We start from the raw sequence: 144,179 nt of genomic DNA, 5'->3' as shown, positions 1-144,179 counted from the left end.
TGCATTTTGGATTGGTCGGAGGCAAGTAGAGTCAGGAAGGCTCAGTCCTTCTTCAGCAGCAGTCTGAAGATGAGTCATGCCACAGATCTGCAGGACGGCAATGTTGGTACACACTAGCGGAACTTCCCTTATTACTTGAGTGCTTAGGCTGCAGTACGGTGAGGAACATTGTTTTTTCAAGTATACACTTGGAAGATTCCTCGTGGCTCTCTCAATCACTGTCGAGATTTGGCATTGTGCATCTATTTGGAGAGAACCAGAGGTTAGGTGGACAGGCTTGAATATTTCTTTCAGGAGTTCTGCCCTCTTGGAATACACGTGTTGTGTCACACCTCGTGTTGCGATGGTTTTTACCAAGTGGAGGAATGGATTGTCACAGGTCTTGCTGCTTACAGCCTTTTCAAATGAAAAGCTGTCACAATAAGAGCAAGAAAGACACTCAAACACGGCATCAAATGCACAAATGTTGAGCACAGCGACTTTCAATTTGGAAAGTTTAACAGGCTGTTGTTGGTTTCCATTTTTCAACAATTGCACCTTGACTTTTTTACGTTCCACGGATGAATCCACATGCAGCCACTCAGGACAAGGAGAGAGATATGAACTCATCTTCCTTTTTTGGGTGGAACTTCTAAGCCTCTCCAGTTCTCAACTTCGGTAATTTGAAGATTGTTTGCAGCAGCATCAGATTCATCACCAAGGTCAGCATCATTTTTTACATTTTTTTTCCCCACTCTGGGAAGTAGAGACATCGTCAGGTCTTAAGACAGTCGTAGCATCACCTACATCAGCCTTTTCTCTTTTTTGTTTTGCAGCAGAAATCCGCATATTTCCCTCAATGAAGGCAAGATGACGGGCAACAAACCGGTCGACACGAATGGGAAGGCTTTCATGCTTGAAAAGCCCATTTTTTATGTTTTTAAACTCTGCTTCAACAGCTGCCGAACTTGCAGTGATGGTGGTGCTTCGGAAGAGAGGGACCATTCATTACTCCTGTCCAGAGTGGTAAGTAACTTCCCAGTCTGATGATGTGGGGAATAATCTCAGGGAGGAAGTGGATGTTATCTCTGTCTCCCTCAGCCATGGCAAGTGACCTGCTCTCCTCGCATAATTCAGTCACCCACTGTCGAGCATTAGTGTGGATCTGTTGATGCGCCTCGACGGGTTCCTGTGCCTGAACCTCTGTGTCTGGCATGCTGATACAGTCTTCTTGTGCAATTTGAGCTTTTAGGTATTTCTTCCACTTTTCTGATGGGAGAGGGGTTGCAGTACTGTCATTACCTTCGGACTCACTCAGTGCCACAATAGTGATGGCACGTAGAAGTTCTGTTGAATGTTCCACACATTGTGACTTGAGTAGTTGTGCTAATGATCTCACATAAAACTCTTTAACACGATGTCTTTTATTTTTCAGGCAGTCCCATTGGCAGATCATTTTGATGCAATGTGCAACATCTACCCTGACATGGCATGGCGGCAGGTTTGCATGCTGCTTCCCTAGCAAGACATTAAAGCACATTAATGTAGCTCTTCAAATCGGGATGTGGGGTAAAAGCTTTGACCAGAGAGAGAGAAATCACTTACAGCTTCTTTTGGGACCGGTGCACTTGCATGTATCCATTCTTTTAGCCACCCTGTGATAGCGCTAACATCATGCTTCTCTGATAACATCTGCACCACTGGGACACTACAGCTGTTATTTCCCATCAGAACACCCTGATCAAGGAAGATGTGGCCGGACGAGCCATTCGGTCTCACCAGTTTCTTAACTACTGAGCCAGTAGCATCAAAGCATACAGTTGGATGAGTTTTTTTTTGACAATGTCTTGTACACATACATTTGTGTTTGACTCCAGTAATGACAGAATAATTTGTCAAGTCCAATGTCTTTGATGCTCCCACTGTGAGGTGTACTGTACTTTAACAGCTGCAATGACAAAATTGGATTTTTATCTCCTAATGCCGAATCATTTCTCTCTTGTTTTGCCTTGCGCAGGGTGGCCAAATTTGGGAGGTGGCTTGGCTCAGGATCTCCGAAGTCCATTCGTGTTGTTGCCTGCGATGTGTGACGGTTCGGGTTTGGGAGGAGGGCCTGGCGGTTCTGATTACTTGCAGGTTCGCGACCTTTCCCAGCCAGGCACTCCTCCGGAGAAAGTGGGCGTCGGCTCCTGCGCACCTGCGGCTCGTCAGCAGCAATCATGACCAGCATAAGATCCAGCCGCGCCAGGAGCCAGACGCCGGATTATCCCGTCACCTCACGTGGTACTGGCCATGTCTCGACACGCTGTCTGTTCGCCGGATCCGGTAGCCTCCCGTGCTTGTCTGACCTCCGTGCCTTCTTGTTCCCCCTCCAGCCGACCCGAGCCCGTCCGGTCCCGAGCTTCCCGCACCCGTTCCCGAGTTCCTGCCAGCGCTTCCCCCGACACGCCGCTCACCTGCCTCTTCCGTGCCGCACCCGCCGCTCCTCCGCCAGCCGGCCAGCGACTCCCGGTGCTCCCCGCTCCGACGCCTGTCCGCCGATCCTCGCTCCCGCAGCCATGCTCTCGGTTCGCCCCGCCGCGCCGCTTCCTCCTCCAATAAACCCTGTTCCTACCATTTCTGTCGCTCTTGGGTCCTCCTTTCCCCACACGCGGTTCACCGAACCGCGACAGAATAATCCGGCCAACCCAATGGACCCAGCGACCCCGGATTCCCTCGGGGAGGCGCTCGCCCTCCAAGGAAGCCAGCTCGAGCGCCACGAGAGGATGCTTCAGGAGTGCCCGGGCTCCTTCCAGGCAATCCACCGCTAACTCACGCACCTCTCCAACCAGGTGGGCTCGCTCGCTTCCCTCTCCGTCCTCCCTAGCGGCGCTTCCCCGGCCCCTCCTGCTCCCGCGACGTCCTTCGCGGGCAGCCGGGAGCCCCACGTTCCCACGCCCGAGCCCTACTCCGGGGACTTAGGCTCTTGCAGCCAATTCCTCCTCAGCACGTCACTAGTTTTCGACCTGCAACCCCACAGCTACTCCTCCGACCGGGCCAAGATAGCGTACATGACGAACCGGCTCCGCGGCCGCGCCGCCAAATGGGCTACGGCATTGTGGGAGGCTTCGTCACCAGCGATGTCCTCCTACCCGGAGTTTTGCCAGGAGCTGCGGCGCGTGTTTGATCATCCCGTCCAAGGACGCGAAGCGTCCCGAAGACTGCTCACCCTCCGACAAGGCTCCCGCTCGGCAGCGGACTTCTCGGTCGAATTCCGCATCCTGGCTCACGAGAGCCACTGGAACGAGCCGGCTCTCCGCGAGGTCTTCCTGAACGGGCTGACCGACGCTCTTAAGGACGAGCTGGCCGTGCGCGACGAAACCTCGACCCTCGAAGAGCTGATCGTCTTGGCCATCAAGGTCGACCACCGGTTACGGGACCGGCAGGCCGACCGGTCCCGGCGGCTGCCCAGGCCAGCCGCTCGCTCTGCGGCCTCCCTCGCCGAAAGCAGCCCTCCGGTTCCGGCCCCGCCCTCCGCCGGCCCGGATGAACCCAAGCAAGTGGGAAGGACCACCCTGGACGCCCAGGAGCGGCAGCGACGCCTTTCTCGGCAACCAGGCCTTCTGGTGTCCGCCACTGGCTCTTCCCCACGGATGTCGATCCCCGCGCGTTTGCTGGGGCAACACGCCCCTCTCCCGGTCACCGCGCTGATCGACTCGGGGGTCGACGGAAGCTTCCTGGACCTAACCCTAGCACGCCAACTCGGGGTCTCCATGGAACCCATCGCCTCCCCCGGGCGGGTGGTGGCGCTGGACGGGCACCTCATTGCCCAGGTCTCCCAGCAGACCACCCCCCTGACCCTCATCGTTTCGGGCAACCACCGGGAATCCATCCGACTGTTCCTCATCCACTCCCCCCAGGTCTCCCTGGTCCTGGGATTGCCGTGGCTCCAGACCCACAACCCCGCCATTGACTGGAGGAAGTGTTCCCTCACCGGATGGAGCGAGTTCTGTCACTCCCACTGCCTGCGTTCCGCGGATCCGGCTCCTTCCTCTCCTCCCCTCGCTCCTCCTCGGCCAGACGTCCCCACCGTGCCTCCGGAGTACCACGACCTCGCCCAGGTCTTCAGTAAGGACCTCGCCCGCACCCTCCCTCCCCATCGGCCCTACGACTGCGCCATCAACCTTCTCCCGGGGGCTCCCCTACCCAACTGCCGCCTGTACAACATCTCCAGGCCAGAGAAGGAGGCGATGGAGAGCTACATCCGCGAGTCCCTGGCAGCCGGGCTCATTCGCCCCTCCTCTTCTCCCTTGGGAGCTGGATTCTTTTTTGTCAAGAAGAAGGATTCCTCGATCCGTCCCTGCATCGATTTCAAGCCCCTGAACCAAATCACGGTTAAAAACAAGTCTTCGCTCCCCCTCATAGATCCCTCCTTCGAACCCCTATGCGAGGCCCAGGTTTTCTCCAAGTTGGACCTCCGAAACGCGTACCACCTGGTCCGCATCCGAGAGGGGGACGAGTGGAAGACGGCGTTCAACACCCCCCTGGGGCACTTCGAGTACCTGCTGATGCCCTTCGGCCTCACCAACGCCCCGCCGTCTTCCAGGCCCTGATGACGGACATATTTCGTGACATGCTGAACCGGTTCGTATTTATCTACCTCGATGACATTCTCATCTTCTCCCGCTCTCTCCCAGATCACCGCCAACATGTCCGGCTGGTTCTCCAGCACCTCCTGGAGAACCGCCTCTACGTCAAGCCCGAAAAATGCGAGTTCCACGTCTCTTCAGTGCCCTTCCTGGGCTACATCATCGCCCGGGGGCAACTTCAGCCGGACCCCGCCAAGATCCAGGCCGTGGTGGAGTGGCCCACGCCCGCGACTCGTAAGGAGCTTCAGCGCTTCTTAGGGTTCGCCAACTTCTACCGCCGCTTCATCCGGGACTACAGTAAGGTAGCCAGTCCTCTCACTGCGCTCACCTCCACAGCCACCCCGTTCCAGTGGACCCCGGCGGCATCCCAAGCCTTTGCCCACCTCAAAGAGGCCTTCACCAGCGCCCCGGTGCTCAAGCACCCCGACCCCTCGCAACAATTCATCGTCGAGGTGGACGCCTCCGACACTGGGGCGGGAGCCGTCCTCTCCCAGCGGGACCCCGTAACCCAGAGAATCCACCCCTGTGCCTTTTTTTCCAGGCGCCTGTCGCCGGCGGAAAAAAACTATGATGCCGGGAACCGGGAACTGCTGGCGGTGGTGTGGGCCCTCCAAGAATGGCGACATTGGCTCGAGGGCACCCCGACCCCCTTCCTGGTGTGGACCGACCACAAGAACCTGGCCTACCTGCAGTCCACCAAGAGGCTGAACCCTCTCCAGGCTCGCTGGAACCTGTTCCTGAGTCGATTCAACTTCACCCTCTCCTTCCGACCCGGCTCCAACAACGGTAAGGCTGATGCCCTCTCCCGCCTGTTCTCATCTCCCGCCAGCCAGGATACGCCCGAAACCATCCTAGCCTCCGCCTGCCTCCTGGGGGCGGCCACCTGGGAGGTCGAGCGGATCGTCCGAGAGGCCCAGCAGGAACAACCGGACCCCCGGCCAGGCCCCTCCGACCGCCTGTTCGTGCCCGAGGCCACGCGGTCCCAGGTTCTCCAATGGGGGCACTCATCCTCTCTTACTTGCCATCCGGGCGTGGCACGCACCCTCCGCTTCCTCCAACAGCGCTTCTGGTGGCCCCGCATGGCAAAGGACACCCGCGAGTTCGTGTTGGCCTGCTGCGTTTGTGCCCGCGGTAAGGCCTCCCACTCGGTCCCGGCCGGCCTCCTCCATCCCCTGCCCATCCCGAGCCGCCCCTGGTCCCACATCGCACTGGATTTTGTCAAGCGCCTGGCCGACCGCCACCGTTCCCCAGCTCCGGACTACAAGCCCGGACAGATGGTGTGGCTCTCGTCACGCGACCTCCCCCTACAGACTGATTCACGCAAGCTGGCTCCCCGGTTCATCGGTCCCTTCCCGATCGTGAAAGTAATTAACCCGTGCTCCGTCCGGCTCAAGCTCCCCGACTCCCTCAAAATCCATCCTACCTTTCACGTCTCCCTTCTCAAGCCTGTTTCCTCCAGCCCTCTGAGCCCTCCGACCGTCGCCCCTCCACCCCCCCTGATCATCGACGACCACCCGGCATTCACCGTATCCAAGGTGTTGGATGTGCGGCGCCGAGGTAGGGGTTTCCAATACCTGGTGGATTGGGAAGGTTACGGTCCGGAGGAGCGCTCGTGGATCCCTCGCAAGCTCTTCCTGAACGACTCCCCCATCAGGGAGTTCTACGCCCTGCACCCGGACAAACCGGGTAGGACGCCAGGAGGCGTCCGTTAGGGGGGGGGTACTGTGAGGGTTCAGGTTTGGGAGGAGGGCCTGGCGGTTCTGATTACTTGCAGGTTCGCGACCTTTCCCAGCCAGGCACTCCTCCGGAGAAAGTGGGCGTCGGCTCCTGCGCACCTGCGGCTTGTCAGCAGCAATCATGACCAGCATAAGATCCAGCCGCGCCAGGAGCCAGACGCCGGATTATCCCTTCACCTCACGTGGTACTGGCCATGTCTCGACACGCTGTCTGTTCGCCGGATCCGGTAGCCTCCCGTGCTTGTCTGACCTCCGTGCCTTCTTGTTCCCCCTCCAGCCGACCCGAGCCCGTCCGGTCCCGAGCTTCCCGCACCCGTTCCCGAGTTCCTGCCCGGCGTTCGTCTCGCCAGCGCTTCCCCCGACACGCCGCTCACCTGCCTCTTCCGTGCCGCACCCGCTGCTCCTCCGCCAGCCGGCCAGCAACTCCCGGTGCTCGCCGCTTCGACGCCTGTCCGCCGATCCTCGCTCCCGCAGCCACGCTCTCGGCTCGCCCCGCCGCGCCGCCTCCTCCTCCAATAAACCCTGTTCCTACCATTTCTGTCGCTCTTGGGTCCTCCTTTCCCCACACGCGGTTCACCGAACCGCGACAATTATTGCGAACCAACACTTCTGGATAGTGGTGATTATCGGCACAACGAAATGTATACGTTGTAAAATACCTGTGAGGATGCCACTGTCTAGATTATATTCAAAGAAAGCTTTTACAACAGTCTGGGAATTGAAATAGATATAGATATAAAATTTGGTGGGTCTACGTTAATTACAATATCTTATTCAAGTGACTGATACAAGCTTTACAAACAAGTTTAAAAAGGAGTGCAATTAATGGTTACCAGACGAACAAGTGTGTCTGCACATAGACGAGAATGCAAGTCAGTAAATAAAGACATACAAGCTTGCAGCATCACGTTACCTGCGTGACTTCTTAAGATAGAAGACAGAATATTACATGGTACCAGGTCGCGGGTCAAGAAAAGGACTGACGCGAGATGGACTCCGTAAGGCCACCAGAAGCGCTGAAAATGACGGGAAATGTGGACGCGAGTTGGCGCGCTTTCAAGCAACAATTCCTGCTCTACCTTGCCGCCGTGGGAGTCGGAAACAGAGCGGACGAAAGAAAAATAGCCCTTTTGCGAACCAATGCCGGAGGCCATCGAGGTATTCAACACCTTTGTTTATGATGAACCCGAAGATAAAGACAAGTTTGAAAAGGTCCAGTGGATTTAATTGCAGATACACTTGCAAAGACATTTTCAAGTCGGACCTTTCAAGAGAAGCTATATCGTCCAACACTCACTCAGTAGTGCGTAAGTGTGTTTCTGGATATTATTTGTCCAGCCGTGGTGTCATAAATGATGGTATTTTGATGGGGATTCATTCACGTAGGACAAAGTAGGACTTCACTGAAGGCACAGGTATGAAATGCACTGAAGTAACTTCAAAAGTAAAAGTAAAAAAAAATAAAAAATACGATTAAGAATGTGCAAGAAAGAAAAATGTTGACAAATGTTGAAAATAATTATATTTTCCAGGAGGTATTTATTTCTTTTTTGTTTATTCATTCAATTCTATACTTATTTCAATATTTGAGTATTATTTTTCTTTCAATATGTCGTATATTTTGTCTTTGAAGTGTGGGTTCTTGCTGCCTTCCGGAGAGGCAGCCGAGCAAGGCTGGATTGGTGATGGAAAAGAACTGGTTTCGAAAAAGATTTTATTCTCGTTACATGCTGATGTCAAAAGAAGTCTCCCCAAAAACGTGCGAGCCCCCTCTCAGACATTCCCTTCTTATAAAGAATATCCAAATAGGACATGAATATCTAATTTTCCCTTGTTGCATATGCATTCCCATCCCGCAAGTCTTCGGGATTTCCCTCCAAAAGTCCCCCAGAGGGAGAGCAGATGCGTCTCCCCGTTTGATACGACCAGTCTACTCGTGACCACCTTAAATTACTCTCATACCCTGGAAGGTCACTGACCTGGCGAGAGAATTGCCCCCACCATAAACAATGCTCAGGCCTATTTTCTCTCAGGGCAGTATCTGGTTACATCGGAACTTCAGAACCAAGACTGGTCACTTCTGTGAGCTCCAGTCCCTTCATAGTTTCATAAAGAGAATTACTTACCATATCTAAATTAGGCCATTTAAAAATACACGACTTTTTTTTTCCATTTATTTCAATTTATATTTAAGCTTGCTGATGTAATACTACAATATTTATTCAATTATTTTAATATGTGAAATTATATCAATATTAATTTTAACCATTTTATTTCACACTTGAATATTTCTTAACATATTTGTTCATTTGAATATGTATGTAATTTAAATTATTCCATCCATCCAGCCATTTTCTGCCGCTCATCCGGGGTCGGGTTATTGAAATAATTTAAAACATTTGTCATTTTTATAATTCAATATTTATTTCAAGATTAGGACTCTTCTCAATGAGTTCAATATTTATAAAATGTTTCTATATTTATTATTAATTGAATTAAAGCTGTATGTGGTTGCCAATTTTAAAATTCCCCTATTTCATTATATAAGTAATCCAACGTATAAAAAATATAATATAGCATGAAAAAAAACATTTGGTATATTTGACAAAATGAAAGTTTTTCCGAAGTGAGATTCTGCTTAGCAACAAACCCCAAATGCTTGATAGACCTCAACCTAGAAAGTGTATTTAGCCAGTCAGGAATTTATTCAGAAAGCGTAATTATTAAATCTATGTGAGGGGATATTTGAAGAGTTTGAGTTTTGTTCAATGGACCATACATATACGAGCCAGCCAAACACAGCGAGAAAACCAGCGCTGACTCCAGTCGCCATCAGATTGCCAACTCCTGACATTCCAAAACCTTTGAGAGAAACTGAGCCGATTTGCGTTTCTCTTTCTGGTTCTTTTTAGAGTTCAACTTCTAGTTCAGTTTTTCACCTTTTCACACAGCACAAGTGGAACAAGTGATTTTATTGATGATTGTGGAAGGCACCGATTTCATAAGCACAGTTTCTTCTCACACCTTTTCCATTAGGTATGATTAAAAAGACAACTGAAAAGCATAACGTTAACAAATGTTATTCCAGGCAAAGGCAATTAATTTTATTTACATGTTTGATGTAAACACCAAAACAAATCATCATCACTCAGACACAATGCACAATCACATTTATTGAAAATCACATTTACATCTTACCACAAAGAGTCGGTTTTTTCATTTTTTTTTCTTTTTTTAATCTTCAAGGATCGCTGCAATTCTCGCCAGCACAATCGTGTCTCTCAGCTCCCTGTTTAGTGACAAATTTTTTAGAACAAACGCTGCAACTGAATGGCTTGTCTCCATTGTGTGTTCTTGTGTGGTTTCGTAAATAGGACTTTTGAGAGAAACTCTTGGCACAAACTGAGCAGGAAAAATGTTTTTCTCCAGTGTGTGTTCTTGTGTGCGTTGTTAAATGTGACTTTTTAGAGAAACTTTTGCCACAAACCGAGCAAGAAAAAGGTTTTTCACCACTGTGCATTCTTGTGTGCCTTACTAAATGAGACTTTCGAGAGAAGCTTTTGCCACAAACTGAGCATGAAAAAGGTTTTTCTCCAGTGTGTAATCGTGTATGTGTTTTTAAATTTGACTTAAAAGAAAAGCTTTTGCCACAAACTGAGCAGGAAAAAGGGTTTTCTCCACTGTGTGTTCTTGTGTGGATTGTGAACGTTGACTGATGCAGGAAGCTTTTGCCACAAATCAAGCAAGAAAATGGTTTTTCTCCACTGTGTGTTTTTTTGTGCCCTTTTAAAGACAACTTTGAAGTTAATGAGTCTGTGTGACATGCCCTTTCACCTTTGGCTTGCCCATTATCATCATCATCATCATCATCATCATCATCATGAGCGTCTGATAATGTGTCCTCACTATGTGCTTGTGATGGCCCCCAGTGGTCTTCATCACCTTCTGTTGTCATGTGATGACTTGAGCTGCTGCTTGCAGGCTCCGCCCCTCTGTTGTCCTGACTCTCATCCTTGTTTTCATCTTCAGTCTTTATAGGGACAACGTTCAGTGGTGACTTGTTGATCTCCTCCTCCTCCTCCTCCTTTTTGATGTGAGTCAAGTCTGGCTCCTCTTTCACAGAACGGAGATCATTTTGTCTGACGTCTGCAGGACACAAAAAGACAAATTTGGTTTGGTCAAGTCAAAGCTCATGCGGCGACTGTCTTATTTTCTACCGTACTACCTTGACTTGTGCCTGCCGCACACGGAGCAATGCGTGCAACCCCAACTCGGACCGGACCATGGGGGCATTTCACAAAATTACGTCCTACAATGTAAAACTCCCTATAGCAGCACAACAGTGATAAACGAGCATTTAAAAAGGAAGCACGTTGCGGCTAATGCCGATTACATTCCTGACATAGTCACAGATGTTTCTGGAAGCTAAGTGAAGTTAGCACACACAGGCTATTGTGTGCGTCTGATGGAACACCTGTTGTGGGACCTAAACATTATTGATGGGGGGCCACTGGGGGCCATCGCAACATAATGACATCGATAAAATAGGAATCCTTCAAGTGAAATATGTTTTCAAGTATTTCATTTTGCATTTTGAGATAGTTTCATCGTGGGTACTTTTTGCTTCCATTATAATCTGGATCCCTAAAAGAATTAAAGGGGCCCTGGAATCAGAGTCGCTATTTATTGTATTATTTACGTTTGGGTTTTTTTTTTACCCAAAATGACATTTATCCTGCGAGTAAGTTCCGACGTTACCCTTTTTATTTTTATAAAATTTCTGTTTTGAAATAAATTTTAAAACAAAATTACGTTTGAAGAGTAAAAGTTCTTACACATAAGCATTAATTAACAACACTTTCACTCTGACTTTCATGTTGACATATTTGAATAATGACTGTATATTTTAAAGTTATCCAATATGTATTCAAATTTGACGAAGATACACCAAAATATTATGAGTTCACTGAATTATTTTGGAACTGCAACGATGCTTAACAGCCAGAGGGTGTCAGTAATGAGTAACAAAGTAACACAACATTGTCATTTGCAAAAATTACCAGGAACTATGAGATGCAAACCACCTGGGCCACAGGAACTTTATTACCAGGAACTAAATATTCCTGTACTTGTAGGTAGAAAAGGGGGTTGTGACGTTCTCCCTTTTTAAGCCCATAGTAAGCCAAAGATGCAGCTGCATTCCTTGCAGCATGCGCTTGTTCACTGATGAGATCCGTGCAACCCTGGATGGATGCATTAAATGTATTTTAATTGCTTGGATGGGGTGAAACTATGCACATGTGCACAAAACAGTGCAGAGCCACTGGAGGTTCATTGACCGAGCCAGTAAAAGTTTCAAAAATAAGACCAATACGTACTTGATTTATTTAAAAAAACTTAATCCGTTGTGCTTTATCCACTAAAATACATCAACCGCCATTGATCTTTTTGCCGCAGTGTGCACAGTTTTTAGAGTCAGGTTGACTCATTCCATAAGGAATTGCTTGAACAAGATATGTCAGAGTTATTGTCAAAAACGAGACAAGCCAAGATTGTCTTTGTCACTTGCGAGGAGCAGTCCGCCAGGTTGTACCGGCATTAACTCTGTCAAATGGGGGAGGCTCAGATATAGCAAAAAGAAATTGGAGACGCTGTGGAGTAGAGCACAACATCAGTCAGACCCCGGGTCCACAACCCCTCTGGCAGAGACGCAAACAGAGATTTCGCTTCAGAGTGACCCATTCACTGTCTACCATACTGTCAAGAAATTCGGAAAATGTTCCATAACAGAGGAATTCGTCATGGGTGCTGAAACACCACACCCTTCTTGTGACGGAGTATTCGACATAAAAAATTAACTCTGCCAACCATCTTCACCAATGGGCCTAAATCTTGAGTATGATGATGCGCACCGATTGTTAATGTGATTTGTGGCTCAGCGAACAGAGACAATTCATACCGTTTCCTCTGCTCTGGGGCAAGGCACACATGCAAGGCAGCACCGGTAGACATCACAAATACATAATCCTAATGCAAGACGCACTTTTGACCCTCGAAATTGGGTGAATGTATCCTGACAAACCAAATCATCATAACTCAGTGTTCAATGCAAAGGACCAATTGGTGGTTTGAATGGGTGGAGGCGGCTACACTACGCAGACCAGAGCAGGAACAGGACGTACCGCCTGCAGGAGGATGGAGACCCTGGTCTCAGAGCTGCCCAGTCGACTGGAACGGAGGACAACATATGCTTCCCCCGGCGGATGTGCACAGTCAAATTCAGTCCCTTCTGGAAATTCAGTCCCACTCGAATTCCAGTGTTTCACAGGTGCGGGTTCGGTCCACGGCAGTGACTCGGCCAATCTCAAGAGTCCCACAAATGTGACAGTGTTGTTGCTCATTGGGATATGCAGAAGAAGCTTGCAAAGCGTGGAATATCTTGTTCCACCATCAAAAACTGTTGTCCATCAATCGTCACCGGAATGCCAAGACCTGCCGGTCCTTGAATGCTGAGGCTCCGCGGGCACCCCTATCGTGGAATGGGGTCCCAATCGGGTTGAGGCGTCAACTGTGCGTTTTGAAGCCATAGAAGCGTTGTCGGAGGGGGTAGCGGTGGCGCCCCCGTGCTAGAGGAGCTCTTTGTGACAGGCATGGCGCTGGACCACAGGATGGTACATTTCAGGAAGTGGCTCGGTTTGGACCGCTCATCACCCAGTGACCCCACTGCAAGAGCACGTCCCACTCACAACCCATGTCTATAACTACCCCTACTTCTTTTACGTGACCTTGTTGACCGGCAGGTGCGGACAACAAGCCTGCTGTGGCACTGTCACCAGAACCTGGCCCAGGAGCAGCGTAAACGGAAAGAGCAGACGCAATGGGAGCTGCATGCGTCGGCTGCTGGATTAACTGCTTCCCCCGGTTGTCGTGACCCGTGCCGGTCACGCCTGTTTTGTTGTCGTTTTCGTCACCTCCCTGCCATGTGCACTTTTGTTTATGTTTCTCAGCTGAGCAGGGGCGTCTCCTCCTCCGACCGACTCCGCCCGCGTCATCACGAGCGGGAGACCAGCCCACCGGCGCCGCACCTGACATCCATCCACTGACTAATTACACACACTATTTAAGCCACCTACACTGACTGCCCGGCGTCGGATAATTTTCCTGCACTGCTCACGTTCATGACCCTGGTATCGATTGTTCTCTTGTTCATGCATTTTTGCTCTTGCGATCTCTGTGTTCCACGTTTTGCCAGCTATTGCTCGGTCTCTTTTTGTTCCTCGTTTTCTCCAATTGGTTTTCCCTCTTGCCCTTTTGGCAAGCTATTTATGTTGATCGTTTTTCCTTTTCCTTGCCGGTGCAAGCGCTTTTCGTTCCGTCGTTTATCTCCTTCCTGGTGTGAGCTTTTCTCCGCCAGCGCTTTGTGTTTTCTCCTGATTTATTGACGGATGTAATGCTAAGATAGATATATTTGCCTTAATTGATGATTGGACTTCCACTATTGTGAATCAATAAACACTCTTTGTTAAACTGATTTTCCTGTGTCCGCGTTTGGAGAGTCCTGCCACCTTCTTCCCAGCGTTTCGCTGGCAAGACCCTGACAGAATTATCCGACCAGAACACGAGTAATCATAGGGTACGTATCTGAACAGCGTATCTCTTGCTACGTACCAGCGAAACTGTCGGCTCAGCCCCAGGCCCTCCACACAACGGTACGCCTCGATCCTTACTGTGTTCCATGCCACAAAGTGCCCAATACGATACGTGGAAGCGCGCTTCTCTTCATTATTTCTATTTCCAGCTCATAATTTTCCCGCTAAAATTTACACCCTGGCCAGGGTCTGTGCTCAAACTGAGCTTATTCACAACTATGTTGTTTATAGCTATAATTTTACACTTCTTATTTCTCATTTCTTTAACCACTAGACCCTTCTTTTCTTTATCCTCTGCACATTTCTCCCGCGCTAGTCCCCATTTACATAGTTCCTTTCATTATTTTTTTTCATTTATTTATTTATTTTTTTTATACATTTTTGTATGTTCTTTCACAGTGCGGTTACTTTGACATCTTTTAATGTATTAATCAGTCATGATAGAGGCCTCTTGTTAAAACAATAATTGAAACTAACACAGGGACATTTTCCACGACCAATCAGCCAGCAGACCCACGCACAAGCTCTCTTTAACGACCCCAAAAGCCCCGACCGCTTGGACACAGGCGCACAACACCCATTGTGAGTAAAAGCATCTCACCTGAAGTTCAGCCGGCCGGCTGTTGAACGCCTGCGCCCCAGCACCCTGAGGCCCTCAATGGAGCAAGAATCCTGTTTGTGACGCCAAAAATGTGGTATATTTTGTTGTTGATGTGTGGGTCTGGCTCAGCTTCCCTCCGGACAGGTCGCCGAGCATGACAGAATTGGTGATGGAAAAAAATTCTCTGACACAGCCATTTTGGTTAGAAAGAGATTTTATCCTCGTCACATGCTGATGTCAAAAGAAGTCTCCCCAAAAAGAAAAAAGGGAAAGGTGTCCCCTCTCTCCGGCCTTCCCTTCTTATAGGGAATGGCCACACCGGACATGAATAATGAAGGATTGTATTACGATTGCTGGCATTATTGTAAACACTTACGGGACAGAAGGTCAATTATTTAATTTAGCAGGTTCATATTTACTGAATATGTTAAACATTGATTAAACAAAAAGCATTTATCAAATGAAAGTAGAAGTACAGTGCATAGATAAGATTGACTGGGATTGTAGTCATGGTGTTCACTGATGCATTCATATGCTTAATTTATATGACTTAGTTTAAATGCAAGACCTCAAACTTGCACACATAGTATTTTCATGACCCACACTCTCATTCAGAACAAACAGATTCAGTCTGCTCGGGTCAAACTGATGACAAACCAGATAGCACTTCATGGACAAATACAATGAAACACATTCTCCACATAGGCCATAGAAGATACAAACATATCAAGTTTGGGGAGGACGTCACAGGGATGCGATCAGGAACACCAAAAACACAGAATTAGATCTGTGAAAACATACACCACACAATCTGTACACTGACGAGATTACAGGGGAATGTGAGCAGGAGAGACGGAGAGATTGCCGCCTGCCTGAGAAGGTCAGCCTTGGACGTGGAATGTGGGAAGGATCAAGGACGACCGATTCAACCTACATGACCCTTGACAAAGAAAACCTTGTGGCAGTTGAAATGAGCACACACGACTGACTGTGAACACGTCTTTATTCCAAGACTGCCAACAACAGAATAACGCACAATCACAAATTCGCGCCAACAAACATTAACATGAATACGCCCCCAAACGGGATGCCTGCTGGGTGAGAGGCATGGTCCTAATGTCCGCCACACAGCCCCCCCCCGAACACCCAGAAGGTCGCTCAGAACGAAAACCTCACCGGGGGCTTCACCGGCCTGCCACAACGACTACGCAGGCCATCCTTTAGTGGTGCAGTTGAAACCCGGTGGGCAGGGGGGTCAGGCGAGACAGGAGCGGGAGCACGACACACAACGTCGTCGCGCGGAAGTGAGGGCGTGGACTTTGGAGGGCGACCGCGGCGAGGGACGTGGGCCGGCAACAGCACATCGCCTGCAACCAAATGAGCTGGTTTTAGCCTATATACCGAGACGCACTCCCTTCGCCCACCCATATCAAGCACAAAACTCTTATCGCCGCGCTCCAGCACCCTAAACGGGCCGTCATACGGTGGCTGCAAGGGCGAGCGGTGGGCATCGTGGCGTACAAAAACAAAACGGGCTGACATAAGCGCGGACGGCACGAATACCTTGGGAACACAGTGGTGAACCGGTGCAGGGCTCAGGGGCCCCCCCGACAAAAAGGAAAAGGGCGGAGCGTCCAAACCGTCTGGCAGAAATTCACCAGGTACGCGAAGCGGCTGACCGAGCACCAACTCAGCAGGAGCGGCGTTAAGATCCTCCTTCGGCGCTGAACGTAAGCCGAGCAAAATCCATGGCAGACGGTCGACCCAGTTACCGTCCGATAACGCAGCTCGCAGCGCAGCTTTAAGTGACCGGTGAAAACGTTCGCACAAACCGTTAGCCTGCGGATGGTAGGCAGTAGTGCGGTGCACGCGCACACCCAACGATACTGCCAAGGCTGACCAGAGCTCAGATACAAACTGGGGGCCCCTGTCCGAGGTGATATCGGACGGCGTGCCGAAACGCGCGACCCAGGACGACAGAAACGCACGGGCTATATCCACCGAGGTCGTGGAGGACAGAGGAACCGCCTCTGGCCACCTAGTCGTCCGGTCCACCATAGTGAGTAGGTGAGTAAAACCTTGCGAAGGGGGAAGGGGACCTACCAAGTCCACATGCACATGGTCGAACCTCCTGGCCGGAATCGGAAAAGGTTCAAGGCTCGACCTGGTGTGTCGGTGGACTTTGGCACGCTGACATGCTACACAGGCCGCTGCCCACATCCTGACGTCCTTACGAAGCCCGGGCCAGACAAACTTTGCCCCAACCAGCTTGACCGATGCACGGACGCCAGGGTGTGACAGGGAGTGGATCGAATCAAAAATCCGGCGACGCCATTCCAACGGAACTACAGGACGAGGGCGGCCCGTGGACACATCGCAGAGGAGAGCAGTGCGACCGCCCCGCAACACCACCTCCTCAAGCTTAAGAGCCGTACTAACTGCCTTGAGGTTGCGGATGTCAGGATCAACGGACTGGTCGGCAGCCATTTCCGAAAAATCAACCCCGAGCTGGACTGGACACACGATCGCGCGCGACAAACAATCAGCCACAGGGTTACACTTACCGGCCACGTGCCGAACGTCCGTCGTAAACTCTGAAACGGCCACCAAGTGCCGCTGCTGACGGGCCGACCATGGTTCAGTAACCTTTGACATCGCAAACGTAAGTGGCTTATGATCCACGTAAGCCGTGAAACGGCGTCCTTCAAGAAGGAAGCGAAAGTGGCGCGTCGCAAGGTACAAAGCCAACAACTCTCGGTCGAAAACACTATACTTGCGTTCGTTATCCCGCAGCTTACGACTGAAAAACGCAAGAGGCTGCCACACATTTGCCACGAGCTGCTCAACCACTGCCCCAACAGCTATATCAGAAGCATCTGTAGTTAAGGCAACTTGCGCAGTCGCAATCGGGTGGACCAGGAGAGTCGCACTCGCCAGGGCGTCCTTAGTTTGTTGAAAAGCCTGTTCCCGCCGTGCAGACCACTCGACAGTATCATTAGCTTTCTTATTTTTCAAGGCATTGTAAAGAGGATGCAGGAGGTGGGCCGCACGCGGGAGAAACCGGTTATAAAAATTAACCATGCCCAAAAACTCCTGCAGCGCCTTAATTGAGGCCGGGCGAGGGAAATCCACCACTGCCTTCACCTTGGCGGGCAAGGGGACCGCGCCCTGTGCTGAAATCCGGTGGCCTAAGAAATCAATCTCAGCCAGACCAAATTGACATTTCGCTGGGTTAACGATCAGACCATGCGAATCAAGACGCTTGAAAACCTCTGTTAAGTGCGACAGATGTTCCTCTGGTGAAGGACTGGCCACCAGAATATCGTCAAGATAAACAAACACAAAGTCGAGGTTGCGCAACACAGAGTCCATCAATCTTTGAAAAGTCTGTGCTGCCCCCTTCAGTCCAAAAGGCATGCGCAAGAATTCAAAAAGACCGAACGGGGTTATCACCGCGGTTTTGGGCACATCTTCCGCCTGCACAGGCACCTGGTGGTAACCACGGACCAAGTCCACTTTTGAAAAAATGGTGGTGCCCGCCAAACGGGTGGAAAAGTCTTGAATGTGTGGAATGGGGTAACGGTCATGCGTAGTCACATTGTTAAGGCGACGAAAATCACCACAAGGCCGCCAGGAACCATCCCTTTTAGGCACCATGTGTAAAGGCGAGGCCCACGGACTGTTAGAACGCCTCACAATCCCCAAACGCTCCATTGTAGCAAACTCCCCTTTTGCTATCGCTAATTTGGCCGCGTCAAGGCGACGCGCGCGAGCAAAAACAGGCGGGCCGACCGTGGGTATGAAATGCTCCACCCCGTGTTTAGTGCATGCGGTGGAAAAGGCTGGAGTCGTTAGGGAGGGAAAGTCTGTCAGCAGGCGCTGATAAATGTCACCCGATGCCAAATAATTCGCATGCGTTAATGGCCCGAGTCCCCCAGCCTCACACGGAAAAGTAGCAAAAGAAACAGCGTCAATCAAACGGCGGTTTGCGACATCAACGAGCAGTCCATGTGCACACAGAAAATCCGCGCCGATAATGGGAACCGTGATTGCGGCAACAAGAAAGTTCCACTGGAAATCACGTCCATGGAAGCACAGAGTCACCGACCTGGAACCAAAGCTGATGATGGGCGAGCCGTTAGCCGCACACAGGGGTGGTCCGCAAACGCCGCCCGCCTTGTCCACGGCGGAGGGTGTAAGCAGGCTGACTTGCGACCCGCAGTCCACCAGGAAACGTCGTCCAGAGGACGAGTCTGTAAGGAAAAGCAGCTCGCTCTCTTTGCCGGCGCCCACAGCCACTACTGAACGCCGGCGTTGGAGTTTCCCGGAGCCTCGTAGGTGCAGGGGGGAACACAACGCCGAGCCCTGGCGCCAAACCGCTGATGGAAGAAGCAGAGAACCTTCCCACGACGCTTTCGAACGACCACCGCGGCCACCGTTGACGGATCCACGTCTGGTGTCGTCCCAAGGGTGGAATCGGCCGCCACACTTTGCACGGCGAACCGTCTCGTAGCCAGCAGAACTCGATCCGCTTCCTCAGCCAAACCTCGATGATCGCCGGTCGCCAGACAAGCGGAGTTAGCCAACACTGCGCGCACCGGAGATGGTAGCTGTCGCAGGAAAATGTGCGGGAAAATAAAACCGCCCTCATCCGAACCCAAGAGCGACAGCATATTGTCCATGAGATCCACCGCCGTGCCATCGCCCAAACCGGGCAGGGAAAGGAGCCTATCTGCCCTCTCTGAGTCCGACAAACAGAACCTCCTCAGCAGAAGCTGTTTGAGCGCGTCGTATTTCCCGCCATGTGGAGGTGCTCGCAATAGCTGCATAACACGACGTGTAGTCAGTTGGTCGAGGGACGCCACGACCATGTAGTACTTCGGGTCATCGGAGGTGATTCCACGAAGGTGGAAAAGCGCTTCCACATGCTGGAACCACGAAGCCGGATCGCTCTGCCAGAATTCCGGTAGCCTCACGGTAGCGGTGACGGCTGCAAGATGAGGGAGTTGGGGCGGCATGGCCGAGGAAGACACCTCTTCATCTACGACTTGAAACATACTCAACGTCGGGGTCACCAATGTGGCAGTTGAAATGAGCACACACGACTGACTGTGAACACGTCTTTATTCCAAGACTGCCAACAACAGAATAACGCACAATCACAAATTCGCGCCAACAAACATTAACATGAATACGCCCCCAAACGGGATGCCTGCTGGGTGAGAGGCATGGTCCTAATGTCCGCCACAACCTCCTATAAAATGTGAGGCTGGGCTGAGATCGGCGCGCCATTTTTCGATTGTACTCGTCTGATTATAGTTTCTCGTCAGAATAAGAAAAAGCCGCCCAGATACTATTTCTTGAACTCCAGAAATCGAAGAAACTAAAATATCGCAACCCTAATCAGCTGTTGTTGAGTCTTTATTTGACCCTTTTCTTCTTGAGTACAAAAAACGAACACGCATTGGAGTAAGTTTAGCTATTAAGATTCATTTACTAAATGTTTCTCATTTTCTCGGTGGCTCAACTCCAACAGTGGATATAAACATAAACTACATCTGTCAGCATAGTTTTGAAACATGATGACATGACAAACTTAATTTCTTTAACAACATATAAAAACCGGAATATGTAAAATGTTAAATAATCAGTTCAAATTTTAAACTGGGGGAAAAAACACGGAGTTTACCCCCCACTAATAGTTATTCTTCGGCATCCATGTTCTGCACTGATTTCATTTGGAATAAACAAATGTTCAGAAAACCGACAAGTAAAAGGCAATATTTAAAAATAAAACGGCAATAACCTTGAACGCATTTCCCCAAACAACTTACTGTTGTGATGCATATTTTTGACGATAGAAAGTCGTTCTTTACAGAGCAAATGAGAGTAAGACGTGTACAAACCTGCTTTGTGTAGTACAACACGAAGCTGCTTCCAACCTTCGCCCAGCAGTGGAAGTTGTTGCTCGTTCTCTTCTTTTATTCCACAAAGTTCCTCTTTGTACTTGGGTGTCATTCCTGCAGACATTTTCAAATGATAATCCCCAAAAATCCGCACTTAATCTCTGTTTGGCGATAACTCCTGTGCTTCTCTTTGTTCGACGAGACGAATGAAAGATGGCGTCGTTTTTTTCCTTCGAGAAAACCGCAGTCTGTTCGCACGAAAGCGGAAGAACAGGACACACCCCGCTGTGATATGATTGGCTGCTGGCTTTGTGGAGCACTGCCACCAGCTCACCGACAGATGTCACCATTTGCGATGCAAATCATTGTTATCTTCTTCTAAACATTGGAAAAACGTCCGATTTGAACTGTCTGCACGTGAACAAATATTTTAGTTCCCAAATATGAACTTGAGAGATGTATTGAATTTTACTTTTGTTGCTGGTTTTGTTTTCACATCTGACACCATGTTGTTGGTTGGATAGTATTCCAAATCTATTTCCCTATTATTAACAGTTGACATGATAAAGTGATACTTTATGTCAACATATTTGCCTTTTTACAGGGTTTTTAACCAGGTTGTGATGTGGTTGCGAATTTTAAATTAAAATATGTCACTGTTTTATTACTTTACTGTTATTGTGTTCGAAAATGATTTCGATATTTATTTAAGTACTTTAATATTTCATTATTTGTATTAGTATTCATTAAACTACAATAATTCACTATTAATTTCAAGATTCATTGAACTGTTTTAGGAATAATTTAGTATTCAATGTTTAATTGTTACAGAATTTACTTTTTAAATTTTTGTTTCACCATTTTGTTCAATCTTAATCTTATGGAAAATTATTTATTAAGCACCAACACAAGGTTTTTAAAGATAAAGATAAGGATGTCCTTTCATATTCCCACAATGGGGAAATTGGCAGTGTTACAGCAGCAAACATATAGATCACACCGAGGCGGTGGTGCAATGTAGCCGTTAATGTATGACATTAGCAGCAGACATTCAGAAAAAGCAAACCTATGCGACTATACACAGTTTATACGTAAATACACAAATCCCCATGTGTATGTACACACTTACATCCCACAACATATACAAGTGTAAGGTAAACTCTCTGAATGTCTGTCCATGTTCCAGAGGGGAAATTAATAAAATGCGACAATGATAAAAAAGTACTGCAATGATAAGACGACTGCAATGGTAAATGAAGGATTGTATTATGATTGCTGGCATTATTTTAAACACTGACAGGACAGAAGGTCAATTGTTTAATTTAGCAGGTTCATATTTACGGAATATGTTAAACATTGATGAAACAAAAAGCATTAATCAAATGGAACTAGAAGCACGGGTCACAAGAATAACTGGGATTGTAGTCCTGATGTTTTCTGATTTATTATATTTTTCTCAAATGCTAAATTTATAGTACTTAGTTTAAATGTGTGAACTTTATTGAAATTTTGGGTAGTGAGAACAAATTTGCACACATAGCATTTCCATGACCTGCACTCACACTGACAGCACTTCATGGACAAAGACGACGAAGCACATTCTCCACATTGGCTGTAGAAGATGCAAACATGCCAAATTGGGCACTGGAGGACTCACACAGAAGCTATAAAAAAACACATTCCGAAAAACGGAACAATTGGAGATCGGAGCACATGCACATACGCATGCACACACACAGACACACCCCTACACCTGCACCTACACGTGCTCATACACGCACATACACATGCACACGTGCACACCGACAAGATTCCAGAGGAATGCCAGCGGGGAGAGAGACGGAGAGACTGCCCGCCGGAGAAGGCCAGCCTTGGCATGCCAGTCTTGGGGACCAGACGGGAATCAACTATCCAGACGATGACTAACCTGGGGAGGACCTTCCCTTGGACGTGGACCCGTGCCGTGGGAGGGAGCGAGGACGACCGATTCAACCAATTCAACCTACATGACCCTTGACATAAAAACTGCTATAAAAACTGAAGCTGGGCTGAGATCAGCGCGACCTTTTTCGACTGTGCTCGCCCGAGTGCAGTTTTCTCGTGAGATTAAGAAAAAGCCGCCCAGATACCAGTCTTTGTACTATTTCCTGAACAGCAGAAATTGGAGAAACTAAATATCGGAACTCGAATCAGTTGTTGAGTCTTTATTTGACCCTTTTCTTCTTGAGTACAAAAACCGAACACGCATTGGCGTAAGTTTGGCTTTTAAAAGTTGATTTACTAAATACTTCTCATTTCCACGGTGACTCAACTCCAACAATACTAAAGCTGTTGCTTTATGTTATTCATATAGAATTTTTGTTTAAAATCCCCCTGGCTCTTCTTTTTGTCTTTTCTATATTATGTACGTATTAATAACTGTTTGTTAATGTTAATAAAGTTTTTGACAAAAAACGTATTCGTAAATATTTATCATGTCACGGATGGTGTAGTGGTACACTCGCCTGAGTTGTGTGCAGGCAACGCGGGTTCAATTCCCTCTCAGTGACGGTGTCTATGTCTACCCTGTGACTGGCTGGCGACCAGTTCAGGGTGTCGTGTGCCTTTCGCCCGAAGTCAGCTGGAATTGGCTTCAGCACTCTCCCGCGACCCTGTTCAGGATAAGCGGTGTGGATCATGACATGACATGACAAATATTTGTCATCTCATCAATATTTGCACAACAGAGTACTGAGCTTCGAGATCCTCTCTATGATAGTTCTCGAAATTATATTTCTTATCAATGTAGGTTAGTTAAGGGATATTTTATTGACAATCTAATATCAATCTACAAAGACAGAAAAAAAATGGCGGTGGGGGGCGCGAATCTTTTTCTTCTTGGTAGGGGCGGGCGTGAAATAATTGAGAGGCACTGCGAGTATATGCAGACATTATATTCATACAATCTTGCAGCCCGAGTTAACCACAGCATTGTTGCAAGTTCGGTAGGAGAAACGTAACCTTCCCACTGCTGTTCCAGCAGCGGCTTCTCCGGGCATAGGGGGAAGTGACGTCGGAGCTGACTCGCTTATGTGGCGTTATTTTAATTATTTTGTTACATTTTTTTTATCAACCGAATTAAAATATTACATAGAATATATATTAAAAGAGAACAGCCAGGTGTAAAAACAAACACAGAGGCAAAGAAAGATATTTGAAAAATACGTGCTTAAAGCATGACGTCATTAGCAAGCGAGCAGCTTCTGAAGGACCTCGACCACATCCACCGATCCGTCCACACCGGAACAAAAACACCCACCGCTAAATTCTTCTGATTTAGTGTGGAACTGACTGTAATTTTCTCAAAGGATGTCCAGTGCTACTCTAAAGGACTACGACATAATTCATTAAGTCTTTGTGTCCCGATAACCTCATCTTCGCGCGTTGATGCTTTTCGGCGTAGTTAGCTTAGCTTGTTAGCTAGCTAGCTGCTAACAAAAAGAGGCACATGACTCATCGCCAAGCAGAGATCAAGTGCGGATTTTTTGGAATTATCATTTGAAAATGTGTGAAAGAACGACACCCAAGTACAAAGAGGAACTTTGTGGAATAAAAGAAGAGAACGAGCAACATCTTCAACTGCTGGACGAAGTTTGCAACCAGCCTCGTGTTGTGCTACACAAAGCAGGTTTGTCCACGTGTTACTCTCATTTGCTTTGTAAAGAACGACTTTCTTTCATTAGAAATATGCATCACAACATTAAGTTGTTTGGGGAAATGCGTCCAAAGTTATTGCCGCTTTATTTTTAAATATTGCCTTTTACTTGCAGGTCTGCTGAACATTTGTTTTTGCCAAATGAAATCAGTGCAGAAAATATATGCCAAAGAACAACCAATAGGGGGGGTGAACTCCATGTATTTTTTTTTTATAAAATTTGAACTGATTTAACCTTTTACATTTTCTGGTATTTATATCTTGTTCAAGCAATTTCTCCCGGAAGGAATTCTGCCTGACTCTAAAAAATGTGCACACTGCGGCGAATACATCAATGGCGGTTGATCAATGTTAGTGGATAAAACACAAAATATTAAGTTTTTAAAAAAAATCAAGAACGTAATGGTCTTATTCATTTATTAAGTTTGTACTGGCTTCGTCGGGTGAGAGTCAATGAACCTCCGGTGGATCTGCACAGTTTTGTGCACATGTGCGTAGATTCACCCCATCCAAACATTTAAAATACATTTCATGCATCCATCCAGGGTTGCAAGGATCTCATCAGTGAACAAGCGCATGCTGCAAGGAATGCATCTGCATCTTTGGCTTACTATGGGCTTAAAAAGGGAGAACGTCACAACCCCCTTTTCTACCAACAAGGCCAGGAACATTTAGTTCCTGGTAATAAAGTTCCTGTGGCCCAGGTGGTTTGCATCTCGACTGCAACTCATAGTTCTTGATAATGTATGCAAAAGACAATGATGACGGAACAGTGGGAGGTCTTGTGTTACTTTGTTGCTCATTACTGACACCCTATGGCTGTTATACATCATTGCGGTTACAAAATAATTCAGTGAACTCTAATATTATTATGGTGTATCTTCGTCGAATTTGAATACATATTGGATAACTTTAAAATATACAGTCATTATTCAAATATGTCAACATGAAAGTCAGAGTGAAAGTGTTGTTGCTTAATGCTTATGTGTAAGAACTTTTACTCTTCAAACGTAATTTTGTTTTAAAATTTATTTCAAAACAGAAATTTTATACAAATAAAAAGGGTAATGTCGGAACTTACTCGCAGGATAAATGTCATTTTGGGTAAAAAAAAACCCCAAACGTAAATAATACAATAAATAGCGACTTTGATTCCAGGGCCCGTTTAATTTTTTTAGGTGTCCAGATTATCATGAAAGCAAAAAGTACCCACGATGAAACTATCCATAAATGCAAAATGAAATACTTGTAAACATATTTCGCTTGAAGGATTCCTATTTTATCAATGACATTATGTTGCGATGGCCCCCAGTGGCCCCCATTACTAAGTTAGGGTCCCACAACAGGTGTTCCATCAGACGCACACAATAGCCTGTGTGTGCTAACTTCAGCTCGCTTCCAGAAACGTCTGTGACTATGTCAGGAATGAAATCGGACATCAGCCGCAACGTGCTTCCTTTTTAAATGCTCTTTTATCACAGTTGTGCTACTAAAGCAGGGATGTCCAAACTTTTTGCAAAGGGGGCCGGATTTGATGTTGTAAAATGTGGGAGGGCCGACCTCGGCTGACATTAACTACATAAAGAACAATATATTCAAACACATTTTAGCAAGTGATTCTGTGTTTCACATTTGCTTTTTTATTTTCATTTAAACCATCAAACATGTATTTTGGTTCATTTGAAACATGAACATCACATGCAATTGAATATTTGCTTAACTTTTTTTCTTAAACAGAAGTAATTATAGTCTTGAGTGCAAATAATATTTGAACATGAATTATTCATCATGGGAGTTCAATGTTCACAGAATTTTTGAATTACAGAAATGATTATCCACAAGTGCAAGGGCTAATTTGATATATATGACATATCATCAAATATAAATGTTGAATGAACATTTTATTCTGGAATGAAAACCGACAACTTGTCTAAATTTGTGACTGAACAAAACAAAATTAAGTCAGTTATTTAAATGACTTGCCTGCATTAATGTGACGGGTGATACTGAGATCTGGACTGCAGCACAAAGGCCAGGTCTGGCTCAAAGGCAGTGGTATTGATGCGCGAGGTGAGAGTCTGTGAGCCGTGTCCTCACGCGACTCTGATTTAAGTTCATAACCGAGAATGTCTTTTCACACAAATACGTCGACCCAAACGAGCTCAGCATTTTCCTAGCAAACCCTCGAATCTCTCGAAACCTGCCTTTATCCATCTGTCGGTAAAAGTTGCAGAGAGAAAGTTGCCGGTGCCGACTGCGGCTCTCGGCGTCACACTGCAGCTCAATGAGCTCCAGCTGGGCTGGAACATTGTCTGTGTCCACGGAGAAAGGTGATGAAAAAAGAGAGATATCCTTCTCAATAGCTGCAAAATCCCGAAAGCGTCGTGTGAACTCTTCAGCCAAAGACTTCATATCTAATGCGTACTTTGTTTGCGCACTGATATTGCTCTCAGTCAACTTTCCTTTTTTTGTTTATTTTCGCCATTTTAGAAATTGGGGGTAAAGGTCACCCGGGGTGATGTCGCAGAGTGGTACTGCCTCTAGTGGGTAAATTAGGAACAGCAATTAAGAAGAGAGCGAACTAAGCACTGTATATGTGCGGGCCAGAATGTATTAATTTTATTACAGAGACTGCGGGCCAGATGAAGTTTGACCCCGGGCCGCATTTGGCCCCCGGGCCGGACTTTGGACATGCCTGTGCTAAAGGGAGGTTTACATCGTAGGACGTAATTTTCTGAAATGCCCCCATGGTCCGGTCCAAATCGGGGTCGCACGCATTGATTCATGTTCGGCAGGCACAAGTCAAGGTAGCAGGGTAGAAACAATATAAGACAAAGTCGCCGCCTGAGGTTTGACTTGGCCAAACCAAATTTGTCTTTTTGTGTCCTGCAGACGTCAGTGAAAACGATCTCCTTTCTGTGATAGAGGAGCCAGACTGGACTCACATCAAAAAGGAGGAGGAGGAGGAGATCAACAAGTCACCAGTGAACGTTGTCCATATAAAGACTGACGATGAAAACAAGGATCAGAGTGAGGACAAGAGAGGGGCGGAGCCTCCAAGCAGCAGCTCAAGTCATCACGTGACAACAGAAGGTGATGAAGACCACTGGGGGCCAGCACATAATGAGGACACATTATCAGACGCTCATGACGATGATGATGATTATGGGCAAGCTAAAGGTGAAAGGGCATGTCACACTGACTCATTAACTTCAAAGCTGTCTTTAAAACTGGGAACAAGAACACACAGTGGAGAAAAAACATTTTCTTGCTCGGTTTGTGGCAAACGCTTCTCTCGAAAGTTTCATTTAACAATCCACACAAGAACACACAGTGGAGAAAAACCTTTTTCATGCTCAGTTTGTGGCAAGAGTTACTCTGACAAGTCTAATTTAACAAGCCACACAAGAACACACAGTGGTGAAAAACCATTTTCTTGCTCTGTTTGTGGAAAATGCTTCTTTCAAAAGGCAGGTTTAACATATCACACAAGAAAGCACAGTGGAGAAAAACCTTTTTCATGCTCAGTTTGTGGCAAGAGTTTCTCTGACAAGTCTAATTTAACACGCCACACAAGAACACACAGTGGTGAAAAACCTTTTTCTTGCTCGTTTTGTGGCAAAAGCTTCCTGCGTAAGTCGCATTTAACAATCCACACAAGAACACACACTGGAGAAAAACCTTTTTCCTGCTCAGTTTGTGGCAAAAGCTTCTCGAAAAAGACATATTTAACAGAACACACAAGAACACACAGTGGTGAAAAACCTTTTTCCTGCTCAGTTTGTGGAAAATGCTTCTAGAAAAAGACATATTTAACAGAACACACAAGAACACACAGTGGTGAAAAACCCTTTTCCTGCTCAGTTTGTGGCAAAAGCTTTAATGTAAAGTCAATTTTAACAGATCACACAAGAACACACACTGGAGAAAAACCTTTTTCCTGCTCAGTTTGTGCCAAGAGTTTCTCTCAAAAGTCGCATTTACGAAACCACACAAGAACACACAGTGGAGACAAGCCATTCAGTTGCAGCGTTTGTTCTAAAAAATTTGTCACTAAACAGGGAGCTGAGAGACACAATTGTGCTGGCGAGAATTGCAGCGATCCTTGAAGATTAAAAAAAGAAAAAAAATGAAAGATCCGACTCTTTGTGGTAAGATGTAAATGTGATTTTCAATAAAATATGATGAAATTGAATTTTGCAAAGCTCTTTTATTGACACAAGGCCAATGTGATCAGTGAATTGTGTCTGAGTGATGATGATTTGTTTTGGTGTTTACATCAAACATGTAAATAAAATTTATTGCCTTTGCCTGGAATAACATTTTTTAACATTATGCTTTTCAGTTGTCTTTTTAATCGTAGTTAATGGAAAAGGTGTGAGAAGAAACGGTGCTTATGAAATCGGTGCCTTCGACAATCATCAATAAAATCCCTTGTTCAACTGGCCTTCATTACGCTGTGTGAAAAGGTGAAAAACAGATGTAGAAGTTGAACTATAAAAAGAACAAGAAAGAGAAACGCAAGCAGTCTCAGTTTCTCTTTCTTGGTTGAGCTCTATCAAGTGTTTGGGGTTTGTTGCGAAGCAGAATCTCACTTCGGAAAAACTATAATTTTGTCAAATATACTAAATACTTTTTTCATGCTATATTATATTTTTTATACTTTGGATTGCTTATATAATGAAATCGGGAAATATTAAAATTTAAAATTGGAAACCAAAATACAGACTTAATGCAATTAATAAGAAATCTAGAAACATTTTATAAATATTGAACACATTGAGAAGAGTTAATCTTGAAATAAATATTGAAATATAAAAAATACTTAGGTATTAAATTAATTCAATTACCCGACCCCGGATGAGCGGCAGAAAATGGCTGGATGGATGGAATGATTTAAATTGCATCCAAATTCAAAAGAACAAATATGTTAAGAAATATTCAAGTGTGAAATAAAAAGGTTTAAATTAATATTGATATAATTTTGCATATTAAAATAATTTAATAAATATTGTAGTATTACATAAGCAAGCTTAAATTTACATTGAAATAAAAAAAAAAGTCATGTATTTTTAAATGGCCTAATATAGATATGGGAGGGGCCTAAGGGGTCGGATGCAGTGTGAGTCGGGCGGCGGCAAGAGGCAGGGACCTTGGCGCTCTGATCCCCGACTACAGAAACTAGCTCTTGGGACATGGAATGTCACCTCTCTGGCGGGGAAGGAGCCTGAGCTGGTGTGCGAGGCAGAGAAATTCCGACTAGATATAGTCGGGCTCACCTCCACACACAGCTTAGGCTCTGGTACCAGTCCTCTTGAGAGGGGTTGGAAACTCTTCCACTCTGGAGTTGCCCAAGGTGAGAGACGGCGAGCAGGTGTGGGCATACTTATTGCCCCCCGGCTCGGCGCCTGTACACTGGGGTTCACCCCGGTGGACGAGAGGGTAGCCTCCCTCCGCCTTAAGGTGGGGGGACGGGTGCTGACTGTTGTTTGTGCTTATGCACCAAACGGCAGTTCAGAGTACCCACCCTTCTTGGAGTCTTTGGAGGGTGTGCTAGAGAGCGTTCCCCCTGGAGACTCCCTCGTTCTGCTGGGGGACTTCAATGCTCACGTGGGTAATGACAGTGAGACCTGGAAGGGCGTGATTGGGAGGAATGGCCCCCCCCAATCTGAACCCAAGCGGTGTTCTGTTACGAGACTTCTGTGCTCGTCATGGATTGTCGATAACGAACACCATGTTCAAGCATAAGGGTGTCCATATGTGCACTTGGCACCAGGACACCCTAGGCCGCAGTTAGATGATCGACTTTGTAGTCGTGTCATCGGATTTGCGGCCGCATGTTTTGGACACTCGGGTGAAGAGAGGGGCGGAGCTGTCAACTGATCACCACCTGGTGGTGAGTTGGCTCCGAGGTTGGGGTACGATGCCGGTCCGACCCGGCAGACCCAAGGGTATTGTGAGGGTCTGCTGGGAAGGCTTGGCAGAATCCCCTGTCAGAAAGAGTTTCAACTCCCACCAGAACTTTGACAACGTACCGGCGGAGGCGGGGGACATTGAGTATGAGTGGACCATGTTTCGTGCCTCCATTGTTGAGGCAGCCGATGGAAGCTGTGGACATCAGGTGGTCAGTGCCTGTCATGGCGGCAACCCCCGAACGCGCTGGTGGACACCGGCGGTAAGGGATGCTGTCAGGCTGAAGAAAGAGGCCTATCGGGCCTTTCTGGCCTGTGGGACTCCGGAGGCAGCTGACAGGTACCGACTGGCCAAGCGGAATACAGCTTCGGTGGTTGCCGAAGCAAAAACTCGGGCGTGGGAGGAGTTCGGTGAGGCCATGGAAAACGACTTCCAGACGGCTTCGAAGAAATTCTGGTCCACCATCCGTCGTCTCAGGAGAGGGAAGCAGTGCACCATCAACACTATAGTGGAGATGGGGTGCTGCTGACCTCGACTCGGGACGTTGTGAGTCGGTGGGGAGAATACTTCGAAGACCTCCTCAATTGTACCGACACGCCTTCCATTGAGGAAGCAGAGCCTGAGGACTCCGTGGTGGACTCATCTATCTCAGGGGCTGAAGTAACCGAGGTGGTTAACAAGCTCCTCGGTGGAAAGGCCCCGGGGGTGGATGAGATCCACCCGGAGTTCCTTAGGGCTCTGGATGTTGTGGGGCTGTCATGGTTGACACGCCTCTACAACATTGTGTGGACATCGGGGACAGTGCCTCTGGATTGGCAGACCGGGGTGGTGGTCCCCCTTTTTAAGAAGGGGGACCGGAGGGTGTGTTCCAATTATAGAAGAATCACACTCCTCAACCTCCCTGGTAAGGTCTCAGGGGTACTGGAGAGGAGGGTCCGTCGGGAGGTTGAAGCTCAGATCCAAGAGGAGCAGTGCGGTTTTCATCCTGGCCGTGAAACAGTGGACCAGCTCTACACTCTCTACGGGGTCCTTGAGGGTTCATGGGAGTTTGCCCAACCAGTCTACATGTGTTTCGTGGACTTGGAGAAGGCATTCAACCGTGTCCCACGGGGAGTTCTGTGGAGCGTGCTTCAGGAGTACGGGGTACCGAGCCCCTTGATAGGGGCAGTTGGGTCCCTGTACCACCGATGTCAAAGTTTGGTCCGCATTGCCGGCAGTAAGTCGGATTCGTTTCGATGAGGGGATCCGGTTTGGTGAACTCAGTATTTCATCTCTGCTTTTTGCAGATGATGTGGTACTGTTGGCTTCGTCAAGCAGTGATCACCAACTCTCATTGGAGCCGTTCGCAGCTGAGTGTGAAGCGGTTGGGATGAAGATCAGCGCCTCCAAATCTGAGACCATGGTTCTCAGTCAGAAAAGGGTGGAATGCCCTCCCCAGGTTGGGGAGGAGATCCTGCCCCAAGTGGAGGAGTTTAAGTATCTTGGGGTCTTGTTTACGAGTGAGGGGAGGATGGAGCGAGAGATCGACAGGCGGATGGGTGCAGCCGCCGCTGTGATGCGGACGCTGTATCGGTCTGTCATGGTGAAGAGGGAGCTGAGCCAAAAGGCGAAGCTCTTGATTTACCGGTCGATCTTCGTTCCTACCCTCACCTATGGTCACGAGCTGTGGGTCGCGACCGAAAGAACAAGATCTCGGATACAAGCGGCCGGAATGAGTTTCCTCCGCAGGGTGTCTGGGCTCTACCTTAGAGATAGGGTGAGAAGCTCGGCCATCCGGGAGGGTCTCAGTGTCGAGCCGCTCCCACTCCACGTAGAGAGGAGCCAGATGAGGTGGCTCGGGCATCTGTTTAGGATGCCTCCTGGATGCCTCCCTGGTGAGGTGTTCCGGGCATGTCCCACCGGCAGGAGGCCCAGAGGACGACCCAGGACACGCTGGAGAGACTACGTCTCCCGGCTGGCCTGGGAACGCCTGGGCATCCCTCCGGCAGAGCTGGAAGATGTGGCTGGGGAGCGGGAAGTCTGGGCTTCCCTGCTGCACCGCAACCCGACCCGGATAAGCGGCGGATAATGGATGGATGGATGGATAATGAAGGCAACTTGAGCAAGTGGAACAAGTGATTTTATTGATGATTGTGGAAGGCACCGATTTCATAAGCACAGTTTCTTCTCACACCTTTTCCATTAACTACGATTAAAAAGACAACTGAAAAGCATAATGTTAACAAATGTTGTTCTAGGCCAGGGGTCTCAAACTAAATTTACCTGGGGGCCACTAGAGGCAGACTCTGGGTGAGGCTGGGCCGCATCAGGTTTTCCGCAAGAAAAAAATTAAAAATATCTAATCTTCTCAAATGTCTTTATTTTTATTTTTTAACACAAAATAAGATTTAAAAATAAATAAGGAATTAATAAGAAAATAAATAAGGAATTAATCAGTAATCAATAATAATAATAATGAGTCAAATGTCTGTATTAAGAGTTCGTTAATAATATAATAATAATAATAATATTCCCTTTATTAGTCCCACAATGGGGAAATTCGAGATTCGAACCCAGGCCTCCTGGGGAGACTGGGTCCTGAACGCGGCGCCTTAGATCACTCGGCCATCCTGGCAGCCCAATCTTCTTCTGAACATGAATTTTTTATTATTTCGTGGCGAGACAGAGGGGGAGGGTGGGAGGAGGAGGTGAGGATTAGCCGGGAGGTAAGGATTAATTATGAAATACAACACAATTTCAAGGCTTTTGGCGGAAAGCGGGGAACATAGGACCCTTTTGGGGAAAAGCGGGGAACATCGGACTTATATTTAGAAAAAGGGTCCTATATTCCCCGGTCCCATACAAAGATACGCTCCCCATGAAGGCCATGGTGTTTCTATGGTAAGGACCGGGATGGCGAGCGCAAAAAGGCAACTGCTTACGGACCGTTGTTGTAATTTATTTTGACTACTTTTACAGAGAGAGATAACGATAACTACAACCTATTTCATAATAACAGATAACAGATAACTGCCCCTGGGACTCTCTGACACTAAACTGGTCGGGACCAAGTTTCATGAATGAAACCGAGTCTGTCTCCGCCAGCTTTCACAGGCACAGACGAGAAATCATTTCCTTATTCAATCAAACAGCCGGCCAATTTTGCCGTAGTTCCGTCGTCTTTAATGAAAAAAAAAATATTGTTCATCACTTTTCACTCCTATTACGAACATGGCATATCCTTTTGATGAGGATCCCATTGATGAAAGTGCAGCATTAACCCACAGAGAATTAACTACGTCGCGAGCGGATCATTCGACCCCGCATAGACGTCTAATCATATCCTGACAACTATCTGTTTGAGTGATACAGTTTCACTTTATAGTCCATTTCTACATCCATAACCTGCTATAATCCGTCCGCACATCTTCAACATCACCAGTCACAGTCTCATCCCAGCACACGAATGAACTCGCTGCTGTAACTCTCTGCTTACGTCAAGCCCACCCTCGAGAGCCATATACTCCACCGTGATTGGTAGGTTCGTTCAGCTCCGCACAAAACACTGTAACGTGCCAGTCATATCAAATTCGCGGGCCGCACGAACATTAAACTTTCATAATAAGGCGGGGGCAAACTATTATCCCGCGGGCCGCAAGTGGCCCGCGAGATTGAGACCCCTGTTCTAGGCAAAGGTAATTAATTTCATTGATAATGTTTGATATGAAAACAAAAAAAAACTAGTTATCACTCAGACACGTTGCTTCTTCTGGCGCTGATCACATTGGCTTAGTATCAATAAAAGAGCTTTGCAAAATTAAATTTATAATATTTTATTCAAAATCACATTTACATCTTACCACAAAGAGTCAGTTCCTTCAGTTTTTTGTTGTCTTTTTTTAAGCTTCAAGGATCGCTGCAATTCTCACCAGCACAATTGTGTCTGTCAGCACCCTTTTTAGAAAAGTATTTTTTAGCACAAACGCTGCAACTGAATGGCTTGTCTCCAGTGTGTGTTGTTGTGTGGCTCGTTAAATGTGAAACTCTTTCCACAAACTGAGCAGGAAAAGGGTTTTTTGCAGCGTGTATTCTTGTGTGTTCTGTTAATCATGACTTTTGAGAGAAACTTTTCCTCCAAACTGAGCAGAAAAAAGGGTTTTCTCCACTGTGTGTTCTTGCGTGCCTTGTTAAATGAGAATTTTGGGAGAAGCTTTTACCACAAACTGAGCACGAAAAGGGTTTTTCTCCAGTGTGCGTTCTTGTGTGTTTTGTTAACGTTGCATTTTGAGAGAAGCTTTTGCCGCAAACTGAGCAGGAAAAGGGTTTTTCACCACTGTGTGTTCTTGTGTGGCTTGTCAAATGCGACTTACGAGAGAAACTCTTTCCACAAACTGAGCAGAAAAAAGGTTTTTCTCCACTGTGTGTTCTTGTGTGACTTGTTAAATGTACCTTTTGAGAGAATTCTTTGCCACAAACTGAGCAGGAAAAGGGTTTTTCTCCACTATGTGTTGTTGTGTGTTTTATTAAATTAAACTTTCCAGAGAAGCTTTTGCCACAAACTGAGCAGAAAAAAGGTTTTTCTCCACTACGTGTTCTTGTGTGCGGTTTTAAAGACAACTTTGAAGTTAATGAGTGAGTGTGACATGCCCTTTCACCCTTGGCTTGCCCATCATCATCATCGTCATGAGCGTCCGATAATGTGTCCTCATTATGTGCTTGTGATGGCCCCCAGTGGTCTTCATCACCTTCTGTTGTCACATGATGACTTGAACTGCTGCTTGGAGGCTCCGCCCCTCTTTTGTCCTCACCCTCACCCATGTTTTTATCTTCAGTCTTTATAGGGACAACATTCACTGGTGACTTGTTGATCTCCTGCTCCTCCTTCTCCTTTTTGATGTGAGTCAAGTCTGGCTCCTCTTTCACAGAACGGAGATCGTTTTCACTGACTTCTGTAGGACACAAAGACAAACACACATTTTGTTTGGTCAAGTCAAAGCTCATGCGGCGACTTTGTCTTATATTGTTTCTACCATGCTACCTTGACTTGTGCCCGCCGCACACGGAGCAATGCGTGCGACCCCGATTTGGACCAGACCATGGGGGCATTTCACAAAATTACGTCCTACGATGTAAACCTCCCTTTCTTAGCAGCACAACAGTGATAAACGAGCAATTAAAAAGGAACCACTTGGCGGCTGATGCCCGATTTCATTCCTGACATCGTCACAGACGTTTCTGGAAGCGAGCTGAAGTTAGCACACACAGGCTATTGTGTGCGTCTGATGGAACACCTGTTGTGGGACCCTAACATATTGATGGGGGCCACTGGGGGCCATCGCAACATAATGTCATTGATAGAATAGAAATCCTTCAAGTGAAATATGTTGACAAGTATTTCTTTTTGCATTTAGAGAAAGAACTAAATGCTCCTGGGCTTGTTGGTAGAAAAGGGGGTTGTGACGTTCTCCCTTTTTAAGCCCATAGTAAGCCAAAGATGCAGATGCATTCCTTGCAGCATGCGCTTGTTCACTGATGAGATCCGTGCAACCCTGGATGGATGCATTAAATGAATTTTAAATGTTTGGATGAGGTGAAACTACGCACATGTGCACAAAACAGTGCAGGGCCACCTGAGGTTCATTGACTCTCACCCGACCAAGCCAGTACAAAGTTCATAAATAAAAAAAGACCGATACGTACTTGATTTTTTAAAAGAACTTAATATTTTGTGTTGTATCCACCAAAATTGATCAACCGCCATTGATGTTTTTGCCGCAGTGTGCACATTATGTAGAGTCAGGCAGAATTCCTTCCGTAAGGAATTGCTAGAACAGGGTTCGCGGTTAACCGCTTCCCGATTGCCCGGGGCAAGTGAAATTCGGCCACGGGCAAGGTAAAATTATGGGCAACTTGCCCGACCGGGCAAGCATTTTTTAAGCAGCCAAATATCTTTAATTTCGACGAAAACTGTGGTGTGATCCGTTTGTGTGCACTGTATGGTGATGGTTTAACCCAGACACCCCCTTATGTTGTGGTATGGTCCATTGGCCTTATCGGGGGCAATGGGCGGGCGCTACGGGGATCAGTTAGTTCAGTGAAAGTCGAGTTAAAGTGGACGTCAATAAATCCCGCAGTATTGGAACTCGCTGTAGTCGCATCCTCATTTGAAGTTTGAAAAACACAACAAAAACCGACGATATTTCGGCCGAAAATTGACAGCCGGAAGTTTTCTTACCTTTTGCGCATGTTTACAAGTGGCGACGAGTTCGTTCAAATACGAACATTTCGGATTCCTCTGACATGACTAAAATAGCTCGAATATTTTTAAGTCGACAATTCAGTTGCGAGTAAGGAAGGGAGTAATATTTGATTATTGGCTGTTAATTCATTAGCTCCATGATGTGACCTGACATGGTGTCAGTGACTGTGTTCTGTTTATGCTATGAAATTTATGGAGGCTGCGCCACAGGCACTGGTCTTAAAGGAATACACACATTTCCCACACTCATAATTTACTCATGTGATTCCTCAATTAATAGGCTGGACTTAAAATTGATCATCTGGATTGCTGTAATATCATTTTCCCAATTTAACATGCAGATTTGTTAATTATTAAAACTACAATTAACATTTTCATTAACTGCACTGGATGATACATTTGCTGTTGTGAGTAGGGTTTCATGGTTGATGATGAAAACAAGATTAATTTATGCTTCTCAGATTATATGTTTATTTACATTTGTGGCGCACATTTTACAACCATAAACATTTTATTCTTAGAGAAAAAAAATTGTCACTTGCCCAAGTCAGGCAAGTAATTTGGCCACTCGGGCAAGGCAAATTTTAGTGGCACTTGCCCTATGGGCAAGCAGTTTTTAAAGTTAACCGCGAACCCTGGTTACGTGACCTTGTTGACCAGCCGGTGCGGACAACAAGCCTGCTGTGGCGCTGCGTCACCAGAACCTGGCCCAGGAGCAGCGGAAACGGAAAGAGCAGACGCAATGGGAGCTGCATGCGTCGGCTGCTGCATTAGCTGCTTCTCCCCGCTTTTATTTAATTCTCCCCCCCCATATTCTTTTTTCCTTTCCCGGTGAATTAGCACTCTTGGCCCCCTGAACCCGCAAGTGTAACAATTCTTTTTCTCCATCCAATCCAATATTTTCTTTCATCGATGCAAAAACGGGGGTTCTACTCATACTGATTAGCAGTTTCTAATTGACGGACTGTTTCGCATGATGTCAGTAACTGGGAGGCGCACGCCCTCGAGGACGGCCACCCGGCACAGCTGTGTGGTGGTGACACTATTGGACGGGTCACTGGCGGAAGCTTCAATCCATTCGCGTCTCGCCCCGTCTCCCATAAGAGCTCACCAACTTAATCCCTCATCATATTTTACAAATGCCAATGCCAATTGGTTTTGTCTTCTGTTTATGATTCATATTCAATCCCCATGAACACGTCAACTATAATTAAGCTATTCTTTTTTTAACTAACTAATACAGTGATTCTCAAATAGTCGGGCGCGCCCCCCTGGGGAGGCGCGGTGCGATGCTGAGGGGGGCGCGTGGGACCCTGGGGAACATGCTTTTTTGCATGGTTTTGGGACCAAAAAAGGCGATCTCAGACAACGCGAGTTTGAGCTTGTCAAAGCTGTTTGTGCCCCGAGTTCACGCAGTACTGATTAACAAAAAAAAAGCGTCACCCCGTCGCTCGTTGACCCGGAAGTGATTTCTTTCGCCGCTCCTTAAATGCCCCGCGCCAAGCTATCTTGCGCCGCAGCAGAGCGAGCAAGAAGACGCTAAGCGCGCTAATCGCTAAAATGAATTGCTTCGATGGACGCTCGACTTTGAAAAGAAGTCTGACTCAAACCGCGTTCGGGCGGAGAGCCAGCAGCTATGAACAGAAATGTTGTATTGCAACCATTACGTATCCGAACAAAATAAGACGATGGCTACGTTAGCAATTTAGCAGACGCTCTCAGGCTGGAACACGGAAATGGCTGACGTCATCACAACGAAGCGGTTCAACGTCAATCAGATTGTAAACATAAAAAAAAAAAATGTCTAGTCAACATATTCAAACATGTGCTTTATGTTATTTATATAGAATTTTTGTTTGAAATCCCCCTGGCTCTTTTTGTCTTTTCTATATTATGTACGTATTAATAACTGTTTGGTTTGTTCATGTTAATAAAGTAAAAAAAACTAAACAAAAACGCATAGTAAATATTTATCATCCCATCAATATTCGCACCACAGAGTGCTGAGTTTCGAGAATCCTCACAATAGTCGTTCTCAAAATGATAGATTTTTTTTCGATTTATCTTTGTTAAGGGATATGTTATTGACAATCCAACATTAATATACAAAGAACATGTACATGAGTACGAAATGTAAAAAAAACTGTAGTGGGGGGGCGCAAATTTATTTTCTTCTTGGTAGGGGGGGCGTGACAGGAAATAATTGAGAACCACTGAACTAATATAACCCCGTTTTCCTCAACCCATGAGTCAGTATTCTTTGAAGTGGAATATGCGCAGACTAAAAATTTCTAATTTAATTTATATCAATTTACTGTATATCAAAAGTCCCCTCACAACATGATAATTCATCATATTCCTGTCATTTCCATCTGAAAATGTCGTTCCATTAATTGAATTACCCTTGTACATCCGTCGCCAAACTGAAGTATGGAACATTAGATGTTTTTTTTTTCTTTTCGTTTTGCATGACCTTTAACCTTGCATGTTCTGTTTCAACAAAATTGTATCTCTTATCAGTTTCCCTGTTTCATGAGTTTCTGCCAGGTGCAAAAAGAAGGAGTTCAGAGAGGAATTTCACCCTCAGGGGCAATCCCAAACTTTTGTTTGCAGGACATTGTAACACTCTGGGCTGGTTTATTGTTCTTCTTATTGCAATTTTACTGTATTCAGTCTTCCTCGAGACTGAATATGTTCTAGTGTTTGCCAAATAGTTAATCCTAGTTTCTCACTTTAGCTTTGCACAGTCAATATATGAACTTTTCAACTGCACAATCACTTCATTGAGGTCTAATTACCAATTGTTTACCATAGTCAGACTTTTGCCGTCAAAGAGACCTGTTCCTGAACCATATGTTCACGTTTTCATCACTCAGGGCTTTTCCGTGTTGACAAATCAGATTCCACGGAACATGCATTCATTCTTTTATGATCTTAGATTTCTCTATTTAAATGGTGACAAAATTATAATTATTTTTAACAGAATTTAATAAAAACGTCCACAAGCATAGAATGGATGTTTGGTTGGTGTTAGATGAACGGATATTAGGAGACTTAATTTTTTAGACAAACATCGATTATGAATGAACATGTCCTTTCAATGTATTTAACTTTGCCACGTCTTACCTTCACCCTCACTGTTCATAACAAAAAATATTTTCTTGTCAAATAAATATGCTTATATAAACTCAAGAAATTCCAAGTTTTGTTTTGAATTAAGTCACATAATTATACATGCATAGTTTGACACATGTTGTTCATATGTATAGTGTTGGGGCCGCAACTAATGATTGCCTGTTTGTCCTTTACAAAAATAGTTTATAATTTAATTGTTACCAATTATTTGATTAATCAGTTGTTGGAATTCATTCATAGTCATGTTGACCCTTGGCCTTGGAAACATATTTTGAGTGATCAGTGGATGGCCCAACAGGTGTCACATACTTAATATTTAAAGTAGACCCAGCATGACACAAAATGGTGTGCTTGATCTACTTACTAAATGTAAGGTAACTTTTTGCATCACATTTTTATGTAGATAGTGCAAGGATTGTTTTGTAAAGGCTACTTCATTTCTTGTGTGGAAGAAATTAGATTTACAAGTAAAATCCACTTAACTTTGCAAGTCAGGTTAGTTTTATTTTCGCAAGTAAAGTCTACTTAACTTTGCAAGCAAGTTAACTTGAATAGTTAGGTTGCATTTACTGAAGTAATGTAGTTAACAAACTTGCAGAATTAAGTTGACTTCACTTGCAAAATTTAAACTAACTTTACATGTAAAATTAAGTAGACTTTACAAAACCGCTTTCTTATGCACAAGAAATTAAGTAGATGAAACAAGCACTGTCCTTGCTTTATAAACATAAATGTGTGATGCAAAAGGTTACCTAACATTTTCTCAGTAGATCAGCCCCAAAATTTTTATCAGTGTGGATATAAAAATACACGACATCTGTCAGCATAGTTTTGAAACATGATGACATGACAAACTTAATTTCTTTAACAACATATAACAACTGGAATATGTAAAATGTTACATAATCAGCTCAAATTCTAAACTGGGGAAAAAAACACGGAGTTTACCCCCCCCCCACTATTGGTTATTCTTTGGCATCCATTTTCTGCACTGATTTCATTTGGCATAAACAAATGTTCAGCAAACCGGCAAGTAAAAGGCAATATTTAAAAATAAAACGGCAATAACCTTGAACGCATTTCCCCAAACAACTTAATGTTGTGATGCATATTTTTAACGTTGTTCTTTACAAAGCAAATGAGAGTAAAACGTATACAAACCTGCTTTGTGTAGCACAACACGAGGCTGGTTGCAAACTTCGCCCAGCAGTTGAAGATGTTGCTCGTTCTCTTCTTTTATTCCACAAAGTTCCTCTTTGTACTTGGGTGTCGATCTAGCACACATTTTCAAACGCCAATCTCAACAAATCCGCACTTGATCTCTGCTTGGCGATAACTCGCGTGCTTCTCTTTGTTCGACAAGACGAATGAAAGATGGCGTCGTTTTTTTTCCTTCGAGAAAACCGCAGTCTGTTCGGCACGAAAGCGGAGAGCAGGACACACCCCGCTGTGATATGATTGGCTGCTGGCTGTGTGGCGCACTGTCACCAACTCACCGACAGATGTCACCATTTACGATGCAAATCATTGTTATCTTCTTCTCAACATTGGAAAAACGTACGATTTGAACCGTGTGCACATGAACAAACATTTTTGTTCCCAAATATGAACTTGAGAGATGTATTGAATTTTACTTTTGTTGCTGGTTTTGTTTATACATCTGACACCATGTCGTCGGTTGGAGAGTATTTCAAATGTATTTCCCTATTATTAACAGTTGACATGATAAAGTGATACTTTATGTCAACATATTTGCACTTTTTCCTTTTTACAGGGTTTTCACCAGGTTGTGATGTGGTTGCGAATTTTAAATTAAAATATGTCACTCTTTTATTACCTAACTGTTATTGTGTTCGAAAATGATTTCGGTATTTATTTAAAGTACTTTAATATTTCATTATTCGTTTCAGTATTCATTAAACTACAATAATTCACTATTAATTTCAAGATTCAGTGAACTCTTTTAGGAATAATTTAGTATTCAATGTTTAATCGTTACAGTATTTAATTTTTAAATTTTTGTTTCACCATTTTGTTCAATCTTAATCTTATGGAAAATTATTTAGCAAGCACCAACACAAGGTTTTTAAAGATAAAGATGTCCTTTAATAGTCCCACAATGGGTAAATTTGCAGTGTTACGACGGCAAAGATATGGATCACACAGAGGCGGTGGTGCAATGTAGCCGTTAATGTATGACATTAGCAGCAGACATTCAGAAAAAGCATGCAAATATACACTGTATATACGTATATACACAATCCCCATGTATATACACACTTACATCCCACAACATATACAAGTGTAAGGAAACACTCCGAATGTCTGTCCATGTTCCAGAGGGGAAATTAATAAAATGCTGCAATGATAAGACGACTGCAATGGTAAACGAAGGATTGTATTATGATTGCTGGCATTATTTTAAACACTTACAGGACAGAAGGTCAATTATTTAATTTAGCAGGTTCATATTTACTGAATATGTTAAACATTGATGAAACGAAAAGCATTTATCAGATGAAAGTAGAAGTACTGTGCATAGATAGGATTGACTGGGATTGTAGTCATGATGTTTACTGATTTATTATATTATTCTTATATGCTAAATTTATAGTACTTAGTTTAAATGTGTGAACTTTATTGAAATTCTCAGTAGTGAGAACAAATTTGCCTACATAGCATTTCCATGAGCTGCCCTCACATTCACAGCACTTCATGGTCAAATACGACGAAGCACATTCTCCACATTGGCTGTAGAGATGCAAACATACCAAATTGGGCACTGGAGGTGCGTCACATAGACGCTATAGAAAAAAAACACATTCTGAAAGACATAACAATTGGAGATCGGACCACATGCACATACGCATGCATACACACAGACACGTACTTACACTTGCACATGCACGTGCACATACACACGCACACATGCACACCGACAAGATTACAGGGGAATGCCAGCGGGGAGAGAGACGGAGAGACTGCCCGCCGGAGAAGGCCAGCCTTGACGTGCCAGTCTTGGGGACCAGACGGGAATAAACTATCCAGACTAACCTGGGGAGGACCTTCCCTTGGACGTTGACCCGTGCCGTGGGAGGGAGCGAGGACGACCGATTCAACCGATTCAACCTACATTACCCTTGACATAAAAAATTCCTATAAAAACTGAAGCTGGGCTGAAAGATGGTGCACATTTTTTGACTGTGCTCGCCCGAGTGCAGTTTCTCGTGAGATTAAGAAAAAGCCGCCCAGATATCTGTCTTTGTACTATTTCCTGAACTCCAGAAATGGAAGAAACTAAATATCGGAACTCTAATCAGTTGTTGAGTCTTTATTTGACCCTTTTCTTCTTGAGTACAAAAAACGAACACGCATTGGAGTGAGTTTTGCTTTTAAAGGTTGATTTACTAACTACTTCTCATTTCCACGGTGACACAACAACAATACTAAAGCTGTTGCTTTGTTATTCATATAGAATTTTTGTTTAAAATCCCCCTGGCTCTTTTTATTGTCCTTTCTATATGTACGTATTAATAACTGTGTTTGGTTTGTTAATGTTAATAGAGTTTTTTTTTTTCTTTTTTTTTTTTTAAAACGTATTAGTAAATTTTTATCATGTCACTGATCGTGTAGTGGTACACTCGCCTGAGTTGTGTGTAGGCAACATGGATTCAGTTCCTACTCAGTGACGGTGTCTATGTCTGCCCTGTGACTGGCTGGCGACCAGTTCAGGGTGTAGTGCGCCTTTCGCCTGAAGTCAGCTGGGATCGGCTCCAGGAGCCTCCCGCGACCCTGTTCAGGATAAGCGGTGAGGATAATGAAATGACGTGACAAATATTTGTCATCTCATCAATATTTACACAACAGAGTACTGAGCTTCGAGATCCTCACGATAATAGTTCTCGAAATTATATTTCTTATCAATTTAGGTTAGTTAAGGGATATTTTATTGACAATCTAACATCAATCTACAAAGACAGAAAAATAATTGGTGGTGGGGGGCGCGAATCTTTTTCTTCTTGGTAGGGGCGGGCGTGAAATAATTGAGAAGCACTGCTAGTAAATGCAGACATTATATTCATACAATCTTGCAGCCCGAGAGAACCACAGCATTGTTGCAAGTTCGGTTGGAGAAACGTAAACGTCCCAGTGCTGTTCCAGCAGCGGCTTCTCCGGGCATAGGCGGAAGTGACGCGTGAGATGACTCGCCAATGTGGCGTTAATTTAGTTATTTTGTTAATTTTTTTATCAACCGAATTAAAATATTATATAAAATAAATATTAAAATAGTACAGCCAGGTGTAAAAAAACGCACTGAGGCAAAGAAATATATATGGAAAATACGCGCTTAAAGCATGACGTCATAAGCAAGCGCGCAGCTTCCGAAGGACCTCGACCACATCCACCGACCCGTCCACACCGGAACAAAAGCAGTCCACCGCTAAATTCTTCTGATTTAGTGTGGAACTGACTGTAATTTTCTCAAAGGATGTCCAGTGCTACTCTAAAGGACTACGACATAATTCATTAAGTCTTTGTGTCCCGATAACCTCATCTTCGCGCGTTGATGCTTTTCGGCGTAGTTAGCTTAGCTTGTTAGCTAGCTAGCCGCTAACAAAAAGAGGCACATGACTCATCGCCAAGCAGAGATCAAGTGCGGATTTTTGGGAATTATCATTTGAATATGTGTGAAAGAACGACACCCAAGTACAAAGAGGAACTTTGTGGAATAAAAGAAGAGAACGAGCAACATCTTCAACTGCTGGACGAAGTTTGCAACCTGCCTCGTGTTGTACTACACAAAGCAGGTTTGTACACGTTTTACTCTCATTTGCTTTGTAAAGAACGACTTTCTATTGTTAAAAATATGCATCACAACATTGAGTTGTTTGGGGAAATGCGTCCAAAGTTATTGCCGCTTTATTTTTAAATATTGCCTTTTACTTGCAGGTCTGCTGAACATTTGTTTTTGCCAAATGAAATCAGTGCAGAAAATATATGCCAAAGAATAACCAATAGGGGCGGGGGTGAACTCCATGTTTTGTTTTTTTTTTAATAAAATTTGAACTGATTATTTAACATTTTACATTTTCTGGTATTTATATCTTGTTCAAGCAATTCCTTCCGGAAGGAATTCTGCCTGACTCTAAAAAATCTGCACACTCGGGCGAAAACATCAATGGCGGTTGATCAATTTTAGTGGATAAAACACAAAATATTAAGTTTTTAAAAAAAATCAAGCACGTAATGGTCTTATTTATTTATGAACTTTGTACTGGCTTGGTCGGGTGAGAGTCAATGAACCTCGGGTGGCCCTGCATTGTTTTGTGCACATGTGCGTAGTTTCACCCCATCCAAACATTTAAAATACATTGAATGCATCCATCCAGGGTTGCACGGATCTCATCAGTGAACAAGCGCATGCTGCAAGGAATGCATCTGCATCTTTGGCTTACTATGGGCTTAAAAAGGGAGTACGCCACAACCCCCTTTTCTACCAACAAGGCCAGGAACATTTCGTTCCTGGTCATAAAGTTCCTGTGGCCCAGGTGGTTTGCATCTCCCCCGCAACTCATAGTTCCTGGTAATTTATGCAAATGACAATGTTGTGTTACTTTGTTACTCATTACTGACACCCTATGGCTGTTAAGCATCGTTGCAGTTCCAAAATAATTCAGTGAACTCTTAAAATATTTTGGTGTATCTTAGTCGAATTTGAATACATATTGGATAACTTTAAAATATACAGTCATTATTCAAATATGTCAACATGAAAGTCAGAGTGAAAGTGTTGTTGCTTAATGCTTATGTGTAGGGATTTTGACTCTTCAAACATAATGTTGTTTTAAAATTTATTTAAAAACAGAAATTTTATAAAAAATAAAAAGGGGAATGTTTGAATGTACGAGCAGGCTAAATGTAAATCATGCAATAAATAGCGACTCTGATGCCAGGGCCCCTTTAATTCTTTTAGAGATCCAGATTATAATGGAAGTAAAAATACCCACGATGAAACTTTCTCTAAATGCGAAAAGAAATACTTGAAAACATATTTCACTTGAAGGATTCCTATTTTATCAATGACATTATGTTGCGATGGCCCCCATCAATATGTTAGGGTCCCACAACAGGTGTTCCATCAGACGCACACAATAGCCTGTGTGTGCTTACTTCAGCTCGCTTCCAGAAACGTCTGTGACTATGACAGGAATAAAATCGGGCATCAGCCGCAACGTGCTTCCTTTTTAAATGCTCGTTTATCACGGTTGTGCTGCTAAAGGGAGGTTTACATCGGAGGACGTAATTTTGTGAAATGCCCCCATGGTCCGGTCCAAGTTGGGGTTGCACACATTGCTCCGTATGCGGCAGCACAAGTCAAGGTAGCACGGTAGGAACAATATAAGACAAAGTCGCCGCCTGAACTTTGACTTGACCAAACCAAATTCGTCTTTTTGTGTCCTGCAGACGTCTGTGAAAACGATCTCCGTTCTGTGAAAGAGGAGCCAGACTTGACTCACATCAAAAAGGAGGAGGAGGAGGAGATCAACAAGTCACCACTGAACTTTGTCCCTATAAAGACTGAAGATGCAAACAAGGATGACAGTGAGGACAACAGAGGGGCGGAGCCTACAAGCAGCAGCTCAAGTCATCACGTGACAAAAGAAGGTGATGAAGACCACTGGGGGCCATCACAAGCACAAAATGAGGACACATTATCAGACGCTCGTGACGATGATGATGATAATGAGCAAACTAAACGTGAAAGGGCATGTCACACTGACTCATCTTCAAAGTTGTCTTTAAAACTGCACAAAAAAACACACACTGGAGAAAAACCTTTTTCTTGCTCAGTTTGTGGCAAAAGGTTCTTTGATATGTCAAGTTTGACAAGCCACACAAGAATGCACTGTGGTGAAAAACCTTTTTCCTGCTCAGTTTGTGGTAAAAGCTTCTCTGGAAAGTCACATTTACGAATCCACACAAGAAAACACACTGGAGAAAACCCTTTTTCTTGCTCAGTTTGTGGTAAAAGCTTCTCTCAAAACTCAACGTTAACAAGCCACACAAGAACACACAATGGAGAAAAACCTTTTTCCTGCTCAGTTTGTGGTAAAAGCTTCTCCCAAAATTCTCATTTAACAAGGCACGCAAGAACACACAGTGGAGAAAAACCTTTTTCCTGCTCGGTTTGCGGTAAATCTTTCTCTGTAAAGTCAAATTTACGACGCCACACAAGAACACACAGAGGAGACAAGCCATTCAGTTGCAGCGTTTGTGCTAAAAAATTCTCCACTAAACAGCATGCAGAGAGTCACAATTGTGCTGGTGAGAATTGCAGCGATCTGAAGCTTAAAAAAAGGACAAAAAAACTGAAGGAACCGACTCTTTGTGGTAAGATGTGATTTTGAATAAAATATGATAAATTGACATTTGCAAAGCTTTTTTATTGACACTAAGCCAATGTGATCATTGCCAGAAGAACCATTGTGTCTGAGTGATGATGATTTTTTTTGTTTTTATATCAAACATGTCATGTCATTATCCACACCGCTTATCCGGTACAGGGTCGAGGGAGGGTGCGGGAGCCTATCTCAGCTGACTCCGGGCGAAAGGCGCACTACACCCTGAACTGGTCACCAGCCAGTCACAGGGCAGACTTAGACACCGTCACTGAGTGGGAACTGAACCCACGCTGCCTGCACACAACTCGGGCAAGTGTACCACTACACCATCAGTGGCTTTATATCGAACATAAATAAAATTAATTGCCTTTGCCTGGAACAACATTTGTTAACGTTATGCTTTTCAGTTGTCTTTTAAATCGTACCTAATGGAAAAGGTGTGAGAAGAAACGGTGCTTATGAAATCTGTGCCTTCCACGATGATCAATAAAATCACTTGTTCCACTTGCTCAACTGGCCTTCATTACGCTGTGAAAAGGTGAAAAACTGAACTAGAAGTTGAACTTTAAATAGAACAAGAAAGATAAATGCAAATAGTCTAAGTTTCTCTCAAAGATTTTGGAATGTCAAGAGTGTAGCTACACCGGTCCAGCGAAAAGGCCACGATTCAGACTGATGTCCAGATTTTCTTTTTTTATTTCTCTTCCTTTGATGGCTTTAGGAAATCACGTGACACAGTGAAAACTACAAATACATACACGCCGAATGAGTCCTTGAGGCCAATGCAAACAATGTACATTAATAAACAAAGTAAAAATGAAGAAAGGCACAAATATCGTGTGCGCCTCCTGAACACAGTGTTTTTATCGCTCTGCTGATGCACGGTCCGTTCCTGCTTTCGTAAATCTTCCCGCTTCTTTTTTTTCGTCACCACGGAGGAGAGGATCCGCATTACGCAGTTCGTTGCTGCGCGTCTGAATTGCAAAAGTGAATCACCGTAATTCAATGTATACTGAAACGAATAATTAAATATTTAAGTACCTAAATAAATACCGAAATATTTTTTAACACTCTAACATTTACATAATAAAACAGCAACATATTTCAATTTAAAATTCACAACCACATACTGAGTTAATTAAATTCATAATAAATATAGAAACATTTAATAAATATTGAACGAATTTTGAAAGATAAAAAATAATGAATGCAATTTTAAGTATTAATTAATGCAATAAATAAATAAAATAATTGCACACATATTTAAATGAACAAATATGTTGACAAATATTCAAGATTTAAATACAAATAATTAAAAAATATTTAAATAATTTTTATGTATTAAAAAATTTGAATAAATATTGTAGTATTACAGAAGCAAGCTTAAATAATTCCATGAAAATTGAATTAAATACTGATAGAGGTAAAGAATAGTAAAAGAAAAAAATACTTAAATAGTGACGTGCAAATAAATGAAAAACAACAGACAAATCCCGAATGAAAAATACAATTTATCAACATTTGACAAACGACAATGTGAAATGTTGATCTGAGAAATTTCTTTCTTGCGTATTCATATTCTTAAAGAACCTTAATTATTTTTTTCTTTTACTTTTTTAGTTACTTAAGAGCTCAATCCACGTGAAATATCCCCTCGGGAGATAAAAAAATATCTCATGCAAAAAATAAAGAGCGACTAATTGTTTTTGAGGACAATCAAGGCACCATAGCACTGGCGAAAAAGCCTGTAAAAAGGCAAAGGTGCAAATATGTTGACATTAAGAAACACTTTATCACGTCAGCTCCGGCACCCTACCGCGACCCAGTACAGGATAAGCGGTGTGGATAATGACATGGCATGACATTTGGAACACTGTCTAACCGACAACATGGTGGCAGATGTTTCAACAAAACCAGCAACAAAAGTTAAGTTTAATTCATCTGTCAAGTTCATGTTTGGGAACTAAAATGTTTGTTCATTTGCATACGGTTTAAATCTTAAGTTTATCCGATGTTTAGAAGAATATGACAATGATTTGCATCGCAAATGGTGACATCTGTCGGTGAGTTGATGACAGTGCCCCACACGGCCAGCAGCCAATCATATCACAGCGGGGTGTGTCCTGTTCTTCCGCTTTCGTGCCGAACAGACTGCCGTTTTCAAGCAGGGGATCCATTCAGCGCTACTTTAAAAAACGACGCGATCTTTCATTCGTCTCGTCGAACAAATAGAAGCACAGAGATCAAGTGCGGATTTGTTGAGATTGTCAGGGGAGGGATTTCACTGGTCACCGAACCATAGAGTCATGGTTTCAAATCAAAACCAAAAATATCTCTGAACATCTTACAAGCAAACAATGAAACAAAGAAATAAAATGATCACAAAACATGTATCTCTCATGCCATTCATATCCTCATAAGAAATAAAAACAACACAAAAACAGTACTGATGCATTCCGGGAGCCTCAGCCAATCAGATGGCTGGTTAGAGAAATGTGAGTGGTGTGCTTTGGGCAGTGTGTTTTCATCTATTTTTTTGCAGTCTGTTGTCTAAACCTGTGATGTATCTTGCTTGCAATAACATGAATGATAAGACAGACTACAACATCGTGGACAGCTGCCATTTTTTCCAGCTTTCTCCTGCACCATCACCGAAAAGACATTCACATAATGTATTTGTCACAGTCAATTTGAAGCAAAGCTGTCTCAGATTTTGGCCGGCACGGTGTGCTAACATGCACTCTGAAATACCTCAAGGGGAACATGCCCGATGGTCGAGTGAGTTGCTCAGTCCATATAATAGGCGTGTCGCATTACAAGGAGCCTCGTTTGTTTTGGGGAAGATTTAGGACTTTAAAGTGCGCCTGATGGTCGCGAAAATACGATACCCACGATGAAACTATCTCTAAATGCAAAAAGAAATAAACATATTTCACTTGAAGGATTTCTATTCTATCAATGACATTATGTTGCGATGGCCCCCAGTGGCCCCCATTAATAAGAAGTTAGGGTCCCACAACAGGTGTTCCATCAGACGCACACAATAGCCTGTGTGTGCTAACTTCAGCTCGCTTCCAGAAACGTCTGTGACCATGTCAGGAATGAAATCGGGCATCAGCCGCCAAGTGGTTCCTTTTTAATTGCTCGTTTATCACTGTTGTGCTGCTAAGAAAGGGAGGTTTACATCGTAGGACGTAATTTTGTGAAATGCCCCCATGGTCTGGTCCAAATCGGGGTCGCACACATTGCACCGTGTGCGGCAGGAACAAGTCAAGGTAGCACGGTAGAAACAATATAAGACAAAGTCGCCGCATGAGCTTTGACTTGACCAAACAAAATGTGTGTTTGTCTTTTTGTGTCCTGCAGACGTCTGTGAAAACGATCTCCGTTCTGTGAAAGAGGAGCCAGACTTGACTCACATCAAAAAGGAGGAGGAGGAGATCAACAAGTCACCAGTGAACATTCTCCCTATAAAGACTGAAGATGAGAATGAGGACAAAAGAGGGGCGGAGCCTACAAGCAGCAGCTCAAGTCATCACGTGACAAAAGAAGTTGATGTCGACCACTGGGGGCCATCACAAGCACATAATAAGGACACATCATCAGACGCTCATGACGATGATGATGATGGGCAAGCTAAAGGTGAAAGGGCATGTCACACTGACTCATTCACTTCAAAGCTGTTTTTAAAAGGGCACAGAAAAACACACAGTGGTGAAAAACCTTTTTCTTGCTCAGTTTGTGGGAAATGCTTCTCTCAAAAGTCTAGTTTAGTAAGGCACACAAGAACGCACAGTGGAACAAAAACCTATTTCTTGCTCAGTGTGTGGCAAAAGCTTCTCTCAAAAGTTTCATTTAACAATCCACACAAGAATGCACAGTGGAGAAAAACATTTTTCTTGCTCAGTTTGTGGCAAGAGTTTCTCTCAAAAGGGCCATTTAACAACCCACACAAGAACACACAGTGGAGAAAAACCCTTTTCCTGCTCAGTTTGTGGAAAATGCTTCCCTCAAAAGGCAAGGTTAATAGAACACACAAGAACACACAGTGGTGAAAAACCTTTTCCTGCTCAGTTTGTGGTAAAAGCTTCTCCCAAAATTCTCATTTAACAAGGCACGCAAGAACACACAGTGGAGAAAAACCTTTTTCTGCTCAGTTTGGAGGAAAAGTTTCTCTCAAAAGTCACGATTAACAGAACACACAAGAATACACACTGCAAAAAACCCTTTTCCTGCTCAGTTTGTGGAAAGAGTTTCTATCGTAAGTCGCATTTAACGAGCCACACAAGAACACACACTGGAGACAAGCCATTCAGTTGCAGCGTTTGTGCTAAAAAATTCTTTTCTAAATAGGGTGCTGAGAGACACAATTGTGCTGGTGAGAATTGCAGCGATCCTTGAAGCTTAAAAAAAGACAACAAAAAACTGAAGGAACTGACTCTTTGTGGTAAGATGTAAATGTGATTTTGAATAAAATATTATAAATTTAATTTTGCAAAGCTCTTTTATTGACACTAAGCCAATGTGATCAGTGCCAGATCAGTGTCTGAGTGATAATTAGTTTTTTTTGTTTTCATAGCAAACATTATCAATGAAATTAATTACCTTTGCCTAGAACAACATTTGTTAACATTATGCTTTTCAGTTGTCTTTTTAATCGTAGTTAATGGAAAAGCTGTGAGAAGAAACTGTGCTTATGAAATCGGTGCCTTCCACAATCATCAATAAAATCACTTGTTCCACTTGCTCAAGTTGCCTTCATTATCCATCCATCCATCCATTATCCGCCGCTTATCCGGGGTCGGGTCGCGGTGCAGCAGGGAAGCCCAGACTTCCCGCTCCCCAGCCACATCTTCCAGCTCTGCCGGTGGGATGCCCAGGCGTTCCCAGGCCAGCCGGGAGACGTAGTCTCTCCAGCGTGTCCTGGGTCGTCCTCTGGGCCTCCTGCCTGTGGGACATGCCCGGAACACCTCACCAGGGAGGCATCCAGGAGGCATCCTAAACAGATGCCCGAGCCACCTCATCTGGCTCCTCTCTACGTGGAGGAGCAGCGGCTCGACACTGAGACCCTCCCGGATGGCCGAGCTTCTCACCCTATCTCGAAGGTAGAGCCCAGACACCCTGCGGAGGAAACTCATTCCGGCCGCTTGTATCCGAGATCTTGTTCTTTCGGTCACGACCCACAGCTCGTGACCATAGGTGAGGGTAGGAACGAAGATCGACCGGTAAATCGAGAGCTTCGCCTTTTGGCTCAGCTCCCTCTTCACCACGACAGACCGATACAGCGTCCGCATTACAGCGGAGGCTGCACCCATCCGCCTGTCGATCTCTCGCTCCATCCTCCCCTCACTCGTAAACAAGACCCCAAGATACTTAAACTCCTCCACTTGGGGCAGGATCTCCTCCCCAACCTGGAGAGGGCATTCCACCCTTTTCCGACTGAGAACCATGGTCTCAGATTTAGAGGCGCTGATCTTCATCCCAACCGCTTCACTCTCAGCTGCGAACCGCTCCAATGAGAGTCGGAGATCACGCCTTGACGAAGCCAACAGTACCACATATTCTGCAAAAAGCAGAGAGGAAATACTGAGGTCACCAAACCGAATCCCCTCATCGCCTCGACTGCGCCTAGAAATTCTGTCCATAAAAGTTATGAACAGAATCGGTGACATAGGGCAGCCTTGGCGGAGTCCAACCCTCACTGGAAACGAATCCGACTTACTGCCGGCAATGCGGACCAAACTCTGACATCGGTGGTACAGGGACCCAACTGCCCATATCAAGGGGCTCGGTACCCCGTACTCCCGAAGCACGCTCCACAGAACTCCCCGTGGGACACGGCTGAACGCCTTCTCCAAGTCCACAAAACACATGTAGACTGGCTTAGCGCACTCCCATGAACCCTCAAGGACCGTGTAGAGAGTGTAGAGCTGGTCCACTGTTCCACGGCCAGGATGAAAACCGCACTGCTCGTCTTGGATCTGAGATTCAACCTCCAGACGGACCCTCTTCTCCAGTACCCCTGAGTAGACCCTACCAGGGAGGCTGAGGAGTGTGATTCCTCTATAATTGGACCCACGTTGCCTTTTCGGGCTGTGCCCGGCCGAGCCCCATGGGTGCAGGCCCGGCCACCAGGCGCTCGCCGACGAGCCCCACCTCCAGGACTGGCTCCAGAGGGTGGCCCCGGTGACCAGCGTCCAGGCAAGGGAAATCGTGGTCCAATAATTTTGTGCTTCATTAGGGGGTTTGGTGAGCCGTGCTTTGTCTGGACCCTCACAGAGGACCTGTTTGCCATGGGTGACCCTACCAGGGGCAAAAGCCCCCGACGACTTAGCTCCTAGGATCATTGGGACACGCAAACCCCTCCACCACGGTAAAGTGATGGCTCGCGGGGGGAAAACGAATATTGAATGGAAATTAAATAATTGTATAGATTCTTAAATAGTTTTTGTAAGCTTAGATACTTGTGATGGCTTTATTGTCCCTGTGTTTAGTTTGTGACCAAATACATACTTTTACATATAGCAAAACACCAGAATACCACTAGAGAGTTTAGGGCCAGAGTTATTAAAATTAAGTTGGTGTTAATGTCGGAATTATGCAAGCAAATGAAACAAATACAATAATTCATGCGTTCATTTTCTTTTTTATTCAAAACATTAACAGCCAAGAAGTCCAAACTGCAGGATAAACCTGGGTGTGCCAGTGTTGGATCGTTTTTTCAATGGAGAGGATCTCCAAACAGACTTTCGCCTGAGCAGGGACTCATTCAGAGTGTTGCTGAACCTCCTGGACCAAGACCGACGACATGGATGGAGTGTCGAGATAGAGGTCCTTGTCTTTCTCTTCTGGCTGGCGAGTGGGGCATCATATCGGGTGGTGGCACGAGCATTTGGGATGCCGCGGTCCGCTGCCCACTACATCATCCACCGGGTCACTGGGGAAGTGGTGGCTCTTCGCCACAGAGTCATCCACTTCCCCAACACTGCAGGAGACCTTCAGGCAGTGACCCAGGGATTTGCAGGGCTGGCGAAGCACCATGCATTTGCAAGAGCTGCTGGAGCAATAGATGGTTGTCATGTCCGAATCAAGCCTCCAAGTGGCCCTGATGGTCATGACTACAAGAACCGCAAGCTTTTCAGCAGCATAATCATGCAAGCTGTGTGTGACCATCAGGGTCGCTTTCTGGACATATTCTTGTGTTGGCCTGGATCAGTCCACGACTCCAGGGTCCTCCGGCACAGCCCTCTTTACCAAAGAGGGCTGTATCCTCCTCCAGGGCACTTCATCTTGGCAGATGGAGGGTATCCGTGCCTCCAGCGACCACTCCCCGTCATCACTCCTTACAAGCGGCCGGTGCAGGGCGTGGGGGCCCGGCGCTTCAACGTTCATCATTCCAAGGCACGCTCTATTATTGAGCGTGCCTTTGGAATGATGAAGGTGAGATTCCGGGCCATCTTTTTCCGCACCCTGGAGGTGCACCACACCTTTGGCACAGAATAATCTTTAACTGAATCATCAAAGAGCACAGACACACAAACATGGCAAAATATGAGAAGATGGAAAAATAGATTCATATACAATGTAATGAATGGTTAATAAATCTATCCCATCTTTTGTAGTGACATGGCAGCCATCTATTGCCCCAACCACCCCTGCAAACCCCCACGTAATGGATGATGTAGTGGACACTGCAACCGGTATGATGCCCCACTTCAAGTCACGAGAGGAAGATCAGGACTCTTGCTCGTGCCCCATCCATGTCATGGGTCCTGGAAGAACGGTTCCATCCATGCTCCAAATGAGTCCCTGCTCAGGCGAAAATTGGCAAAACAGCACTGACACACTCAGGTTTATCCTGCAACAGTTATGAACTGGGGAATGCTTTTTATTTACTGTGAATAGTTACTGTGAATTATAATGTACTTAATTTATGCCTTGTTTGTCCACCAGTTTTTCAATGAATTAATAGTTTGTAAGCAAAACAGACATGGTGGAGTCTTCATATTATTGTAAAGGTTTTGGTCTTTCACAAACCTGGGCTTTTTCACTTTTGTCTGAAGAAGCTGATCTCAAGGTGTGACTGGGATACAAACTAGTTCATCTGTTTTGAAAGTACCCCGGTTTTTGTTTACTTTTTAATGAATGTTATCTAAATTTCAGTCTTGAACACCAAGCATATTTCACTCATTTTTTATTTTGATCTATCATCTTTTCCATCAAAGTAAAAAACCTTTCAAAAGTCTCCCTCCTCTCAATTGCCCTTCCCTCCTCTGCCTCTCCAATTCCTGTCTCCGCATTGCTAAATCACGTCTGTATAGTTCAATCAATTCATCCTCTCTCCTTCGCTTTCTCCCTCTCAGTCGTTGCTCCGGCTGTTGGCCTCGCTCTTCTTCCTCTTCTACGACTTCTTCTTCCTCCTCCTCCTCCTCCTCTTGCGTCACCCTGGCCCGACTTGGCCCTGGGAGTTCTTCCGGGCTGGCCTGACTTGGCCCTGGTCTTTCCTCAGGGATGGAGGCAATTAGGACAGGGGGGGTGATGGACGGTCTCTGTCCGAGCACTCCATCCATAAGGTCGAACCAGGGCCAAGTATCGGCAGTAGCTCTCCCTGCCACCCCTTCGCCGGTCCCTGGGTTTTTGCAATCCTTTATATGAAAAGAAGCAAAAAGATAAAACATTTATATCTTCATTTTCACACACAAGAAAAAAAATGTGGACTTCCATACTTTATACTTTATTTTTAAATTACCCCATTTTTTTTTGCCTGCAGGGGCGTCACTTTGCCCTGCAGCTCAAGTTTTTTCACGATGGTCCTGTATTAAATAAATAAAAATGCATGCAAAAATAAAGGATGAAAAAAAGGGTAAAAAGATGCAAACATTAGTCAGAAATCCTGGTGTTATGGGTAACATGCAGATTTATGCCCTAAGTACATTAGTTCTTGAACTTTTCAGTGCGTTTTATCATGTTACTGTGGAGGGTGATTCATATATTATTCATTAATATCAGTAATTGGGGAGCACATTGCAGGAGGTACATGGAATTTATACAGGGCACATTCTGTGCTAGAATAAACAGTTAGTGTTACACCTTGAAACAGGGTGAAATAATCACAACAGTGTTGTGTGTTGTTTCCTCAGTAGACTTTACTCGAATCCAATCAACAATTCACAGTATGAACCGGAAAACAGTATTTTAAATTATTTACAACTCATATAAAACAAAAGGAAATTATACAACACTTTTAACCACTTCCATTTTAACCAAACAATTTCTGTACAATAACCAAAAAGTATTGTTACATGTTATATAAACACTAGAATGCCTAATATTCAATGCAACACATCAATAAAGCATACATATTCTCATAACTGGGTGACTATGTTTACATTTAGCTTCAAACATAACGGGCACGACTCAGCTGCTTTCATGTGATCGAGGATGCGCGCGCACGCACACACACACATTCATACCCTCAATTATGGCTGCGTCACACGTAACTACTAAGCTTTTTCAACGGGCGGGACTCGCACAGTACACACAATCGATGCTCTTAAACACAGCGATTTACATTGGATTAACTTTACACCACTCAATGACAAACAATGAATAAACTCCTAGCCCGCGACATACCTGAAACAGGGTGAAATAAGTTTCCTCAGTAGACTTTACTCGAATGAGGAAAGTCTCCAACGGCCGCCTGCTAGGTGCATACAGACATAAATAATCGATCTCCGATTGTTATTATTACAAACTATAGGAGAACCCAGATCGACAGTGTCACTAATATGAAAAGCATGGAAATATTCAAAAGACAAAATTAATATTTAAATTCCTATCATATTATAAATAATACATTTTTTTATTCATACTTTAATATTTCAACTTGTTACATTAGCGCAAATCTAATTCAAACACAAATGGTTGATGAATGGAAACTAAAATTGCTATAGTGGGTCTCACCATTCTTATGCGTTTTCTTTTTGATATTTTGAGTTGAAATCGATGGAAATAAATAAGACAATAACCCGTCAAATATTTTTCCCGATAGAAATTGTATTTTTGCCTCCATGCTGTGGCTGCGGAGAACTTGGCCCCTGTAAAGAGGCTGTCGTACTCCCCGCGCAGCTTGATCAGCGCGGTCATCTCCTTGCTCCCTAAAACATAAGGAAAAGATTAAATAAAATAATGCTAACATGCAGAAATAAGGCAATTCAAATGTTTCAGCCGTACCTCCTTTGCAATAGTTCTTAGAGCTACCTTAGTTATATTTGGCCGATATCGCAACTAATAAAATTATCTTAATCTGGAGCTAAATATCCAAACAATGCTGCCCAATATTTCTCATGAGTGATGTTTTAATATTGCATATAAATAACTTATACTTACACCTGAAAGTGCACTCCGATGAGGCGGAACACGTGGCTTCGGTAGTTTGCATCTTGCGAGTGTAGAACGGCGTAGAAGAAGAGCGAGGCTTTTTAGGCTGCGAAGGTTGCATGCTCGTAGCCTTCACTCAGGGCCCGTTTCCATGAAAACGAGGACAGATTATAAGGCTAGTACTCGGAGGCCGCGTGAATTTGGACACCGGCGTAAGCGTTCTTGTCGCACCGGAAGTGACGTCTTCTGTCCGCCATATTGGACATCGAAGGACGCAGACTAGTCATTTGTACGTAGCTATCGAGCCTGTCCATTTTCACCATGGGTTATGCGGTCCATATAAGGCTACATGAGGAGGAGCCTTCTTAGGCTTCGAGGACCCAGCCTGCGAACTGGCCTTCGGAGGTCGCAGCCTGTTAATTTGGACACGGCCAACACTCTCGACCATGTGTACTCGAACATCAAGCACGCATACAGGGCCCTCCCACTCGCCCCCCTCGGCCAGTCAGACCACCTGTCCTTGCAGCTCGTACCTGCGTACACCCCTCTCAGGTGCAGATTCAGGCCCACCGCAAAGACTGTGAAAACCTGGCGTGATGATGCCCTGAGTGAATTACAGGACTGCTTTCAAGACACCAACTGGGACCTCTTTGATCATCAGGACCTTGATGTCTACACGCATTGTGTACTGGACGACATCAAGTTCTGCATGGAAACTGTGTCCCTACACAGGACCATACGGACCTTCCCAAATGCGAAGCCCTGGATGTCCAGCCAGGTCCGCTCTCTCCTCAAGGCCCGTGACGCTGCCTTCAGGTCAGGCGACAACGCCCAGTACAGGGTGGCTCGTGCTGACCTGAGCAAAGGCATCAAGCTCGCCAAGGCAAATTACAAGAGGAGGCTGGAGTCCCACCTTGCCAGCAACAGACCACTGGAGGTGTGGCAGGGTCTACGGAGCATCACCAACTTCCGTGGCAGCAGCACGACCTCTGTAGACCCGAGTGCATCGCTGGCAGAGGAGCTTAACTGCTTCTTCGCTCGCTTTGACTCACCCCAACCGTCACCCCCCCCGCACTTCATGCCTCAACCCCCCCCCCCCCCCACTCACCGTAGAGGAACACGATGTGAGGCGCGCGCTCCTGGCTATTGACCCCAGGAAAGCTACTGGACCCGACGGAATACCAGGCAAGGTCCTCAGAGCATGTGCCCACCAACTGTCACATGCTTTCTGCAGGGTCTTCAACCGCTCCCTGGTTCAAGCAGTCATCTCCTCCTGTTTGAAAACTTCCACCATTATTCCTGTCCCCAAAAAGTCACCCGCCGTCCACCTGAATAACTACCGTCCTGTTGCTCTCACACCAGTCATCATGAAGTGCTTCGAGAGGCTGGTTCTCCAGCACATAAGGGACTGTCTTCCTCCCACTCTGGACCCCTACCAGTTTGCATACCGGGCTAACAGATCCACTGAGGACGCCATCGACACTGCTCTGCATGTTGTGCTGGGCCACCTGGAATGACAGCAGAGCTATGCAAGGATGCTCTTTGTGGACTACAGCTCAGCATTCAACACAATCATCCCGGACATCCTCGTCGCCAAACTGGACATTCTCGGCATCCCTGCCCTCACACGCATCTGGATTAAGGACCTTCTGACCAACAGACCCCAGACTGTGTTGCTCGGCCCCTACACGTCCTCCACCCGCATGCTGAGCACCGGTTCCCCTCAAGGATGCGTGCTGAGTCCTCTCCTATACGCCCTCTACACCTACGACTGCAGCCCGGCCCACGGTAACAACACCATCATCAAGTTTGCTGACGACACGACAGTGGTCGGTCTGATCTCGGAAAGTGACGAGACAGCCTACAGAGAGGAGGTAAAGAGGCTGACGGCTTGGTGCAAGGACAACAGACTGCACCTTAACACTGCAAAAACAAAGGAGATTGTCGTCGACTTCAGGAGGAACAAGACGGTGCCACACCCCCCCTGCATCGAAGGCGTGTGTGTGGAGAGGGTCCACACGTTCAAGTTCCTGGGAGTACAGATCTCCGATGACCTTTCTTGGACACACAACACTACAGCGGTGGTAAAGAAGGTCCACCAGCGTCTGCACTTCCTGAGAGTCCTCAGGAAATTCAACCTGGACAGGAAGCTGCTGCTGACCTTCTACCACTCGTCCATCGAGAGCCTGCTGACGTACTGTGTCTCCACCTGGTACAGCGGCTGCACTGAGGCGGACAGAGTGAGGCTCCAGAGGACAGTCAAAACAGCGCAAAGGATTATTGGCTGCCCTCTCCCCTCGCTGTCGGACATCTACACCGCCCGGTGCCTCAGAAGGGCTCTCAACATCGTCAAAGACAATACCCACCCAAACTCCCACCTGTTCGACCTGATGCCCTCTGGCAGGCGCTACAGATGCATCAAATTGAGGACCAATAGACTGAGAAACAGTTACTTTCCGAGAGCCATCTCCATTCTGAACTCTCACACACACACGAGAACACCCCTACCTTGCAGAACAGCATTGTGATGTGTTTTTATATACCCTATTCAGTACTAAATTCCATTGCACTCTCTTATTTATTTATCTAATTTATATATTTGTCTGTATTATTGTTGTATTGCACTGGAGAGGGGAGCCCTCTAATCTCGTTGCACACTTGAGTACAATGACAATAAAGGGATTTCTATTCTATTCTATTCTATTCTAGTTCAGTTTTTCACCTTTTCACACAGCGTAATGAAGGCCAGTTGAGCAAGTGGAACAAGTGATTTTATTGATGATTGTGGAAGGCAACGATTTCATAAGCACCGTTTCTTCTCACACCTTTTCCATTAAGTACCATTAAAAAGACAACTGAAAAGCATAATGTTAAAAAATGTTATTCCAGGCAAAGGCAATTAATTTCATTTAAAATGTTTCATATAAAAACAAAAAAAATCGTCACTCAGACACAATGGTTCTTCTGGCAATGATCACATTGGCTTAGTGTCAATAAAAGAGCTTTGCAAAATTAAATTTATATTACATTCAAAATCACATTTACATCTTACCACAAAGAGTCAGTTCCTTCAGTTTTTTGTTGTCTTTTTTTAAGCTTCAAGGATTGCTGCTATTATCACCAGCACAATTGTGACTCTCCGCATGCTTTATAGTGAAGAATTTTTTAGCACAAACGCTGCAACTGAATGGCTTGTCTCCAGTGTGTGTTCTTGTGTGGCTCGTTAAATGCGACTTACGATAGAAACTCTTTCCACAAACTGAGCAGGAAAAGGGTTTTTCTGCACTGTGTGTTCTTCTATGACTTGTTAAAGTTGATCTTTGAGAGAATACTTTGCCACAAACTGAGCAGGAAAAAGGTTTTTCCCCACTGTGTATTCTTCTATGTTTTGTTAAAGTTGACTTTTCAGAGAAGCTTCTGCCACAAACTGAGCAGGAAAAAGGTTTTTCACCACTGTGTGTTCGTCTATGTTTTGTTAAAGTTGACTTATCAAAGAAGCTTCTGCCACAAACTGAGCAGGAAAAAGGTTTTTCCCCACTGTGTATTCTTCTATGTTTTGTTAAAGTTGACTTTACAGAAAAGCTTTTGCCACAAACCGAGCAAGCAAAAGGTTTTTTACCACTGTGTGTTCTTGTGTGGCTTGTTAAACGTGACTTTCGGGAGAAACTCTTGCCACAAACTGAGCAGGAAAATGTTTTTTCTCCACTGTGAGTTCTTGCATGTCTTGTTACATTAGACTTCTCAGAGAAGCATTTTCCACAAACCGAGCAAGCAAAAGTTTTTTCACCACTGTGTGTTTCTGTGTGATATGTTAAAGTTGACTTTACAGAAAAGCTTTTGCCACAAACTGAGCAGGAAAAAGGTTTTTCACCACTATGTGTTCTTGTGTGGCTTGTTAAATGTGACTTTCGGGAGAAACTCTTGCCACAAACTGAGCAGGAAAAGGGTTTTTCTGCACTGTGTGTTCTTCTATGACTTGTTAAAGTTGATCTTTGAGAGAATACTTTGCCACAAACTGAGCAGGAAAAAGGTTTTTCACCACTGTGTGTTCTTGTGTGTTCTGTTAAATATGTCTTTTTCGAGAAGCATTTTCCACAAACTGAGCAGGAAAAAGGTTTTTCACCACTGTGTGTTCTTCTATGTTTTGTTTAAGTTGATTTTAGAGAAAAGCTTTTACCACAAACCAAGCAGGAGAAGGGGTTTTCTCTACTGTGTATTCCTGTGTGGATTTGTAAATTTGACTTTCTTGAGAAGTATCTTCCACAAACTGAGCAAGAAAAAGGTTTTTCTCCACTTTTTTTGTGCGCTTTTAAAGACAACTTTGAAGTTAATGAGTCAGTGTGACATGCCCTTTCACCTTTAGCTTGCCCATTATCATCATCATTAGTATCATCATCATCGTCATGAGCGTCTGGTGTGTCCTCATTATGTACTTGTGATGGCCCCCGGTGGTCTTCATCACCTTCTGTTGTCACGTGATGACTTGAGCTGCTGCTTGTAGGCTCCGCCCCTCTGTTGTCCTCACCCTCACCCTTGTTTTCATCTTCAGTCTTTATAGGGACAACGTTCAGTGGTGACTTGTTGATCTCCTCCTCCTCATTTTTGATGTGAGTCAAATCTGGCTCATCTTTCACAGAACAGAGATTGTATTCACTGACATCTGTAGGACACAGAAAGACAAACACACATTTGGTTTGGTCAAGTCAAACCTCATGCGGCGACTTTGTCTTATATTGTTTCTACCGTGCTACCTTGACTTGTGCCTGCCGCATACGGAGCAATGCGTGCGACCCCAACTTGGACCGGACCATGGGGGCATTTCACAAAATTACGTCCTACGATGTAAACCTCCCTTTAGCAGCACAACAGTGATAAACGAGCATTTAAAAAGGAAGCACGTTGCGGCCGATGCCCGATTTCATTCCTGACATAGTCACAGACGTTTCTGGAATATGAATTCAAATTCAACTAAGATACACCATAATATTTTTTTAGAGTTCACTGAATTATTTTGGAACTGCAATGACGCTTAACAGCTATAGGGTGTCAGTAATGAGTAACAAAGTAACACAACACCTCCCATTGTTCCGTCGTCATTGTCATTTGCAAAAATTACCAGGAACTATGAGTTGTGGGGGTGATGCAAACCACCTGGGCCACAGGAACTTTATTACCAGGAACTAAATGTTCCTGGACTTGTTGGTAGAAAAGGGGGTTTTGACGTTCTCCCTTTTTGAGACCATAGTAAGAAAAAGATGCAGCTGCATTCCTTGCAGCATGTGCTTGTTCACCGATGAGATCCGTGCAACCTTGGATGGATGCATTCAATGTATTTTAAATGTTTGGATGGGGTGAAACTACGCACACGTGCACAAAACAGTGCAGGGCCACCCGAGGTTCATTGACTCTCACCCAACCAAGCCAGTGAAAAGTTCATAAATAAATAAGACCAATCCGTACTTGATTTTTTTAAAAAAAAACTTAAAATTTTGTGTTTTATTCACTAAAATTGATCAACCGCCATGGACGTTTTCGCGGCAATGTGCACATTTTTTAGAGTTAGGCGGAATTCCTTCCGTAAGGAATTGCTTGAACAAAATATAAAAACCAGAAAATTTTATTTTGTTATTTTAAATGTAAATTTTATACTGGGAAAAACATGGAGTTCACCCCCCACTATTGGTTATTCTTTGGCATATATTTTCTGCACTGATTACATTTGACATAAACAATTGCTCAGCAGACCTGCAAGTAAAAGGCAATAACCTTGAACGATTTCCCCAAACAACTTAATGTTGTGATGCATATTTCGAATGAAAGAAAGTCGTTCTATACAAAGCAAATGAGAGTTAGACGTGTACAAACCTGCTTTGAGTGGCACAACACGAGGCTGGTTGCAAACTTCGTCCAGCAGTTGATGTTGCTCGTTCTCTTCTTTTATTCCACAAAGTTCCTCTTTGTACTTGGGTGTCGTTCTTTCACACATTTTCAAATGATAATTCCAAAAAATCCACACTTGATCTCAGCTTGGCGATGAGTCATGTGCCTCTTTTCGTTAGCGGCTAGCTAGCTAACAAGCTAAGCTAACTCCGCCGAAAAGCATCAACGCGTGACGAGATGAGGTTATCGGGACACAAAGACTGAATGAATTATGTCGAAGTCCTTTAGAGTAGCACTGGACATCCTGTGAGAAAATTACAGTCTGTTCTACACTAAATCAGAAGAATTTAGCGGTGGGTGTTTTTGTTTCGGTTTGGACGGGTCGGTGGATGTGGTCGAGGTCCTTCGGAAGCTGCGCGCTTGCTTATGACGTCATGCTTTAAGCACGTATTTTTCAAATATCTTTCTTTGCCTCTGTGTTTGTTTTTACCCCTGGCTGTTCTATTTTAATATATATTTTATATAATGTTTTAAATCGGTTGATAAAAAAATAACTAAATTAACGCCACATTGGCGAGTCATCCCTACATCCCTACGTCACTTCCGCCTATTTCCCGAGAAGCCGCTGCTGGAACAGCAGTGGGAAGGTTACGTTTCTCCTACCGAACTTGCAACAATGCTGTGGTTCAATCGGGCTGCAAGATTGTATGAATATAATGTCGGCATATACTAGCAGTGCTTCTCAATTATTTCACGCCCGCCCCTACCAAGAAGAAAAAGATTCGCGCCCCCCCACCACCAATTTTTTCTGTCTTTGTATATTGATATTAGATTGTCAATAAAATATCCCTTAACTAACGTAAATTGATAATAAATATAATTTTGAGAACTATTATAGTGAGGATCTCGAAACTCAGTACTCTGATGTGCAAATATTGATGAGAGGACAAATATTTGTCACGTCATGTCATTATCCACACCGCTTATCCTGAACAGGGTCGCGGGAAGGTACTGGAGCCGATCCCAGCTGACTCCGGGCGAAAGGCGCACTCCACCCTGAACTGGTCGCCAGCCAGTCTCAGGGCAGACTTAGACACCGTCACTGAGTGGGAACTGAACCCGCGCTGCCTGCACACAACTCAGGCGAGTGTACCACTCCACCATCAGTGACATGATAAATATTTACTAATACGTTTTTTGTAAAAAAACTTTATTAACATTAACAAACACAGTTATGAATACGTACATAATATAGAAAAGACAAAAAGAAGAGCTAGGGGGATTTAAAATAAAAAATCTATATGAATAACATAAAGCAACAGCTTTAGTATTGTTGTTGTGTCACCGTGGAAATGAGAAATAGTTAGTAAATCCACCTTTAAAAGCCAAATTTACGCCAGTGCGTGTTCGTTTTTTGTACTCAAGAAGAAAAGGATCAAATAAAGACTCAACAACTGATTAGAGTTCCTATATTTAGTTTCTTCCATTTCTGGACTTCAGGAAATAGTACAAAGACAGATATCTGGGTGGCTTTTTCTTAATCTCACGAGAAAACTGCACTCGGGCGAGCACAGTCGAAAAATGCGCACCATCTTTCAGCCCAGCTTCAGTTTTTATAGGAGTTTTTTATGTCAAGGATAATGTAGGTTAAATCGGTTGAATCAGTCGTCCTCGCTCCCTCCCACGGCACGGGTCCACGTCCAAGGGAAGGTCCTCCCCAGGTTAGTCATCGTCTGGATAGTTGATGATGGTCGATTCCCGTCTGGTCCCCAAGACTGGCACGCCAAGGCTGGCCTTCTCCGGCGGGCAGTCTCTCCGTCTCTCTCCTCGCTGGCATTCCTCTGTAATCTTGTCGGTGTGCATGTGCACGTGTATATGCAGGTATACGTGTATGTTCGTGTGTATGTGCAGGTGTAATTATATGTCTGTGTGTGCGCGTGTGTATGTGCACGTGTATGAGCAAATGTATGTGTGTGTCTGTGTGTGTGCATGCGTATGTGCATGTGCTCCGATCTCCAATTGTTATGTCTTTCGGATTGTGTTTTTTGCGATAGCGTCTATGTGACACCTCCAGTGCCAAATTTGGTATGTTTGCATCTCTACAGCCAATTTGGAGAATGAGCTTTGTCGTATTTGTGTTGGGGTTCTCCAGCAGAGCTGGAGAATTAAGCAGGACTCTCCAAACGCAGACACGGGAAAAGGTGGTGTTCCAAAAATATTTATTAATAGTCAGAATATTCAATATCCAATTATGAATCTAGAACTAGCGGGGTCTATCGGCTATGGTATATAATATATAAGTCTATCGACGAAAAAACATAAAGCGCTGGTAGAGCACTCACACCAGGAAAAAAAGAATAACGGCGGAACGAAAAACGCTTGCAAAAGGCAAGGAAATAAATAACGTAAATAGCTTACCGCACAAGGGTAAGAGAAGACCAAACAGGGGGAAAAGGAAAGAGAAAACGAACCGAGCTGAAGCTGGAAACGAGAGGAACAAAAACGCTGGAACAAGATACACAGAACAAGAGTACGATCAAATACGTGTGACATGAGCATGAGCGATGTGGGATAACAATCCGACGCTGAGTAGTCAGTGTAAGTGGCTTAAATAGTGTGTGTAATCAGTGTGTGAATGGGATTCTGTCCGGTATGTGTTTAAAATAATGCCGGTAATCGTAATACAATCCTTCAGTAAGTTTACGATACGTTTTTTTTTTTTTACTTTTACTATGTGGCAGTCGGAATGAAATGAACACACACGTCTGACTGGAAACACGTCTTTATTTGAAGACTGCCAACAAGAGAATAATGCACAATCATAAATTTGCGCCACAAAACATTTTCATGAACACGCCTCCAAACAGTATGCCTGCTGGGTGAGAGGCATCGTCCTAATGTCCGCAACAACTATACGTTTTATTTTTTAAATGGTTACTATACGTTTGACATTGAACCACTTCGTCGTGATGACGTCAGACATTTCCGTGTTCCTTTTATTTTATGTTTAGATACGTAATGGTTACAATACAACATTTCTGTTCATAGCTGCTGGCTCTCCACCCAAACGCAGTTCAAGTCAGACTTATGTTAAAAGTCGAGCGTACATCGAAACAATTCATTTTAGCAATGAGCACGCTTAGCACCTCCTTGCTCGCCTCCTCGTTTAGCACGCTACTTGTTAGTGGAGTCGTTTATTTTCCATCACGTAGCTTGTTGCTGCTGCTGTGCATGGACTTACATATACAGTGAACCCCCGGTTATCGCGGTTAATGGGAACCGAGACCACCCGCGAAAACTGAAAATCCACGAAGTAGCGTCGCACCTTCAAAAAAAAAAAAAAAAAAAAAAAACGTGTATATTTATATACTTCGCACCTATATATAGATATATATAGGTGCGAAGTAGCGGCACACCTTCAAAAATGCTTAAAAAAAAAAAAATAATAATAATAAAAAAAAAAATATATATATATATATACGGGTAGAGAGAGAGTGAGTGAAATTCATCTTATAACAAAAAAAATATTAAAACGTATTATTTTTTTATTCCCCAGCCATTATTTTTGTATTTATTCAATTACTTCTTTTTGTATTTATTTAATTACTTCGACGTTTACCTGCTGGTACGCAGTCCGGTGTGCCCTGTGAAATGAAAGGTGGCATTTTTCATTTATTTATTATTCATTTATTCATTCATAACCCTCGCGCTCCGCTCATGACACGGCGGAAGGTGTTCCTCTTCGGCTTGACTGCCACGCACGCACGCCGGTCCCGAACGAAACGAAATGACGCCTCGCGCGCGCCCGGGGGGAGATTGTTCCTCTTCGGCTTAACTGCCACGCACACCGGCCGGTCCCGAACAAAACGAAATGACGCCGCGCGCGCGCCCGGGGGGTAGGTTGTTCCTCTTCGGCTTGACTGCCACGCACGCCGGCCGGTCCCGAACGAAACGAAATGACGCCGCGCGCGCGCCCGGGGGGAGATTGTTCCTCTTCGGCTTGACTGCCACGCACGCCGGCCGGTCACGAACGAAACGAAATGTCGCCGCGCGCGCGCCCGGGCGGAGGTTGTTCCTCTTCGGCTTGACTGCCACGCACGCACGCCGGCCGGTCTCCTCCGGAACTCTCGCACGGCCCCGAGCGAGGCCAAATGTCGCTCTTCTCCGTCCACTCTCTTCTTCGCCCACGCTCTTCTTCGGCGCACGCCGGCCGTCTAACCGCTCCAGCGCCCCGTCGTGCCGCTCGGCGAAACTACAATGCTCCCGAATATTTTTTAGACCCGCGAAGCACTGAACCCGCAAAAGGTGAACCGCGAAGTAGCGGGGGTTCACTGTAGTTCAAACAAAGTCCGTTCTGCTGCGGCGCAAGATAGCTTGGCGCAGGGCATTTAAGTAGCGGCGAAAGAAAACACTTCCGGGACAACGAGCGACAGGGCGACGCTTTTTTTTTTAATCAGTACTAGGGGCACAAACAGCTTTGCCGAGATCAAACTCGCGTTGTCTGAGATCGTCTTTTTCGATTCCAAAACGATGCATCGTTCAGCTGGACTACGGCGGAAAAAAAACATGTTCCCCAGGGTCCCACGCGCCCGCCTCAGCATCGCACCACGACCCACGATGTGAGAATCACGGCTTTAAAGAGTGAAGATGAAGACAAGGGTGAGAGTGAGGACAATAGAGGGACGGAGCCTCCAAGCAGCCGCTCAAGTTATCACGTGACAACAGAAGGTGATGAAGACCACTGGAGGCCATCACAAGCACATAGTGAGGACACATCGTCCCACGCTCCTGACGACGATCATGATGGGGATGATGATGATGATGATTTTCGGCACCGCGCGAGTGGCCGCCTGTTTCAGCAGCACTGGCTCACCGTTGAGCCTTCTTCGTGTGCTTTTCCCTTAACCCTGTTTTATTTATTTCACCTCATCGCAGCAATGGACATCCAACTTGTGGTGGTTTTATGTTGTTTATGTTTATGCTGTTTTTTGCGCGTCCGTGTCCGGAGACATAACTCTGAGCTACGGATCAATCGTGTACACAAGAGATCAGCTGTTAGCACTCCGTGCTAACCCCCCACCGGCTGCCGGAGCGAGACCCGATATCCCCCGCGAGCTGAAGAGGAAGAGACGGGGATGTCGTGCGGGGGCTAAACGCCAGGCAAGGAGGAGACGATACCACCCCGTCCTCCCGTCCGTTATTATGGGGAATATTAGATCCCTCCCCAATAAAATGGACGAGCTAACAGCACTAACCCGGCACGAGAGGATTGTCTGGAAGGCTAGCTTGCTGGTGTTCACGGAGTCGTGGCTAACAGAGCTAACGCCGGACGCCGTCGTGGAATTGGACGGCTTCCAAATACTACGCGCGGACAGGACACTGGAGAGCGGTAAGAGGAAAGGGGGAGGGCTGGCTGTGTTTGTTAATGATAGATGGTGTAACCCTGGACACATAACTGTTAAGGATCAACTTTGCAGTCGGGACATTGAGATGAAAACTGCTAGCATGCGTCCGGTCTATTTACCGCGAGAGTTCAGTCATGTGATCGCGGTGGCGGCGTACGTGCCACCCTCTGCTAACGGTGAGACAGCCTGTAACGTACTGACTGCAGCTGTGAGCAGGCTACAAACACAGCACCCAAATGCCTTGCTCCTTATCTCTGGTGACTTCAATCATGCTTCTCCTTCCTCTTCTCTGCCTTCATTCACACAATATGTAACCTGCCACACCAGAGACAATAAAATCTTGGACCTTTTCTATGCCAACACCAAGGAGGCGTACACATCACTGTCCCTCTCCCCGCTGGGCAAAGCTGATCACAACTTGGTGGCTCTCCTTCCTGTGTACAAACCTCTGGTCCGCAGGCCGCCAGCTGTGACAGGCAAAGTTCAGAGAGGGTCTGGAGAAGCAGAGGAGGCCCTAAAGGACTGTTTCAACACAACTGTGTGGGAAGTATTCAGCGAAGCCCGCTGGGAGGACACTAATGGTCTAACGGACACAATTACAGACTATATTAATTTCTGCATGGAGAACACCATTCCCACCAGGACAGTAAGACGTTTCTCCAACAACAAACCATGCATCACACCAGACATTAAAGCTCTCCTGAAGGAGAAAAAGAGGGCTTTTGTGTCAGGCGACAAGGAAGAGCTGAAGAGAAACGTCAGCTGAGAAGGAGGATCAGAGAGGGGAAAAAGTCCTATGGGATGCGGATGGAGGAAAAGCTGCAGAGTAATAATGCCATGGATGTCTGGAGGAGCATGAAGACCATTTCAGGCCACAGAGACCAAAGCCCCAGAAGGTGGGGGACCTTCATTGGGCAAATGAGTTGAACCTATTTTTCAATATGTTTGATCAGATGCGTGCCCCCGCTTAGTCTCCCCTGCTGCAGCCCCCACCAAGCCCTCCTGCCGCTGCAAATGAGACCCTCTCTCTCCTCTCCCCTCTCCCCCCCCCACAGGCTTCAGTTCCCAGCCACATCAGACAACCACCACTTGCTCCTGCTCAGCCTTGTTCCTCACAACATCTCAGGTGAAGAACCAGCTGAGGAAGATAAAGGCAAGGAAGGCAGCGGGTCCAGGTGGGATTAGTTCCCAGCTCCTCAAATCCTGCGCAGACCAGCTGTGTGGAATCGTCCAGCACATGTTCAGCCTGAGCCTGAAGCTGGGAGACTCCCCCAGCTGTGGAAAACATCCTGCCTGGACCCCCCATCCGAAGGAGCTCAACAACTTCAGACCAGTGGCGCTGACGTCTCATCTGATGAAGACCCTGGAGAAACTGGTCCTCGTCCATCTGCGCCCCCTGGTGAGCTCTTCGATGGACCCACTCCAGTTCGTATACCAGCCTGGCATAAGTGTGGATGATGCCATCATCTACCTGCTCCACACTTCACTCTCCCACCTAGAGAAGGCGGGGAGCACTGTGAGGATCATGTTCTTTGATTCCTCCAGTGCTTTCAACACTATCCAGCCCACCCTATTGGGAGACAAGCTGGAGCAGGCGGGAGTGGCTCACCACCTCATCACATGGATCCATGACTTCCTCACAAACCGGCCACATTACGTGAGAACACACGACTGTGTGTCTAGCGTGCTCCTCTGCAGCACAGGAGCGCCGCAGGGAACTGTTCTGGCTCCCTTCCTATTCACCTTCTACACCTCGGACTACAAATACAATTCCTCTACCTGTCACCTGCAGAAGTTCTCTGATGACTCTGCGATTGTCGGCCTCATCACTGACGGAGACGATCGGGAGTACAGAGGGGTTACGCAGGGTTTTGTGGACTGGTGTCAGCAGAAACGCCTCCAAATCAACGCTGGGAAATCCAAAGAGCTGGAGGTGGATTTCTGCAAGAGTTGGCACTCTCCACCTGCACCAGTGAATATCCAGGGAACAGACGTTGAGAGGGTCTCAACTTACAACTACCTGGGTGTTCATCTGAACAATAAACTGGACTGGAGCGACAACACAGACGCTCTCTATAGGAAGGGTCAGAGCAGACTCTTCCTACTCAGGAGGCTGAGGTCCTTTGGCGTTCGGGGAACACTCCTCAGGAACTTCTATGACTCGGTGGTTTCATCAGTCATCTTCTATGGAGTGGTCTCCTGGGCAGGAGGCATCTCGGGCCGGGACAAAAAGAGACTGGACAAACTAGTGAGGAGGGCCAGCTCTGTCCTGGGCTGCTCCCTGGACTCTGTGGACTCAGTGGGGGGCAGGAGGATGACGGCAAAACTGGCATCAATGCTGGACAACCCAGCCCACCCACTCAATGACACTCTTGGAGCACGCCACAGCTCCTTCAGTGATAGACTGAAGAGATTTTTCCGCTCCTTCCTGCCGGCTGCTGTCAGACTTTTTAACAAGAACACTAGGTCAGGTCTACAAATGGGCGGGCATTAGTGCAATTGTGCAGTCCGAGGATGCAACAAACACAACTACTGTGCTTTATCCAATGCTGTACTTAAATATTGACCAATGGTGTATTTTGTTTACCATTGCAGTAGTCTTATCATTGCAGTACTTTTACCATTACAGCACTTTTATCATTGCAGCATTTTTATTAATTTCCCCTCTGTACCATGGACAGACATTCAGAGTGTTTCCTTACACTTGTATATGTTGTGGGATGTAAGTGTGTTTATACACATGGGGATTTGTGTATTTACGTATATACAGTGTATATTTGCATGCTTTTTATGAATGTCTGCTGCTAATGTGATACATTAACGGCTACATTACGTGATCTATACCTTTGCTGCTGTAACACTGCAAATTTCCCCATTGTGGGACTATGAAAGGACATCTTTATCTTTATCTTTAAAAACCTTGTGTTGGTGCTTGTTAAATAATTTTCCATAAGATTAAGATGGTGAAACAAAAATTTAAAAAGTAAATTCTGTAACAATTAAACATCGAATACTAAATTATTCCTAAAACAGTTAAATGAATCTTGAAATTAATAGTGAATTATTGTCGTTTAATGAATACTAAAACGAATAATGAAATATTAAAGTACTTAAATAAATACCCAAATCATTTTCGAACACAATAACAGTTAAGTAATAAAAGAGTGACATGTTTTAATTTAAAATTTACAACCACATCGCAACTTGTCAAAAAAGCCTGTAAAAAGGCAAAGGTGCAAATATGTTGACATAAAGTATCACTTTATCATGTCAACTGTTAATAAAAGGGAAATACATTTGGAATACTATCCAACCAACAACATGGTGTCAGATGTGAAAACAAAACCAGCAACAAAAGTCAAATTCAATACATCTCTCAAGTTCATATTTGGGAACTAAAATGTTTGGTCATACGCATACGGTTTAAATCTTAGGTTTTTTTCTATGTTTCGAAGAAGATAACAATGATTTGCATCGCAAGTGGCGACATCTGTTGGTGAGTTGATGACAGTGCTCCACAAAGCCAGCAGCCAATCATATCACAGCGGGGTGTGTCTTGTTCTTCCGCTTTCGTGCCGAACGGACTGCGGTTTTCTCTAAGGAAAAAAACGACGCCATCTTTCATTCGTCTCGTCGAACAAAAAGAAGCACACGAGTTATCGCCAAGCAGAGATCAAGTGCGGATTTGTTGAGATTGGCGTTTGAAAATGTGCGCAAGAACGACACCCAAGTACAAAGAGGAACTTTGTGGAAAAAAAGAAGAGAACGAGCAACATCTTCAACTTCTGGGAGAAGGTTGCAAGCAGCCTCGTGTTGTGCTACACAAAGCAGGTTGGTCATATGCTTCTGGCCATTTCGTAAAATAGTCCATAGCAGCTCGGACATAACGGTTGCTTTTGTCAGTGCGTGGAAAGGGGCCCATTATGTCCACCGCAATCCTCTCCATAAGAGTGCCCACTGCTAGCTGTTGGAGGTGGGCACGAGACCGGCCTGGTGGACCCTTGTGCGCTGTGCAGAGGTCACAACGGCGACAAAAGTCCTCAACATCTCGCCTTAGTTGACCCCAATAGAAACTTTGCCGGAGTCTGCGAAGTGTTTTTGACACACCAAAGTGTCCTGCCTCTGCAGGCCCATGAGAAGCTTTCAACACGGCCTCTATCAGAGCCCTGGGGACGACCACCTGCCATCTATCCTCACCAGTAGCAGGCTCCTTCCAAGCTCTCTGGTGCACCCCATCCTTGACCTGAAGAGTCCCAATCTTTGAATACAGTCCTTTAGTGGCAGGCGAGTGTCCAGCGACCTTCTCCCACTTAGGGTTTTGACCCGACTCGACCCACTGCAATACAGGTCGGAGGTCAACATCCGGTTGCTGCTGCTTCCTCCATTCAGGTGCCCCCACAACCTTGACCTCCCTACATATGGGGTTGACATGATCATGCGCGGGACTTTGCTCATCACCACAAAGTTCCTTCTCTCGGGTTTCTCTGTTCTCGCAGAAGCGGCAGCCAGCAAGAGCACAAGGGCATCGAGACATAGCGTCAGCGTTGGCATGGCAATTTCCAGTCCTGTGCTCCACTTGGAAGACATATGGCGCCAGTTCTTCAAGCCAGCGTGCAATCTGTCCTTCAGGCTCCTTAAAAGACAAAAGCCACTGAAGTGCCGCATGGTCAGTGCGTACAGTGAAGGGTAAACAGGACAGATAATATCGAAAATGGCTAATGGCTCTCACAATTGCCAGCAGTTCCCTTCGTGTGACACAATAACGCCCTTCAGCCTGATTCAAGGTTTTGCTGAGGTATGCCACTACTCTCTCCCCGTCTGCCCCCACTTGACTCAAAACCGCCCCAATTCCGACATTGCTGGCATCAGTGTCCAGGACAAACGGCAGGTTGGCGTCTGGGGGAACGAGAATGGGTGCCTCCGTCAGCACCTTCTTTAGCGAGCTGAAGGCCCGTCTGCACTCGGAAGTCCAGTCGAAATCAGTGTCCTTCCGCTGCAGGTGGAAAAGCGGTGCAGCTAGACATGAGAAACCTCGACCGAATCGCCTGTAATAGGATGCCAGCCCAAGGAAGCTCTTCAGTTCACGCGGGTTGCTGGAAGAAGGCCAGTCCCTCACGGCTCGCACTTTCTCCTCCAAAGTGCTAATGCCTTCCCCTCCAACTTTGTGTCCCAGGAACTCAAGCTCTCTTCTCATGAAGCAGCACTTGTTAGGGTGAAGCTTCAGACCCCCAGTGGAAATTCTTTGTAAGACCTGGCGCAGGGCCTCCAAGGCTGCATGGAAAGAGTTCCCATGGAACAGGATGTCATCCAAATAGACCAGACATTCCTGTCGGGGGATGCCAGCCAGCACCTTGTCCATAAGCCGCTCGAAGGTAGCTGGAGCATTACACAGGCCGAAACAGAGAACTCGAAACTGCCACAACCCCCTGCCAGTACAGAAAGCAGTCTTTGGCCGGGCTTCAGGGCTGAGGGGCACCTGCCAATATCCACTGTGCAGGTCTAATGAGGAGAAACAGGACAATCCAGACACCAGATCCAGATTCTCATCAATGCAGGACAGTGGATAGGAGTCTTTCTTGGTCAAGCTGTTTAAGGGTCTATAGTCCACACAGAACCTTTCTTCACTGTCTTTTTTTTTTTTACCATGACAACCCCTGAGGCCCAAGGGCTGTCAGATGGCTCAATGATGCCAGCTTTCAGAATCTCATCAATTGCACTGTCCACTTCTGCCTGATGTGCAAGGGGAAGGCGGCGGGGGCGTGCTTTGATAGGTCGTGCATCCCCCGTGTCAATTTGGTGCTGCACCAAGTCTGTTCGGCCCACCTCCTCTTCTGTCAGCGCAAAAATGTCCTTAAAGTCCCACAACAGTTGCCACAGCTCCTCCTGTTGCTTGGGTTCTAAACCATCACCGTTGCGCTTCCACACTTCACGCACTGCCGTCACTCTGTCCACTCCACCTGTCATGGACCACGGGGCCGGGGAAGAGGAATGCTCATCAATGTGGGCATCTGATGTGGGTGGAGAAGTCATAGGAGCCAGCGGTTCATGGGTGGGATCAGACTCCTGCTGTGCAATGGCTGCGCTCGACGTCGGAGGAAATTACTTTTCAGGCTGTGTAGGGCGCACCATTCCAACTGTGGGGCCTCTTGGAAAAGCCAACGTGTTCCTCCCCAGGTCAAGCACGCACTGGGCTGTTCGTAGAAAGTCCAGTCCTATGATGCAGGGGTTGCGTACCGCGGCAACCCACACCCGAAAGTTCATGCATAGTCCCCCCACTTGGATAGTCACCACCCCCCTTCCAAGCATAGGGGTGAGCTCGCCAGTCACTGTTCGAAGCTTGACTGTCGTAGATTCCAGCCGGTGTCGACGAGGGATACGCAAGGAGACCCCCCAAGCGAAATGGGGACATGGCAGAAATCCCCAGCATGGGTCCAGCCAACCACCCTCACAGACTCTGCAGTATCATCTGCTTCTGGGGAAAATGGAGCCCCTCTCCCCCATCTTTGTGGTTGGGTTCCGTCTCCAGGATACAAGGCGTGTTGGGACACAGGTGCAGGGGTCTGCGGTGTCCACTCTACACAGACCCCGGCCCGTTTCCCTGGCCATCTGCCTTCTTGGGGCACCGCACGCTAATGTGCCCAGGCTGGCCACACACCCAACAAACTGGAGGGCCCCGTCGGGAACGAGCACCACTGCGTGGCGACTGCAGTGTGCTAGTGCGAATAAGCTCGATCAGCTCATCCACCCATGATGGTTGCTCTTGGATTTGGTTCACCGGTGTGGCAGAGTGCACAACATGGCCGTCAACATGGTCAATCCGTGTGGTGTCCCCTATGACCTCTCTCTCCACGGCCAGCTCCAGTGCCTCCTGAAGAGTACGGGGATGCGCCAGTTGAGTCTGTATGCGCAGTTCTCTTGGGGTAATGGCCCGGATAAACTGGTCCCTGGCCAGCTTACTCTGCACATCAGTCGGCATATGGGCATATGCACGCCTTGACAGGGTTTTAATGTCATTCGCGAACACACGCAGTGGTTCACCAGCCTGTCTTTGCCTGTTAGAGAGCTCCGAGTGTAGAACATTAGGTTGACTGCATTGTCCAAAACGCCATCTTAGGGCACCAACCAAAGCGCCATAGTCATCTCTCTCGGCTGGGCTGAGCAATAACAAGCAGGACAAAGCTTCCTCCGGAAGACACATGGCCAGCTGCAGTGCTTTATCCTTCTCAGACCAGCCAGCAGCCCGTGCCAAAAGTTCAAATTGGGCATGGAAAGCCTCCCAGTCTGCCCTACCGGAGTATTTTGGAGTCTTGACAGGCTGATGACGACAATGGCGGCCGTCAACGTCATTCGCGCTTGCTCCTCCTCCAGCGTTCAATGAGCCAAAACCAGCATCGAACGCAAGCTTCCTTGCAGTCCGCCTCAGGTGGTCAACATGCTCCGAAACACTTTCGGGGTTCATATCACGGCCACATGCGCCATCGTAAGAATTGTCCACCACCTCCTCCTTGACTCGCGGGCGGCCACCGTAACTTTCTTTACTCGTTGCCATACTGTCGTTATCACTTCTGACACCAGTGTAACGTTGTATCATAAATCATGCCGATTTGTCCATCAGCGATCACTTTTATTATTAAGCCAGAAACGGCTGCTGTTGGCCGCAACCACGCCGATCAGAAAACTAAAAAAACAACGACAACAACATAACGTTCACTCCCGTCGCTTCCCCGCTGCATTCACAGCCTCCCCAGAAAAGAGGAAGACACAGAACCCTTGAACTATTTACAAAGTCGCTACAATATCAGAAAGTGCCAAAGAACAAAAGACGACTTGACAAAACTAAGCTTGACTACAAGACAGGTCAGAAAACAGGGACGAGAACGTCGGAGAGCGACAACGACAAGCGACAAGCGACCAACCAGAAATGAAAGCAACCAGGGAACTAAATACAAACACAGTGTAGCTGCCGTCAAAGGCCAATCTAATTTATTTCATTCCTTTATTTCATAGTTTAATGTGGTTCAAAAGTACACTGAATGAAGACATTATTTTGTGTTTAAAATGTTAAGTAAGGTATAATTTTCAGGTGTTTTGGTTTAAAATCGTAGTAAGTGTTTTTTCTTCCACATGTATAAACTGTTGTTTAGGGACATGGGCATAGATGCACACAATGGCCAGAAGAGGCAATGTTCTCTGAAGAGAAGGCAAGACGACAAGTCACGTTTGTGTGAAGATTTGTAAACCTTTATTCCTTTTGAGTGAATGTGGCCAATGAGGTGCTATTTACTTTAAGTTTCTTTATTGTTTTGTGAGCCATCCTTATTTGTGTGCTCTATCCGTTTATATCCAGGGGTGCACATAACTGGTACGCAGGTACGCATGCGCAACAGAAATCAGGGATGCGGAACGTCAAGTGCGTCAAGACGCGCCTTTGCGTACCTGTACACACTGCCATCAATCCACTATTTCATCAGAAGCACAACGAACGAGGTGAAAAATGCCAAAAAAAAACAACAGACTTGAAGCAAATTTTTGGGTCTTTCACCACCAAAAAAGAAACAGCCAAGCGAGCCTGAGCCAAACTAGAGAGCATTTTCAAAAAAGTGGCTCCAAGATGTGCCGTGGCTTGAAGCTAATGATGAGCGTACTGAAATGTGGTGCAAGATTTGCCGCTCACATCCACATATAGCTGATAAAAGAGGTGCGTTTTGCTCAAAGACCTGGGTCTGCTTTTTGATGGATCCGAGGACATCACAAAAACTGAGCAGGAGATCGTTTACGTCGTGTCGGTGTCCAGTGACGGCGAACTTACCTCAGACTTCGTTGGACTAATTGAACTGGGTGCTGATCGAACCGCACAAGCCATAAGTGACGGACTAGTGAGACTTTTCGAGGACGCAGGCTTGAATAACTGGGCCGCTAAACTGGTCGCTGTGTGCACGTTAACGTTGGAGCGTACAACGGCATTGTGCCGAAACTTAAGCAACTTGCTGCAGTTGGAGGCTCCCTGGTGCACATTTTGTGCACCGCAGACACTGGAGAACTGTGCCAAGTCAGGTGATCACGGTGTGCCCTACTGTGTCACATTTAAAGCTGTTGCAGTTTTATTTACAGAAAGGTGGTGCAAAAAAAACATTGAAACACTGAAGAAATTGTGCAAAGAAAATGGGATCTCTTTTGTGTAGTAAGTTTTATAACGTCAGGAGGACATTGAGGAAGAAAAAAAAAGACGTGAGTACCCCACACTATCTCCTGGTACTCATGTGAGTGTCGCGGTTCCCTGAACCGTGTGGGAAGGAAGGAGGACCCAAAGGCGACAGGTGAGGGGGAAACAGGGTTTATTGAGGAAGGGAGTTGGGGAGCGAGCTGGGGAGAATCCACCACCAGGCGAGCGTCGGCGTGGACAGCGTCGAGTGACGCCGACGTGCAGGTGTCGGAGTGGCAGTCACCGGGAACGGCAGATGGTTGTGCGTCGGAGCGGAGGGCGCCGGGTGGCACGGACGAGAGTGCGGCAGAGCGGGGCGCGCCGGGAGGCGAAGTCGGGCTGGCGAGGTAGCGGGAGGCACGGCGGAGCGGAGAGCGCTGGCGGGATGCGTGCCGGGCAGGATCTCGGAGGCGCTGGCGGGCTGAGCGGGACCAGACGGGTTCGGGTCGGCTAGACGGGGAAACAGGGAGAGCAGGGGTCAAGCAGGCACGAGAGCACGAAGAGTCAGGCGATCGGGAAGCAGGACGAGACATGAGCCAGTACCACGTGAGGTGACGAGATAATCCGGCGTCGGACTCCTGGCGTGGCTGGTCTTTATGCAGGGCGCTGATTGCCGGCAACGAGCTGCAGGTGCGCCGGAGCCGACGCCCACTTTCTCCGGAGGAGGGCCTGGCTGGGTGGATCGCGAACCTGTAAACCATCAGAACTGCCACGCCCTCCTCCCCGACCCGAACCGTCACAGTACCCCCCCCCCTAACGGACGCCTCCTGGCGTCCTACCCGGCTTGTCCGGGTGGAGTGCGTAGAACTCCCTGATGGGGGCGTCGGTCAAGAAGAGTTTACGCGAGATCCAGGAGCGCTCCTCCGGACCGTAGCCCTCCCAGTCCACCAGGTACTGGTAGCCCCGGCCCCGGCGCCGCACGTCCAGGACCTTCGCCACCGTGTAAGCCGGGTGGTCGTCTATTATCAGGGGGGGTGGGGGGGGGGTAAAGCCGGAGGGCTCAGAGGGCTGGAGGATACCGGTTTGAGGAGGGAGACATGGAACGTAGGGTGAATTTTTAGGGAGTCGGGAAGCTTGAGTCGAACAGAGCACGGGTTAATAACTTTCTCGACGGGAAAAGGACCGATAAAGCGAGGGGCCAGCTTACGAGACTCGACTTGGAGGGGAAGGTCGCGTGAGGAGAGTCACACCATCTGGCCAGGCACGTAGTCCGGGGCTGGGGACCGGTGGCGATCGGCCAGTCGCTTGGTCCTCTGGGCTGTTCGGGTGAGAGCGGCCCTCGCCTCGACCCACACCCCCCGGATCCGGCAGAGGTGCTCCTCAACGGATGGGATGGCCACGGTATGCTCCTGGTCTTTGAATAGGGGTGGTTGGTAACCAAAACACACCATGAAGGGAGACATACCTGTGGCCGAGGTGGAGAGGGAGTTGTGGGCGTACTCGACCCAGGGGAGCGCGTCGCTCCAGGAGTCCGGGTTTCGGGCCACCACGCAACGGAGGGCGGCTTCCAGGTCCTGGTTGGCCCGTTCTGTCTGGCCGTTGGATTGGGGGTGGTAGCCCGACGATAGACTGGCGGTGGCCCCGACTGCCTTGCAGAATTCCTGCCACACCTGAGACGCGAACTGGGGGCCCCGGTCAGACACGATGTCCTCAGGGATGCCGTGGAGTCGGAACACGTGTTGAGTGATGAGTCTGGCTGTCTCAAGCGCGGTGGGAAGCTTGGGCAGGGGGACGTAATGAACGCACTTCGAGAACCGGTCTACCAAGGTGAGGATGACTGTGTGCCCATTGGACGGAGGGAGGCCGGTGACGAAGTCTAGGGCGACGTGCGACCAGGGACGGCTCGGGATAGGCAGGGGTCGGAGAAGGCCGGCCGGGACCGCATGGGAGGCCTTCCCGCGGGCGCAGACGGAGCAGGCTTGCACAAACTCCCGGGTATCCTTCGCCATCCGGGGCCACCAAAAGCGCTGCTGGAGGAAGCGGAGAGTGCGTGCCACACCCGGGTGGCAGGTGAGTGTGGAAGAGTGCCCCCATTGCAATACCTGTGACCGCGCGGTGTCGGGAACGAACAGGCGGTCGGACGGGACTGGTCGTGGGTCCGGTTGATGCGCTTGGGCGTCGCGGACGACCTGCTCGATGTCCCAGGTCGCCGCTCCCAGCAGGCAGGCCGAGGGAAGAATGGGCTCCGGAGCGTCAGGGCTGGCAGGGGGCGAGAACTGACGTGAGAGGGCGTCCGCCTTACCATTGTTGGAGCCCGGGCGGAAGGAGAGGGTAAAGTTGAATCGGCTCAAGAACAGATTCCAGCGTGCCTGACGGGGGTTGAGTCTTTTCGCGGACTGCAGGTATGCCAGGTTCTTGTGGTCAGTCCAGACCAGGAAGGGAGTCGAGGTGCCCTCGAGCCAGTGCCGCCACTCCTGGAGAGCCCATACCACCGCGAGAAGTTCCCGGTTGCCCACGTCGTAATTCCGTTCTGCGGGAGACAGACGTCTGGAAAAGAATGCGCATGGATGGACTACCTGGTTACCGGGATCCCGCTGGGAGAGAACGGCCCCCGCCCCGGTGTCGGAGGCGTCCACCTCCACGATGAACTGGAGAGAAGGGTCTGGGTGCCGAAGTACTGGGGCGCTGGTGAAGGCCTTCTTAAGGTGGGTGAAGGCCTGGGCGGCCGCCTGGGTCAACTGGAAGGTGGTGACTGTGGACGTAAGCGCAGTGAGTGGACTGGCGACCTTACTGTAATTCCGGATAAAACGGTGGTAGAAGTTGGCAAAACCGAGAAAGCGTTGGAGCTCCTTCCGGGTGGTGGGCTGGGGCCACTCCGCCACGGCCTGGATCTTGGCCGGGTCGGGACGAAGTTGCCCCCGGGCGATGATATAGCCCAGGAAGGGAACCGAAGGGACGTGGAACTCGCACTTCTCCGGCTTGACATAGAGGCGGTTTTCCAGAAGGCGCTGGAGGACCAGTCGGACATGCCGGCGGTGATCTGCGAGAGAGCGGGAGAAGATGAGGATGTCGTCGAGATATATAAATGCGAACCGGTTGAGCATGTCCCGGAAGATGTCTGTCATGAGAGCCTGGAAGACGGCGGGAGCGTTGGTAAGTCCAAATGGCATGACCAGGTACTCGAAGTGTCCCAAAGGTGTGTTGAATGCCGTCTTCCACTCGTCCCCCTCCCTGATGCGGACCAAGTGGTACGCATTTCGTAAGTCCAGTTTGGAGAAGATCTGGGCCTCACACAGAGGTTCGAAGGACGGGTCGATGAGTGGAAGTGAAGACTTGTTTTTTACCGTTATTTGGTTCAAGGGCTTGAAATCGATGCAGGGGCGGAGCGAGGCGTCCTTCTTCTTAACAAAAAAGAAGCCCGCGCCCAGGGGAGAAGACGAGGGGCGAATGAGACCGGCCGCGAGCGACTCGCGGATGTAAGTCTCCATGGATTCCTTCTCAGGTCTGGAGATGTTGTAGAGGCGGGTGTTGGGCAGGGGGGCCCCCGGGAGGAGATCGATGGCGCAGTCGTAAGGACGATGGGGAGGGAGGGTACGGGCAAGGTCCTTACTGAAGACTTGCGCCAGGTCGTGGTATTCCGGGGGAACGGAGGAGACGTCAGGCGGATGGGGAGGAGGCGGGGTAGAGGAGGGGGCCGGATCCGCTGAGCGCAGGCAGTGGGAGTGGCAAAACTCACTCCATCCGGTCAGTACACACCTCCTCCAATCGATGGCGGGGTTGTGGAGCTGGAGCCAGGGGAAACCTAAGACCAGAGGAACCTGGGGAGAATGGATGAGGAACAGCCTGATGGACTCCCGGTGGTTACCCGAGACGATGAGGGTCAGGGGAGCGGTCTGCTGGGAGACCTCGGCGATGAGATGCCCGTCCAGCGCGACCACTCGTCGGGGGGAAGGAATGGGCTCCATGGTGACACCGAGCTGGCGGGCTAGGGTCAGGTCCAGGAAGCTGCCGTCTGCCCCCGAGTCGATCAGCGCAGTGACCGAGAGGGGTGGGTGTTGACCTAGCAGCCGGGCGGAGATCGACATGCGGGAAGAAGAGCCAGAAGCGGAAACCAGCAGGCTCGGCGTTGGGCTCTCCTTCAACGACGAGCCTTCTCTTTTGGTTTGTGGGGGCATTGGACCAAGAAGTGGCCGGGAAGGCCGCAGTACAGGCAGAGCTGGTGGGTCTGGCGGCGCTGGCGTTCCTCAGGGTCCAGAGTAGTCCTCCCCACCTGCATAGGTTCCTCCGCGCTGGTGGACGGCGGAGCGGGCGATGGCGAGCGAACCTCGGGTCGGGGAATCGCTGCCCGGACGGCAACTCTGGAGGGGCGTCGGGACCGATCGACCTGCCGGTCCCGCAAGCGGTGGTCCACCTTGATGGCCAGGGCGATTAATTCCTCGAGTGTTTCTGTCTCGTCGCGGACCGCCAGCTCGTCCTTAAGGGCGTCTGTCAGTCCGTTCAGAAAAACCTCGCGGAGAGCCGGCTCTTTCCAACGGCTCTCGTGGGCCAGGATGCGGAAATCAACAGAGAAGTCGGCCGCGGAGCGGGTGCCTTGTCGGAGGGAGAGGAGTCGGCGAGACGCCTCGCGCCCCTGCACCGGGTGGTCGAAAACACGGCGTAACTCCTGGCTGAACTCCGCGTACGTGGTCATCACCGGCGACGCCGCCTCCCACAGAGCGGTTGCCCACTTGGCGGCGCGGCCGCGAAGCAAGTTGATGGTGTAAGCGATCTTAGCGCGCTCGGTCGAGTAACTGTGGGGCTGAAGGTCGAAGACCAGGGAGGTGCTGAGCAGGAACTGGCTGCACGAGCCCAAATCCCCGGAGTAGGGTTCGGGAGTGGGAACGTGGGGCTCTCGACCGCTCGCGTAAGGCAACGCGGCGGCCGGAGGAGCCGGGGTCGTGTCCCCGAGGAGGTTGGGGGGGGGAACGAGTGAACCCACCTGGTTGGAGAGGTGCGAAAGCTGGCGATGGATGGCCTGGACGGAGCCCGGAAATTCCTGCAGCATCCGATCGTGTCGCTCGAGCACGCTGCCCTGGTGGGCGAGCGCTTCTCCCAGGGGGTCCGAGGTCGCGGGGTCCATTAACTTGGCCGGATTATTCTGTCGCGGTTCCCTGAACCGTGTGGGAAGGAAGGAGGACCCAAAGGCGACAGGTGAGGGGGAAACAGGGTTTATTGAGGAAGGGAGTTGGGGAGCGAGCTGGGGAGAATCCACCACCAGGCGAGCGTCGGCGTGGACAGCGTCGAGTGACGCCGACGTGCAGGTGTCGGAGTGGCAGTCACCGGGAACGGCAGATGGTCGTGCGTCGGAGCGGAGGGCGCCGGGTGGCACGGACGAGAGTGCGGCAGAGCGGGGCGCGCCGGAAGGCGAAGTCGGGCTGGCGAGGTAGCGGGAGGCACGGCGGAGCGGAGAGCGCTGGCGGGATGCGTGCCGGGCAGGATCTCGGAGGCGCTGGCGGGATGAGCGGGACCAGACGGGTTCAGGTCGGCTAGACGGGGAAACAGGGAAAGCAGGGGTCAAGCAGGCACGAGAGCACGAAGAGTCAGGCGATCGGGAAGCAGGACGAGACATGAGCCAGTACCACGTGAGGTGACGAGATAATCCGGCGTCGGACTCCTGGCGTGGCTGGTCTTTATGCAGGGCGCTGATTGCCGGCAACGAGCTGCAGGTGCGCCGGAGCCGACGCCCACTTTCTCCGGAGGAGGGCCTGGCTGGGTGGATCGCGAACCTGTAAACCATCAGAACTGCCACGCCCTCCTCCCCGACCCGAACCGTCACAGTGAGTAACCCATGAAAAATATTATGTGCACCCCTGTTTATATCGCTGTTTTCTTAGTTCTGACTGCATTGTCGCTTGTTGCTTTAACATGTAAAAAGACTTGTCGACAACATTAAATGTCTGTTGAAACCGAAGAACGAAGTTGAGCTTTGATTGAACTCGAAAGGAGTAACACCGAGTGCCTGTTGAAGTAACTATTCCAGACCACGCCCATAATGGCATAAAAATGATGTATGAGTTAGTGAAGGACGTGTTTGTTGAAAAGTAGTTATATTACATTTGGAAGCAGATATTAATAAAGGAAAAACAACTGGTTATTTGATTTTCATTTTAAAAAATAAATTCCCAAATTGAAATACAGCTTGTTTGTTTTCTGCAACAAGGAAGGAAACGTCTCAAAACAGCTTGAATTTAAAATTTTGTTTCGACTACAAAAATAGAATATAACACGAGCAAAAATGGAAAAACGGCTTTTCTATTTATTTGAGATTCCTGGAAGTGGTTGGAGATGGACAAATTGAAAGACTGCAATTGCGTTTTCTCGCCCGCAGGTGGCAATATTTTCCACAGTTTTGAATGAGTGAAGACGGGTTTTATCGCCATCTACTGTTTAATAAACAACGACTTTTAACCTTTGCGGTATATTATTGTTGTAGATGTGCGGGTCTGGCCCCGCTTCCCTCCGGACAGGTCGACAAGCAAGGCTGGAGTGGTGATATAAAAAAACTTCTGAGACACTCTGGTGGTTGGAAAAAGATTGTATTGGTGTCAAATTGGCTGATGCCAGAAGTTCCCCCAAGAAAGGGTGTGTCCCCCCCCTCTCGAGCTTTCCCCTCTTATAGGGAAAGCAAACAAAAGATATAAATATGCAGTTCTCCCCTGTTACATATGCATTCTCATCCTACTTGCCCTTACATGGCCATCCAAAACCCTCAAGGACGAGAACAGATGTGGACTCCCCTTATGTTGCTCCTCGGCGCCATCTCGTCTAACCCGGGACCCATTCCTGTATATCCATCCCTTGATAAGTCGGGGACCCCTGTAAAAATCCCTGACCTGACATAAACTATGTTGAGGCCCACTGCATTAGAATCGTAACTCATTGTAGTGGCGGCTCAACGCAAGATTATCCATTCACCAGACCCACAGTTGCGCTATGTTAGAAGTAGAAATGAAGAATTATTACCGTCCATAAGTTACAACGTATGGAAATACAAACCTGTTTCACACTCTTCACTTTGCCAGCTTTCTTGTTTGTCACTTTTTCCTGTTTGCTTGTGTTTTGGGTTGCGATTTTTGATTGGCTCTCTTCATCACTGAGGTCAGCGTCGATCTGGAGGAACTCGTAATGTGTGCAAAAATATACTTTATTTCTAAAGCGCATTTCACGTATATGGGTTTAAACTTGAATTGCTGTCTGTTTTGTTTTTTCAGCGTTACCCGTTTACATTAAGAACACTAAAGTCCATCAAAGGCTATTAATTACATAAATCCTACAATAAAGCATAACTTTAACTCTATTCATGAAAGTAAAGTTTAATTTAGGCTATTAAGTAACTCAGTGGTGGGCCTTCAAGGCCTTCTCTGTTGGCCGAACATAATCAAAAACAAAAAAAAATTATCATAATCTTCACATTGATGTCATATTATAGCTGAGCGTTGTATTTTTAGGTGAGCGTTTTGAATCCAATCGGAATTCCGCTCGCTTGTGTTGCCGGGCAGGTTTCACAATAGCAGGAGCGCGCATTATGCGTTCCGAGGCCTTAAGATGCAATTGTGCGAGCATCTCTTCTGTCAAAGTCAATGAGCTTTCAAATTTGTTAGACGGTTGCGATAGCCAATCAGATCACGAGTTGGTTACAGTGAGCCTTTTCGCTGGCCTTATGCTGAAGGTGATGAACGCGTTTTGTGATTGGATACTCACTTGTGAGGGGGCAGCGCTATGCTGAATCAACACACCCGAAAGTCGTAACTGGCGACCGTTCGAAGATCTGAAATATATTCTTGCTTTTTTTAAACCACAATGGCCGAAGGAGGGAAAAGTGTGAATTTAATTGCAGATAAACTTGCAAGGACATTTTCAAGTCGGACCTTTCAAGAGAAGCTATATTGTACTGAAGGGTCTGCGATTTGTAAGGGATTAAGAGGGCATGTTTGTTTAATATAATTTCCTGTATTTCGTTTACTGCCTTTAATTCACCTGTTTAAATAGGCACTAGTTTGTTTTGCGGCAGTTTACTGTGATTGTGTTTCCGTATGTCTCGCGAGAGTGTACAGTGCACAGAATGTTACTGCGCGCGCGGCGAGTTAAAACCTTTGAGAGACATTTTACGAATACGGAGAAGTTGAGTGAGACGCCACGGATAAAGTTTAAGTGAGGAGTTGGTCGGCGAGACCACGGCGAGTGTGTGACCGCAATCAGGAGACTGTGAACACGCTTCGAGAGGAGAAAGCGCGTTCTCAGCACGGCAGCCGGTCGAGACATCGAGCGTGAGTTGGCAAGCTAGGCTGGCTCACACGACGGAGAAGAGAGGACACCCGAAGCCATTAGCGGTGTGTCGCAGTCAACAGCGGTGGACTGTGAGCATTAACTGGACTGGGCAGCGTCTTCCGGATCCACCGTCATCGCGGCAGCCACCCACCCTCGCCATTTGGACTCCTCCCGACCATTCGACAAGCAGGTGCACTCGCTCACTCGCCAGCGGAGGAGCAGTTTCTCCTCCTCAATATCAGTAACCGCGGCAACGTTGGCCAGAACATTTAGTAATATTAATTTGGGCGCCCAACTAAATTTATGTTGCTATATTTGGTTATATAAAGTGAAGATTATTCAATTATTTGGTTGTAATAAATTGTGTTAAGTGTTGAATCTGGTTTCCTCTTGCTCTCTCTACACCACAGTTGGATTGAGTTAATTCGGTTTGAGTAATTAGGTAGATTCAAGTAAGTAGTAAAGGCATCCGCAACACCCCTAAGGTGAAACACATACAGTCCTCTAAGCTCCGGCACATATATCGTCCAACACTCACTTAGTGGTGCGTAAGTGTGTTTCTGGATATTATTTGTCCAGCCGTGGTGTCATAAATGATGTTATTTTGATGCGGATTCATTCAAGTAGGACAAAGTAGGACTTCACTGAAGGCTCAGGTGTGAAATGCACTGAAGTAACTTAAAAATTAAAAGTAAAAAACTTACGATTGCTTAAGAATGTGCAAGAAAGAACTCAATCTGATCGAAATGTTGTGCTTTGACAAATGTTGACAAATGTTGATAAATAATGATATTTTCCAGGAGGTATTTATTTCTTTGTTGTTTATTCATTCAATTCTATACTTATTTCAATATTTGAGTATTATTTTTCTTTCAATATGTAGTATATTTTGTCTTTGAAGTGTTGCCTTCCGGAGAGGCAGCCGACCGAGCAAGGCTGGATTGGTGATGGAAAAGAACTGGTTCGAAAAAGATTTTATTCTCGTCACATGCTGATGTCAAAGGAAGTCTCCCCAAAAACGTGTGCGTGTGTGCGCTCCGGCATGTGTAGCCCCCTCTCAGACATTCCCTTCTTACAGGGAATGCCCAAATAGGACATGAATATCTAATTTTCCCTTGTTGCATATGCATTCCCATCCCGCTAGTCTTCGGGATTTCCCTCCAAAAGTCCCCCAGAGGGAGAGCAGATGCGTCTCCCCGTTGATACGACCAGTCTACTCGTGACCACCTTAAATTACTCTCATACCCTGGAAGGTCACTGACCTGGCGAGAGAATTGCCCCCACCATAAACAATGCTCAGGCCTATTTTCTCTCAGGGCAGTATCTGGTTACATCGGAACTTCAGCACCAAGACTGGTCACTTCTGTGAGCTCCAGTCCCTTCATAGTTTCATAAAGAGAATTAGATCCCATATCTAGATTAGGCCATTTAAAAATACACAACTTTTTTTTTTATTTATTTCAATTTATATTTAAGCTTGCTTATGTAATGATACAATATTTATTCAATTATTTTAATATGTAAAATTATCAACAATTTAAACCTTTTTATTTCGCACTCGAATATTTCTTAACATATTTGTTCTTTTGAATATGTGTGCAATTTAAATTATTCCATCCATCCAGCCATTTTCTGCCGCTCATCCAGGGTCGGGTTATTGAATTATTTTTTTTAGTATTTTTTATAATTCCATTTTTATTTCAAGATCACGACTCCTCTCAATTAGTTCAATATTTATAAAATGTTTCTATATTTCTTATTAATTGCATTAAGTCTGGATGTCGTTGCTAATTTTACATTTTAATATTTCCCGATTTCATTATATAAGCAATCCAAAGTATAAAAAATATAATATAGCATGAAAAAAAATATTTGGTATATTTGACAAAATGATAGTTTTTCCGAAGTGAGATTCTGCTTAGCAACAAACCCCAAACACTTGATAGAGCTCAACCTAGAAAGAGAAACCGAGACTATTCGCGTTTCTCTTTCTGGTTCTTTTTATAGTTCAACTTCTAGTTCAGTTTTTCACCTTTTCACGGCGTAATGAAGGCCAGTTGAGCAAGAGGAACAAGTGATTTTATTGATGATTGTGTAAGGTACCGATTTCATCAGCACCGTTTCTTCTCACACCTTTTCCATTAACTACGATTAAAAAGACAACTGAAAAGCATAATGTTAACGAATGTTGTTCCAGGCAAAGGTAATTAATTTCATTGATAATGCTTGACATAAAAACAAAAAAACTCATCATCACTCAAAAGGTCTGTTTCTGATTGCGAAACTTACATTTATGAATAAAAACCTCGCCCTAAGTATTAGCAAATAAGTTATCAAAAAAGCATCTTCAGCACCATTTTCTAAAAGAAACAGAAAACAACATTTTCCCACATTAAATAAGAGTCTTTATAAAGAAATAAACTGACACATTTATTAAAGTCCTTCCAAAATGTCCTTGAGTATGAGCCGATCCAAAACGGGTGTTGAACTGTCTCTGCGTGGGTTCCACAAAAAGAGCAACTCTTCCGGCTTCTCTCTCCTCTTCGGTACAAGGCAGTTTTACGCTTACGATGCAAACTGTGCCACAATTATTAACCAATCAGGAGTCGGACACTCGGGCTGATTCTGATTGGCTGTTTACTGTCCAATCGCATTTTACAACAGTACGACGTCCGGGAAGACTCAAACACAGTCGATAGAAGGGTCTTCTGCATTCTAACATGCTGCTCTTATTGTATTTGTAATAATTAAAAAAATTGTTTCCAAATATTATTGTTTGGTTCAATAATATTGTCCCTTGAGTTCTATATACTTCTATAAACGTTTTTTTTTGTGTTTGTTTTATTTTTAATAAGCAACGTCACCACTCGGAGTTGTGCATTTGCGTCTTCGTCGTTAGATGGCGCCATGGTACTTTTTTTCTTAAATACATTTGAAAATATCGATACGCAAACAACTTTGGCACGTCTTGTCTTGTCTTTAACCACACTGCTTATCCTGTACAGGGTCGCGGGAGGGTGCTGGAGCCTATCCCACCTGACTACGGGCGAAAGGCGCACTACACCCTGAACTGGTCGCCAGCCAAGTACAGGGCAGAACTTTGGCACATATTGAAAACAAAAACTGCATCGTTGAACAACAAAAATTAGGAGAGGAAGAAAAAAAGAACAATGTGAGGATGTCGTTCATTAAAGTTGAAGTATAGTTAGTGGAGAGAAGGACATGGACTTATTGGGAACAGTTTAATTTCACTTGCAAAACATTTTATCCATTGAGGTAAATACCTCAAGGCGAGGCCCCACATCAAGTTAGATGAATGACCTCAAGTTATTAAAAAAAAAAAATCATTGCATGTCATGACGAACAAAAATGCCCAGACACTATTTTTAAGGGAACGTTTTACTCTTCCTGATTTAGATCCTTTAGATTGAGATTACTATGTTTATTTATTTTAAGATGTAAAAATTTGCAAATATTGTAAATACTTTTTATTTCAATCTTGAGTATTTGTCAAAATATTTGTTCATTTAAATATGTTCCCAAATATTTATTGAATTCATTTGATTTAATAATTTTTTATCTTCAATTTGTTCAATATTTATATTATATATATATATAAATATATATATTTTTTATTTTATTTTTTATTTTTTCCCAAGATGGCGGCGCGCATGGACGCAGCGGCTAACAGCTCCCCCTCACAGTGCTCCTTATTACTTTTTATTAGTGTTTGCTTGCTCTTATTGGCATCAACTGAGGCACAACATCGATATACCCGCCAGGACATCGTGAACATTGGATATCGATGCGAAATAACCATCACAGAGGAATTTTGCTATGATCGCAAAATTCCGAACGAACTGGCGAGGCTGCCCGGCTCACCGTGGCTGGTCATCGGGACCGGGAGGCGACGCAGAGAGAGGAAGCAGAAGCGGGGCTGCCGGTCCGGTGTCTTGCAACGGCTGCGGCGGCAGCCCCACAGGCAACCACTGCCGAGTCTGTACCTCACCAACGCCAGATCCGTGGTCCACAAAATCGACGATCTGGGATTACAAATCCTGGGAAACCGCTATGTACGAGATAGCAGTGTGATCGTCGTCACGGAATCCTGGCTGCACGCAGACGTCCCCGACGCTAGCATCCAGCTGGCCGGGCGCTCGCTACATCGCGCGGATTGGACGAGGGACACCGGTAAGAGGAGGGGCGGGGGGCTCTGTGTTTACGTGCATGAGAACTGGTGCGGCGATAGCACGATCGTCGAGAAGCACTCTTCCCCCGACATCGAGTTCATGTCCGTTAAATGCCGGCCTTATTTCCTCCCGAGGGAGCTAACGGTCGTGATTGTCACAGCTGTTTACATCCCTCCCGACGCTAGCACTAGCACGGTGTTCTCGCTACTCGCGTGCGTCATCAATAAACATCAGCGGGCCCACCCTGATGGCGTTCACGTAGTAGCGGGAGACTTTAATAAGGCCAATTTAAAGACTGTACTCCCAGAGTTTCACCAGCATGTCAAGTGCCCAACGAGGGGAGACAACACTCTCGACCATGTGTACTCGAACATCAAGCACACATACAGGGCCCTCCCACTCGCCCCTCTCGGCCAGTCAGACCACCTGTCCTTGCAGCTCGCACCTGCGTACACCCCTCTCAGACGCAGATTCAGGCCCACCACAAAGACTGTGAAAACCTGGCGTGACGACGCCATGAGTGAATTACAGGACTGCTTTCAAGACACAAACTGGGACCTCTTTGATCATCAGGACCTTGATGTCTACACACATTGTGTACTGGACTACATCAAGTTCTGCATGGAAACTGTGTCCCTACAAAAGACTATACGGACCTTCCCAAATGCGAAGCCCTGGATGTCCAGCAGGGTTCGCGCTCTCCTCAAGGCCCGTGACGCTGCCTTCAGGTCAGGCGACAAAGCCCAGTACAGGGTGGCTCGTGCTGACCTGAGCAAAGGCATCAAGCTAGCCAAGGCAACCTACAAGGGGAGGCTGGAGGCCCACCTTGCCAGTAACAGACCACGGGAGGTGTGGCAGGTTCTACGGAGCATCACCAACTTCCGTGGCAGCAGCACGACCTCTGTAGACCCGAGTGCATCGCTGGCAGAGGAGCTTAACTGCTTCTTCACTCGCTTTGACTCGCCCCAACCGTCACACCCCCGCACTTCATGCTCCAACTCCCCCCCACTCATCGTAGAGGAACACGATGTGAGGCGCGCGCTCCTGGCGTTTAACCCCAGGAAAGCTCCTGGACCCGACGGAATACCAGGCAAGGTCCTCAGAGCATGTGCCCACCAACTGTCACATGTTTTCTGCAGGATCTTCAACCGCTCCCTGGCTCAAGCAGTCATCCCCTCCTGCTTGAAAACTTCCACCATTATTCCTGTCCCCAAAAATTCACCCGCCGTCCACCTGAATGACTACCGTCCTGTTGCCCTCACACCAATCATCATGAAGTGCTTCGAGAGGCTGGTTCTCCAGCACATCAGGGACTGCCTTGCTCCCACTCTGGACCCCTACCAGTTTGCATACCGGGCTAACAGATCCACTGAAGACGCCATCGACACTGCTCTGCATGTTGTGCTGGGCCACCTGGAACGACAGCAGAGCTATGCAAGGATGCTCTTTGTGGACTACAGCTCGGCATTCAACACGATCATCCCAGACATCCTCGTCGCCAAACTGGACACTCTCGGCCTCCCTGCCCTCACACGCATCTGGATTAAGGACTTTCTGACCAACAGACCCCAGACTGTGTTGCTCGGCCCCTACACGTCCTCCACCCTCATGCTGAGCACCGGTTCCCCCCAAGGATGCGTGCTGAGCCCTCTCCTGTACGCCCTCTACACCTACGACTGCAGCCCGGCCCACGGCAACAACACCATCGTCAAGTTTGCTGACGACACGACAGTGGTCGGTCTGATCTCGGAAGGTGACGAGACAGCCTACAGAGAGGAGGTAAAGAGACTGACAACTTGGTGCAAGGACAACAGACTGCACCTTAACTCTGCTAAAACAAAGGAGATTGTCGTCGACTTCAGGAGGAACAAGACGCTGCTGCCCCCCCTCTGCATCGAAGGCGTGTGTGTGGAGAGGGTCCACACGTTCAAGTTCCTGGGAGTACAGATCTCCGATGACCTTTCTTGGAGTCACAACACCACAGCAGTGGTAAAGAAGGTCCGCCAACGTCTGCACTTCCTGAGAGTCCTCAGGAAATTCAACCTGGACAGGAAGCTGCTGCTGGCCTTCTACCACTCGTCCATCGAGAGCCTGCTGACGTACTGTGTCTCCACCTGGTACAGCGGCTGCACTGAGGCGGACAGAGTGAGGCTCCAGAGGACAGTCAAAACAGCGCAAAGGATTATTGGCTGCCCTCTCCCCTCGCTGTCGGACATCTACACCGCCCGGTGCCTCAGAAGGGCTCTCAACATCGTCAAAGACAATACCCACCCAAACTCACACCTGTTCGACCTGATGCCCTCTGGCAGGCGCTACAGATGCATCAAATCGAGGACCAATAGACTGAGAAACAGTTTCTTTCCGAGAGCCATCTCCATTCTGAACTCTCACACACACACGAGAACACCCTTACCTTGCAGAACAGCATTGTGATGTGTTTTTATAGACACTATTCAGTACTAAATTCCATTGCACTCTCTTATTTATTTATCTAATTTATATATTTGTCTGTATTATTGTTGTATTGCACTGGAGAGGGGAGCCCTCTAATCTCGTTGCACACTTGAGTACAATGACAATAAAGGGATTTCTAATTTCTAATTCGAACTATAATTAAGCTATTCTTTTTTTAACTTACTAATACAGTGATTCTCAAATATTGGGGTGCGCCCCCCTAGGGAGGCGCGGTGCGATGCTGAGGGGGGCGTGTGGGGCCCTGGGGAACATGCTTTTTTGCATGGTTTTGGGACCAAAAAAGGCGATCTCAGACAACCGGAGTTTGAGCTTGTCAAAGCTGTTTGTGCCCCGAGTTCACGCAGTACTGATTAACAAAAAAAAAAAGCGTCGCCCCGTCGCTCGTTGACCCGGAAGTGATTTCTTTCGCCGCTCCTTAAATACCCCGCGCCAAGCTATCTTGCGCCGCAGCAGAGCGAGCAAGGAGACGCTAAGCGCCCTAATCGCTAAATTTAATTGCTTCGATGGACGCTCGACTTTTAAAAGAAGTCTGACTCAAACCGCGTTCGGGCGGAGAGCCAGCAGCTATGAAACGTTGTATTGCAACCATTACGTATCCAAAAAAATAAGACTATGGCTACGTGAGCAATTTAGCAGACGCTCTCAGGCTGGAACACGGAAATGGCTGACGTCATCAAAACGAAGCCGTTTGACGTCAATCAGATTGTAAACATAAAAAAAATGTATCGTCAACAGATTAAAACTGTTGCTTTATGTTATTTATATAGAATTTTTGTTTGAAATCCCCCTGGCTCTTTTTGTCTTTTCTATCTTATCTATGTATTAATAACTGTTTGGTTTGTTCATGTTAATAAAGTAAAAAAAAACTAAACAAAAACGTATAGTAAATATTTATCATCCCATCAATATTCGCACCACAGAGTGCTGAGTTTCAAGAGCCTCACAATAGTCATTCTCAAAATGATGTATTTTTTTATCAATTTATCTTTGTTAAGGGATATTTTATTGACAATCCAACATTAATATACAAAGAACATGTACATTAGAACGAAATGTAAAAACAATTGTGGTGGGGGGGCGCAAATTTATTTTCTTCTTGGTAGGGGGGGCGTGACAGGAAATAATCGAGAACCACTGAACTAATATAACCCCGTTTTCCTCAACCAATGAGTCAGTATTCTTTGAAGTGGATTATCCGCAGACTAAAAATTTCTAATTTAATTTAAATCAATTTACTGTATCTCAAAAGTCCCCTCATAACATGATAATTCATCACATTCCTGTCATTTCCATCTCAAAATGTCGTTCCATTAATTGAATTACCCTTGTACATCCGTCGCCAAACTGAAGTATGGAACATTAGATGTTTTGTTTTTTTTCGTTTTGCATGACCCTTAACCTTGCATGTTCTTTTTCAACAAAATTGTATCTTTTTTCAGTGTTAACGTTTTCATCACTCAGGGTTTTTCCGTGTTGACAAATCACATTCCACGGAACATGCATTCATTCTTTTATGATCTTAGATTTCTCTATTTAAATCACCGCTTCTTGCAATGAAGATTAATTTCACCCCAATGATTATGTAGCCAATTATCTTTCTCATTCTAATTTTGCTTTAGTTATTATCCAAAATTTTAAACATATTTTTTATGCTGCATCTTTTAATGCACACTAGGACGCACACGCGTTAGTTGAACTGATAAAACGGAATATTAATGCAATCACATACGGCTTTTAGAAGGGGCAAGTCGGCACTGGTTTATAACTATCACCCCTTATCTCCTGCGTGGGGGCTGCCTGACTTCCTGGTCCCACAGTAGCCAGGTTTTTGATTTTGTGTGGCCTTGACCAGAACACGAGTAATCACAGGGTACGTATCTGAACAGCGTATCTCTTGCTACGTACCAGCGAAACCGTCGGGCCCTCCACACAACGGTACGCCTCGATCCTTACTGTGTTCCATGCCACAAAGTGCTCAATACGATACGTGGAAGCGCGCTACTCTTCATTATTTCTATTTATAATAATGCCTTTATTAGTCCCACAATGGGGAAATTCGAGATTCAAACCCAGGCCTCCTGGGGAGACTGGGTCCTGAACGCGGCGCCTTAGACCACTCGGCCATCCTGGCAGCCACGAGATTCGAACCCAGGCCTCCTGGGGAGACTGGGTCCGGAACGCGGCGCCTTAGACCACTCGGCCATCCTATTTTCAGCTCATAATTGTCCTGCTAAAATTTACACCCTGGCCAGGGTCTGTGCTCAAACTGAGCTTATTCACGACTATGTTGTCTATAGCTATAGTTTTACACTTCTTAGTTCTCATCTCTTTAACCACTAGACCTTTCTTTTCTTTATCTTCTGCACATTTCTCCCGCACTAGTCCCCATTTACTTAGTTCCTATCATCATTTTTTTTCATTTATTTATTTATTTTTATACTAATGTTCTTTCAAAGTGCGGTTACTTTGGCATCTTTGAATGTCTTAATCATTATAGAGGCTTCTCAATAATTGAAACTAACACAGGGACATTTTCCATGACCAATCAGCCAGCAGACCCACACGCACAAGCTTTCTTTAACGACCCCAAAAGCCCCGACCGCTTGGACACAGGCGCACAACACCCATTGTGAGTAAAAGCATCTCACCGAAAGTTCAGCCGGCCGGCTGTTGAACGCCTGCGCCCCAGCACCCCGAGAACCTCGATGGAGCAAAATGCCAAAAATGGGGTATATTTTGTTGTTGATGTGTGGGTCTGGCTCTGCTTCCCTCCGGACAGGTCGCCCAGCATGGCAGAATTGGTGATGGAAAAAGATTCTTTGACACAGTCATTTTGGCTAGAAAGAGATTTTATTCTCGTCACATGCTGATGTCAAAAGAAGTCTCCCCAAAAAGAAAAAAGGGAAAGGTGTACTCTTTCTCCGGCCTTCCCTTCTAATGGCCACACCGGACGTGAATATTGAAGGATTGTATTACGGTTGCTGGCATTATTTTAAACACTTACGGGACAGAAGGTCAATTATTTAATTTAGCAGGTTCATATTTACTGAATATGTTAAACATTGATTAAACAAAAAGCATTTATCAAATGAAAGTAGAAGTACAGTGCATCGATAAGATTGACTGGGATTGTAGTTGTGCTGAAGGTTTGCATGTTTATAGAATCACCCATTTGAGTTCTGATTAAGAAGGGGATATTTTCTGAATGAATGTTAATTTGTTATGGCTTTATGATATACACAGTTATATGATTAATAATTGTGCATCGTTTGACATTCTGCTGTATTGTTAATACTGTTTGCCTTTGATGTTGGTGTGGCGCATATGATGGACAATGTGCTTATTTGCCGGTCGCGGGATGTCTCGCGCGATCCCGATTGAACGAGAATAGATTGTGCACTTGAAGTAAGGAAGTGTGCACTTCACCAGAAGAGAAGGAAGTGTGCGAGTCGCGGCAAGAAGTCAGTCGGAAATATACGTTCTCATCGCCAAGAAGGATTACTAATTCGAACGCCAGCAAAGTGGATCGGCGACGTCAACCCACGTCGTCCATTGAATGAAGTGTCGCCTCGGAAAAGGAGGATTCGGCGCGGTGGATTGTGCTGCCTTGTGTGTGGCGTCTCTGTCGGAGATCGAGCTAGCGAGCATCCGGGCTAGTTAGCTTCAGCAGGCTAAGTACAGCCATTCTCCCTCGCGGCAGAGCCTCGTTGTCCTCGGACAATTCACCCAAGCCTTTCCCTCGCCAGTGAGGATCGACCTTCGCCCCCCGCTCTCGGATTGAGGATCTATCTTCGCCCCCCCTCTCGGATTAAGACAATTCTCCGCTCGCACCGGCGCATCCTAGCCCCCCCCCTCGAGAATTGCGCACTTGGATCCACCTTCTTCGCCACGCATAGCTTGGAATACATCAAAGGGGAGGATTTCCACAACGTCAGCCTCCATTCATGAGCACCACCAACCCGGGCATCAAATTGGTACCATTTAATGTTATACAAGGACATTGAGTTCAACTGCATTTATATAAGGGTGAATTGGATATTGTAATTTGGCTGAATAATTATTTCTAAGAATATTAAATGTGTATTCTTGCTAATTGAATATTCATGGTGTTATTGTGCCTAAGTGATTGTCATTATTGCATGTTAATTTCCCTCAATTATTATAGCGACAAGCGAAGAGTAAATTATTTGATTGATTAATTTGGTAAATAGGTCATCCCCTCAGGTAAATATACAGTCCTCTATAGGCTCCGGCACATTTTGGTCCTTCGAGCGACGGATCTGAACTAGGTAGGATGTCCAAAGAGTTAGAGAGTCACACTCTTAGCCCCCCAACCCCTTCCCCTGAAGTACCAACACGCTCTTCCCGAGAGCGCCGATTACCAACCAAGCTAGCGGACTATCACCTGGGCACGCCAGATGGGCCCAACCCCCTAAGCTTCCAACCAGGAGAGTTCTTCACCGACTCCAATTCCCAAGGCAAACCTAGGAAATCTCATTCATCCCACAGCCGACAGGGCAGCGTCCGTAGCATCCGAACAGGTAGTTATCGTAGTCACCGATCAGAACGATCAAGCATTGCAAGTGCACTCTCAGAGAAGCTAATCCAGCAGATGATTGACACCCAGGAGCATCTGCGCCAGGATGGTCTCGCCAGAGAGGAGCGCCTGCGACAAGAAGCCCGCGCTGACAAGGAGCGCTTAGAGAGACAAGCACAGATCACGGCGGAGGCACTACAAAGGGCGACTGCCCAGAACTTGGAACTCGCCAGGTTAGCGTTTGTCCGCCGATCAGAGCCCGAGCCCCCCGAACAGATATTAAGAACGCGCCCTAGGCCGGGCTCCCCGCACGACAGTGAGAAGAATAAGGAAGGGTTATGTACCACATGCCAAACCCCCCAGCGCGCCCCTGAGAATGAGCAAAGGAGCTCAACCAACGCCGAGGCTCTTTGCTGGATTGTCCAGTGCAATACACTCCGCCGCTTTCCCCCTCCACACCCTCGCAAGCAACCCGTCACAGTGCCCGGCAATATGACCCGCTCCCTCTTCATCCGCCCGGCTCAATCGTCCCTTTCTTCACCTTAGACGACAGGGAGAACTACAGGGAGAAGCGTCTGAGCCTAGAGTACCTGTTAGGAGAACCACAGGCATATCACAGTGAGCAGCAGAAGTGGCTAACGCTCCATCTACACTGCAAGCTACCAATAGCTAAGAGATTGTGTTTCTCCCACGCCAAGTCCCTCACCCCCTACACCGACAGCATTCGTGAACTGGACCGTCGCTGGGGATGTCCATGGGACCACATCCTTGATGAGGTTGAGGCACTTGGAGAGTTAGGTGACATCAGAAGTGATGCAGCCCTGGATGACTATGCCCTCCGCATCCGTTCCCTTGTTACAATGCTGAAGCTACAAGGATCAACTGGAGCCAGGGAACTGAACACAGGCTCCACTGTTGAGCGCTTTATAAGGAAGCTTCCCCGACACAGAGAGGAGCGATTCAGACGGCGCCATGACCAGCTATACCCTGATCAGCCAGCAGCCAGCTTAGAGGAGCTGTCTGACTTTCTCCGAGGCGAGGTGAAGCACATCCGTCTCCCTAAGAAAGATGAGCAGAAGAACAACAGAAACGAACGGTCTGCTCGAGCCTTCAACAAGAGGGAAGGATCCGCCCGAGTGTTGACGACCATCCCAGAGGCTGAGACCAAAGAGAAGGACGTGCCCCAAAGGAAACCGGGTGGCTCCCTGCAGGGCGATAAGAGACCTCCACCACCTTGCCCGTGTTGCTCGGAGTCGCACTGGCTTGACCGCTGTCCTGAGTTCAAGAAGAAGAACACTGATGAAAGGAAACAGTGGATCAAAGACAACAAGCGGTGTTGGAGATGCGCACGTGAACATATGGCCAAACAGTGCACACTGAAGAAGCCTTGCCGCATAAAGGAATGTGGTAGGACACACCTCACAGTCCTTCACGACATCAACACAAGAGAAGCTAATCCAGAGACTGAGGAGTCCCCCCAAGACCCATCCATTGAGACTGAGGAGGGTCGCACCTACTACGTAGGCCCAGCGCGTGGCCACAACCCCCGAGTGTTACTCAAGATGGTGCCTGTTGTCCTACGCCATGACAGTAAAGAGATGTCAACCTATGCAATCATCGACGATGGTGCAGAGCACACCCTTCTCCTTAAGGAAGCAGCCATCGCTTTGGGACTTAAGGGCCTTCCTTATCAGATGAAGATCCTTACCGTCAGTCCTAAGCCAACCCAAGTCGCGGGTGAGAAAGTGTCCCTGGAAATCATGGCGAGGGGACGACCAGGAGAGGCGCACCCCTTGCGCAATGTGTTCACGGCCGCCGGATTGAGTCTTTCGAAATACGGATATCCTATGAAGGCGCTCAAGGCGAGGTACCCCCATCTGTCGGAGTTGTGTCTTGATCAAGAAGAGGAAGTAGCACCAACTATCCTACTTGGGTCTGATTACGCGAAGCTGACCCTCCCAAGGCGCATTCTCCCGGGCCCGAATGGCTGTCCGTTTGCCCTGGACACCCCACTTGGCTGGACTCTTCAAGGCCCCATCCACCTCAAGAGCCACAAGACCAGCCACACCCGGACTCACTTCCTCGGAGTTGAACACGACGACGGTGTCCTTCTGGAGAACGTTCGTAAGTTATGGCAACTGGATGTTACTCCGTTTAAGAATGCGAAGCTGCACATGCGCTCCAAAGAAGATGAGATGGCCATAGCACTTCTGAATGAGAATACCCGTCGTGTAGAGATGCGTGGCGCCCTTCGCTATGCCACACCGCTACTGCGGAAGGAACCTATGCCAACCTTCCGCGTCTCACGTGAAGTGGCCATGCCCTGCTTGCGAAGCACAGAGAAGAGGCTGAGTAAGGACCCAGAATCAGCAGCTGCTTACGCCGAAGAAATGAGGAAGCTAATTGAGTCCGGATTGGTCAAGAAATTGGAACCTGCGGAGGAGGAAGCTACCGCCGAGTCTTGGTACCTCCCACATCATAACGTGAAACACAATGGCAAGAATCGAGTTGTATTCAACTGTAGCTTCCAGGTTCGCGAACAAAACCTAAACAAGCACCTGCTCCCTGGTCCGACGCTGACTCCTTCCCTGCTCGGAGTCATGATGCGCTTTCGCCAGAAGCAGATGGCGATAAGCGGTGACATTAGACGCATGTTCCACCAGGTCCTGTTGCTGGATGAGGACAAACCACTCATGAGATTTGTGTGGCGAGAGAACCCCAGTGAGACTCCCTCTACCTACCAGTGGGAAGTGCTTCCATTCGGGACCACCTGCAGCCCATGCTGCGCCACATATGCTCTGCAGGCCCATGTGAAGGAGGGAGCCGTACCTGAAGGAGTAGCTGATGTAGTCCTGAACAGTTTTTACGTAGATAACTGCCTCCACAGCACTGAGACCCCAGAAGAGGCACGTCGCCTGATTTCCGATCTGCGTGCCCACCTGGCCACCGCTGGCTTCGATGTTTGCCAGTGGGCAAGCAATGACCCTGAAGTCTTGAGAGACCTCCCTGCCGAAGCAAAGTCTAACAGCAGCGAGACTTGGGTCACTCAGTCAAGTGACGATGTACATGAGATGACATTGGGCCTTCTGTGGAACTTCAAATCAGATAGACTGTGCTATCGGTGTAAAGAGATTGAGCCCCACCGTTATGTCACGATGCGTGCAATCTACCGAACCATGGCCAGCCAATAGGACCCCCTCGGCTACATCAATCCATTCACCACCCGAGCAAAGATGCTAGTGAGGGAGCTGTGGACTGAGAAGAGGGGCTGGGATGACCCCCTCCCGGAGTCACTCGGAGCCAGGTGGTCCGAGTGGGAAGAGGAGCTCCCTGCTCTCCGAGAAATCAACTTCCCCAGACGCTACTTTCCCCCCGGTGTGTGCTGGAAGGATAGCCAAGTCTCCCTGCACATCTTCTGCGATGCCTCCGAGCTCGCCTATGGGGCAGTAGCTTACCTACGTGCGGTCGAGCCCAACGACACAATCCATGTGTCTTTCACCCTCGCTCGGAGCCGAGTCGCGCCAAAGAAGCTCCAATCAATTCCCCGTCTGGAACTATGCGCCGCAGTCAGTGGAGCACAGATGGGACGCCTGTTGCAGGAGGAGCTACACCTCAAGGAACACGAGGTGTCAATGTGGTCGGACTCGACCACAGTCATTCAGTGGATCCAGTCGACTTCATGCAAGTACAAGATCTTTGTGGGAACACGGGTCACCGAAATTCAGGACCTAGTTGGATCTACCTGCTGGCGGTACGTGGCAACAGATGTCAACCCAGCTGACGTTATCACCAGAGGTACGACTCTTTCACAACTTGCTCTGCCCAATCTCTTCCACCAAGGACCCGAGTATCTCACCAAGCCTGAGTCGGAGTGGCCCCGCCATCCCGACCTAAAGCCCACAGAAGTGGATGTGGAACTTAAGAAATCCATAGTTTGTCATCTCACGGGCCTCCGAGAACCAGCAGTTCCTGGCGGGCCAGACATTGATGACTGCAGAACAATCGAGGAGCTCCGAGAGCGGACCTTCCGCTCTCAGAGTCCAAACAAAGACGAAAAGACCCCCATTACAGCGGATGACTATGCCGCCGCAGAGGTCATTGTGCTGCAGAAGGTGCAGCGAGAGGTCTTCCCCCAAGAAATGGCATGTTTGGAACGGAAGTTGCAGTTACCTCATGACAGCCGATTGAGACAGTTAGCCCCTGAGATGGATGAGAAGGGTCTCCTACGAGTTGGAGGTCGCCTACGCAGGGCCCAGGGTCTAACCGAGGATACTAAGCACCCCATCTTGCTGCCACAGAAGCACCCCGTAACTGACCTGGTGATCCGTCAACACGACACACGATTGCATCACCCTGGATCGGAGAGACTGTTTGCTGAGTTGAGAAGGCGGTATTGGATCCTCCGTGGCCGGGAGGCGGTACGTCGTTACCAGGGCAGGTGCACAGACTGCCGCAAGTTAAGAGCCAGGCCAGTTGTACCTATGATGTCTGACCTCCCTGTGGATCGTCTCCAGATCAACAAAGCACCCTTCCATCACACAGGGGTGGATTGCTTCGGGCCCTTCTCTGTCCGGGCTGAAGTCGGACGAGCGACAACCAAACGATGGGGCATCGTCTTCAAATGCCTCACCTCAAATGCAATCCATCTGGAAGTGTTGGCGGACCTCTCAGCAGCCAGTTTTCTGATGTCCTTCCGCCGTTTCACCGGGAGGAGAGGGCGTCCCCGCATCCTCCTGTCTGACAACGGGACCAACTTCCATGGTGGGGAAGTTGAGTTGAAGAGGAATTATAAAGACATGACAGAGGAGCTGAAGAAACAACTCGCTCCCCTCCAAGTTGATTTTCGGTACAACCCTCCGAACGCCCCCCATTTCGGTGGCGTCTGGGAAAGGGAGGTCAAGTCAGTGAAAGCGGCTCTCAACTTCGCACTTGGAGGACAGGTTCCCAAAGCTGAAGTTTTCGCTACAGTATTGGTCGAAGTTGAAGCGATCCTGAACTCTAAACCGTTGGGGTACACGAGTAGTGACCTGGCTGACCTGGATCCCATCACACCAAACTCCCTCCTCATGGGGCGGCCAGACACAGCTCTTCCCCTGGCCACCTATGGATCAACAGATGACATCAGTGATCGTACATGGAGGTACAGTCAGGCCATAGCTGACCAGTTCTGGAAGAGGTACACCTCAGAGTATCTTCCCAATATGCAATGCCGTCGCAAGTGGCAAAGAGAACGCAGTAACTTGGAGATTGGCACTCCCGTCATGATAGTGGATCCAGCGCTACCCAGAGCGCATTGGCTCCTGGGCAGAGTGAAGACAGTCATCAAGGGAAAGGATGGAAGAGTCCGCTCAGCTATGGTAGACACCGGCCATAGAACCTACCACCGACCAGTGGCCCGCCTAATCGAGCTTCCCCCGCACTCTGACCCTGCTCCCACTTGATAGCAAACCTTCATTTAAAACTGATTTCCTTCCCGTAAATCAGGGGGCGGCTGTGCTGAAGGTTTGCATGTTTATAGAATCACCCATTTGAGTTCTGATTAAGAAGGGGATATTTTCTGAATGAATGTTAATTTGTTATGGCTTTATGATATACACAGTTATATGATTAATAATTGTGCATCGTTTGACATTCTGCTGTATTGTTAATACTGTTTGCCTTTGATGTTGGTGTGGCGCATATGATGGACAATGTGCTTATTTGCCGGTCGCGGGATGTCTCGCGCGATCCCGATTGAACGAGAATAGATTGTGCACTTGAAGTAAGGAAGTGTGCACTTCACCAGAAGAGAAGGAAGTGTGCGAGTCGCGGCAAGAAGTCAGTCGGAAATATACGTTCTCATCGCCAAGAAGGATTACTAATTCGAACGCCAGCAAAGTGGATCGGCGACGTCAACCCACGTCGTCCATTGAATGAAGTGTCGCCTCGGAAAAGGAGGATTCGGCGCGGTGGATTGTGCTGCCTTGTGTGTGGCGTCTCTGTCGGAGATCGAGCTAGCGAGCATCCGGGCTAGTTAGCTTCAGCAGGCTAAGTACAGCCATTCTCCCTCGCGGCAGAGCCTCGTTGTCCTCGGACAATTCACCCAAGCCTTTCCCTCGCCAGTGAGGATCGACCTTCGCCCCCCCGCTCTCGGATTGAGGATCTATCTTCGCCCCCCCTCTCGGATTAAGACAATTCTCCGCTCGCACCGGCGCATCCTAGCCCCCCCCCCTCGAGAATTGCGCACTTGGATCCACCTTCTTCGCCACGCATAGCTTGGAATACATCAAAGGGGAGGATTTCCACAACGTCAGCCTCCATTCATGAGCACCACCAACCCGGGCATCAAATTGGTACCATTTAATGTTATACAAGGACATTGAGTTCAACTGCATTTATATAAGGGTGAATTGGATATTGTAATTTGGCTGAATAATTATTTCTAAGAATATTAAATGTGTATTCTTGCTAATTGAATATTCATGGTGTTATTGTGCCTAAGTGATTGTCATTATTGCATGTTAATTTCCCTCAATTATTATAGCGACAAGCGAAGAGTAAATTATTTGATTGATTAATTTGGTAAATAGGTCATCCCCTCAGGTAAATATACAGTCCTCTATCGGCTCCGGCACAGTAGTCATGGTGTTTACTGATGCATTCATATGCTTAATTTATATGACTTAGTTTAAATGCAAGACCTCAAAATTGCACACAGTATTTTCATGACCCACACTCTCATTCAGAACAAACAGATTCAGTCTGCTCAGGTCAAACTGATGACAAACCAGATAGCACTTCATGGACAAATACGACTAAACACATTCTCCACATAGGCCATAGAAGATAGAAACATATCAAGTTGGACCGGGGAGGACGTCACAGGGACGCTATCAAGAACACCCAAAAACACACAATTTGATCTGGGAAAACATACACCACCCAATCTGTACACTGACAAGATTACAGGGGAATGTGAGCAGGAGAGACGGAGAGATTGCCGCCTGCCTGAGAAGGTCAGCCTTGGACGTGGAACATGGACGGGGTAAGGAGCAAGGACGACCGATTCAACCTACATGACCCTTGACAAAGAAAACCTCCTAGAAAATGTGAGGCTGGGCTGAAATCAGCGCGCCATTTTTCGATTGTACTCGTATGAGTACAGTTTCTCGTCAGATTAAGAAAAGGTCGCCCAGATATCTGTATTTGTACTATTTCCTGAACTCCAGAAATCAAAGAAACTAAAATATCGGAACTCTAATCAGTTGTTGTTGAGTCTTTATTTGACCCTATTCTTGAGTACAAAAAACGAACACGCATTGGAGTAAGTTTGGCTTTTAAGATTCATTTACTAAATGTTTCTCTTTTTCTCGGTGGCTCAACTCCAACAGTGGATATAAAAATACACTACATCTGTCAGCATAGTTTTGAAACCTGACATGACAAACCTAATTTCTTTCACAATGTATAAAAACCGGAATATATAAAATGTTAAATAATCAGTTCAAATTTTTAAACAGGGAAAAAAAACACGGAGTTTACCCCCCACTAATGGTTATTCTTTGGCATTTATTTTCTGCACTGATTTCATTGCTGCCAGGATGGCCGAGTGGTCTAAGGCGCCGCGTTCAGGACCCAGTCTCCCCAGGAGGCCAGGGTTCGAATCTCGAATTTCCCCATTGTGGGACTAATAAAGGCAATATTATTATTATTATTTGGCATAAACAAATGTTCAGCAGACCTGGAAGTCAAAAGCAAAAAAATAAAACGGCAATAACCTTGAACGATTTCCCCAAACAACTTAATGTTATGATGCATATTTATAACGATAGAAAGTCGTTCTTTACAAAGCAAATGAGAGTAAAACGTGTACAAACCTGCTTTGTGTAGCACAACACGAGGCTGCTTGCAAAGTTCGCCCAGAAGTTGAAGATGTTGCTCGTTCTCTTCTTTTTTTCCACAAAGTTCCCCTTCGTACTTGGGTGTCGTTCTTTCACACATTTTCAAACGCCAATCTCAACAAATCCGCACTTGGTCTTTGCTTGGCGATAACTCGTGTGCTTCTCTTTGTTCGACGAGACGAATGAAAGTTGGCGTCGTTTTTTCAGAGTCGCACTGAAAGAATTTCCTCCGAGAAAATGGCAGTCTGTTCGGCACGAAAACGGAAGAACAGGACACACCCCGCTGTGATTTGATTGGCTGCTGGCTTTGTGGAGCACTGTCACCAACTCACCGACAGATGTCACCATTTGCGATGCAAAGCATTGTTATCTTCTTCTAAACATTGGAAAAACGTCCGATTTGAACCGTATGCACATGAAGAAACATTTTAGTTCCCAAATATGAACTTGGGAGATGTATTGAATTTGACTTTTGTTGCTGGTTTTGTTTTCACATCTGACACCATGTTGTTGGTTGGATAGTATTCCAAATGTATTTCCCTGTTATTAACAGTTGACATGATAAAGTGATACTTTATGTCAACATATTTGCACCTTTGCAGGGTTTTTCAACAGGTTGCGATGTGGTTGCGAATTTTAAATAAAAATATGTCACTCTTTTATTACTTAACTGTTATTGTGTTTGAAAATGATTTCGGTATTTATTTAAAGTACTGTAATATTTCATTATTCGTTTCAGTATTTATTAAACTACAATAATTCACTATTAATTTCAAGATTCATTGATCTGTTTTAGGAATAATTTAGTATTCAATGTTTAATAGTTACAGTATTTACTTTTTAAATTTTTGTTTCACCATTTTGTTCAATCTTAATCTTTTGGAAAATCATTTAGCAAGCACCAACACAAGGTTTTTAAAGATAACGATAAAGATGTCCTTTAATAGTCACACAATGGGGAAATTTGCAGTGTTACGACAGCAAAGGTATAGATCACACAGAGGCGGTGGTGCAATGTGGCCGTTAATGTATAACATTAGCAGCAGACATTCAGAAAAAGCAAACCTATGCGAATATACACAGTATATACGTAAACACACAAATCCCCATGTGTATATACACACTTACATCCCACAACATTTACAAGTGTAAGGAAACACTCCGAATGTCTGTCTATGGTACAGAGGGAAAATTAATAAAATGCTGCAATGATAAAAAATACTGCTGTCATAACCCGTGTCGGTCATGTCAGTGTTTTTGTTATTATTTTCTTCACCTTCCTGCCATGTGCTCATTCTGTTTATTTAGTCAGCTGAGTGGGACGTTCCCTCCAGCACTCGTTCCCCACCAGCCACGCACCTGTTCCCCGTTACCCTCACACACCTGATGCCCATCTGCTCCCCTAATTACTGGACTATTTGAACACCTCACTCCAACAACTCATTGTCAGTGCATTGCTCCGTTACGGACTGTCACGACCGCTCTCTGATCTCGTTCATGCTCTTGTTCTCGCCCCCGCTCTCGCCCCCGCTCTCGCCCCCGCTCTCGCCCCCGCTCTCGCCCCCGCTCTCGCCCCCGCTCTCGCCCCCGCTCTCGCCCCCGCTCTCGCCCCCGCTCTCGCCCCCTAGCATTTGTCCCTGTCCTTGCTCCTCACTCTTGTGATCCAGTTTGCCACGTTAAGTTCGTCTTTCTTATTTTGCACCCTGCCCCGTTGTCTGTCATTATTTTGGTCCCCTAATAAATTGCTTAAGTTACACCTTCTCCAGCTTCCTCGCATTCTGGGTCCACCTCCTCCTCGCCGACCGGCGACCCTGACAACTGCAATGATAAGACGACTGCAATGGTAAATGAAGGATTGTATTATGATTGCTGGCATTATTTTAAACACTTACGGGACAGAAGGTCAATTATTTAATTTTGCAGGTTCATATTTACGGAATATGTTAAACATTGATGAAACAAAAAGCATTTATCAGATGAAAGTAGAAGCACGGGTCACAAGAATAACTGGGATTGTAGTCCTGTTTTCTGATTTATTATATTTTTCTCATATGCTAAATTTATAGTACTTAGTTTAAATGTGTGAACTTAATTGAAATTTTGGGTAGTGAGAACAAATTTGCACACATAGCATTTCCATGAGCTGCATTCAGAGCACTTCATGGTCTAATACGACGCTCATTCTCCACATTGGCTGTAGAGATGCAAACATACCAAATTTGGCACTAGAGGTGTCACATAGACACTATCGCAAAAATACATTCCGAAAGACATAACAATTGGAGATCGGAACACATGAACACGCATGCATACACACAGGCACGTACTTACACCTGCACATACACGTGCACATACACACATACACATGCACATCGACAAGATTACAGAGGAATGCCAGCGAAGAGAGAGACGGAGAGACTGCCAGCCGGAGAAGGCCAGCCTTGGCGTGCCAGTCTTGGGGACCAGACGGGAATCAACTTATCCAGACGATGACTAACCTGGGGAGGACCTTCCCTTGGACGTGGACCCGTGCCGTGGGAGGGAGCGAGGACGACCGATTCAACTGATTCAACCTACATTACTCTTGACATAAAAAACTCCTATAAAAACTGAAGCTGGGCTGAAAGATGGTGCACATTTTTTGACTGTGCTCGCCCGAGTGCAGTTTCTCGTGAGATTAAGAAAAAGCCACCCAGATATCTGTCTTTGTACTATTTCCTGAACTCCAGAAATGGAAGAAACTAAATATCGGAACTCTAATCAGTTGTTGAGTCTTTATTTGACCCTTTTCTTCTTGAGTACAAAAACCGAACACGCATTGGCGTAAGTTTGGCTTTTAAAAGTTGATTTACTAAATACTTCTCATTTCCACGGTGACTCAACTCCAACAATACTAAAGCTGTTGCTTTATGTTATTCATATAGAATTTTTGTTTAAAATCCCCCTGGCTCTTCTTTTCTATATTATGTACGTATTAATAACTGTGTTTGTTAATGTTAATAAAGTTTTTGGCAAAAAACGTATAAGTAAATATTTATCATGTCACTGATGGTGGAGTGGTACACTCGCCTGAGTTGTGTGCAGGCAGCGTGGGTTCAGTTCCCTCTCAGTGACGGTGTCTTTGTCTGCCCTGTGACTGGCTGGCGACCAGTTCAGGGTGTAGTGCGCCTTTCGCCCGTAGTCAGCTGGAATTGGCTCCAGCACTCTCCCGCGACCCTGTTCAGGATAAGTGGTGTGGATAATGACATGACATGACAAATATTTGTCATCTCATCAATATTTGCACAACAGAGTACTGAGCTTCGAGATCCTCACGATTATAGTTCTCGAAACTATATTTCTTATCAATGTAGGTTAGTTAAGGGATATTTTATTGACAATCTAATCTCAATATACAAAGACAGAAAAAAAATTGGTGGTGGGGGGGCGCGAATCTTTTTCTTCTTGGTAGGGGCGGGCGTGAAATAATTGAGAAGCACTGCTAGTATATGCAGACATTATATCCATACAATCTTGCAGCCCGATTGAACCACAGCATTGTTGCAAGTTCGGTAGGAGAAACGTAAACGTCCCACTGCTGTTCCAGCAGCGGCTTCTCCGGGCATAGGGGGAAGTGACGTCGGAGCTGACTCGCTTTTGTGGCGTTATTTTAATTATTTTGTTACATTTTTTTTATCAACCGAATTAAAATATTACATAGAATATATATTAAAAGAGAACAGCCAGGTGTAAAAACAAACACAGAGGCAAAGAAAGATATTTGAAAAATACGTGCTTAAAGCATGACGTCATTAGCAAGCGCGCAGCTTCCGAAGGACCTCGACCACATCCACCGACCCGTCCACACCGGAACAAAAACACCCACCGCTAAATTCTTCTGATTTAGTGTGGAACTGACTGTACTTTTCTCACAGAATGTCCAGTGCTACTCTAAAGTACCACTACATAATTCATTAAGTCTTTGTGTCCCGATAACCTCATCTTCGCGCGTTGATGCTTTTCGGCGTAGTTAGCTTAGCTTGTTAGCTAGCTAGCCGCTAACGAAAAGAGACACATGACTCATCGCCAAGCAGAGATCGAGTGCGGATTTTTTGGAATTATCATTTGAAAATGTGTGCAAGAACGACACCCAAGTACAAAGAGGAACTTTGTGGAATAAAAGAAGAGAACGAGCAACATCATCAACTGCTGGACGAAGTTTGCAACCAGTCTCGTGTTGTGCCACTCAAAGCAGGTTTGTACACGTCTTACTCTCATTTGCTTTGTAAAGAACGACTTTCTATCGTTAGAAATATGCATCACAACATTAAGTTGTTTGGGGAAATGCGTTCAAGGTTATTGCCGTTTTATTTTTAAATATTGCCTTTTACTATCCGGTTCGCTGAACATTTGTTTATGGCAAATGAAATCAGTGCAGAAAATATATGCCAAAGAATAACCAATGGGGGGGGGGGTGAACTCCATGTTTTTTTTTTTTCATAAAATTTGAACTGATTATTTAACATTTTACATTTTCTGGTATTTATATCTTGTTCAAGCAATTCCTTACGGAAGGAATTCCGCCTGACTCTAAAAATGTGCACATTGCCGCGAAAACGTCCATGGCGGTTGATCAATTTTAGTGAATAAAACACAAAATATTAAGTTTTTTTTTTTTAAATCAAGTACGGATTGGTCTTATTTATTTATGAACTTTTTACTGGCTTGGTCGGGTGAGTCAATGAACCTCGGGTGGCCCTGCACTGTTTTGTGCGTAGTTTCACCCCATCCAAACATTTAAAATACATTGAATGCATCCATCCAGGGTTGCACGGTTCTCATCAGTGAACAAGCGCATTTCTTACTATGGTCTCAAAAAGGCTGAAACTCACAACCCCCTTTTCTACCTACAAGTCCAGGAACATTTAGTTCCTGGTAATAAAGTTCCTGTGGCTCAGGTGGTTTGCATCACCCCCACAACTCATAGTTCCTGGTAATTTATCCAAATGACAATGATGATGTATCAGTGGGAGGTCTTGTGTTACTTTGTTACTCATTACTGACACCCTATAGCTGTTAAGCGTCATTGCAGTTCCAAAATGATTCAGTGAACTCTTAAAATATTATGGTGTATCTTAGTTGAATTTGAATTCATATTCCAGAAACGTCTGTGACGATGTCAGGAATGAAATCGGGCATCAGCCGCAACGTGCTTCCTTTTTAAATGCTCGTTTATCACTGTTGTGCTGCTAAAAGGAGGTTTACATCGTAGGACGTAATTTTGTGAAATGCCCCCATGGTCCGGTCCAAGTTGGGGTCCACGCATTGCTCCGTATGCGGCAGGCACAAGTCAAGGTAGCACGGTAGAAACAATATAAGACAAAGTCACCGCCTGACCTTTGATTTGACCAAACCAAATTTGTCTTTTTGTGTCCTGCAGACGTCTGTGAAAACGATCTCCGTTCTGTGAAAGAGGAGCCAGACTTGACTCACATCAAAAAGGAGGAGGAGGAGGAGGAGATCAACAAGTCACCAGTGAACGTTCTCCCTATAAAGACTGAAGATGAAAACAAGGATGAGAGTGAGGACAACAGATGGGCGGAGCCTACAAGCAGCAGATCAAGTCATCACGTGACAACAGAAGGTGATGAAGACCACTGGGGACCATCACAAGTACATAATGAGGACACATTATCACACGCTCATGATGATGATGATGATGATGATGATGGGCAAGCTAAAGGTGAAAGGGCATGTCACACTGACTCATTCACTTCAAAGCTGTCTTTAAAAGGGCACAGAAAAACACACAGTGGTGAAAAACCTTTTTCCTGCTCGGTTTGTGGCAAAAGCTACTCTCGAAAGTCTCATTTAGTAAGGCACACAAGAACGCACAGTGGAGAAAAACCTTTTTCTTGCTCAGTTTGTGGCAAAAGCTTCTGTCAAAAGTTTCATTTAACAATCCACACAAGAATGCACAGTGGAGATAAACCTTTTTCTTGCTCAGTTTGTGGCAAAAGCTTCTGTCAAAAGGCACAATTAACAAGGCACGCAAGAACACACAGTGGAGAGAAGCCTTTTTCATGCTCAGTTTGTGGCAAAAGCTTCTCGCGAAAGTCTAATTTAGTCAGGCACACAGGAACGCACAGTGGAGAAAAATCTTTTTCTTGCTCAGTTTGTGGCAAAAGCTTCTCGCGAACGTCTAATTTAGTCAGGCACACAGGAACGCACAGTGGAGAAAAATCTTTTTCTTGCTCAGTTTGTGGCAAAAGCTTCTATCAAAAGTTTGATTTAACAATCCACACAAGAATGCACAGTGGAGAAAAACCTTTTTCCTGCTCAGTTTGTGGAAAATGCTTCTCTCTAAAATCAACTTTAACAAAACATAGAAGAACACATAGTGGAGAGAAGCCTTTTTCATGCTCAGTTTGTGGCAAAGGATTCTCTGAAAAGGGAAATTTAAGAGAACACACAAGAACACACAGTGGAGAAAAACGTTTTTCTTGCTCAGTTTGTGGAAAATGCTTCTCTCAAAAGTCAAGTTTAACAGAACACACAAGAACACACAGTGGAGAAAAACCTTTTTCTTGCTCAGTTTGTGGAAAATGCTTCTCTCAAAAGGCACATTTAACAGAACACACAAGAACACACAGTGGAGAAAAACCTTTTTCATGCTCAGTTTGTGGCAAGAGGTTCTCTCAAAAGTCGTATTTACGACGCCATACAAGAACACACAGTCGAGACAAGCCATTCAGTTGCAGCGTTTGTGCTAAAAAATTCTCCACTAAACATATTGCTGAGAGACATAATTGTGTTGGTGATAAAAGCAGCGATGCTTGAAGCTTAAAAAAACTGAAGGAACTGACTCTTTGTGGTAAGATGTAAATGTGATTTTGAATGAAATATGATTAATTGAATTTTGCAAAGCTCTTTTATTGACACTAAGCCAATGTGATCATTGCCAACGTGTCTGAGTGATGATGATTTTTTTTTGTTTACATCAAACATGTCAATAAAATGAATTCCCTTTGCCTAGAACAACATTTTTTAACATTATGCTTTTCAGTTGTCTTTTTAATCGTACTTAATGGAAAAGGTGTGAGAAGAAACGGTGCTCATGAAATCGGTGCCTTCCACAATCAATAAAATCACTTGTTCCACTTGCTCAACTGGCCTTCATTACGCTGTGTGAAAAGGTGAAAAACTGAACTAGAAGTAGAACTATAAAAAGAACCAGAAAGAGAAACGCAAGTAGTCTCCGTTTCTCTCAAAGGTTTTGGTAAGTCAGGACTCAGCAATCTGATGGCGACTGGAGTCAGCATTTGTCACCACGGAGATGATGATTCTGCTGCTGTCTGAATTGGACCCGGGTGGCCACACGCCAGTGTCCCTGAATTTCACCGGCGGATCTTCAGCTATCCCACGTCTGGCCCCAGATTGTTGTGGAATTTTTAGCAGTAAGGGAAGATCAATGAGATAGTCTGGAAAATAAATTGTCTTTTGGGTCAGTCTGCTGAGTGATCTCAATGGGTGCGTGGGAAGATACTGATGCACACAGGAAGATGAAGATTTATTTGGCAGGAACTGTGTAATCTTAAAACAAAAAGATATTTTTTCTGCGTTGAGCCTACTTATCAGTCAAGGTCGTGTTGTTTTGGCTTCACAAAGAATTCTCTAGTACAAGAAGCGAAAGGCACTTTCTTCAAAAGCAGGTGGCCACAATAAATAACAAAAACCTTACTTGCTAAATAATTTTCCATCACATTAAGATTGAACAAAATAGTGACACAAATATTTAAAAAATAACTGCAGTAACGATTAAACATTGAATACTAAATTATTACTAAAACAGTTCAATGAATCTTGAAATAATTAATGAATCACCGTAGTTTATTGAATACTGAAACGAATAATGAAATATTTCAGGACTTATATCAGCACTGAAATCATTTTTAACACTCTAACATTTAGATAATAAAACAGTGACGTATTTTAATTTAAAATTCGCAACAACGACGCTGTAACGCTGTAAAAAGGCAAAGGTGCAAACATGTTGACATAAAGTATCACTTAATCATGTCAACTGTTAATAATAGGGAAATACATTTGGAATACTGTCCAACCGACGACATGGTGGCAGATGTTTTAACAAAACCAGCAACAAAAGTAAAATTCAATACATCTCTCAAGTTCATATTTGGGAACTAAAATGTTTCTTCATGTGCATCTTAGGTTTTTCTCTATGTTTAGAAGAAGATAACAATGATTTGCATCGCAAATGGTGACATCTGTCGGTGAGTTGGTGACAGTGTTACACAGCCAGCAGCCAATCAAATCACAGCGGGGTGTGGCCTGTTCTTCCGCTTTAGTGCCGAACAGAGAGCGGTTTTCTCGAAGGAAATCCTTTCAGTGAGACTTTGAAAAACGACGCCAACTTTCATTCGTCTCGTCGAACAAAGAGAAGCACACGAGTTATCGCCAAGCAAAGACCAAGTGCGGATTTGTTGAGATTGGCGTTTGAAAATGTGTGCAAAAATGACACCCAAGTACAAAGAGGAACTTTGTGGAATAAAAGAAGAGAACGAGCAACATCTTCAACTGCTGGGCAAAGGTTGCAAGCAGCCTCGTGTTGTGCTACACGAAGCAGGTTTGTCTACGTTTTACTCTCATTTGCTTTGTAAAGAACGACTTTCTATCGTTAGAAATATGCATCACAATATTAATTTGTTTGGGGAAATCCGCCCAAGGTTAATTGCCTCTCTCGTGTCTTGAATATTTCACAAGTTTGTCTAAGTCAAAGATTTTGAATTTCTTCACCTTTCCTCATCAACAAGTATATTATTCTCATTCTCTTGGTGCAAGCTGTAAAACAACTGATAAAAGTGTGAGAGTAAGAAGTCCTCTTTTTTGTGGATCGTTTTCGAATTCATTGATGTTAGCGCATCTGTTGCAATCGTGGATCTGTGACGAATTTCACCTCCGAAGAAAAAGAGAGACGATTTCGTCGTATTTGCAAAAGAGTAGCTCATGGCGTGGTAAACGTACTCCAAAACATTTGAGTCTTGCAAGGCTTTCGTTATTGTGAGTGTTTCCAATTTCATAAAAATGTATTTTAGGTCAAATGTGTACTTTATTTTGAACGCACGTGCATAGAAGTGTATTGTTTCATTCACCTAACCGCTCATGTACTGCTCATGTGCAGTATATTAATGCACTCTATGTTTATTTCTTCTTTGTTGCAGTTACTATATTTCTAAATAAAATACCTCACAGTTGTTGTTTGTAAGGACAAGAGAACTTGATAAAAGCAAGAAAAGTACGCCTTGTCTATGGAGTTTTCTTCTTTATTTTTAATTATTGCGTTTTACTTGCACGTCTGCTGAACATTTGTTTCTGCCAAATGAAATCAGTGCAGAAAATGTATGCCAAAGAATAACCAAAAGTGGGGGTTACTCCCTGTTTTTTTTCACAGTTTAAAATTTGAACTGATTATTTAACATTTTACATACATTTAATAGAAGGTCACAAAAACATGGACCTCTTAAACCGGAAAACGTTCGTTCAGTGGAAACACAAGTGTCTATGCTGACAGTTTAGCAGGAAGCCACAAAAACAGATGCACGTTTGAACCGTGTTCGACAGGAAACCGTTTAGTTCGCATTTAACAGAAGTGTGACCCAAAAATGTGTTGTAAGCTGAAACCGTTTGAACAACAGGAAGCGTGTGGACGGGTGTGATAAAGTCAAAGTGTTCATGTTTTTCCATTCTTTATGAGTTTGCATATTCAAATTGCTTTTGTTACCGGCCCCAGGTTGGCAGGCGTGTTGACAGATAATAATCTTGCAAATGCAGGAAAAATAATGAGAACGGAGATCAGTTGTTGCTTTTTCAACGGATCTTGTCAGAATCGCGAACTCACAGAAACTGCGACACAAATCCACTTTACGGCAGCCTGTTGTGAAGATACAATCACATCGCTGTTACTGTGCTGTTCCTTTACTGCCCTCCGCTGTCGAAACACGCACACGTTTCAAACCAACCTGGAAAATGAATTTCCCTTCACCACATCAAACATCCCAAAATGAACTAAACGGTGACCACATATTTAGTGGGTCACACACTCCCCGACAAAGAGCAAATGGCTCCCGAGATTTAAAACTTATATTTGTACTTAACCAGGAAAACATTTAATTCCCACAAAAGCATGTTCCCAAATACCGTATCCTCGACGTAGGTGTAAATATTTATTCGCAGCAGTTCCCATAAGGCGCTAGTGTAGTAAAAGGCAGTGTCTGGTAAGGGGGGAAATAGGGCATGGGAAGGGGCTGTGTTCCCACACTGGCATAGCTTGAACTGAATAAAGTGCAAGTGGACCCATCAGTTCCTGTGGTCGATAGGATGGCTGCCCAAGTGAATCATAGGTTAAAATGTGAGGGGGGGGGCGTCTCCTTTCCTGAGTGGATCTTCTAACGGGCTCCTCCTGCGATGCCACAGAGTCGGAGATGAGTTGTTCAGCCTCATATTCACCATGTTGTTGAAAATCTAGGGGTTCTGGCAACATTTGAAAATTGTCCTGGTTTTGCTGATGCTCATGGTTAGATTTCATAGCCTGTGACTGCAGTCCAGTGTGTTTTGGAGTTCTCAACCAGTATTGTAACCTAGGCGTCATATCATCAGAGTTCTCTGAGTCACCGTCTGTGATGTGTGACCTATCTCTCCATGTTTCTTGTTATTGTTCTGCTGTTTCTTTCTTCATTGTAATGGACTCTTCAGCTGATCAGGTAAATCTGCAGGTAAGTCATGAACAATGTGAAGGAGGTTTCGATGAAGTATCCGTATCTTATCACCCCCTGCCTCGGGACACACTTTGTAGACCGGGCTGTCACCCACTCGTTCTTTGACGACATAGATAAGTTGTTCCCAATAGGACCTCAACTTACCTGGTCCACCTCTCGCATTTATATTGCGAACAAGGACTCTATCGCCCGGTTGGCGCACAACTCCTTTGACGTAGCGGTGATGATTCCGTTGGACTTTTGACTGTTCTCTGATATAATTTGATTGGCCTGCTTCATTCTCAGAGCACACTTATTCGCATATGTCTGCGGTGTGTCAATCTGGTCTTTGGTTGATAAGCCAAAAATCACATCTGCTGGGAGACGCGAGTGCCGGCCAAACAAAAGGTAATGGGGAGAGAAGCCTGTTGCCTCATGTCTGGTGCAGTTGTCTGTATGCACAACCAGAGCTAAGTGCTGTTTCCAGTTACTCGTGTCTTTTTCCTCCAATGTTCTCAACATCTGCAGGAAAGCTCTGTTGAACCTCTCAGCTGGGTTATCCTGAGGGTGATATGGGGTTGTCCTTGAGTGAGTAACTCCAGCCAGACGTCCCAGGGTCCTGAACAGGTCCTTTTCAAATTCACGGCCTTGGTCGTGATGCAACCGGGCTGGGTAACCAAATAGTGGTATAAAGTCATAAAATATTTTCTCAGCCGCTGTTTTGCCAGACTTATTTTTTGTTGCACAAACTTGGGCAAACCTGGTAAAGTGGTCTACCACAACTAATTTTTATTCATAGCCACCCTTGCTGTGTTCCAAATGCATGTAGTCTATTGAAACAAGTTCTAGTGGTGCTGAGGTGGTAATGCTCCCCATTGGTGTTCTGACGTGTGTTACAGGTTTCTTCTGTTGGCACTTCAATGGCACTTCCTGGTCACATACAGCTCTATTTCCTTCTTCATGAATGGCCAATCGAAGCGGTCTCGCGCAAGGTGGATGACCCTCTCTGCTCCAACGTGGCCCATGTCATCATGGAGATGTTTTAGTACTATAGAGTGATATTGTGATGGTAAGAGGAGCTGTTGTGGCTGACCAGTGATCCGATACAAAAATTGATCTTTCATGTGGAGCTTTCCCCACTCATGCATCTGCCTGCTCACTGCGCCACTAGCTCCCTTTCTGTCCTGATCGGTTAATTCTGTCTATGTTTCCTTCAATCGGACCAACTCACCTATGGCAGGATCGGCTCTTTGCGATGCAACTAGTTCACTGTGACTAATGGTGAGTGGTGACACCTTCATATAGACTTCTGAGCCTGAAGTCAGATTTAGTGCGGCAACATAGGCAACATCTTGCTTTCTTGCACTCTCAGAGCCTTCCCATGTAGCTTGGATGGTTTCTCTCGTGAGCTCCTCAGTGCATTCCCTGACATAGGAGTCGATGTTAAGCGGGATGCGAGAGAGGGCGTCTGCATCGATATTCACTTTTCCCGGCCTGTACTTTACTTCAAATCGGAAGTCTGCCAGCTCACCCACCCACCTATGGCCCACTCCATTCAATTTAGCTGTTCCATTTATATATGTGAGGGGATTATTGTCAGTATATACCGTGAAATGTGGTGCATAAAACAAATAATCCCGAAACATGTCTCACGTTGCCCACTTTAGAGCAAGGCACTCTAGGTTCCTAGAGTGTAAATTGTAATTTTTCTCAGCGGGAGACAGAGTTTTTGATGCATAAGCTATCACCCTTAGGTTTCCATGCTGTCTCTGATAGAACACGGCACCAAGTCCATTCTCAGAGGCATCAGTGTGAAGCACAAAGGGCAGTTCGAAGTCTGGACTGCACTTCATCTCCTATGACTGCTGTTACACTGAGATCTTCTTCCAAGAGCTCACAAAGAGGAAAAATATCTTGTCCCGGTAAATATTTTTCCTTCCAAGCACGGTCGACAATGCTGACAATGGCTCCAGTATCTAATCGAGCAGTTATATCGTGACCGTTCATACTACATCTTAAGAGGGATTTTCGCCCGATTAGTGGGGCTAACCTTTGAGGGGTTTGGTGTGTCTGAATAGCTGTGGCACTCATGTCCCATTTTTCTGCTGCAACACCTACATGGTGGGACGTATCTTTCGGGGCGGTCAGTGGATGTCCCGTTCCTCTGAGCGGCGTCCGTTTCCCGGCTTCTGTCTTTTCAAACAACCTATGGCACAATGACCCTCCTGCCCACAAGCAAAGCAGTGATGACAATCTGGAAGGGCCTTGGCAATGCATTATGGGCATCCATAGGTTGGTTGTTTGACAGGGCCCTTTTGGTGCTTCAGCTGGTGTAACCATTCGTTTATGCGTCTCCATGGCTTGCGTCAAAGCCTCAACTTGAAAACTTAATTCTTGTATAACATTATCCTTACTTTTAACTTTAGTCTCTTCCACAGTGTGGAGTGCCTCAGCTGGGACAGCAGTCGTGCTGTGGGCTTGGTGACCTTGCGATTGAAATTGGGTCCAAGTCTCTGTTTCCTTTCACTTTCCTCCATCGTGGTCTTCAGCCCTTGTCTTCAGAGCGCGTCATCAGAGACAGTGGGGTAAGCGAGCAATGGTTTTAGCTCTCGCCTGACATCTTCGTGTTTCTCCCCCATGACCTGGTAAATTGCGTTCAAGAACACGCCCTGGAGTGTAGCCGCATCATATTTGAAAAGTGTATTTGGCTGTTTTGACGCAAACATTTTTGTTTGTTCCAACCCATCAAATGGTAGAGGAATTGTTGTGGAACTTCACTTTCCAACTGTCGAGCACACATCAATTCTTGGAAGAGCTCAGTGCTGCCCTTCTCACCAAGGTGGGATTGTAGGAACCTTTTTAGCTCTATAAGAGTAAGATCTTCCTTATTGGTTCACATGTCTTTATAGTTTCCACTTTTTGTTACTCAAAGTATTCCCCGAATGATCTCTTCGTCAGTGTGCTGTTCTTTGGGTTCCCCCATCAATCTGTTTACATAAACTGTGAGAGCTAATGTCTGATGTTGTAGCAGTTATTTGCCCTCCATGTATCTGAAAATCTTTTCTCTGTAGCAAAGAAAGATCTCTGAGGGAAATCATACCTTCTGGTAAGAGAGCTCCTGTAGACGTGAAAGGTGAGTTGGAAATTGGTTGTGGAGTTGTGATGGTAAGAGTTGGGTGGGGCCTATCAGGCTGGCTCTGGATAGGCCGTAACCTAGACTAGATGTAGAAGCGCTCTGTCTAAATGTGTTCTGCACCTCTTCTAAGCTCCTGAGGAGTTGACGCATTTCATTATCAGTATCATGAACCGCCGTCTCAATAGCAGTATCTAATGATTCATGTCTTCGACAAATTTTTGCAGCATCACCTGACGTGTGGTGACTTAACTGAAATATCGGTTCCAGTTTCTGGATCATTTTGTGTCCACAATACACCCCTACCCCGGTTTTCAAAGGTCATATCAACAATAGCTTGTAGGCACAACAAGTCCTGCGTGTTTTAAATTGTACATATAATCAGAAATATACTCAACACAAGCCTCCTCGTCGCCACTGCTCAGCTTGGTTGAGTCAAGTCCTTCCATCAGCTCGAGCTTGAGGGCGGTCCCATAGGCTTCTTCAGCTGTTAACAAGTGCAGTTTCCTCCTTATGGACCAGCTTAGTCCCTTCCTGGCGTCGTCAGACATTGTGTGTGTGTTGTGGTCGGCCTGGGCAAACAGTCCTGCTCTCTCTTGAGTCGTTCACTGGAAACCTCTCCACTCCCACAACAAGCTGTCACGGTCTAAGTCCTCGGGTCCAATAATCACTGGATCAGCATACAGTTGTTCATCAAGCAATGCAGATCCCGGACGAGCCCGCAAAAATCTGTTACAGGCCCCCAATGAACCAAACTGTGTCCACATATTTAGTGGGTCACACTTTGCTGTGCTTCAAATAAACACCGCACAGGAGTGGGAAAGCTTTTCTCTGGGCCTTCTCACTGAGAGGTTTGGCGGACCGCTCCTCGCAAGTGACCAAGACAATCTTGGCTGGGTGATTCATTTGTGCAGGCTTGTCTAGTTTTTTTACAAAAACATATCTGACATATATTGTTGAAGCAATTTCTGATGGAATGATTCAACCTGACTCTAAAAACCGTGCACACTGCGGCATTAACATCAATGGCGGTTGATCAATTTTAGTGGATAAAACACAAATTATTAAGTTTTTCCAAAAATCAAGTACGTATCGGTCTTATTTATTGATGAACTTTGTACTGTCTTGGTCGGGTGAGAGTCAAAGAACCTTGGGTTGGCCCTGCACTGTTTTGTGCACATGTGCATAGTTTCACCTCATCCAAACATTTAAAATACATTTAATGCATCCATCCAAGGGTGCACGGATCTCATCAGTGATCAAGCGCATGCTGCAAGGAATGCATCTGCATCTTTGGCTTACTTTGGGCTTAAAAAGGGAGAACGTCACAATGCCCTTTTCCACCAACAAGTCCAGGAACATTTAGTTCTATCTCTTAATGCAAAATGAAATACTTGTAAACATATTTTACTTGAAGGATTCCTATTCTATGTTGCGATGGCCCCCAGTGGTCTGCATCAATATGTTGGGGTCCCACAACAAGTGTTCCATCAGACGCACACAATAGCCTGTGTGTGCTAACTTCAGCTCGCTTCCAGAAACGTCTGTGACTATGTCAGGAATGAAATCGGCATCAGCCGCAACGTGCTTCCTTTTTAAATGCTCGTTTATCACTGTTGTGCTGCTAGGAAAGGGAGGTTTACATCGTAGGACGTAATTTTGTGAAATATCCCCCATGGTCCGGTCCAAATCGGGGTCGCACGCATTGCTCAGTGTGCGGCAGGCACAAGTCAAGGTAGCACGGTAGAAACAATATAAGACAAAAGTCGCCACATGAGCTTTGACTTGACCAAACCAAATGTGTGCTTGTCTTTTTGTGTCCTCCAGACGTCAGTGAAAACGATCTCCGTTCTGTGAAAGAGGAGCCAGACTTGACTCACATCAAAAAGGAGGAGGAGGAGGAGGAGATCAACAAGTCACCAGTGAACGTTCTCCCTATAAAGACTGAAGATGAAAACAAGGATGAGAGTGAGGACAACAGAGGGGCGGAGCCTGCAAGCAGCAGTTCAAGTCATCACGTGACAACAGAATGTGATGAAGACCACTGGGGGCCATCACAAGCACATAATGAGGACACATTATCACGCTCTCCTCCTGACGATGATGATGGGCAAGCCAAAGGTGAAAGGGAATGTCACACTGACAGTTGGGTATGTTCTCAGTGTGGGAAATCATTAACTTCAAAGTTGTCTTTAAAACGACACACAAGAACACACAGTGGAGAAAAAACTTTTGCTTGCTCAATTTCTGGCAAAAGCTTCTCTGATAAGTCAACTTTAACAAAACATAGAAGAACACATAGTGGAGAAAACCGCTTTTCCTGCTCAGTTTGTGGCAAGAGTTTCTCTCAAAAGTCACATTTAACAGGGCACACAAGAACACACAGTGGAGAAAAACCTTTTTCCTGCTCGGTTTGTGGCAAAAGTTTCTCTCAAAAGTCACATTTAACAACTCACACAAGAACACACAGTGGAGAAAAACCTTTTTCCTGCTCGGTTTGCGGTAAATGTTTCTCTCGAAAGCCAAATTTAACAATCCACACAAGAATACACAGTGGAGAAAAACCTTTTTCCTGCTCCGTTTGTGGAAAATGCTTCTCGCTAAATGCACCGTTAACAGAACATATAAGAACACACAGTGGAGAAAAACCTTTTTCCTGCTCCGTTTGTGGCAAAAGCTTCTCTCATAAGTCAACTTTAACAAGTCACACAAGAACACACAGTGGAGAAAAACCTTTTGCCTGCTCAGTTTGTGGCAAGAGTTTCTCTCTAAAGTCAAGTTTCATGAAACACACAAGAACACACACTGGAGAAAAACCTTTTTCCTGCTCCGTTTGTGGCAAAAGCTTCTCTCATAAGTCAACTTTAACAAAACAGAAGAACACACAGTGGAGAAAAACCTTTTTCATGCCCAGTTTGTGGCAAGAGTTTCTCTCAAAAGTCTTATTTCACAAAACACACAAGAACACACAGTGGAGAAAAAACTTTTTCCTGCTCAGTTTGTGGAAAATGCTTCTCTGAAAAGTCACATTTCCGAAGCCACACAAGAACACACAGTGGAGACAAGCCATTCAGTTGCAGTGTTTGTGCTAAGAAATTCTCCACTATACAGAGTGCTGAAATACACAATTGTGCTGGTGACAATAGCAGTGATCCTTGAAGCTTAAAAAAACTGAAGGAACTGACTCTTTGTGGTCAGATGTAGAATTAGAATTAGAAATCCCTTTATTGTCATTGTACTCAAGTGTGCAACGAGATTAGAGAAATGTGTAAATGTGATTTTGAATGAAATATGATAAATTGAATTTTGCAAAACTCTTTTATATACATTAAGCCAATGTAATCAGTGTCAGAAGAAGCAACGTGTCTGAGTGATGATCATTTTTTTTTGTGATTTTACATCAAGATGTAAATAAAATTAATTGCCTTTGCCTGGAACAACATTTGTTAACGTTATGCTTTTCAGTTGTCTTTTTAATCGTACCTAATGGAAAAGGTGTGAGAAGAAACTGTGCTTATGAAATCGGTTCCTTCCACAATCATCAATAAAATCACTTGTTCCACTTGCTCAACTGGCCTTCATTACGCTGTGTGAAAAGGTGAAAAACTGAACTAGAAGTTGAACTCTAAAAAGAACAAGAGAGAGAAACGCAAATAGTCTCAGTTTCTCTCAAAGGTTTTGGTATGTCAGGAGTTGGCAACTTGATGGTGACTGGAGTCAGCGTTTATTTGTCACCACGGAGGAGATGATCCCCATCACGCAGTTCGTTGCTGCTGCTGTCTGAATTGGAAAAGTGAATTACCATAGTTTAATGAATACTGAAATGAATAATGAAATATTTAAGTCATTAAATAAACACTGAAATAATTTTTTAACACTCTAACATTTAAACAATAAAATAGTGAACATTTTCAATTTAAAATTCGCAACCATACAGAGGTAATTAAATTAAAAATAGAATTATTTACTAAATCATGGACAAATTAAAGGCTTCAAATTTTGAAAGATAAAAAATAAGGAATCAAATTTTATGTATTAATTAATTCAAAAAATAAATAAAATAATTCCACACATATTTAAATGAACAAATATGAAGACAAATATTCAAGATTGAAATAAAAAGTATTTAAATATATTAATATATTAAAATCTTTGAATACATATTGGAGTAATACATAAGCAAGCTTAAATAATTACATGAAAATCGAATTAAATACTGAAAGCGGTAAAAAAAAACTGAAAGAAAAAATACTTAAATATTGAAGTGGGTATACAATTAAATGAATAAACAACAAACAAATACCTCATGGAAAAGATAATTTATCAACACTTGTCAAACCACAATGTGAAATTTTGATCTGGGATATTTCTTTTTTGCATATTCTTAATCTTAATTATTTTTATGTAAAGCTCTTTGAGACTGTCTGTGATTAAGGGCTATACAAATAAAATTGACTTGACTTGACTTCAACAGCTCAATCTATGTGAAATATCCCCGTGGGCGAAAAAAAATATCTCATGCAAAAAATAAAGCAAGGCACCATAGCGCTGGCGAAAAAGCCTGTAAAAAGGCAAAGGTGCAAACTTGTTGACATAAATTATCACGTCAACTGTTAATAATGGGAAAATAGATTTGGGATAGTCACTGATGGGGTAGTGCAGAAGTATTCAATTAAAAGTTACAGAGGTCCACGACTAAAATATCTTCCAATGAAAAGGTCCGAACCAAAGTCCGACTTCCCTTAATGTCTAGCCTATGTTCACATTTTTATATCGCTTCAATATTTAGTCATTTTCAACAGAGCGCACTTATATGCGAAATATTTAGCAATGTTCCCATTCAACACCTTTGCCAGTCAAACAAATATAAGGCGTTTATTTCACATTCAAGAAAATGTGGCTCCAGGAACTTAAGGGTGCCATTTCCGGAAAAAATAGTAAAATATCTCCTACAGAACTATATATCAAGTGCTAAGCATTGAGTAAACATATTTTACCTTTTTTTTTTTTAAATCAAAGAGTTATCAGCCTAAAAAAAACGGAAAGCCTAATTATCCAAGTAAAACAGGTCAACATGTTCAGTGCAAAATCAATAAAAATGGCTGTCCTCATGAAAAACTAATTCAAAATGAGCTTTGACACCACCTTTTCTTTTGAATATTTTTTTAACATCTCTTAATGAGAAAAATGAGTTTGTGACTGCCCTGCCAGTCATTTAAAATCTGAGTTGGAACGGAGTCAGGGCCATTGGGATTTGGTAGATTATTTCACACATCTGGCCTTTGTCTTTTCCTTTAAATAATGTTTGTGCAACCGCATTTAAGCACTCCTTCACAACTTCCCTATCAATTAATGTTTTTTTTTAGGTTTCCCCAAAATCCATGATACTTTTAGTGAACATTCGTTTGCATGCCGCTGGGCTGTAAACGAAAATGTAAAAATCTGTTATATTGCACTCGAAGTTCGATGTTTCTGCGTGTGCTCACCTCAAACTTCAGCGGATAACTTTGCATAAAAGGGCTTTGTTTCGTAGTGGCGCTTCGCAATGTAGCGACGGTTTCGGAGCATATGATGCACACTTGAATTGGCTGTAGCCAGAACGAAACTAAATTTCTCCGTCCATTCATTTAAAACAGGGGTCCTCAATCCTGTTCCTCGAGGGCCGGTGTGCTGCAGGTTTTCCATCTCTCCCTGCTGCAACACAGCTGATTCAAATGATCAGATAATCAGCAAGGTCCGCAGAAGCTAGATAACGATCGCTCAGGTGTGTTGCATCAGGGAGAGGTGGAAAACGTCCAGGACACCGGCCCTCGAGGAACAGGATTGAAGATCCCTGATTTAAAACAAGACTCATCGACCTTGCTAACTTTTTAGCAAGGCATACTATCAGCAGCACTCTCTTCTGGTCTGCTGCGCAATTGGCAGTGGATTGTAAACAAAAGATTTGATTGGCTCAAATCAGTGACGCCTTTTCCGTATTAACGAGAATTGCGGCGCCGACGTTTGCGAATACGCCCTGAAAAATATAATAAATCATAAATTGGTCATGGGTCCGGTCTGAACCCTCCCGGTCCGCCATTTGGTGATGCCTGACATAGCAGTTTCATTCCACCTCGGTCTCCTGACTCCCGCACTTTAGTGATAGGTGACTCCATTACCCGCAACATTAAGCTTGAAAATCCAGCCACAGTAATGTGTATTCCTGGGGCCAGAGCACCCGACATAGAAGCTAATCTTATGGAGCTAGCACGCAAGAGACCTAGAAACCAGCGCAGTGCAAACAACGCTAGCTATTCAGATATTAGAATTAGAATTAGAAATCCCTTTATTGTCATTGTACTCAAGTGTGCAACGAGATTAGAGGGCTCCCCTCTCCAGTGCAATACAACAATAATACAGACAAATATATAAATTAGATAAATAAATAAGAGAGTGCAATGGAATTTAGTACTGAATAGTGTCTATAAAAACACATCACAATGCTGTTCTGCAAGGTAAGGGTGTTCTCGTGTGTGTGTGAGAGTTCAGAATAGAGATGGCTCTCGGAAAGAAACTGTTTCTCAGTCTATTGGTCCTCGATTTGATGCATCTGTAGCGCCTGCCAGAGGGCATCAGGTCGAACAGGTGGGAGTTTGGGTGGGTATTGTCTTTGACGATGTTGAGAGCCCTTCTGAGGCACCGGGCGGTTTAGATGTCCGACAGTGAGGGGAGAGGGCAGCCAATAATCCTTTGCGCTGTTTTGACTGTCCTCTGGAGCCTCACTCTGTCCGCCTCAGTGCAGCCGCTGTACCAGGTGGAGACACAGTACGTCAACAGGCTCTCGATGGACAAGTGGTAGAAGGCCAGCAGCAGCTTCCTGTCCAGGTCGAATTTTCTGAGGACTCTCAGGAAGTGCAGACGCTGGTGGACCTTCTTTACCACCGCTGTAGTGTTGTGTGTCCAAGAAAGGTCATCGGAGATCTGTACTCCCAGGAACTTGAACATGTGGACCCTCTCCACACACACGCCTTCGATGCAGAGGGGGGGCGGCACCGTCTTGTTCCTCCTGAAGTCGACGACAATCTCCTTTGTTTTTGCAGTGTTGAGTTGCAGTCTGTTGCCCTCGCACCAAGCCGTCAGCCTCTTTACCTCCTCTCTGTAGGCTGTCTCGTCACCTTCCGAGATCAGACCGACCACTGTCGTGTCGTCAGCAAACTTGACGATGGTGTTGTTACCGTGGGCCGGGCTGCTGACGTAGGTGTAGAGGGCGTATAGGAGAGGGCTCAGCACGCATCCTTGAGGGGAACCGGTGCTCAGCGTACGGGTGGAAGACGTGTAGGGGCCGAGCAACACAGTCTGGGGTCTGTTGGTCAGAAAGTCCTTAATCCAGATGCGTGTGAGGGCAGGGAGGCCGAGAATGATTGGTCTTTGCGAGACCTGGATAAAACCGAATCAGTTTTTACCGCTAAATGAGGCTTCACCTCCAAACTTCGTGAGCTCGCATGTTGCGCGCCCTCAAAAGAAAGGCGGGGGTGTAGCCCTCATTTCCGAATCTAATCTAAAAGTTAGTCCTCGTCCTAGCAATTCCTTTAAAACATTTGAAGTTCTCATTATGAGATCCACAGCCGCGCTGCCGTTTTATCTTGCCGTTCTTTTTCGTCCGCCTGGCTCTTACTCTTACTAGCTGATTTTAGTAACTCAGGCGGATAATATACTTATCATGGGCGACTTCAACATTCATATGAATCTCCCGTCGGAACCACTTACCGTGGCGTTTCGGACAATCATTGATATGTTTGGTTTCACGCAAATAATAAATGAAGCAACGCATATAAATGGCAATACACTAGATTTGGTATTAACCCGAGGCTTAGCATCTTCAAAAATAATTGTATTACCATATACCAGTGCTATATCTGACCATTACTTTATCAAATTTGAAGTCTTGGCTCACTGTCATCGTTCTGACCATAATCAAAATTATAGCAGCCGTAACATTAGCTCCTCAACCATCGTTGCGTTCTCTGAGCTACTCCCTTTAGCAACTGCTTCGTTTCCTAATTATATTGGTACGATTGATGATCTCACAAACAACTTTAATGTCGCTTTGTTAAATGCGCTTGACTCCGTCGCGCCTTTAAAAACTAAAACTCGTCCAAAGAGGCTTACTCCGTGGTTTACAGAGGAAACGCGCGTACTGAAACGATCTTGTAGGAAGCTTGAGCGCAAATGGCGTGCGACCAAACTTGAGGTCTTCCGTCAGGCATGGTGCGATAGTTTACTAATATACAAAGAAGCGCTTGATCTAGCCAAAACTAATTATTATTCTAGATTAATTGTGTTTCATAAAAACAACCCTAAATATTTATACCGTAGCAATGCTAACGCAACAGCGACCAACCTCGGATAGCTCTTCCTATTCAGCTCACGATTTTATGCAATTTTTTACTCAGAAGATAGAATGTATTCGTGATGAGATTAAAGACACTGTTCTTAAAATTCCGTCGAATTCCGCGATAAATGGTGTTAATATGGACATTAGGGCTGATAACTGTCCGATAACCTTATGTCAATTTAAAAAAATATCTCTTGAAAGCCCAACAAAATTGGTTAGTGCGGCAAAACCGACAACTTGTGTGCTCGATCCGCTTTCTGGCAAACTAATTAAAGAACTTTTTACGACCCTAGGACCGTCTGTTTTAAATATAATTAATCTATCACTTACCACGGGTGTCGTACTAGCAGCTTTTAGGACCGCCGTTATCCGACCGTTACTTAAGCAACCAAACCTTGACCCAGAGAGTTTTCAAATCTTCCGTTTATTGCAAAAATTCTTGAAAAAGTCGTAGCGCAACAACTTAATGAATATATGACTGCTAATAATAAATTTGAACCTTTCCAATCGGGTTTTAGAGCCGACCACTCTACTGAGACGGCCCTTGCTAAAGTTACTAATGATCTTTTCATAGCTATGGACGCCGACACCTCATCAATATTACTCTTACTCGATCTTAGTGCCGCTTTTGATACCGTTGATCATAACATATTATTAAAACGCCTTGAAACGTGTGTTGGCATTTCAGGTTCAGCGCTTTCTTGGTTTAATTCGTATCTGTCGGAGAGGACGCACCGTGTAATTCATGGCAATACGACTTCGGATCTTTGTAAGATCACATGTGGAGTTCCGCAGGGATCGGTACTTGGACCTCTATTGTTTAGCATCTACATGCTACCGCTTGGTGATATTATACGGAAATATAACATTAGTTTTCACTGTTATGATGATGATACGCAATTATACATGCCGTTGGATATAACGAATCCGCGCGACAGCTATAAATTAGAGGCGTGCCTTGCCGAAATTAAACAATGGATGTCTTTCAATTTTTTGCGTCTTAACTCAGATAAAACCGAGATGCTCATCATTGGACCAGCGCGTCATCGGTACCTTTTCAAAGACACCACTCTGAATATCGATAAAAGTAATATTATCCAAAAGGATTCAACAAAAAATCTCGGTGTTATATTTGACGCAACTATGTCTTTTCAAATGCACATTAAAAATATTACTCGAACTGCGTTTTTTCATCTGCGTAACATTGCTAAAATTCGCCCAATTCTATCAACTTGTGATGCAGAAATCTTAATCCATGCGTTTGTTACGTCTCGCCTCGACTATTGTAACGTTTTGCTCTTGGGTCTCCCCATGTCTAGTATTAAAAGTCTGCAATTAGTTCAAAATGCAGCAGCTAGACTCTTAACTAAGACGAGAAAGTTTGATCATATTACCCCGATATTAGCTAACTTGCATTGGCTTCCGGTCCACTTGAGATGTGATTTTAAAATTCTGCTACTTACTTTTAAAATATTGCACGGCTTAGCACCTTCCTATCTCGTTGACCTCGCGGTACCATATATTTCGTCCCGAAACCTTCGCTCACAAAATGCTGGTCTTTTAGTGATCCCGCGTGCCAAAAAGAAGTCCGCAGGTTCTAGAGCGTTCTCTATTCGGGCACCAATGCTTTGGAAAGCACTACCCTCATGTATTAGAGGCGCCACCTCAGTAGAAATGTTCAAAACACTATTAAAGACGCATTTATACTCTTGTGCATTTAGCTGAAATATTTGTTGGCCTGTTTACTGCCGCTTTATTCTCTTTTCTGCCCCCTTTTCCCCCGGCTGGGGGATTAGGTGACGGTGACCCACTAGGAAGTTTAAGGCATTGACCAACTGGGCATGCACCTGTTCCAGTGATGTCGTCTTCCTGCAGCGCGACATTTGATTAATTTATTTATATACTTTAGCATCTAATTTAATTATTTGTTGGCCTGTTTACTGCCGGTTCTTCTCTTTTCTGCCCTCTCTTCCCCTGCTTGGGAATTAGGTGATGGGGACATGCTTTGAAGATTACGGCACTGACGAACCGGGAAGGGACCTGCTCTGCCGAAGTCGTCTTCATGCAGCGCCTTTTCTGATTTCCTTATATTTCAGCACTTCGTTGAACTACTTGTTGGCCTGTTTACTACTTCTGTTAGTTTTTTTCTGTTCCCAATTCCCCGACGTGGGAATTAGGTGATGGTGATTCACTTGGAAGTGGCTGTTCTGAATTTACACCAACTGAACGGTACAAGATCGAAGGCTCATCCTCGGATATGCTGCCATGGAGATTACGGCCCTGGATGAGGACGCACTCCACTGAAGTCATCTTCCTGCAGCACTTCATTCAATTGACTCTCACATTATCTCATCTATTATTGCATAGCATCATTTTACGTGTCAAATGTTGCCCAGTTGGCATCCATTGCAGCCTGGTCATTCTGGAAGGGGGATTCCCCCATCTGTGGTCCCTTCTCTAAGTTTCTCACTTTTCCCCTAATGAGGTTTTTTGAGTTTTTCCTTGCCCTCCTGGGGGTTAATATCAGTGGATGTCGATTGTGGTTATGTAAAGCCCTTTGAGACTGTCTGTGATTAAGAGCTATGCAAATAAAATTGACTTGACTTGTTGCATATGCATTCCCATCCCACTAGTCTTCAGGATTTCCCTCCAAAAGTCCCCCAGAGGAAGAGCAGATGCGTCTCCCCGTTGATACGACCAGTCTACTCATGACCACCTTAAATTACTTCCATACCCTGGAAGGTCACTGACCTGGCGAGAGAATTGCCCCCACCATAAACAATGCTCAGGCCTATTTTCTCTCTCAGGGCAGTATCTGGTTACATCGGAACTTCAGAACCAAGACTGGTCACTTCTGTGAGCTCCAGTCCCTTCATAGTTTCATAAAGAGAATTACTTCCTATATCTAAATTAGGCCATTTAAAAATACACTACTTTTTTAAAAAATATATTTCAATGTATATTTAAGCTTGCTTATGTAATAATACAATATTTATTCAATTATTTTAATGTGAAATTATATCAATATTAATTTAAACCTTTTTATTTCACACTTGAATATTTCTGAACATATTTGTTCATTTGAATATGTAGGTAATTTAAATTATTCCATCCATCCAGCCATTTTCTGCCGCTCATCCGGGGTCGGGTTATTGAATTAATTTAATACATGAGTATTTTTTATATTTCAATATTTATTTCAAGATTAGGACTCTTCTCAATGAGTTCAATATTTATAAAATGTTTTTATATTTCTTATTAATTGAACTAAGTCTGTGGTTGCCAATTTTAATATTTCCCCATTTCATTATATAACTAATCCAACATATAAAAAATATAATATAGCATGAAAAAAAAAAATTGGGTATATTTGACAAAATGATATTTTCTTTCAAAGTGAGATTCTGCTTAGCAACAAACCCCAAACGCTTGATAGAGCTCAACCTAGAAAGTGTATTTGGGCAGTCAGAAATTTATTCAGAAACCGTAATTATTAAATGTATCTGAGGGGATATTTGAAGAGTTTGAGTTTTGTTCAATGGACCATACATATACGAGCCAGCCAAACACAGCGAGAAAACCAGCGCTGACTCCAGTCGCCATCAGATTGGCAACTCCTGACATTCCAAAACCTTTGAGAGAAACTGAGACTATTTGCGTTTCTCTTTCTTGTTCTTTTTATAGTTCAACTTCTACATCTGTTTTTCACCTTTTCACACAGCATAATGAAGGCCAGTTGAGCAAGTGGAACAAGTGATTTTATTGATGATTGTGGAAGGCAACGATTTCATAAGCACAGTTTCTTCTCACACCTTTTCCATTAAGTATGATTAAAAAGACAACTGAAAAGCATAACGTTAACAAATGTTGTTCCAGGCAAAGGCAATTAATTTCATTTATAATGTTTGATGTCAACACAAAAAAAACATCACTCAGACACATTGCTTCTTCTGGCACTGATCACATTGGCTTAGTGTCAATAACAAAGCTTTGCAAAATTCAATACATCATAATTTATTCAAAATCACATTTACATCTTACCACAAAGAGTCAGTTCCTTCAGTTTTTTTTGTCCTTTTTTAAGCTTCAAGGATCGCTGCTATTCTCACCAGCACAATCGTGTCTCTCAGCTCCCTGTTTAGTGAAGAATTTTTTAGCACAAACGCTGCAACTGAATGGCTTGTCTCCACTGTGTGTTCTTGTGTGGCTTCGTAAATACGACTTTCGAGAGAAGCTTTTGCCACAAACTGAGCAGGAAAAAGGTTTTTCTCCACTGTGCTTTCTTGTGTGGTTTGTTAAATGCAACTTTTGAGAGAAACTTTTGGCACAAACTGAGCAGGAAAAAGGTTTTTTACCACTGTGCTTTCTTGTGTGCCTTACTAAATGAGACTTTCGAGAGAAGCTCTTGCCACAAATTGAGCAAGAAAAAGGTTTTTCTCCACAGTGCGTTCTTGTGTGATATGTTAAACTTGAATTTTGAGAGAAGCTTTTACCACAAACTGAGCAAGAAAAAGGGTTTTCTCCAGTGTGTGTTCTTGTGTGACAAGTTAAATTTGACTTTACAGAGAAGCGTCTACCACAAACTGAACAGGAAAAAGGTTTTTCTTGACTGTGTGTTCTTGTGTGGATCGTTAAATCAAACTTTCGAGAGAAGCTTTTTCCACAAACTGAGCATGAATAAGGTTTTTCTCCACTGTGCGTTCTTGTGTGGATCGTTAAATCAAACTTTCGAGAGAAGCTTTTGTCACAAACCGAGCAAGAAAAACGTTTTTCTCCACTGTGGGTTCTTGTGTGCCTTACTAAATGAGACTTTCGAGAGAAGCATTTGCCACAAACTGAGCATGAAAAGGGTTTCTCTCCACTGTGTGTTCTTGTGTGCCTTACTAAATGAGTCTTTTGAGAGAAGCTTTTGCCACAAACTGAGCAGGAAAAAGGTTTTTCTCCACTGTGCGTTCTTGTGTGATATGTTAAACTTGGCTTTTGAGAGAAACTCTTGTCACAAACTGAGCAGGAAAAAGGTTTTTCTCCACTGTGTGTTCTTGTGTGGATTTGCAAATGTGACTTTTCAGAGAAGCATTTTCCACAAACTGAGCATGAAAAAGGTTTTTCTCCGTGTGTTCTTGTGTGCCGTTTCAAAGACAACTTTGAAGTTGTTGATTTCCCACACTGAGAACATACCCAACTGTCAGTGTGACATGCCCTTTCACCTTTGGCTTGCCCATCATCATCATCATCATCATCATCATCATCATCGTCATGAGCGTCCGATAATGTGTCCTCATTATGTGCTTGTGATGGCCCCCAGTGGTCTTTATCACCTTCTGTTGTTACGTGATGACTTGAGCTGCTGCTTGGAGGCTCCGCCCCTCTGTTGTCCTCACTCTCATCCTTGTTTTCATCTTCAGTCTTTATAGGGAGAACGTTCACTGGTGACTTGTTGATCTCCTCCTCCTCCTCTTCCTTTTTGATGTGAGTCAAGTCTGGCTCCTCTTTCACAGAACGGAGATCGTTTTCACAGACGTCTGCAGGACACAAAAAGACAAATTTGGTTTGTTCAAGTCAAAGCTCAGGCGGCGACTTTGTCTTATATTGTTTCTACCGTGCTACCTTGACTTGTGCCTGCCGCATACGGAGCAATGCGTGCGACCCCAACTTGGACCGGACCATGGGGGCATTTCACAAAATTACGTCCGACGATGTAAACCTCCCTTTCCTCGCAGCACAACAGTGATAAAAGAGCATTTAAAAAGGAAGCACGTTGCGGCTGATGCCGATTTCATTCCTGACATGGCCGCAGACGTTTCTGGAAGCGAGCTGAAGTTAGCACACACAGGCTCTTGTGTGCGTCTGATGGAACACTTGTTGTGGGACCCTAACATATTGATGCAGACCACTGGGGGCCATCGCAACATAATGTCATCGATAATATAGGAATCCTTCAAGTGAAATATGTTTTCAAGTATTTCATTTTGCATTTAGAGATAGAACTAAATGTTCCCAGGCTTGTGGGTAGAAAAGGGGGTTGTGACGTTCTCCCTTTTTAAGCCAATTGTAAGCCAGTACAAAGTTCATGAATAAGACCAATACGTACTTGGTTTTTTAAAAAACTTAACCCTTTGTGTTTTATCCACTAAAATTCAACCGCCATTGATATTTTTGCCGCAGTGTGCACAGTGTTTAGAGTCAGGTTGAATCATTCCATAAGGAATTGCTTGAACATGATGTGTCAGATATTTTTTTGTAAAAAATCAAGACAAGCCTGCACAAATGAATCACCCAGCCAAGATTGTCTTTGTCACTTGCGAGGAGCAGTCCGCCAAAGAGAAAAGCTTTCCCGCTGCTGTGCGGCGTTTTATTGAAGCACAGCAAAGCAATTTGTATATGCAAACTCATAAAGAACGGAAAAACATGAACACTTTGACTTTATCACACCCGTCCACACACTTCCTGTTGTTCGAACAGTTTCAGCTTACAAGACATGTTAGGGTCACACTTCTGTTCAATGCGAGCTAAACGGTTTCCTGTCAAACACGGCTCAAGACGTGCATCTGTTTTTGTGGCTTCCTGCTAAACTGCCAGCATAGACACTTCTGTTACCACTGAACTCACGTTTTCCTGTTTAAGAGGTCCATGTTTTTGTGACCTTCTATTAACCCGTAAGCATAGTTTTGAAACATGATGACATGACAAACTTAATTTCTTTCACAATAATATAAAAACTTTTGCAGATATAGCAAAAACAAATTGGACAAGCTGTGGAGCAGAGCACAACATCAGTCAGACCCCGGGTCCACAACCCCTCAGGCAGAGACGCAAACAGAGCTTTCGCTGTCGAAATTCGGAAAATGTTCCAGAACAGAGGAATTCGTAATGGGTGCTGAAACACCACACCCTGCTAGTGACGGAGTATTCTACATCTAAAATTAACTCTGCCAACCGTCTTCACCAATGGGCCTAAATCTTTAGTATGATGCTGCGCACCGATAGTTAATGTGATTTGTGGCTCAGCGAACATAGACAATTCTTACCGTTTCCTCTGCTCTGGGGCAAGGCACACATGCGTGGCAGCACCGGTAGACATCACAAATACATAATCCTAATGCAAGACGCACTTCTGACCCTCGGAATTGGGTGAATGCATCCTGAAAAACCAAATCATCAGAACTCAGTGTTCAATGCAAAGGACCAATTGGTGGTTTGAAGGGGTGGAGGCGGCTACACCGCGCAGACCAGAGCAGGAACAGGAAGTACCACCCGCGGGAGGATGGAGACCCTGGTCTCAGAGCTGCCCAGTCGACTGGAACGGAGGACAACATATGCTTCCCCGGCGGATGTGCACAGTCAAATTCAGTCCCTTCTGGAAATTCAGTCCCACTTGAATTCCAGTGTTTCACAGGTGCGGGTTCGGTCCAGGGCAGTGACTCGGCCAATCTCAAGAGTCCCACAAACGTGACAGTGTTGTTGCTCATTGGGATATGCAGAGGGAGCTTGCAAAGCGTGGAATATCTTGTTCCACCATCAAAAACTGTTGTCCATCAATCGTCACCGGAATGCCAAGACCTGCCAGTCCTTGAATGCTGAGGCTCCGCGGACACCCCTATCGTGGAATGGGTTCCCAATCGGGTTGAGGCGTCAAGTGTGCGTTTGGAAGCCATAGAAGCGTTGTCGGAGGAGGGGGTAGCGATGGCGCCCCGGTGCTAGTGGACCTCTTTGTGCGCTGGACCACAGGATGGCACATTTCAGGAAGTGGCTCGGTTTGGACCGCTCATCACCCAGTGACCCCACACCCCACATCAAAAGCACGTCCCACTCACAACCCATGTCTATAACCACCCCTACTTCTGTTATGTGACCTTGTTGACCAGCCGGTGCGGACAACAAGCCTGCTATGGCACTGCGTCACCAGAACCTGGCCCAGGAGCAACGGAAACGGAAAGAGCAGACGCAATGGGAGCTGCATGCGTCGGCTGCTGCATTAGCTGCTTCTCCCCGGTTTTATTTAATTTTTTCCCTCCCCCCATATTATTTTTTCCTTTCCCGGTGAATTAGCACTCTTGGCCCCCTGAACCCGCAAGTGTAACAATTCTGTTCTCCATCCACTACAATATTTTCTTTCATCGATGCAGAAACGGGGGTTCTACTCATACTGATTTGCAGTTTCTCATTGACGGACTGTTTCGCATGATGTCAGTAACTGGGAGGCGCACGCCCTCGAGGACGGCCACCCGGCACAGCTGTGTGGTGGTGACACTATTGGACGGGTAACTGGCGGAAGCTTCAATCCATTCGCGTCTCGCCCCGTCTCCCATAAGAGCTCACCAACTTAATCCCTCATCATATTTTACAAATGCCAATGCCAATTGGTTTTGTCTTCTGTTTATGATTCATATTCAATCCCCATGAACACAAACTATAATTTAGCTATTCTTTTTCAACTAACTAATATAACCCCGTTTTCCTCAACCAATGAGTCAGTATTCTTTGAAGTGGATTATGCGCAGACTAAAAATTTCAAATTTAATTTATATCAATTTACTGTATATCAAAAGTCCGCTCATAACATGATAATTCATCATATTCCTGTCATTTCCATCTCAAAATGTCGTTCCATTAATTGAATTACCGTAGTCCATCCGTCACCAAACTGAAGTATGGAACATTAGATGTTTTTTTTTCGTTTTGCATGACCTTTAACCTTGCATGTTCTGTTTCAACAAAATTGTATCTCTTATCTGTTTCCCTGTTTCATGAGTTGCTGCCGGGGGCACAAAGGAGGAGTTCAGAGAGGAATTTCACCCTCAGGGACAATCCCAAACTTTTGTTTCCAGGACATTGTCACACTCTATGCTGGTTTATTGTTCTTCTTATTGCAATTTTACTGCGTTCAGTCTTCTTCGAGACTGAATACGTTCTCGTGTTTGCCAAATAGTTAATTCTAGTTTCTCACTTTCGCTTTTCACAGTCAATATATGAACTTTTTCAACTGCACAATCACTTCATTGAGATCTAATTATCAATTGTTTACCATAGTCAGACTTTTGCCGTCAAAGAGAACTGTTCCTTCACCGTATGTTAACGTTTTCATCACTCAGGGCTTTTCCGTGTTGACAAATCACATTCCACAGAACATGCATTCATCCTTTTATGATCTTAGATTTCTCTATTTATATGACCGCTTCTTGCAATGAAGATTAATTTCACCCCAATGATTATGTAGCCAATTATCTTTCTCATTCTAATTTTGCTTTAGTTATTATCCAAAATTTTAAACATTTTTTATACTGCATCTTTCAATGCACACTAGGACGCACACGCGTTAGTTGAACTGATAAAACGGAATATTAATGCAATAACATTTGGGTTTTAGAAGGGGCAATTCGGCACTGGTTTATAACTATCACCCCTTATCTCCTGCGTGGGGGCTGCCTGACTTCCTGGTCCCACAGTAGATGGAGGTGAGACCACAGCGCTCTGCTTGCATTCTTCCTGCTGGGCACAATCTTCAACTCTTTCACCTCTGCATGATCATTGTTGACATGTCATATTAAAAATCCTTACATGCAAAAAAACAATTACGAGAACAAAATACTGCACCTATCTCCCCCCTTTGACACATGCACCACATGTGTCAACACAAATAACAATAAAAACAAACGAAGCAGCAACCCCCCTAATTAGGCCGAACTTCCACGTACTTTCATCTCATCTCTTCACAAACCCCTGCGTACATCCTGTGCCAATACGGGGCGGACCGCAGCCAGGTTTTTGATTTTGCGTGGCCTTGACCAGAACACGATTAATCACAGGGTACGTATCTGAACAGCGGTGTCGAACCGGCCCAGACTTAATACATTACTATTGCTACGCACCAGCGAAACTGTCGGGCCCTCCACACAACGGTACGCCTCGATCCTTACTGTGTTCCATGCCACAAAGTGCCCAATACGATACGTGGAAGCGCGCTTCTCTTCATTATTTCTATTTCCAGCTCATCATTTTCCTGCTAAAATTTACACCCTGGCCAGGGTCTGTGCTCAAACTGAGCTTATTCACGACTAGAATAGAATAGAATAGAAATCCCTTTATTGTCATTGTACTCGAGTGTGCAACGAGATTAGAGGGCTCCCCTCTCCAGTGCAATACAACAATAATACAGACAAATATATAAATTAGATAAATAAATAAGAGAGTGCAATGGAATTTAGTACTGAATCGGGTATATAAAAACACATCACGATGCTGTTCTGCAAGGTAAGGGTGGTCTCGTGTGTGTGTGAGAGTTCAGAATGGAGATGGCTCTCGGAAAGAAACTATGATGTCTATAGCTATAATTTTACACTTCTTAGTTCTCATCTCTTTAACCACTAGACCATTGGTCCCCAAACTACGGCCCGCGGGCCGGAGACGGCCCGCCTCCACATTTGGTCCGGCCCCCTGAACAATACCAGAAAGCATTTAGATTTTTTTTTTCATATAAGTGTATTTGTATTTGATAATAAAGTTGGACTTTTGCAATAAAATGTTCCTTAGTTATGAACTATTTTCATTATTAACTATTAGTCAGTAACTATTTTATACACGCATATAACGTGACATTCTGTTCCAACCTTCTGCAGTCTGTGCCCCTATCTGGCAACCCCCCAGAAAAAAAATCCTAAACCCGCCCCTCTCAAAGAGAGAGCGGAATGATGGCGAAAAGATTAGGTAAGAGAAAAATTGATTCAGAATGCAGGGCATTTAACCTGCAGTGGACAAACGATTATTTTTTTGTTCAATGCAAAGAAAAGGCTGTCTGTCTCATCTGTCAAGAGGCGGTGGCGGTATTCAAAGAATACAATCTGCAGCGACACTATGAATCCCGTCACCAAGACAAGTATGATAGCTTGCAAGGCCAAATGCGAACAAATGCGAGCAGACAAACTCTCAAAGCTAAAAAGTGGACTGTTAGCTCAGAAGAATACTTTTGTACGCCAAGCTCAGCTGAACCAGGCATCTGTTCGGGCCAGCTTTCGGGTTGCTCAACTGATAGCAAGCAGTGGTAAACCTTTCACTGATGGAGAATTTGTCAAGAAATGCATGAACGCTGTCGCGGAGGAGGTGTGTCCCGAGAAGAAAGATGTCTTTAATGCCGTGAGTCTATCAGCGAGTACAATCACCAGACGCATTGAAGAAATCGGGGGTAATGTATATGTCCAGCTGCAGCAGAAGACAAAAGAATTTGAATTTTTTTTTCATTAGCACTCGATGAGAGCACAGACGTGCCGGACACCGCGCAGCTGCTCATTTTTATTCATGGAGTTAGTGCAAACTTTGAGATGTGCGAGAAGCTGGCAGCACTCCAAAGTCTGAAAGGGACTACGACGGGGGAGGATATTTTCGGCAAAGTGTACCAAACCATTGAAGAGTTGGACCTGGACTGGTCAAAGCTGGCCAGCATCACAACTGACGGGGCTCCTAGTATGGTGGGTGTGTTTCGGGGTCTAATAGGACGCATGAGATGGAAGAACGGGGTCTCATCGCCCTGCTACAAGTCCACTGCCTAATTCACCAGCAAGCACTGTGCTGCAAAGTGTTGACGTGGGATTCTGTCATGAAGGTTGTGGTGTCATGCATAAACTTCATCATAGCAAAGGGACTTAAACACAGGCAGTTCCAAGAATTCCTGTCTGAACTGGAATCTGCGCACGGAGATGTGCTGTACTACACAGAGGTCCGATGGTTGAGTTTTGAGGCGTTTTTACGAGCTGCTACCTGAAATTAACGCATTTCTTCATTCACAAAACAAAACGGTGCCAGAGCTGACGGACCCAGAATGGAAATGGCACCTCGCATTTTCAACAGACATGACAGAAATGCTGAACAGCTTTAACTTGCAACTACAAGGCCAGGGAAAACTCATTTGCGACATGTATTCCCACATAAAGGCATTTGAGGTGAAACTAGAGCTGCTTTTGGTACAAGTGAAAATGCACAGCTTCATCCATCTCCCTGCTACACAAAACCTCTCTGCAGAGAACCCAGCGGTCCCGTTTCCAGCTGAAAAATGTGTGGAAGCATTGGAAATGCTGAAGGCGGAGTTCGGTGTGCGATTCCGTGAACTACATGTTTATGCAAAAGAAATCCGTCTTTACCAGAACCCATTTGTTGCCGACATTGATGAAGCCCAGCCTTCTTATCAGTTTGAGTTGGCCGAGTTCCAGAACTGTGATGTTCTGAAAGACGGATTCAAGCCCAACAGTCTCATTGACTTCTATGCCGCCCTCCCAAACGACAGGTTCCCTAACATCAGAAAACACGCAATGAAGATGTCAACACTTTTTGCCAGCACGTATATCTGCGAGCAAACCTTTTCACGCATGAAACTGCTGAAAACTCCAATGAGATCAAGATTGACAGATGAACATCTGCATCAGTGTTTAAGACTGGCAGTGACTGGAATGGAACCTGACATTCATATTCTTACCAGCCAGACGCAGGCCCACAGTTCACACTGATGAACATACAAAGGTAAGATCACTTTTCTGACTTGAATGAGTCATTCTGAGTATAAACAAATATAATCATAATAAATCTACTGGGATAAAATCCATCTCCACAACCATACTGGTAGTGGTACTGGTTGTGCTGTGTAGGTTCTGTATCACTTAGTTTAGTTTCTCAGCCTGCTTGCTTGGTGGTTTTCACAGGGAAGTATGAGAGAGAGAGAAAGAGAGAGAGAGAGAGAGAGAGAGAGCTGCAAACAACGATGTCTACAAGCCTACTGGAACCTACAAAAGGATTATAAGGAAGGAACACAAGAACTTTGAGAGACTGCTCATATGAGTCATTTGAGTGAGAGATTCTGCTCTGACAACTAAGCTGAACTTGGACCTGTTAAGACTGTGCACGGCACAACAGAAAGTTTATGTTCCATGGAATTTTTTTTCTGTGAAGAACCCAGAGAGGGTTATTTGGTTATTATTTATTTCATGAAGTGTTATTTATTTCCTGGCTTTTTTTCTGCGAAGAGCCAAGAGAGGGTTATTTGGTTCTTATTTATTTCATTAATAGTGTTATTTATTTACTGGCTATTTTTCTATGAAGAGCCTAGAGAGGGTTATTTGGTTATTATTTATTTCGTTAATAGTGTTATTTATTTTCTGACTTTTGTTCTGTGAATAATCCAGAAAGGGTTATTTGATTGTGGCTTTCTGGAAAACAATATTTTTTTACATTTAGGCACTCCTGCAATCATCACACTTTTTCTGTTACAAACTGACCCCGGCCCCTCATCAGAGAAGGGAAAAGTTATGTGGCCCCCACAGGAACAAGTTTGGGGACTCCTGACGTACACACTTGACCTAAAATACATTTTTATGAAATTGGAAACACTCACAATAACGAAAGCCTTCCAAGACTCAAGTGTTTTGGAGTACGTTTACCACGCCATGAGCTACTCTTTTGCAAATACGACGATGTCGTCTCTCTTTTTCTTCGGAGGTGAAATTATAATAATATACTTGTTTATGAGGAAAGGTGAACAAATTCAAAATCTTCGCCTTAGACAAACTTGTGAAATATTCAAGACATGAGAGAGGCAATTAACCTTGGACGGATTTCCCCAAACAAATTAATGTTGCGATGCATATTTCTAACGATAGAAAGTCGTTCTTTACAAAGCAAATGAGAGTAAGACGTGTACAAACCTGCTTTGAGTGGCACAACACGAGGCTGCTTGCTAACTTCATCCAGCAGTGGAAGATGTTGCTCGTTCTCTTCTTTTATTCCACAAAGTTCCTCTTTGTACTTGGGTGTCGTTCTTTCACACATTTTCAAACGCCAATCTCAACAAATCCGCACTTGGTCTTTGCTTGGCGATAACTCGTGTGCTTCTCTTTGTTCGACGAGACGAATGAAAGATGGGGTCATTTTTTTCCTTCGAGAAAATGGCAGTCTGTTCGTCACGAAAGCGGAAGAACAGGACACACCCCGCTGTGATATGATTGGCTGCTGGCTGTGTGGCGCACTGTCACCAACTCACCGACAGATGTCACCATTTGCGATGCAAATCATTGTTATCTTCTTCTAAACATTGGGAAAAGTACGATTTGAACCGTATGCACGTGAACAAACATTTTAGTTCCCAAATATGAACTTGAGAGATGTATTGAATTTTACTTTTGTTGCTGGTTTTGTTAAAACATCTGCCACCATGTCGTCGGTTGGACAGTATTCCAAATGTATTTTCCCTATTATTAACAGTTGACATGATAAAGTGATACTTTATGTCAACATATTTGCACCTTTGCCTTTTTACTGGGTTTTTTGCCAGCGACGTGGTTGCGAATTTTAAATTAAAATACGTCACTGTTTTATTATCTAAATGTTCGTGTTAAAAATTATTTCAGTGTTGATATAAGTCCTTAAATATTTCATTATTCGTTTCAGTATTCATTAAACTACGTTGATTCATTATTTCAAGATTCATTGAACTGTTTTAGTAATAATTTAGTATTCAATGTTTAATCGTTACTGTAGTTACTTTTTAAATATTTGTCACTATTTTGTCCAATCTTAATGTTATGGAAAATTATTTAGCAAGTAAGGTTTTTGTTATTTATTGTGGCCACCTGCTTTTGAAGAAAGTGCCTTTCGCTTCTTGTACTCGAGGATTCTTTGTGAAGCCAAAACAACACGAACTTGACTGATAAGTAGGCTCAACGCAGAAAAAGTATCTTTTTGTTTTAAGATTACACAGTTCCTGTCAAATAAATCTTCATCTTCCTGTGTGCATCAGTATCTTCCCAGCACTTCTCCCACTGAGATCACTCTGCAGACTGACCCAAAAGACAATTTATTTTCCAGACTATCTCATTGATCTTCCCTTACTGCTGAAAATTCCACAACAATCTGGGGTCAGACGTGGGATAGCTGAAGATCCGACGGTGAAATTCAGGGATGCTGGCGGGTGACCTGCGGGGTTCAATTAAGACAGCAGCAGCAACGAACAGCGTGATGCGGATCATCTCCTCCGTGATGACTCCAGTCGCCATCAAGTTGGCAACTCCTGACATTCCAAAACCTTTGAGAGAAACTGAGACGATTTGCGTTTCTCTTTCTTGTTCTTTTTATTGTTCAACTTCTAGTTCAGTTTTTCACCTTTTCACACGGCGTAATGAAGGCCAGTTGAACAAGTGGAACAAGTCATTTTATTGATGATTGTGGAAGATACCGATTTCATAAGCACCGTTTCTTCTCATACCTTTTCCATTCGGTACGATTTAAAAGACAACTGAAAAGCATAACGTTAACAAATGTTGTTCTAGGCAAAGGCAATTAATTTTATTTACATCTTGATGTAAAATCACAAAAAAAATCATCATCACTCAGACACATAGGTTATTCTGGCACTGATAACATTGGCTTAATGTCAATAAAAAGCTTTGCAAAATTCAATATATCATATTTTCTAAATCACATTTACATCTTACCACAAAGAGTCGGTTCCTTCAGTTTTTTTTTGTCCTTTTTTTTAAGCTTCAAGGATCGCTGCTATTCTCGTAGGGCTGGACGATAAACCGAAAATTTACTGTTCCTGAAATTTAATACAATCATTTTGCCCATGTCGGTTAATTCGGTGTTTAAAAAAAAAAGAAAAGTCTTTTTAGTCACGTGACTCCACCCAGCTGAACTAGAAAGAAAACTGACGACACGGTCATAGCTGGCGATTCAAATCCCGAAGCGGCTGACACGCGAAGTAACGTTAGTTGAAGTTGTTCCTGTTGTGCTTGTCCCGAAAAGAAATTCGACATCTGTCGTTTGGAAATGTTTTGGGTTCCATAAAGACGATGTTTGAGCAAAAGAACACAAACTACAAAGTGCGTCGTAAACACCTGAAACAGCGCGTCCAACCTTTTATTTTTCACCACCCCCAACACAACCATGCTGTTGACTTGGAGCTTGTGCTAAAAGTTCAAAGTGAGAAGCAAGGTTGGACAAGTGACAACAGCCCATAACGGAGGCGACACCATACGAGAGTCTCAGAGGTGGACGCGCACATAGCGAAAGATTTAGCTCCTCTAGTTACAGTGGAGCGCACAGGATTTAAACGCCTCATGAAAGTAGCCGACGAGAGGTACGAAAATATTTTGCCGCAAACAGCACTTCCCGATATGGACAACATCGGGACGGGAGCTTAGACATGTCAAGCATTTTGCATCTACATCCGACTTGTGGTAGGGTCGCAACATGGATCCCTGTTTGAGCCTGACCGTGCATGACATAGACGACAAGTGGCGACCGCGCACCAGCGTACTTGAGACAGCATTTTCCTGATGAAGCACATGCGTTTATTTGGCACTGGCATTCCTTTGACATTTTTTTCCATTCTATTTAGCATTTTGTTTACAGGCGACCAGCTCCTTTGCACATGGCATTATTTATATTGTTTACAAGATACCTTTACACATATCTAGGCCTTTGCAAATGGAATTACAGCATCTCGGCACAATCTATTTGCAGAAAAAGATTTTGTGAGAGGTACCCTTTTTCTCCTGTTCTTTGTGACATTGTTCAAATCATGCAAAGCAAGCTATTTTGAATGTTTATTCAAATGATTTTTGTACTATTATTTTTCATTGAAAGTGATGTGTACCAGTTGGTCAATAAAAAAAACTGTTAATATGCATTTCCTGCATTTATTTTGATTTTGGTCCTCAGGGGGAATTTATCGTGCATTGATCATTACCGAGGAAAAATTGCTCAATTTATCGCAAAATTGATTTTAGGTCACATCGCCCAGCCCTATATTCTCACCATCACAATCGTGTCTCTCAGCAAGCCGTTTAGTGGCAAATTTTTT

At 45.4% G+C, this 144,179-nt stretch overlaps 1 pseudogene; it reads right to left on the bottom strand.

Moving 5' to 3' along the window:
• Positions 1–34,192: 34,192 nt before the first annotated feature.
• Positions 34,193–75,523, bottom strand: LOC148342437 (uncharacterized; annotated as a pseudogene).
• Between the last annotated feature and the right edge of the window lie 68,656 nt (positions 75,524–144,179).

This window comes from Idiotropiscis lumnitzeri, chromosome 2 (genome assembly GCF_059441095.1).
Source record: "Idiotropiscis lumnitzeri isolate Australia: NSW breed Sydney's pygmy pipehorse chromosome 2, RoL_Ilum_1.0, whole genome shotgun sequence".
NCBI classification, from domain to species: domain Eukaryota; kingdom Metazoa; phylum Chordata; class Actinopteri; order Syngnathiformes; family Syngnathidae; genus Idiotropiscis; species Idiotropiscis lumnitzeri.
The sequence above is the reverse complement of the archived record's forward strand: the minus strand, read 5'-3'. Positions and strand labels throughout refer to the sequence as shown.